The sequence below is a fragment of the Battus philenor genome, unplaced genomic scaffold (assembly GCF_028537555.1).
Source record: "Battus philenor isolate CCGP_79_NKW_IND1 unplaced genomic scaffold, ilBatPhil1.0.hap1 SCAF_25, whole genome shotgun sequence".
In the NCBI taxonomy this organism is placed as follows: domain Eukaryota; kingdom Metazoa; phylum Arthropoda; class Insecta; order Lepidoptera; family Papilionidae; genus Battus; species Battus philenor.
Window position 1 is genome coordinate 7386414 of NW_027181688.1, and position 121896 is coordinate 7508309.

A 121896-nucleotide genomic window follows, 5' to 3' on the forward strand; every position below is an offset into this window, starting at 1 on the left:
TACCGCTCAAGGTTGAAAAGGTTGTTATACATTAGTTGACAGCTAATGAGCTATGTATCCAGTATTAATAAACTTGTACACCAATAACCAATCAGCATGTATAATTTTGTAAGTTAGAATATTTAATAAAAAGTATATAATGAAAGTATATCAATAGTTCAATAAATACTTCAAGTTGTATCAGACGCAAAACTAATACAGCGACCGCCGGTACTTGATCCGTGAAGTTTATTGTAGGAAGTTGGCCAATAAGGCTTTGAGTTGAAATCTATTCGTAAATGTTAAGTCGATCCCTGATATTTCACTATGATATTACAAGGAGTTTCAAAGCGGTTGAAAGGTAGTTACTAAAGTTTGATTATTAAATGTTTCATTTTCAGAAGTACCAAGGCAGAGGGGTGAGTTATATTACATATTTTTTTAGAATGAATTTATGCCTTGATTTTGTAACCATGTTTAAAACGTCGTTTTACCTTATAGACGCCCACTGTCATGTATAGACCTCCCCTTTAGATACTTTTGAAGGGGTAGGCAGGTTGGCGATCGAAATGTGATATTATGGTACGCAGAGGATGCTATTTCTCATCTTCTACAAACATATTTGTGAGCAGCGGCAATGCCATATCATAAGTGCACAAAATGTGAATTATATAAGAACGTATTTCGGGAATCGAATCCGCGATATGCAATCGCAAGTCTCGGTTCACTACCACCGGGATACAACTATTCAAATATTTATAACACGCCAACCATTTTATAAGTTCTTTAAGATATATTTTAAAACTTCAGCTTCGTAATGGAATCATAGGTTACGAAAAAGTCATTGCGCATTTTCTATGCAAATTCCAAGTATATTTTTTCAAAGTGTATTTGCTTTTAGTTATAGTATATAGGAGCCATTTTTCGATGACATTTGCTCTTATAGGCAGTGGCGTAATGGCATAAGAATAAAAATTTTGAAAGTTCTGATAAAAAAAAACGCGGGTAGCAATTTTGACAGTCAAACCAATAATACATTTTTTTCATATTTAATTGCTATTTCATATGAATTAATGTTACTAAAATCAATTGAAAAAAAGTTTGTATGCTATAAATGTATATTATTATTTACTTTATTGCTATATACTCTGTGATGGTAGAATATTTTTTTATATACTCTATATTTCTTCAATATAAAAAAAATCCACACGATGCTGCCAGTCCTGTGTTTCTTCGCTTTACGATTACGGAAAAATTTAAATTTAAAATCCGAATTCTATCACCTATACGTTATATATAAAGTAATACATGTGACATATGCTAAATTTGTGCACACGTTCCACAACTTTAAAAATCATTTTAGATAAAAAAATCTCCAGAAAACCGTTCAAAGGAGTAATAAAATCTATATTACACAAGTATTTATTAAAGGAAGAGAAATGTTATTACAAAAAGAGTTAATATTTTCAAAGACCTTTCTGTTCCATGAACTTATATTAGATGAAGCTTAGGCCTTAGCCAAAAGCAAAAATTAATTAAATAAGTACAAAACATATAAAGATACAAAATGAAATTATAAAAATCAATTTTGTAACTATTTGTTCTATGATAACAAGAGTGCGTGTTTGTTGTTGTCTCGCACAACAAAACCGAACGATTCCAAGAATTTCATATGCCCAGAATCAAATTTTGTCGTTGCATATTTAAGTTTATGTAAGCAATGTCGAAATTAAAACTAAAAAAATTTTTTGGTATTCATAGTAAAACGAAAAATCAGTTTATACAAAGGGTATTTATTCTTATTGGTAAACAGCCTTTATTCAAAATTGTGTTAAAATAACAGTATAAAAAAAGATTGAGTGGATATACGAAAAGAGGGTTTCTCCGATGTAAATTTAAAAAATATCGAAGCTGAGTTATAATGCCCTTTGTAAAAGACATTAAATATTTATTCTCGAGTATACGGCTTAAATTTATATTCATGGTTGCTTTAAAAACTCTTTTGATATTTCGCACAAGGTACAGTATGGCAAGTCGAAAAAGGTTAAATTTTGCCTCTGGCCCTTTATAATTTCAACACGAAACCTTTGTTCACTTTAATATATCCATCAAAGTTTATGACCAAAACACATTATTTTTTACTTACGATCTAAAATCTATCAATAGATATATTACTTCTGCATGTTATTATATTTAAAAAAAATTATAAATATTGCAGAACTGTCTTTTTTTTTATTAAGTGAAGAAAAGCGACGAAAAACTACTAGCATCAAGGCTTATTTTGCCATATAATGCTACAGAACAAATAAGCGTTGATGCCTTAAGGTTTTAGAGTGAAAACCACGGACCCGCAAGAGGAAGAGGAGGTCCACCCACAAAGTGAACAGACGATATTATTAAGGTCGTCGAAGAAGGGTACGTGGCACTTCCAAAAGGTCTTATTTTAAGTCTATGGAAGGGGTCTATGTTGTGATGAAGAAAAAAGAGGGTTACAATTGTTTTAGATAGCAGAATAACGAGAAAACCATTTGAGTTTATATTAGTATTAGAATTGACATGTATATAAAAAAATATTTAAATAATTTAAATTTTAGTTCTATAGTTGGTAGTAAAAACGCGTGCAATAACAAAAAATAAATAAATGGAAGAGGAATGCCTCTGTTTGGAGTGGTACTAGGAGTCCAGAAGTACGTCACTAGTTAGATTATTTAAGAAGCAAGACTTAAGCTTAAGTTTTATGTTGTTTGTCATTTATTATTACAATTCGCTAGAATTGCCACGTTAAAATATATCTTTTAAAAACATAATTGGTTTTAACTACTCTATAAATATATTTATCCAGGGATCAGAGTACCTTGCGTTAAAGACAACGCTCTTAAAAACTTTACCCGGCCAATATTTACACACTTTACATGTGTACTCTTCTATCTGATGTGCCAAATCATGTGCCGGACGCTAAAAAAACAGATTATTAGAAATATTATAAGGTCAATGTCTTATAAAACGAGGGTCACTGGCATCTAGCATCATCAGTAATAAATACTTGTCTGGTCGATGTGCCAAATCATATGCCGTAGACGATAACAGAGCATTAAAATCATTGTAGATCAATGTTTTAGAACTATGGCACACTCGTGGCCCACTGGCATATAATAATAAATGTATTCCCATATAATGAATTTACGTGTAACTATAGTAAAAATATAATATAAGTAATTATATTCTTGAAAGTTATTCTCTTATTTTCTAGGTCCTGAAAGTAGCCTACGTAAGTTAATTAGAAATTACTTTATTATTCTATTATCCTCTTTCATAGTCCTTGAAAGCAATTTCTTTATTTTATTAATTTTGTAACTTAATTATTGAACTAATGATTAACCAATTAATTTTAACTCACTTTGAAGATCTTGCACTGATAGAACTGCCCCACACCACCGTTTTATGTTCTCTCTGCGCTGAATTCTCTCCAAAATTCAATAAATTTAAATTCTGTTGAAATATTTCGATGCGCGAAGTACCGAAAACGTTTGAAAGTAATAAAAACTATAATCGAGAAATCATAGGAATATCTAACAAAATTTAGAATTTGGATTGGAAAGTAAATTATTGCGCATAAATATTAAGAAAAATCCATTACCTAAGAATGTATTAAATAAGTGCGTATATCACTTAGAAGTAAAATCTTTAAAGGATTTGTGACTGTAATGTAAATTATAATAACAGTATAATAAATAGAATCGTAAAAAGGTAAATGTAGAAATAAGTTAATTTTAGTCAGTTCTCTTTTCAGCTGATAGGTGCTCCCTATAAGGCATAGGCCTCTCACAAAACTATGAGGAGATATACCATAATAGCCACGCTTAACAGGCGGGTTGGCAATCGCAGTGTAGTATTATGGTACGCAGAGAACGCCACCATCCATTCTCTGGAAACTTGTATATCAGATGTAACTATCCTATATATTTATTGCACAAAGTATGAATATAAACTTGTATCTCGGAAATCGAACTCGAAACCTATGAACGCAAGTCTTAGTCCTCTACCCCTGTGCTACCTTAATTTCAGTAGTGAACTTAATAACACTTTTGTTCTTATAAAAATTAGGTTAATAACACGATATGATTTGCAAGAAACAAGCAAAGGAAATAAAATTGTAATAAAAAACTTTTTTGATTAAAAATACAGATACAACAGGTACAAATATACCGCAAGGGGGCGCTAATAACCAGGGTTTACAAGCGCGAGAAAAAACATAACCTTTTTTTATGTATAAATATTATTGTGATCATATGACAAAAAATCACCTAAAATCGACGTCACTGTGATTATTGACTTTACACACCTTGTGCAACAATTGCAGTATCAGTAAATCCATTAGTATTTACTAATAATAATCAGGGTATAGCGCAGTGGTAGCCCAGCGGTAGAAGATTGAGACTAGCGATCGTAGGTCGCCAGTTCGATTCCTTGGCTACGATCTAATATAATTCATACTTTGTGCATAATTATAATGTATTGCCATTGCTCACAAACAGGTTACTATAATAGCACTCAGCGATCACCAACCGATTATGATGAATTATATCATACCAAGATATCTTTGTGGAAGGCTTATGCCTTGCAGTGCGCATCTGTCGGCTGATGGTGATTAATCTAATATATAAAAGTGCGCATCTGTCGGCTGATGGTGATTAATCTAATATATATATAGGTGTTCGAACTTGAACTCTTCCTAAACGGCTTGACCGACTTTTACCAAATTTTATATGCGTATTCAGTAGATCTGAGAATCGGCTACTATCTATTTTTCATACCCCTAAGTGACCACCCTTGTCCACCCCTAAATTATTTTTTTTATTTTTTAGACAATTTTTTTGGTTTTTATTTTATTATGATACAGCATACAAAAATACATACAACCTTAAATTTTCACCCCTCTACGATCAACCCTTTTTTTTTGTTAATTAAAAACCCTATTTTTTTTGCAAAACAACGTTTGCGGGAACAGCTAGTTTATTTATATATATATCCCCGAATGTCCTTTTATTCTTCCTTAAACATTTATTATTTTATCAAAATAAATTTAAAAACTCCAGAGTCCTTCTTTTAATAATATATGATTTCTATTTTATTTTCAGAGTCCACCAAAACATAGAAACGTAAGTTGTTAACAAAATAAACTATTTACTGTTTTAATAACAGATTAAAGGTATATAAACTTCAAATTGTATTTGAAAACATTCAGTTTGTTTATAAATGTATACATAAGAGAGATCTTATATATTATTTATTGGTTTACAGTCAAACGCTAAACTCTACGATCTTGGAGTAAGTATCAAAGTTTCTTCATACTTTGTAGAAGATTTCTAAGGGGGAAGAATACGATTACAATTGCGACATATACGTCAATAAATAGAGCAATCATTAATTGTTTGAGGCATGAATCTTGAAAATACTTATTTCTCATATGGCCTAATTTATGTCTCCATTTCCGTATTGGAAAAGCATGTATTTTTTTATTTACGTACCGGGAAACATAACTGACAATGCTGTGAATCAAAAAGTATTACATTAAAAACTGTGTTTTAAATACCTTATTTTATTGTTAAATACGGTTTATTTGAAACCAAATAAAAGTCTGAAAACTTTTGACCTAAAGACGCTAGACAAAAAATGCACGCGATTTTGTGTTTTATAATCCTTAATATTATTATAGTTACTTGATGTAAAAGACGTAATTGTTTCGTCATTATGTACTAAAGATTGACAATAATCTTATATTACTATATACCAATCAGACAACGACATGTATTATCATAATCTTCTTTGTTTAGTTGCCAACGCGACTAAGAAAAGTAACACGCAAAAATTCCCCAAAATAAATGTAAACAATACTAGCTAATACTTATTTATTATATTAATTTGCAACTAAAATGAATCAATAAATATTAGTTGGAAGTTATAATTTCTTTTTTATTCCATCAAAACTAACCATACACACAAACTAAACAGTAAAACTAAAGAGATTTTACCCATCATTATCATTTCAGTCAAAGGACTTCCACAGCTGGACATAGGCCTCCGGTATTTATTTTCAATATCATCAGTTAGTAGCGGCATTTTCTGGCATTTTCCGATTAGACGATCTTAACAGGACTGTCTGTACATCTTATGAGTCGACGAATACATTGTGCTTACTTGTCCGTTTTCTCTGCTCCAGAACCTAAAAACCGCATTGGCCATCTGTCCTGTCCACTGCTCGGCTACTTTAATTTTTCTTCGGATTTCTCCCATCCTGATTCGAGGAAGAATCAAATGGAAGAAATGGAATGATTTCTAACGAAGACATTTTTTATTTCAGAGCCTTCACTTTAAATATGTGAGTAAAATTGTGGATTAAACAATAGAAATCTATATATATATTTTAAATAACAATATAACATATCTATATGTATTGTAAAAATTATCTCGGACCGTTACGATAAAAACTAGACCAATATCTTCAATAACTGACAATTTTTCTATATTATACATGTGATACACTAATTCTTTTAAAAAACAGATGTATAATTCGACTTTAACAAAAATATTCCGTATTATAGATTAAAAAACGACTTAACTGTGTGAAACGGTTTTATTTTCTCTAATCTGTTCTTTTAATTTACGTGTAATTTATTAACCTCACAAAATATATGAACAATACTCCATCTTCAACCTTTTTGACATATATATACATTAAAAATTGTATGACATGTATGAATTTGTGATCATGAATTATGGACGTAGTAATGCTGACTTTGATTATATAAATACAAAATTTGATGCTCTTCAATGAGCAAATCGATTTGCTCACTTTCTGTAAATTTTATCGCTCTAATTCCAAATTTAGCGAATTCAAACATTTTTTATTTAACTTACGATAGATTACATATCTTTTTGATATCTAGTTGAGTCTGTTAAATGTTCAGATGATAAATGTCTCAGACCTGAGAAGAACAGGCATAGGTTTCCTCTGAAGATCGTCAAAACAATCAGCCCTGACTTCCCGCTATCTTATCTATGTGTTACCGGTCCACCGATTGCCGTGCTATATATACATACATATATATATTTATGTGTATATATATATATATATATATATATATATATATATATATACACTGGTAATAATACATAATTACCGGTATAACATATTTGCCGTAACTTGTATAATCCCGATGACGGAAGGGCTTAGTGCAATAATCTAATACATCACATGAATGAGCTAATGGAGTTTTGGCGGGAACGGAAAACAACATTACGTAGCTTATTTGAATCTATAGATAAATATTTATTATTATTTATAAGTAGATTAATTATTGTATTTGATTTAATTTTAACAAATTTTGATTTAAAATTATAATTTAGGTAAAAAAATTGTAAAAATAATAATATTTAAGACAAAAATAACCCCAAAATAATACTGAGTAACTCCAATAAAACTAATATAGTATAATAGTTTCTAATAATATAATATTATAAATATTTTTAATCTGTAAATTTTAGTACAAATTTTAGGTTATAAGAACATAAAATTTATTTCCAACGAAATTAAATAAATCTTCATAATACAAAAAGGTACTTTAAAACCTATTTATCTTTAAATTCATTGCTAAATTACAATAATAAATAATTCATCCGTTATCAGCATTTGCAAAAATCATATATAATCTGACAGTAAATCAATATACGTATTGCTATATTTTAATTAACTTATATCATAGTACTGTAATATATCATAATACATTTTTAATTCCACTAGGTTGCGCCACAAGAAAGGGTGGTAAGTTAAAATGTTACATCTATATAATATTATGTAATATCTTCATAGTAGACGTAAAGAAATACGAAAGAAGAAGAAGATGATGAACATTAATACACTAGACGCAATTAAAATATTACCGTAAATATTAATTCAAATTAAATTATGACAGCATAACTAAAGTGGAACAGACAGGAATTCACATGTATAAATGATGAAAGAGATGGGATGTGGCATTTTTTCCTAAATCTATTAGTCATAAATAATTACTTCATTTTATTTACATGTGTTTTGTTTTCTTGAATTATAAATATAATTATTACAATGTAGTATGTAACTTAGAGTTATTTCTATTATTATTGATCGAGAATGAAAAAAAAGAAATGGTAGTCGCGGAAAGTTATATTCAAAATTAAAATATTTGGAAGATAAATTACAGAATATATTTCAATTAAAACAATTCACAGATAACGAAGCATCGGCCAAATATATATTGATTATAGTGTGGGAGTAAGATAGTATGATATGCTTTCTTCCTCCCACAGAACGGTGAAACTGTTCATTGAAAAATACGTTTAGACTGTACAAATATTTGTAAACAATTCTGAGTACCCGTTACGGCCTAAATCTATACTTCTTTGTTTGTTTATAAAGTGTATTTATTTTAAAAATGTTTAGTTGCAAATGATTATATTTAATTCATTTTACATTTAAATTACGAACGTAACAGTATTTACAAAGGCGTAAACGCTTTGACGGGACTCATTAGATAGCAAAAAGTTTTAAATGCTCTTGCAACTTTTTTCAATCAACGTGTATAGAGTGATCACTCTGAAATATTTTACATTAATTTATTTTTTGAACAGTGGTAGCCCAGCAGTAGAGAACTCAGGCTTGCGATCGTAAGTCGCAGGTTCGATGCCCAGGATACAATCTTATACAATTCCTACTTTGTGCATTGATTATATAGGATTGCCACTGCTCACACAAGTTTCCAAAGAATAGGCAGCTATGTCCTCTGCGTACCATACTACCACACTGCGACCACAACCTGCCTGCCAAGCGTGGCGATCATGGTATATCTCCCAATAGATATCGATCTATGTCTATAAGCTGCCACGACGAACGACGTATTTATTTTCTATTGGAATGTGACAGGCCAATCACTTCTAACGCAAAATCAGAGACAGTATACCTTATTTATTATATTTGAAATTGTCAGTTTTTACAAAGGTGTGCTGGACATTAACTTATGTATTAATATTTCACTACTTTAAAGCTTTTATACCTATAAACAAATGGCCTGTATAAGAATGTTTTAATACTCTTCCTTAACACAATTTATAGATATTATTTACCAATTGACACAAAATAACATTATATCATTAACTATTACAGCAACATCTGTACCACGGTGGAGAAAATGTAGTTAGCAAGGTAATTGCTTGTTTTCTCATTTCTTGTTCTAGCGTTCAGGCGCCCTGAGAAGAATGTCTATGACCAATGTGTGTTAAAAGTGATCACTCTCCTCACGACTCATTAACAAGCTAACAGTCGCTCAACTAAGCATGGAAAAGGTCATACTCGGAATTAAAAAAGGCGATGACAAGATCCGTAGACAAACAAATGTAATCGACATAGACTAGCGATTGGAGAGTTGAAGTGGCAATGCGCAGACCACATAGCGCATAGAACAGATGGTCGCTTGGGACTTTAGGTTCTGGAGTGGATATCATGCACCAACAAGCAGAGCGTGGGACGTTTACCCTCAACGCTGGATAAAAGCCGCTTTTAACCGGTTTTTTTATATGAGTATCATTGCTGTCCAAATGGTATTTGCAAATTCCGTGTGTAAGAATTTCAAGGGATAATATTTGGAATCTGTAAAGAAGAGCCAGCGAAAAGATGATGATGATGATTACTACTAGAATAACCAATAAATTTAAGCCAATGAATTGAAACAAAAACTAAAAAATCAATATATTGAAACCCGCACAAATATCAAAGTTAACAATGTCCTTAATTTACTTTTTTATTTACCAATTATGGAAGAAAATTAATTTTAAAATTCGAATTCTGCTACCGGACACCGGTAATATTCCCTTTTTACTTTTTATAGATATTTAATAAGTATTATAGTGCTTGTGGTCATTTATGTCACTCTAGAAAAATGAAACACATCATTTCATATTGACCATTTTGATACTATATTTTTATTACGTTATTTAATATTTCAGATACCATTGATTTTTAGATAGGGTGTACTATATCGTACACATTCACTTGAAAGTTTTTACACCTATTAAAAATTACTCTGTTTACGCGCTACACTTCTCTCAATTATCCCGATTCGGTAATATTGCATGTGATATAGTTATAGTGTATAGTTGCTGTGTAAATCCAGACCGATTAAAAATTTCAATTATATATGGACGACGTAATTCGAATTAAATCTAAAAGAAATAAATATTTTTTAGATACCGCATCCATACCATCATTACGAAAAGGTAAATCAGTCATCTGTTATATCATTATCATCAATTTATTATTTCACCATAGATCAAATCGCTCTGGCTGTTTATACGAGTATGTTGATAAGGAAGATGCAGCACAGCTTAATCGGAACCGGAAACCGTCAACAACTTCATTCATGTTTTTTATTTTCATAAACATGTAATGTACATTGCATATAATTAAGGCTTGTAATATTTCTTTTGGTTCATATATACCGTGAAATTAAGTGAGTGAATTTGTAATAGTTTTGTAAGAGGCCTCATATAACCAAATATCCTTATTAAAAACAAACTCTTTAAGGGTACGATGACAACTTTCATAAAAAAACATAGGCTTCCTCCAAAGTCTTCTGACAACTTCAACTAGATCTTCATTCCGCCTTATGTATGGACGTCCTGCGCTACATTGGCAGTCAGTGGCCCATCTGTTCTGCGCGCTTCGAAGCCTGCATACTGCTATGTCGATTAATTTCATTATTCTCGACCTTCTCAACACTAAATCGACCTCGTCGAGATAATAACTTACGTAAATAAATATATTAGTAATAGTACATACAATACAGTTTTTATTAAATTATTATTTATAATTTAGTTCGACCATCACATCGTGAATCCCTATAAACCGGTAAGTACACTTAAAATCTATAATCATAACTAATTATTTTACTTCAGAATAGTTAATTTTGGTATAAAAACTAAAAATCAAATAATCCTTAACAACTTATCATTTTTAAAATTTTGTTTAAATGTCCTCCGTTTGTTGGGGTATCTTGTACTTCCCCTGGCTTACGTACACAGAGAACATTTTCACAAAATATATATTTTATTCATAATTTTATTTGCATTTTCATCCTTTTTTCTTCTCAATGTCATTCATTCATTCGTTCTACGTCGACTAGAGACTACGTCGTCTTGGTCTCTTACAATCGACTGGTGACAAAGAGTAGACGCCTTCGCATGGTTTTCAGGCGATATGCCCGAAAGTTCCTACGGAGGATCCATAGGCAGATATCAGAGTCTCTGTTTTCGTTTGTCCCTGAGGACCATACTCAAAGAACTGATACGTTGAGTATGATTTTGGGGTTATTTTATGGTTCTGTAGTACCTGTCGTAGTAGCTCCCACCACCACCACAAGTCAAATGAGCTTCCATGTCTCTGCACCGTATAAGACGCACCGTATGGAGAACACTAAGCTGTTGTAATAATTTAATTTAACTCAAATCAAAATATTATCAACCTTTTATTTTTATGAAGCTGTTTTTTGTAAAAAATATTGTTCTTTTATAATCTGTTACTAATAAGCTATTTTATTTTATTACATGATTTATTATTCTTAAAATTATGGTTTTGTTTTTCATTATTAGGATTATTCAAGCTACGCGTACTCAAGTAACTACGTAAGTAATCCTTTGTCGAGAAATTAGTTTTTTTTTTCATTATTATTTATGTCATGCTCATTTACTCACCTGCCATTGATCGGCAGATCCATTAGGACTGCACGTATATTATGTACAATTATGTAGTCTAAAATCAGTATGATTATTATCTATCTTAACTTAATTAGGTTATTAAACTATTATTTACTATTCTTTTTAGTTACATAAATAATAGTATTAAAGTTACGTACCTTACATTTTATTGTGTATGTGTGCCATCTATATTCCAGATTTAGATGGCGTTTGGCAAATTTGTGTTCCTTATTTGGCTGTTGCCAATTACAACTTATTACGTTTTATTAGCTTTCTTTGTCCATTTTCTTTTGTTTTTACACTCAATAAGTTATCAAATATTCAGAAATAGAAAAATCAAGCTTAATTCTTTTTAACTTCTTTCAAAATGAGATGAAAATAGCGAATTTATTTCTATATTAACATTAAAGACTTTTGGTAGGATTACAATCGATTCTATTGGCTCTATTAAGTCTTTATTCTAACAAAGACTAATTCACTTGTGTTATTTGAAATAGAGACGAAAAATGGACGCCTCAATTTCGTCAGAACTCCTACTAAAATCGGGTGGGACATTTATATCTATTGAAAAACAAAACATTGTACTAAACACTTTAAAATTTACAATCTTTAAAAAAGATCATCATGATCCTATTTCCAGCCTCGAGGCTCGAAAAATATTGATTAAAAAATGATACTGACAATTATTTTGATAGTTATAAATTAAAGGATTTCTTGTCATCGGGTTAAATGCCTTTAAAAGGTTTTTCTTTGAAATAATGTATTTAAATATTTATACTAATTACGCTTAAATTTCACGTTTTATACCTTTATTTTAATTTTTTTATACATTTACAGGCCCACGGATACTTGGTAAGAACATTAAAGCGTTTTAAAGTAATTTTCTAAAGAAAATTATGACGAAGCGGTAAAAAAAAATAATTTAAAAATTGTTACTACTAATATAAAAAAGACAACTTGTGGTTAAATTAACCGCTTTAAAACGAGACAATCACTAAAGTTTATTAAGATTCTTCTTTTCAATCGATGCACGCTCACTGCAAGGCATAGGTCTCCTGTACTCGGTTCACTTGGTGGAGGGATTTGCGGCCCCGACGACCATAGATACGAGCGATGTGCTCCGCCTACTGTCACTTCATACGAGCAATTCCTCGAGCTACATCGGTGATCTTGGTTCTTTATCGATTTTGAGTTAAGAATATTTTAATGAAATAATTGAGGTTATAATTTTCTTCTAATTGATTTTTTTTCCATTAGAGAGACAGACCCGATGACGACGACAACGATAACAGCTACAACAACAACAATGACAACTAGTAATCAACAATTTTTTAAGCAAGAAACTGGGCTCGCGGTTTTTACTAACAGATTTAAAATAAAAACTATTCTTGCAGTAATTAGAAGTTTTATTATTTCTAATGGCTGTAGATTCATTTATCTTTATTGAAAAACGGTGGTCTTATGTTTAAATTGATTCTTTTTACAAATAAAAATATAAGAAATTCATCTATTCTTTACTTTGACTTTAATGAAGAATTTAGACGGGAAACAATTTGTTTCATACTCGTCAGTTGGAATAATGAAACATTATGCAGAACTTATAGGTCGTACAATTGATTTACTACATTTTTACAAACCAATTATACATAGCATACAACAAAATCCATGGAAATCCTTTTGCGGATGAAAATTTGTGTTCTTTCTCTGAAGAGGCTTATCCACAAAATTATGAACTAGGTTAAAAAAAATATTACTATTGTAAGATAGGCGTAACTTCTCAGCATTCCATGGATTGTGCATAATGATGCGAGATACTCCTGAGCAGAGGTTACTACTCAACAGCATAATTAGTCAGTGCGAACAAAACTCCTGTAACTGTCATAGTTGAACCTACATATGTTTTCGCCCAAATTGTTATCCTACGATTCCTGACTGAGAATACACTTTAAAATGAAGGTATAATAATCGTCTTGACAGATGTCGGAACTTCAGTAATTCCTAAAGGTGAAACTGGACATGACTTTGACAAACATCACCCCAATTAGGCATTTATAAGCCAAAAGACTATTAGGTCGTTTCATGATATTATTCCGTCGGATATGTAGCTATGCAATTCTTTAAATATAAAAATTATGTAATAGCATTCCGACTAGAACAGCCATTCGGTGCACAACAGTGTTTCATTTTAGTTATGATTAGAGAATGTACTCTTTACTCCAAAATTCTTTATACCTAAAGATCCATCATATTCATAAAGTATTTTTAAAAATATGAATACGACAAAAATTTCTTTTCATTTTGTATGCTGCTCCTGATTCCTATTCTCAAAAACATTGAAACGTAGTACTAATAACCTAAAACCCCGACACATGTAAGGTTAACAAATAATACGACCTAGTCAACGAAATTACTGAATAAATTCATAATAAATTTGTATGGGGTGTTAAAAGGGTGAAAAATATAATAAGGAAACCTCTCTAAAACCTGCTTAAGGTTTTTTGGCCTTTTATAGCAAACTTTAGCTCATTTCTGAAATAGGCATCCAAAATCGCATTAGTAGAATCGATTCAAATATAGTTAGGTCGGGAGGAGTCTGATCGATGAAGGTATAACCCGGTCATCAGCACCGAGCATCGTCTCGGCTTCTCTCTACAGCTAGATGGTTCTGCTCGGTGAATTGATGGAACGGTGAGAAGTTACGTTTCATTTTATTATTTACTTTTATTTACTTCATCAAGTTACTTCAAAATGTAAACAGTAACTTGTAAAAGTTATAAAATAAAATAGCATACATATTATGTAATCATTTTAACTATGTATCATAATACTTTATTTAATAGACCATTTTACGAAACACAAAAAAATCTTTTAATCAGTTTTTACTTTGATTTTCTTTGATTTATACTAAATGTCGTAGTAGTTGATATGATTTATCAAGTAAATATATTTAAAATAATTAATTACATATACAGTAATACAAATTTTACTTAACACAATATTAAAAGTTATTTTTCAAATATAATTAGAATATAAAATTCATTTTAAAAAAAAATTTAGTATTTATACAATTGCAACACCGGCTGTAATCAAATTGACAAAGACATGTTGAGTCGTTTTCCTATGTGGATACGGAATTAAACTTAAATATTATCTAAAGTTCTAAATAAAAGTGTAAATAAAAATGTCTACATCGATAGACCAAAAAGCTTATTTGCAGAAATATCTTGGTGGACCATCTAAAGATAAAAAGAAGAAGAAGAAAAAGGTCGTCAAAGGACAAGGGTAAGTTTTGTCGTGTTAGATCCTGTAAACATTATAACACCAATTTACTTTCTATATAATAATAAAGTAAGTAAGAGCTTTTATTCAAAATTATTCCTGCAAATAAATTTTATTACATGGATACCTTATTAAAATATTGGTCATTTTTGTATGTATTTACATTTCACATTTGCAATTTCAACTCATTTTCTACAAACAGATCTATTACCAAAAATTGCTGATCTCTTTTTGAGATATAATAATTGTAAAAAGGCCCATACTTACATATAATAAGCTATATATAAATATAAGAAATCAGTTTTGAATCCCAAAAAAATAGAACCTCGCTTTTAATTAGTGCAAAAATTGGTTATCAATCCTCAACTCTAGTTCAATATTATGTTATCATTTATTTTATTTGTTACAAGTATGGTTACTCGGAGTTTTTATAACTTCACAATCATTAGTAACTTAATATGATCAAAGTAATCCCATAACATTCATTGAATCATAACAAAATTTCCTTACAGATTTAAGATAATTGATGATGACTTAGATTTCTCAAAGCTAAGATCATTAGAGGGTGATGAATTGGATATATTAGATGAGGGTGAGGATGCCCCACAGATAGCAGGCATCATAGATGAGAGACCAGAAGAGATCAAGAAGTTGGAACAGTTCAAAACTACCTCTAAATGGAGAGTTATTAACCAGGTGTGTATTTGGGATGAATAAATTCTTATTTCCTTTCTTTCATATTCTTATACCTGGTAATATTTTTACAATGTAAATATTTTTTTAACTAGTGTAATAATCATTACAGAGATCCCATAAACCAATGTTAACATGATTATTTGATGATAATTGTTTGGCAGGTAGCTAATCCCATAAAATTTATTTATAAAATCTTTCACATATTTTAAAATAAATATCATTAAAATATATAAATTAGTTATATACACATTCTGATGTTATTTATATTACTTTGAACACAAACCTCTTCTTTTTCCACTTTTATTGTAAATTGAGTTACCTTTAGGTATAGATACAAAAATTTACTATTTACACAAATTAAAAAAATCTATGTGCGACTATTACTTAATTTTGAATTGACATTTATTTTTGGGACAGCGTGTATAATTAAATTTTGAATATTTGCCTTATTATACTTAACATTTATAAAGATAAGTCAGACACACACAAACTACAATGGAAATAAATAGAAGGCAGCTTAGTAAGCAACCACCTGTGAAGAAATATGCAGCACTCACACAACTATAGTTAACTTGTATCGTGCATTATCTTCTATTGAATTCAAGTCTGTGTATTAAAGTTGTAGTGTATTAGTTTGAACTACATAACAAAAAAATTAACAAGTACTATTAAATCTAAGTTTAAACCGGCTGATTACTGTGGGAAGCGTTGGAGTAGGCATCCATCAGCTGCATTATGATGCTGCAAAAAGTGTATAAAAATAACTTTTCTTAGAAAAAATATAAGTTGCATTGTTTCTTTATACTTGTTATATAATATAATGATAACATCTCTTTATTTTCAGGATGATGGATTTAACAGCAAATTACAAATAGAAGAAATAAAAAAAGATGTCAAAGAACAGGAAAAAGAAAATGAATTGATTTTCGGTAAAATGTACAGCGATTCAGAAGATGAGAAAAAGGATTCTGATCAGTCACCACCAAAGAAGAATACTCAGGATCGATCTAGCAAAAACTCTAAAAGGCCTCAAAACAATAGTGACAGTGACTTCAGTCCCCCGCGGAAAAAAAATCATGAAACTTCACCAAAAATATCAAAAAGAAGTCAAGATAATGACTCTGATCTTTCACCTCCAAGAAAGGCAGAGAAACGAGATATCAAAGATAAACCAAGAAAACCAAGTCGCTGGGAACAACTGGATGAGAGTGAAAGCAAATTTAGAAGTAGATCAAATGGTTCTGAAGATTCATCACCAAGGCGAAAGAAACATAGATCAAATCAGTCTCCCAAAAGAAACAAGATGACCAAAAGATCAGACAGCTCTGATATGTCACCACCAAGAAAATCTCAAAAAATAGACAGAAATAAAAAAAATTCTCATGTATCTCCTTCACAAAGATCTAGAAGAGATTCACCTCTAGGAAAACGCAATAGGACGCCAGATTCTGATATATCACCACCTAGAAAAAGTAAAGATTCACAGAAGAGAAGTAAAAATGACAAAGATAAATATGCTAAAGACAGAAGATATGATTTGTCACCAGAATATTCACAGAAACATAAACACAGACATAAACAAACACACAAATCTCCTGATATAACCAATAATAGAAGACAAGATAGTGACTCAGACATATCTCCACCAAGAAAATCGCAATATAAAAGGGAAGAAAGGAAGAACTACAAAAGAAGTGACAGTCCACCTCCATCAAATAAGAAAATGGCAAAGACTTTGGAAGGAAAGATGGCAGGCTTGCAAGATGCGTATCAGCTACGACAGGAGAACGAGGCATTTAGGAGAAGAGAAGAAGAGGCATTTAGTAAAATGACAGATGATGTATCCGGTAGAAATGCTAAGGCTGTTTCTAGAAAAGGCAAGTATTTTTTATTCATATTCCTGATTATATGCAAACCTTCAGTCAAAGTTATAAAACTACATATAGCCTGGCATTTGATTTAGCACATCGAAAACACTAGTCTTATAATCACATTCTGTATTAAAAACTCTGCTGTATATAATATCTGTTGGTGTTTTTATACAGGCTGATTAGTTATAAAAGTTTTAAAGGGGTAAATGTGTAAACATGGTAAATTAATTTTTATTATTATATCATTATTGTATATCTATTTTCTCAAGATGCTCTATTTTTTATCTAGGTAAAAGGGAGACATCGGAGGAGAGGCAAAAGCAGAAGGAAAAAGCGGAAAGACAAAAGGAACTTGATGAAAAATATAAGAGATGGAACAAAGGGTATGTTATTGATTTGTCTTTAATTAATTATATTTAATTGTGATCATAATATATCTATAAGATTCCCGTTAAGTTATCTAAGGGTAAAGATATCTATGCTTAATTTTTAAAGAGCCAATTATAAATAAACATAAAAAAATAGACATATAAATTTAAAATTTGGGATGAATAGATATGTCGAAATTTTAAGTAATGTACCACTAATTTTATTTTTACCAATACTGGACAAAGAAAAATCTAATAACAAAATAATTATAAAAATTAATCCAACCATTCTTGAATTATATATGTTTAACATATACTCGTCAATGTTTAAAGAAATACTTAGATGTTTAATTTTTATTACTGGGGGTTAACCTCTACCTTCTCCATTAAAAGATTTTTGCTTCACATTGATTTTGTTAATCTTTTATATGTTGTTTTAAATTGAGTCTATATTTCCTTGAAAAACAAATAGTTGAAACTTATTATTTTTTATACGTACTAAAAACACATCTACTTGTAAAACGGTACATTTAATTTTTTTACAATCCAACATTGTCTAAACTTAATATGTAATAAATTCTAGAATTAAGCAAATAGAAGCACAAGAGGCGAAAATCCAAGAATACATGCATGAAGCATCAAAACCCCTTGCAAGACATAAAGACGATAGAGATTTAGAAGACAGATTAAAGCAAGTGGAGAGGGAAGGAGATCCAATGCTGCGATACATTAGAGAGAAGAAAGTGGAGAGAGGAGAAGTTGGACCAGGTATGGTGCCTAAGTGTTAATAAATATAGGAAAATTAGTGATGTACATAATAATAGCATTATTACCCTGGTGTACCTTTATATTGGCTTCATAAAATTAGTAAGTTTTTTGTAACTGTATATGGTATTACAATAAACTAATGTTTCGGAGTTATCATGTAATAAATAAAAAAGTTTATTTTTTTATATGACAATAAATAAAACAGAGACACCCATAGGGTGATATCGAATCAAAAATGAGGAGATGCGCAGAAGATCCAAAGTATCTGACGTAGCTCGAAGAATTGCTCATCTAAAGTGGCAGCATGACTCATGCAATCGATGCACGTTGGGGCCGAAAGATTCTCGAGTGGCGACCACTAGACGGTGAAGCGGCATGGGAAGGCTCCCCTCTAGGTGGACCAACGACATAGTTAAGGTCGGAAGAAGTCACTGGATGTGGGCACCGCAAGACAGGTCGTAGCGATCTTTGGGGGAAGCTTCTAGCGTCTACTATTGAAAATACTTGTAAAAATGGTCACAAAAAAGGCCTTCAAAGTAGGCTCTTTTCATTTCAGGTCGCGTTTGGAACCCTCATACCTTTAAATTGAAGAATGCCATTATATAGGAGTTCAATCTAATTCTAGTAATAAAGTTCAAATTGAACTCTTCTGACATTTCACGATGATCCTAAATTGAAAATAATATGTATAAATATAAATATTATAATACAGACTACATTGAATTAACTTCTGAGTAGTGTTTTATTAATGTCAAAATATAATTACATATTATAATGAAATTAAACATTTTTTTGCCTTTCCAGAAAAGCCTAAATACAAAGGCAACTTCCCTCCAAATCGTTTCAACATAAGACCTGGATATCGATGGGATGGGGTGGACCGTTCCAATGGGTATGAGAAAAAATATTTTGAACACCAAAGCAAGAGGAAAGCACAAGAAGAAGAAGCATATAAATGGAGCACAGAAGATTTGTAAATATGTTATTAAGAGCATAAAAATTAAATATTTGTATATTACAATTATGATAAATAATAGAATTTTGATCTTTTTTTTTGTTTTTTGTTTTATGTTTCTGCAGCTATTTTTATACTTTGCTATAATCGCCCGGCAAATTCAATATTGCACTCTATCAACTGCACTTGCAAGCAAGTGAAAGGGACAGTTGAGGCAGGTGTCAACTATTATAAATACCATTAAAGATTTGTTTAGAATTTTTGTATAGTCATCGTAGTATTGTTGAAATGTGTCTCAATTTTTGCTGCCATCTTTGTTCGAAAAACAAACTTCACTTTGAATTGAAATCAAAAACATGCCTAGTAAGGACACAATTGCACCAACCAAATTATAGATGAATGTAAAACACATCTTTACCATGTTAACACTAACAATTGTGGTATGCTCCGTATTTTCTTGTATCTATTTTGTCGAATACAGTACATTAATAACAATCTCTATCTAGTAAAATACAGATGTAAATAATAGTTTTTTTTTTCAATAGGTTGTGGTTTTTGCCATGTCAATACCCATTGTGACCATCATAAATATGAAGAAAACCAACAACAAACTATCGGATTTTTTACATGTTAATTATCATTATTTATCATCAGATTTAACATGTTTTAACTGATTTCTATTTACTCTACGATTAAGACATGGAGGTCGATGAATGAAAAATTAATGCCGCTTATGATTTCTTTTACTGAGGCTAAAAACATAGAAAGTAAAAATGAAACATAATGAGGAACGTTCGGATTTTAAAAAAAAATTGACACACACACAGTTTTAAAAGTGTAACATAATAAATGTCTACATTTGTTGACGCATACTGCAATCACTGACTGACTATATGACTGACGCTATTAAACCTCCATTAGGCATTATGTGATATTACGAACGCAAATGTTTTTACACAAAGGTTGTTTAATTTTAAAAGGGATGTATGATTTAAATTTAAATAATTTTAAGTAGGTTCTGAAAAAAATTGTAAAAATAAAAGGCTATCCAGTCTTTACAGCTCGAATCAAAATATACGCTTAGGTATGGGTAATATAAGGCCATTGTGAAGGCTTAATAGAATAAATAATGTTATATAGAGATGGTATATATTATGAAGAAATGAAGATTATATTTATATTTTTCATGGAAGTGCACAGCACTTGCACTTTTTACGATGACGAGCAATTCTTCGAGCAACTTTCGTGATTTTAGTCCTGCGTATCTCTTCATTTCTAATTGGATCTCGCAGCAAAACTCCAAGCATAATCTTCTCCATTGCCCTCTGGGTGACCTTGGGCATTGACTACGTTTCGGATTCGTACGTCATCACTGGCCATACGCATTGGATTTTATATACATACAAATGTTAGTTGATAATAACATTATTAATATGGGTGGTTATTAAAAAGACACTAAGTTTTCGATAATTTAGTTCATTATTAGTCAACCTCAAACCTTATCTGAATATCACCTTACAATGTTTTGGAAGAATACAGTCAGATATTAATTAACTAAATACTGTACTCGCCGGATTGAAAATATCTTAAGATGCATTACTTATCACATTTGTTAATGATAAACAGGTAAAAAGGCGTTTACACGAGTATTAAATAACAGTACATATTTAATTTGTGATAATTATACATTTACTGCAAACACAATCGAAACCTTATGATAAAAATAAAATACAACGAACAATTCAACCTAATTAAGCTTTAGTGCAACCGAAACCGCTGTACCTCGCCTTAGGTATGCGCATGGTGAAACGTAGGAGGGTGGAGGGTAAGAACGCTTCTTTCCGCCCATCGTGAATGCTCACGGAGGCGGCGCTCATGTGGTTTCCTCGAGCCTCTTCTCTTTTCTCTACTTAGGCATTGTACAGAGGTTTCGTTAAAACTATGATACTTAATTAATACGATAATAACAACACTAAGAAATGGATAATAACAACTAAATAAATACCGTTGACCGTAAAATGATAACAAAAACAGTTCCACTGTTAATGCAAATCATGAAAACTAATTATAAATCATTTAAAAAAATTTTGAGAACATATAAAAGTTACATTTCAAATCTTTAAAAAATAACTACGTGTAAATGCATCTTAATATTTTTATTATAATAATTTTCAACGCCCACTACAACCTGTAGATGAAAGAGCGCCTTATGTAATTCGTCTGGTGAATATAGCACGACACACTATAAAGTAGATACTTTTATCTCGTTTCATGCAATGAATACGCAAATTCGCATTTTAAAAAATTACTGCCTCGAAAAAGTGGAAATGCTTTTCGTAATTTTCTCAAAAGAAATAAAATCGAAATAAGCAGTTGAAAATAACTTAATAAGGCATAAAGAAGTTTGCAGAATTTAAAAGGAATAGGCTGCCCAATAAATTACGTCGAATTTCAGAAATTTTTATGAAAGCTTACATTAAACTTATATTTATCCTTATTCAATTTATTTTATTGAAAAGTAATAAATTTTCCATTTTTTATCTGTTATGGTTGACACTTTGCTAAATGATTCCAAGTCACCTCCATCATCAGAAAGGACAGTCTGCAATAGATGTTTGCGGTAAAGGTGATGAATTTTCAAACTTTATTCTCGTTCTATGTAACTCTTTTTTTCTGGACAATGCAATCAGTAATTAGACTTTGCAATGATTATATTAATGTTTTATGTAGCTCTCGATATCCAGAAATGCAGATTGCAGCCGACGTTGTAATTTAAAGACTCGTTCATTAGGATCATTAATAAGAAAATGATTTTATTTATTGCAAAGCTAAAGATCATCATCAAGATCAAGATTTTATCTAAGAGTTTCACGATTTTTGGAGACTATATATACGTGGGGTTACTAAACCTACATGAATATTTGTCCAAGAAGTTTTGAATAAAATACAAAACGCACAACATTACAGTACATCAAAACTTTACTTTGCGTAGTGGTTACGTTCGAAAAAAACACAAAGCAAAGTTAATTAAGACTTTCTATACCAAACCATGTAACTACCCAAGACAACGCAACCTCAAAAATCTAGCGACGCAAAGCGAGATATTATGTACACGCCTGAAATGACATTAAAAATATTAATGTCAATAACTTCTATTTAAACTCCTTATAATGTTAGATGCTTTAAAAATAGTCGAATGACAAACAAATCGTACGAACACTAAGCTATTTGCTCTTGTCACAGCATACGTCATCATTGTTATTTCAGTTACACGACTTCCAATACTGGATGTAGGCCTCCTCTAAAGATTTCAAAAGGACTGGTTGATGCCTACCATCCGGCATCTTTTGACGACCTTAAGGTGTCATATTATGTTAGGCAATACATAAATATATATCTTAACTTTTATTATCTTTAGGGAAAAACGTAAAATTTTTTGCATAACAAATTAACAGTATTTCGTTATAAATTCGAAAATAGTTTACTTCTATATACATACATGTTTTAAGATTGAAAATGAAATTTACTGACAGTTCACAACCTTATCCTAGTACAGCAAGAAAAAATGTAATATTTGACATATATAATAAAAAATGAAAAATAAATTAAGCATGTAAAAACTAAGGACCAAAATAATATACAAAAAATTACATTTAAATAATCAATAAAAAATAAAACCCACTTTGGTTACCATTTTATTCTCGGACTGCAAAATAATAAAAAATAAAGATATATATAAATATATAAAGTACATAAGGTTATAACTACATAAATATATATAAAAACAATAAACATATTCAGTTGGGTCTAACCAAAAATAAAAACAAAAAATTTAAATAAATCGTTTATTCTCTTACATTAAAAAACACAGATTAAATTAAAAATCGGTAAAAGGTTTGAAATGACAAGTGCAATTGATTTATGTAATGTATTAAATGTTCTTTAAAACTCATGGCCCTAATAGTTGTTTATCTTTGTCTATAGTTGACAAATTAAAAGCAAATAATAAATAGCTTCATGTTATTGTAGAATAAAAGACTAGGCAACACCACCGTTTATCATTCTCTCAGATTTTAACATTCTTTGATCACATTATATGAAAGACTTCAGGCTAAGACAGACAGATTTTTTGCTGACCTCATGCATGTTTGTTGTTTATTAAAATTGCAATTAGGCCTGAATTTTCTAATTGCTCTATTTTAAATATAACATTATACAATGTTTAATGAATAAAATAAACCTAAAGCCGTAAGAGTCACTTTCTAAACGGAGCTAGTGCATAAAACCACTAAAAAGTATAATAAACATTTCATCAACATTTAGATTCTCAGAGAAACGACTTACCATAATGGCTTTCATAATGATATCTTTTAGGAAGAGCCATCATCATGAATTTATCTAAAACATTTTTATTATTTTATTAAAAAATTAAAGTTGCAATAAATGTTATTAAAATTCCCAAAAATGGTGAAGCATCAATTTTTAAAATACATCCTTAAGATACAAAAATTTTATGCATAAAAGGTTAATAATAAAATGATATATATATATATATATATATATATATATATATATATATATATATATATATATATATCTGATATCTCGATGCATTTTCACCTGTTGTTAGAATTACTATAGAAAGCACTTTCGAAAGGCATTTTACAAATAGGTATATAACTGTACCAGCTTGTATAAAAAAGGCAAATGTCTATTGGATTATTTGTGTTCCACTCGTAACATGGTTTTGTTTAAAGCACTAGTTTAATATTTTTCATGTTATTACATACGCCATAGACAAAGACAAGTTTTAACCACGAGTTGTACAGAATTGTTATTAATAATTATATCAATATAAAAAACCCAAGATTTTTGCAAAAGATTTCACCTTTATATATATTTCTTTATGCCAATAATATATTGACAATCATGCAACCCTTTCCATCATAAAAATTGGTTCATTTAAACAATAGAAGTTATGTTTTTTGTGATGGGCATGCCATGAAACTTCCTCTATTCTATATGAAAGACCTTTAACGGCAACACTGATATGAAATTATTGCTTGGAAGCACACATTTGTAATGAGGATAACCTTATGTGAATATCTTGGGTTTTATATATGTCATATAATATATATATGCGGGTAATATATAACGTATGTGTGTCACATGGTGTGGACGTGTCAACGGCGCCCCCTGTAGCCGCCGCGGCCACGGCGGTCGTCATGTTCGTTCTGGTAGCGGCCCTGACCATATCCTTGATTTTGACCTTGGCCTTGATAACCTCCTTTGTATCCTGTAGAATTCAATACTTTTATAATGATGATCACTAACTTATTAAGCCTTTACATACAAGGGCTCCAGAAACATTAATAACTTGTCTTCAAACAGAAGGGTTCCGCTGACAGAGACAATGTAAATGCTGTTCAGTTTTTAACATAACAAGAACAAATCACAAAACCATGGAAACAAAATGAAGACTGCATAGTCTTTCTTTTACAAAGCTGATCTTGGTTAAGGCATTGCTCATTTTTGCTAACATATTTAACAATAAATAATAATAGAAATCTTACATTATTCCATATTTTAACATATAACAGACTTTTTTAATGAAAATTATTTGGAACAAAATTCATTACCACCATAACATAATACATATATTAACTTCTATATAAATATAAACTTTTCCTAAAATTGCTTCAATATGAATAGAAAAAAAAAATTAAGTGCAAAGCATTAATATAAACCTGATTAAGTGCAAAAAATTAATATAATAATGAAATATTGAAAGGACATATAACACTGTCAATATATACATACTTCATATTAATTGGAACCATAATTAAGATTCTCATCCATAATAATAAAATATCATGCTGAAATTTCAATGGACAGGCCATAGAGCACATGTTGTCAATGCAGCAGAGACAGACAACCTTATAGAGGAGACCTATGTCCAGGAATGAACAAATTACAACTGAAATAATGAGATTTTGAAGACTTAGATAATAAAAGCAACAATAGTATAGTTATTAATGACGTTAATGGGGTCATAGTTCAAGATTTGTTTATCCTCAAAAATCTTATCATTAATAAAGAAACTGAACACATCATCTTGCAAATGTCGTCTGAAGATGTTGAAGACCACTACCAACTAGTCTTTTTGGAAATCTATGGGAAAGGGATATGTTCAGCAGTGAACTTCCTACAACTAAAATAATGATGATGAAATCCTTGATTTTAGCAGACTGATATTATAAGGAATAGTAGCATAGTTATTAAGATGGTAACATCACAGCTCAAGTATTTTGTGTTGTCTTTGAAAAGAATGATTGATATTTGTTGTAAGAGGTGGACAGACATCATATGAAGATTAGAAGATGAATGCTTTCAACCATTCCTTTTAGAAATCTAGAGAGACCTTAACAAAAAGTTGACATCTTAAGGCTGCATTGATCATAATACAAAATTAACCACTTTACTTGTTCAGGAATTTCAACAAGTGTATGAATTCCGTTCATGTTAATGTTTAGAAATTTATACATATACATATATATATATATATATATATATCTCTTGATCAATAAAACATTATTGCATTAGATAAACATGCCCATGGTTTTACTTCCTAGCATGATACTATGCTAATAATCTCAAAAGTCGAGTCTATAAAGTTATGCCACGTCCTTTTTAATGGTACCAACATTCCAAACCTAGCACTAGTCTCTGTACAAATACACGTTCGAATTTAACATTATAACAATATTTTCACTTTCAATTCTCAGAAAAGTCAATTAAAAAGATTAAATATTTGTTTCATTGTCATATATGTTTATTCCAACTGCTTGTTAAAATGTAATTAATTTTCTTTAATACAATATTATACAAGTCTATACATACCAGGTGTGGTATATCCTTGGTTATAACTGCCAGCACTATCATAACCTTGGTTGTAACCTCCATAGCCTCCCTGGCTATTATAACCTCCCTGGTTATTGTAGCCGCCCTGGTTGTGATTGTAGCCAGAATTCTGGTTCTGGTTATAGCCTTGGGTTTGATAACCTTGGTTGTAACCTCCCGGTGGTACTTCATAGGTTTGATAATTACGCTGATTTTGGTTGAAGTTTTGATTGTTTTGTGATCTAAAAATGAACGTCAAATATTGAATACAAGAATGTCATGTTCGTGACATTCACGCGATTTTATATTGTAGTGCTACCGAAACTGCTGCACTGAACACTTCCTCTGTTCGTTCAGCCGTTAACGCCTCGGCTCCACATGACCATGGTTTTTTAAAGCGCGTAATTTTTACATAGTTGCACAAGTAAGGTACATATTGAATTATTAACAATATTTTTTTAATAATATTAGTTGCTGAATATTAATGTTTCATTTAAGAAGTGTATACCAGAGATGGCCAACCTTTGAAAGATTATTTATAGCTCGCGACAAATGTAAACGAATTCACTTTTTATTTTTTTTGTAATTGTATATTAAAATTTGAATCGTTTGTTCGACATTGAAATCGTTTCGACAATTTATTTATTTTTAATTTACTGTAATATCTGATTACAATAAATTATTTGCGGCTCATGAAAAACTTCAAATTTAGAAAATTGGCTCATATTATCAAGCCGCTTGGCCACCCCTGGTATATACTATTAAGTTGCAAAGTGTATACCACTTATACCACATGGAACTTTTCATAGGTTTATTTCGATTTAAGAATGTGATTTTAATATACCTATATGTATAATAAATCTGAAATGTTCACAAAATTTCTTTTACTGGTTTACTATTAGCTTCCGTGTTTTTGCATTAATGGTTTTAACTTGTTTTGGTTTTAGGCCTTTTTATAAATCTCTATTTTTTGAAAGAAAGTTTGGTCTCTGTAAAACATTTCCATCTCGCAAAAAGACTTCACAATATATGGTCGATATTGTTAGTCTTGTGGGGTTGTCACATGTTCATTGAACTTAGGACTCGAGCAAGCTACTTGAATAAGTACTAACAATTATAAATATTAAACAAATCAAAGTTAAATATAAAAAAAACAAGATTAACTACTTTGTGTGTTTGTTCGAGTGTTTGTGTTAAGATCATATTTCATATAAATCACCTATTGTGATCTTGGCCTTGGTTGTAGCCACCTTGCACCCGACCACCGCGGCCACCACGCCCTCCACCGCCACGTCCAGCACTACCGTCTCGACCGCCTCTCTGACCACCGCCTTGACCACCGCCTTGACCACCGCCATGGCCACCGCCATAGCTACCGCCTTGACCACCGCTATGTCCACCGCCACGACCACCACCCTGCAATACCAAATAAAACTTGTTTACACATAATGATAATATAAAAATAAAGAAATAAAGTGTTTTTTTTTTGGATGTTCATCCATTTGTTATTTTGTCCAAAGTACTTGTTAATAATTGTTGCTGGTCCAATATATGTGGAAAGAGATCACGGTCAAAATAAAATATAAAACAACAATCAGTCAAAATCTATAATCTAATATATCCTACTATACATAACAACTCGACTATAAGGGACTCCAACTCAAATGTAGATATTTGCACGGGTTCCAATCAAAAATGCCCAGAATAATCACAAGCATCCCTTGGTATATAACAAATAATCAGTTATGTCATTCATATGATAACATAACTTCGTATAACACTAGTGCAAGATGGAAAAAAGGCAATATGGATACTCTAAAAAACTAGTAGCCAACCTAATAAGTAACAACACATAAAATTTTATAGACCCCCAAACGAACTAGTAGCAAAACTCGGGCTGAAAAGGAGGTAATAGTATATTCTGAACCAGTACTTTTTAGGGTACTCGAAACAAGTGGCGTACATCACCGATACACATACCGCACAAGACCAATAGCCCTTCATGACGACAGAAGAAATTTTTGACCATTCATTCACTTTGCTAATTGTTCTAATAAAAGAGATAACAACATTCCAGGATGAAATGCATAATAAATAAATACAGAATGATATAAAATATAATTTATTGTAATTATATTAATTATAATAAATTATATTTTATTATTAATATAATACAAATTCAATACAATGAGATTCTTCTACAATGAAATATTTTTGGGTTAATATCATTATTTACAAACATTTAATTCATTGGTTCAAGCTCCTTATTTTTTTACACATGTAAACAAAGATTTTAATAATATACTTACCATTAACAATGCTTGTGAACATTTTTATATACTTTATACTGGATAATAACGTTTACATGTATGCGACTGGCATGGAACTAACCTTTGAAAGTTTATGATGCTAGATCATACTATAAGAATTTGTACAAACTTTAAAATAGCTTAAAAAAATATGGATCACCTTTTTTTTAAGAATGTTTTTACTATTAAGTGCATAATAATAATTAATTTAATTAATATTTTTCCTACATTAGTAGTAGGAAAAATATTAAGTTGAGTAATTTTTAATTATCCTTATATAATTTATTTACCTAATAATATAAATAGAAGATTTTTTCAAATGTTTGATAATCGTTGTTAATAGATATATTGTTAAAGACAACCAGCAATCCAAAGTCTTGACTAAATTTGTGATATACATTACCTGTGGGGCAGATCTCTGTTGCCAGGAAGGCATCTCCGGTGGAGGCGGTTGCTGTTCATTGGGACGTCCACCTCTATCTGGCACCTAAAATCAAAATAATAGTTGCATAGTATTATTTAATTGTAAAGGTTCACGAAAAACACTGGATGAAGGTCATTCAAACCAGTTTTTTTGGAAGACTGCAAAGGTGAATATATATATATAGCAGTGGATATATATATGGCTATAGTCTCCCACAAGTGCCCATCATAAGTATCTTTTTCTTCTTTCTGTGACACTACAACTCGTTATAAGTCTTGGCCTCCTATATAATCTTATTCCATCTTGCTCTATCTTTTACCATCTTTTCCCAAGAGTGTCTACAGATATTCATGATATCTTCCTTTTCCTGCGTCTTCCTTGGAGTTGTTTTTGTTATATGGTATTAACCTGATGGTCATTCTTTCGAAGTGACGTGGCCATCTGAGCCTTTGTGACTTGCACAACCTGATTATTGTTTCATTGTGAATCAAATCATTCAGCTCATATTTCATTGTTATGCAGTACATCCAGTTATTTTCGCATGCCTGCCCAAAAATAGTTTGTATTGCATTGTAAGTATCAATTGAGTCAAGTTTCTTAAATCTAAAGTTATACAAGATATAACTTTTTAAGAAAGAATATATATATATAAATCTTATTTTATTGTTTAACTAATCTAAGAATCGATTTGAGTACTCTGTGAGTCTGAGCTAGTAATCTGGTGAACAGGGACTTCCTCAGAACCTAACTCAGAACTGATGCTATATCCATCCGATGACCCTCACATTCTTAAGTTGGGTTTTTTGAAAGGGACATTGGATGTTTGGATGGATCGTTTGGATGGATGCAGACAACTTATTTCAATGTAAAGTCTAGGATAAAACTTCTTGCTTAGTTTGCACATTATTCTGTGATAAGCTGTCTGCTGTGAGTTTTGCAATTATTTTAATAACCATTAAGTGTAGTCACACTCTGTGTAACTTACTGGCCATTACAGCCACAATACATTTAAGCGCTTAATTATTCTTACACGATTGAATTAAAATTCGCATGCCATCAATGATATAGTCACTGCCGCTATGTTAGGGTTGAATTTGTAATGTTTATATATACACCATCATGGTCCAATCTTTTTTGAAGTGCTCACCTCTATCTGCTATATATATATATATATATATATATATATATACATATATATACATACATATACATATATATATACATGTACATATATATACATGTATCAAAATTACTCATACATGTCATTACTATTTGTACTCACCCTTCCAATAATAACTTTATTAACATCCGACTGTGTGTTCTTTCTAACATTTGCACTGGATGTTTTATCCACTTGTAATAAAGAAGTTCTCGCAGCTAGGAAGTCAGATAACTTAACATCTGGCTTAACCTTCATATGCTCCCGTTTTGGTCTGTATGTTGATTGGATTTGATCTTTCTTTGTTTTCAAACGGTCTGACCACTGAAATGGTTTTAAAATTCAACTGTTAGATAAATATCATACAATGAAAGTTAAAAAAGGGCTACATAATTTACTGTCTTATGTAAATGCAAATAAAACATAATTGTTAAAGGTTTTACCAAACTTTAAAAATGAATGTATTGCTCATTTGCTATCAACTAATGTAAAAATTAATGGTTACAGAAATATTGAATAATGATATGATAATATTGTAACAAAAATAATTTTCAAAATTTAGTTTGCCATGCAGAAGCTTAATACTTCTAAAAGATATTAGCTTATTGCATTTCGATAGTTTCAGAGTGACCGCTTTATACAGGGTGATAAAAAATAGGTGTAAAAGCTTTCAATCAATTTGCTGACAAATGAAAAATTCATTCACCCCTTTAAAGACCAATCATACTGACACTTATATACATGACTCTGATTTCTTAAAAAATGAACTTTGATAAATACATGTATATAAATGTATAAACAAGTTCACCACACTTATTAATGTCACTGATATGGCTTGAAGAATTGCTAATTTGAAGAGGCATGGCATATCAATCATGCAATCAATGACTGTTGAGTTTGGATAAATTCTCGAATGGCGACAAAGAGCCGGTAAACGCGGCGTGATAAGGCTCCCCACTAGGTGTATCGACGACATAGTCAAAGTTGCCGGAATTCATGGAATATGGGCAGTGCAAGACTAGTCATCGAGGCAATCATTTGAGGGAGATCCCTGCCTTTATCCACAACCATTTATCAGATGACATGGTGATGATGGTGACAGACTATATAACAATAATACATGCCTCAAAACTCTGTATAGTACACTCTAGCCGAGTTATTAGAGTCTCCCTTCTCAACCTGTATTCTTCAAACATTTCTGTAAAAGTATTTTCTAGTTGCTTCCACTCCTTCTCTGATAAAGATTTGTTGTATAATGGCTTTCCAATCAATTGTTCACCTGGAATATTATTTTTAATATTATATATATTTTTTAAATAATTCATTCACAATGACTTTAGTAAAATACTCTTAAACACTTGGAACACAAAGGCACAGGTACACACGAAGGCATTTTAATTTGTGTGTCACCATGGTTGAGATCAAAATCATTGTAGTACAAAGATCTGAAAAGTACTGTATCAGAAAGGCTTCCTTATCCACTAAGTCCTCATTTCCTTCAAGTTGTGCTGCTTATGCAATAGAATTTAGTCCAAAGACCTATTATATTTTATATTAACCAATAATAAAAATTTATGGGCTACACAATAAGTTTTACAAAGACAATGGAAATATTAGCAATTTTCTATAAGAATATTGAAAATCTGAATCATTTCTTTATTATTATATTACTTTGTCTTAGTTAAAATATGAATACAAAGCACCCTACTAAACTTCATACTGTCAAATAATGCATAATTTGGTTGCATAGAAGAATTAAATTATATTTTAGAATGGTTTTTTTTTATTATTTGATTTAATATCTTAATTATAAACAAGAATAACTTATAAAATTTTTGTTCATATTGCATATAATAAAAAACTTTATACATTAAATTTATATTTTTATATTTCTTTTACATAATGTACTGTCATAATGGAAATACAAAAAAGTAAGAATTCTCGAGCTTGGACTCTAGTATTTTAGAATAAACCTTTTTTTTTAAATGCACAGTAAATTACAAATCCAAAAATGTATAAACAAGTAATGAATAAATAATAATAAATTACTCCAACATTGATAATTAAATAAAACTTAAGGTAAAACTCACCTTCTTTCTGAATGGTGTCTTTTAACTTGGCTTCCAATTTAGTGAACAATATTTCAGGTGTGATATTGGGTGGAGGCTTGTTGAATTTTAATGCTATCAAAATGTCCTTCAGATCTTTGGCCGTGGGAGATTCTTGCTGAAAACATTAAGAAATGAAACTGTTTTAAACAATTATTCACCAAAATGAATCCTGAATTTTACATAAAATGAACAGGTTATCAAACAATAAACATGAGGACACATTGGGTGTAAAACAGAGAGCAGCCAAGATCTTTAAATTATGGTGGGGACCTTGAACTAACAAGTGTAGTATAGGACATGCACCCATAAGGTGAACAGAAAATCTTATTAAAGATTTGGAAGACGCAAAATAATTGAATGATTGAATTAAAAAGTGACCAAGAGGTTTTACTTTTGATTTATGCAATTCTTCTTTGGCAACATTTCCTGGCATCAATACATTTTTGTTCACCCGCATTTACCTGTACTTTAAAATAAAATAACATTGAAAACACTAGTATTTTACAAGGCATGTTATATATATACATACATTATATGTTGGTCATAAAGTTGTTCCATCTCTCATTAATTTTAGACTTTAAATGAGATATATGACATTATGTCTCATGGTAATGAGAAAAACTTAAATAAAATTTCATATCATACTTGGCACAAACCTTAAATTTGGTTACTAAAATTATCAGTCTAATAGAAAGTTGATAAATCTATAGTGTGTTTACCATAACAATTTCCATTCCGGAGCCTTGCTTCTCTTTTGGACAGTCTACACTGACCATCCTTGCAGCCATTAGCTCTGATATTAAATAATCTAAAAGGAGTAGTCTGTCGTCTTTGCTTTGGAGACGTGATGACATATGACCTGAAACATAAAAAAAAATTTCTTATTAATATTTTCACCTACTACATCCATATGGTGGTTCCTCCACCACATTATGAGTAAAAGGCAAATATATTTATATACCATTCCTCACTGTCAATAGAATCTGATACATTTCAATTTTCTAGTTACTAAACTAGCTGCTACTGTTAAGAGGCAGTGATGCCACAGTAGACATACCTAGATTGAATGTAAAGCAGTGAGACACAGTAAAAACAATTACTATAGTTCAAGCAAGGCTAGACTAGAGAATTTGTACTAGACTTCTTGTAAAAAGACTAACAATTAGATTAGTGCATACTTGATAGAGAAATATTGCAATGTCTTAATGAAACAATGAAAAAAAAGCTAGAACTTTAGTCTATTTGAAATATGTCAATAAATCATTTTTCTTGTATATATCACCTGTAACTAAACATCTGTATGGGCAGCCCAATTCTTTTAAAAACGAACTCAACTCCAGGAGAAAGGAGCTTGATTCATCAGGATCATTCATCATATTAATGGTTTCTTCCATTTTACACAATTTCTTGATTTCTTCAGCGAGAATGTGAACAAGTTTTGTGAACTCTAATGACTTTGGACCACCTTCCAATGCTTTGGCGAATGCCACTTCATCTGATAATGGGCCCTCATAACTGGAACAAATTAAGAAAAGTAATGGAAAGACAGAATTAAGTATTTGAGAGACTTTTTACACACATGCAAAATAATCAGCCAAGTTATTATGTAAAAAAATGAAATGAAAAATATATATTGACTGATTGTCCATGCCTAGGTCTTGAGTTAAAAGGGATCTTAAAAGCTTCCATGCACATTTAGTCTAAGGAGCTTCAAAGCATCAAGTGACCTATTCAACACAGTAAAAACTTTTAATGATTTATATAAAAGCCAAAGATAAGGCTGCTGAGTGTTCATGCTTAATTATATTAGAGGCTTAGCTGTACCACCAAGGGTTACTAACTACTGCATCAAGTTTTAGGTGAATTTAGCATGAACTGTTTTTGTTTTGTAGCAGAATTTCACTTTAATCAAAAACAATTGTTAATGACATAAAAAATACTTTATCCATGTATGTATGTGTATATGTACATAAACACATATTCACCACCAAACCTCGAACAACCAGCATAAAGTAAAAGTAAAATGAATTTTTATCTTGGTATAAAATAATTAATATTAAGTCCATATATGTAAGTGTTCTCTAATATTTCTTCTATTACATATAGTTTACTACAGATGTAACTGAATTCAACATAATTGTGAATAAATATGGAATTTATGTATCTAATAAACTGTTTAAAAACAATTTTTTTTATATTTGAAATTCATCAATATTCACCATATGCAAAATAAAGGCACTTGCCCTAAAATTCTTACAATATAATAGTATAATTAAATAATAAAAAAATATTATAATTTATAGATTTTCTCATGAGCCTGGATCCATAAAACATTACATATTCTACCAGATTGCCATCATGCTTTTGAATTGCTTAGCCAGTCCTATGGGGTTACTATGAATTGAAACATTATAGGACTTTCTGAATACATTTAGCATCATAATTTAAGGGTATAACATTGTTATCTAGACTGACAAATTTTATATACACAAATAAACAAAAAAATAATACAACATTGCACAATATAATTTTGATCACGAAATTATGCAAATTATAAATTTTGAAATCAATGGGAACATCGTAGTATACAAAATTGGGAATTTCTTGGTAACAGCTTTTAATTACTTTGCCACATAACCAATTTTCAACAAGTTTCCTGCAGTACGACGACCGATAATAAATATTTTAATAAGGTGAACTCATCAGTTTTAGACTGTACAATAATATATAGACACAAGAACATGCCCAAATTCTTATTTGGTCATAAATTTTGTTAATTTCACATTAAAAACAATCTTATAACCCTGAAAAAGTAATAGCAAATACTTACCCCAAATCGTTCAGTGAGTCTAATATATCATTCTCCATTTTAATATTTTATTTTGCGATTACGTAGGGCATACAAAATACAAAAGATTCTTATATAAATATAAAATTAGCACCGGCAGTACAAAAAGCCGAATTTCTAGAACAGATTTGAACGATCATAGACTAGAAACATATCTCTTGTAGACGAAGCATTTTGTCTATGCTCTCGAAAAAAAGCCGCAATTTCCATAAAATAAAATTGTTAAACATATTAAATTAGCAAAATGCTAACTAAAACTAAGTTGTGAATAAAAAAATAGAATCTTTTAAACTAACTTTAATAAAACTGCGAAGACATTTAAAATAGTAAACAATTGAAGACATAAGCAGGGTTCTATTGAGATGATTACCAGACCGTATTCTTTCACCAGACAGAGTTGATACTAGAAAATGTACAACTTTAAGCATTTGCATGTTTGCCCACAATGTCAGTTTAAAACGAAACCACAGTTTACAGGGTCCGGATACTTTTCATGTTTTGTTTGTTGATTGTTTTTGTTTAAACAACGTAATGGTTGTTTTTGACTGGTTTCTATTTAACTTGGGAATTTGTGTTTTTACCGTTGTCATGTAATTTTTAATTCAATTGGTCTGTACCTTGGTGTAATTCTTAGGCAACACTAAAAAACTAAATTTTAAAACCCCAGAGATTTTTTCATGATTATTTGAATTTTGTTCAAATCTTCACGCGAAGAACGTCCTCTTTCAGATCCTTTGAAAAAAAACACTTGTGACTGTATACAGCTCTAACAATAGTTTTATGAAGAGTGCTTTGAAAATATTAGTCTACCATTTCGTTTTGTGAAAAGGATTCTTACCTTAGAAAATATCAGAAACAGGCAATAATAATGAAAGTATACCATTGAAAACATTTATTAGACATTTGCACTTTTATATGTAATACGAAGCCGATAAATGGATGCATCGCAAAATCTATTAATATCTTTAAATAAAAATAAATTTAACAATTACTGAATCAATGTATCACGTCATGATTGTGATGTGATCGAAAGAGCATCATTACTGCAGGTTAACAATTTTATTTCCATTTTGATGGATTTTGATAAATCGAGTCGCCCAGTCGATCTTCAACGACTCCCGAAAACGTTGAACTAGTTAAGAGCAGTTGTCGCGTACTGTTGCTCTTAAATTTTTTATTATTTTATATTTTAGTAGTATATTTTAGTTATTTTAATTACACGAATTATTACGGTTACGGTTTTTTGGAACAGTGTCACCGAAATTAATTCCATATTTATTTTACAAAAAAGAGCTGTACGGTTTATTTAAAGTTTAAACGTTAGCGATGTTTATTAAGAAATTGGTTTTATAACACTTGCTTTTTAATATATATATATAATAATATAACATGTGTGCCATAATTTAAAATGTTATGTAAAAATTAAAACGAATATTTGATAAATAAAAGAAAACTCGTGACGCCTAAATTTCTTGTAAAAAAAAGTGAAATCCTTAATAAACCCGAGTTTAGTACGCATATATAATAGTTCCACAACATATCTTAATAGTTCCTTTTCTTAGTTATAAATCTAAAATTAAAAGTATATAATTAATAAGATTTATTATACACTTGAAAAGTTTTTAGTTGATCGAAATGGGTAGATCTTGGATTGTCGACTTATTTACATGATTGACATTATAACGCACACATGCAAAATTGTTAAATTTGATCTAAAAAGTTTTTTTGAGTTTCTGGCCACCTTTTCTCAGCAGATCAGTATTCCGAGCCGGTGATAGCTTTTTACTTATATGTACGCTTAAAAGACGATATGTATATTAAACAAGCATTTGATGTGAGGTTTAAAATGGCTGCAAAAAATTTCTTTACTAATATTATAATAACACTTTGGATTGAGTAATGAGATATAGCGATTGATTACATCATTTTTTTAACCCAAAAACGCCTTCTGCAAGGCATAAACCTTCCCTAAAGATGTCTGGGTGCATATACCATAATCGGCACGCATGGTAGGCTGGTTGGTTATTGCAGTGGACGCTGCAATCAAACCACCAGAAACTGGTTCATGAGTAGTGGCGATATTATATAACTAATGTACAAATTTCCAAATACATAATATTTTATCCCAGGAATCGAACCTGAGACCTATGATCGCTATTCTTAGTCCCTTACTGCTGTGCTACCACTGGTCAGTTTACTCATTGACTTCATTAAACTTTCTACCGCATCATTAAATCATAAGTTGTCCAGTTAACAACATCTTTTAGTTACATTATTGTTACTTTCTCTACGGAAAGTGAAACGTATACAGTATAAACTTAACGTGTGTTTTAACGCATATATGATTTTGTCTGTTGGCATGCAGTTGGGTATTACACAACTATATACATGATGATCATCTTATTACCTAGGTAGCTGTATTCATCTGGAAGCGGCCTGCCAGAGTAATAGCACTTTGAATAAATAGAAAAAAACTTCTTAGTGGTTCTTCTGTATATGTAGTGTATGTATAGTGTCCACCTGTATGCAGAGTAATTGATAAAATCTCTAAAGATTGTACGTGTGCTACGACCATTATCCTTAATAAGACCGTAATTTCATTTGGATATATATTACGAATATTGCTACATCAACTTGATCATCGTCATCATTTTAGACATAGGACTTCTATTACTAGACATAGGCCTCCTCTATACTTGCTGACACCGTGGAGAATGACCTCCCGTTACCTGGCTCCGTTGAGGCGATGGTATAGAACGAGCGGTCATGGGGCCCTGGTATAATCTTTTGCGAAAAAGTAATATTGCAGAAGGAGGCTGCAGAGAGAGAGAGAGAGAGAAAGAGAAAGAACATCTGAGCTCCCCATCCGCAGTCCAAGACCTGGACGTCGGAGGGAGTTTTACCGATCCTTTTTCTAATCCCCTTATCCATGGCCTTTGTGACGAATTGGCGGTGATCCGTCGCAAGTAAGGAGTTGAGGCACTATGTCACCGCCGTTGAAACTACGCTAGTATGCGAAGGCGATTCCGTAGTTTCAGCAAAAGGCGTTCATAAAGACCGTGGGGTTTTAGCTGGCGGGGCACCCCTTGCAGAATTTCCCCGAGTAAAACAGGCCTCATCTATACATTTCGAATAAGACCGGTAGCGAAACTGCCACCGCCAAAGGAATATCTTAACAATGTCGTCTGTCCACGTTGTAGATAGATGTCCTACGCTGAGCTTGCCGGTCCGTGGTGTCCACTCTAGAACCGTAAGGCTCCAAAAGCCATTCCTTTTGCGTGGAATATCCTGCCCACTGTTACTAAAACATGCCATTCCGGTGGACTGCTGGTGTGTAAATCCGAGAAAGTCATCTCTATAGCTTATTAAACGACTTAGAGCTTACCGATAAGTCATCACTGGTAACACGTATTGGTTTTATACCTTTCGTCTTAAGGCATTCAGGGATATTGGACTAAAACACTTAATAAATTACAGCAAGTTAGGTAATACAATTATATATATATATAAATATATTATATTTATTATATTCTTTGTGTTGTATACTTTAAATTATATTCTTAATTAATATTTTTTCTTTTCTGAGTAAGCACTGTTTCTTTATTATTTGACTCGGTAAAAACAGATTATATATGTGTGGCGATTAAATCGAGTAACAGTCTAACATCTTATTCTTATCTTAGTATATATATGAAAATAATTTGTTCTTTTAGTGATTGATAACATTGAGACAATTAAATTTCTGCACATACTATTGTTACGATATTTTATGCGTATTTTCATTACTGTAATTAATCATTAATTACCCATAGTATAATAAAAAAAATTAATGAAAGCTCTGAAATGTCAACATTAATTTTATTGTACAGATTAAAATCATCAACAATTTTAAATTGCGTAACGTATTTTGATCATAACAAACGTCGTAGTTTGAAAAGAGAATGTACGATTTTTAAAGTGATTTTTAGTTGCCTGTTTGGAATGTAAAATAATATATAATCATGTGTTTGCGTGATAAATGCGTATCATAATGCAGGTGTAAATGTGCGTTATCGTGACATGCAAACGATTTAATCAAATATGATAAAGTATTTTTCTTAAATAGATAATATTTTTTGTGATTAATTAACATCGCAAATTTCCTCCTTGAAATATATTTTTCTTCGCTTGGCGCCAAACGTCAACTTAAAATATTTGTTGTTTTTTTTTAAAGATGTTTAGTCTCTGCAAGGCATAGACCTCTGCTATATATCGCCACGATCACAGGTCTTACGCTGCCCGCATCCGCTTAATTATGTCGTCGGCCCACCTAGTGGGGTTATACCCACGCCGCGTCTACCGATTCGTGGTCACCACTTGAGAATCTTTCGGCACCAACAGCCGTCGGCTGCACGAATGATGTAGCCCGCTGCTGCTTTAGACGAGCAATTCTTCTAGTTACGTTCGTGGCTTCCATGCTTCTGCTTTTTATTTTTAGTTTATTAGCTCGCGGATTTTGGATCCGCGAGCCCTGAGTCCGATGAAGTTGTAAAAGACAAAACGGCTAACAGCACGCTTGATGCGCACGCATTCGAATATAGCCCATACTTCTGCATAAAAAAAAACTAAAAAGTACAATGTTTGCATTGCGCTAAAGTAGTATACGACTAACTTGGCTTTGCGATGGTCTTAAAAGAAAAAAATTATTATGTTATTGAATACAAAAAATATCACTTAAGAATCCGTTATTTTACTTTTTTCTTGATTTGTATTATTTTAGTGTTAGTTACAAAATTATATATGAGTTAAGAAAGAAGTAACATTCAAAAGCGAAAGTTTGTTTAGGAATGTCAATGATATCTATTTTGTGTAATATACTTAGTTGACTTTCAATTGAAATGTTTTTAAAAATAAAGTGAGTTTAAGTAAAAACTTTTAATATTGACGTTTCCAATCAGGTGCACATGTATTTGCTGCCCAAACACGTTCTCCACACACGCTCCGACTGCCTGTCCCACAATCGCAGTCTATTCACGACGTAAAGCAACCAATCCACTACGTAACGAACGAGCGCCACAGTTGACCGCGTTGGCTGACGCGGCGCACGTCTGTGCTTGTGCGCACTTTTTACTTTTAAAAAGTTAGCCGTCAAACTCTCAAACTCGTTTCATTTTCAATTATTATTATAATTTAATTTTAGGAATGTAACTGAATTATTATAATTAAATTCAATATTGTGCCATAATTGTAGTGATGTTATATTGTGCGGAGTAGATTTTTAAGAGAATAAAAAAAATGGGTGTTTTAACGAGGTTCATTTTTGTGGCCGTCTTGCTGCCTTGTGTTTTGGGCCAAGCGCAAACGGAGTGTTTTGGTGCTGGCAGCGTGGCCGGGGCGGCTATTGGTGCATTCATTGGAGCCCTATTATTGGTCGCAGCAGCTTATTATTTTAGGAAATTATATTGGAAATCACGCAAAGGTAAGCTATTATCTTATTATTTTTGACGGTTGCGGTTTTGCTTGGGACGCTTGCGGCGTCATCACGAGCGTAAGATCACTTATTGTTAAGTGCTGGATGTAATCTTGATGTTACCGTTACAGATAAGTGTTAAATAATTTAAATTTAAATTCTGACAAAGGTAGATAGATATTATTATTTTTTTAAATGTCTAATGCTATAGATTCTTACAAAATTGATACAAGCAGAAATTTGATCCTTTAATAAGTTTCGTTGATTTTATTTTCCGTGCAGTCGTTGGTTACGGAGCGACATTTTTAAAACTTTTGCGCGCCCTAACTTACGAATACGAACATCGGGACACGAGAACTGTTTTTGTTGACAACCTACTATTATGCATTTATTCAAAAATCTTTATAAATTTTCTCTGAATACTTAAGTAATAATTCCATAGATTATATTTTAAATATCTGATACGTGGATTAATCGCACAGAATCACTAATCAAAATTTATATATACTCGTACGTATACTGTCAAATACACAACTCACGTGTATTTTACTGGCTTATGTGCACATTTTGGCTTTTATTTAAAAAAAAAAGTTTTAACTTGGAGGACAGAGGGTTTGAAATTATTTTATCTGTCCACGATTATGCCATTGCGATTTGTACAGAGCATATATTTAGTTATTGTCATTTTGTGAAAAATTAATAAAAATTTAATGTCATTGATATAGTCAATTATTTTAAAAGTTACGTTCAGAGTTAATAAAAATAAATATTTTCGTGTTGTAAAGAATGGTGTAAATACTGGATGTATTTATGTGAGAAACACACGAAGGCTTACGCGATTATTAACAGTAGCGTCCCTATTAAGCCGCTTCATGTGTACTAACCCTAAAGCAATTCATCGTAAAGCGGTTTTAATCTACATATATATTTTCTGGTTATTACCGTATTATCGAATGTTTATTTTATTTGTAGTAAATAAAAAACGCGCATAATAGGGCATCTCTGGTGCATTAAGGTTATGAGTGAATACCATACAACGCACGTGGTGGACAAGACTTTAAGGATGTCGGAAGAAGCTGGATGTTGGCTACCAACCAGTTCAATTTGAAATCTATCGGAGAGGCCTATATTTAACAATGGACATTCTATAGCTAAAATGACGAAGAAAATGATTGTTATATTAAAAATTAAAGAAGACATATGTACCTTTTCATAATGGTGTTTAAAATGTTGTACCTAAAATAAATATTTATTTTCGATACAACGGAATACTTTCTTGTGTAGGCCGCTGGTTACCGACCAAATCGACAATCTATTGTGGAGGCCTATGTCCAGCTGTGTTCGTCTTACGGCTGTAATGATTATGTTAGCGATACACTTATAAAGAAAGAAGATTTGTTGGCTAAGTTCATATATTATAAAAGTACTAACAGTGGGAACTTTAACGACTTTGTATTGTGGTACAGTTTAAAGCATACTATAGCGTTGATTTTGAGAAACGGACCCAACAATAATGGCAGTTTACGAAATGTAGTAAGTAACATAGCGATGTATAGCGATGACATTATTTAAAACCAATCATTTTTATTATCATTTGTCATTCAATCATCAATCATGTCGTTTGACGCCTTTTTTTGGTACCGGGTGAAATCTTCAGGATGGACACAAGACACCTTGCCCTCTGTGGAAAAAAACCCCTCGGTAGTCGTCTTCGGTACTTTTAGAGGGGCTGCCAGATCTCCTACGGAACTCGAAACTGCACCTCAGTACTGTGCCAAGACATATCCCGGGAGTAAGCTATGCCTCCGCCGGTATCTTGGTTGTTCGGCAGCAACACGAGACAACTTCGCGTTGCTGCCCTTCCCGAGTTCGCATTAAGTGGAAAATGAAGGCTCCAACTCTCAACGCCCGCGAATCAAATGTCTTTTTAGTCGCCTCTTACGACACGTAGGGAATACCTTAGCCCTTTGCTAGTGAACCCGGGCTAAAAGCTAGAGTATTGTTATATTGTTTCTGAAGATGTTAATGCTGTTAGACCTAAGGTTTTTACAGCTTCATCGGTACTGAGTTCACGGAGCGGAATGGTCCGTGAAGTAGATAAAGAAAGCTTGAGCTGACGAGGTGTCCGGTATGGCGGTTTGGTCGCGACCGCCTACGAGCAGGGTCGACCATCTCCCGATAGATGATGGATCCCTACTTCGAGGCATAGGTCTACCCTAAAGATCACTATGATGACAGGTCTTACGCTGCCCGTATCCAAGAGATTTATTATGTTTTAGTTCCACCTAGTGAATGGTATGCCGACGACGCTTGTACTGACTTGTGGTCAAATCATGTTATTAAAACTCCAAGCCGAATATTATTATAGTGTGAAGAAACAATGTCTAATGCAAATTATTGCTAGCGTTTCAAGTCGAAGGTTTGGGTTCCAATACCCAATCCAATTGCGTAAGTCGATTTACCCGGCTTCGGATAATGGATTACTAATGTCGCTGTATCGATTATCGAGTTCAAATTTATTAAGGCGGCAATGTAAACTTGTTTTTGTATTCAGGTTAACTGAACTTTCATCATCATGACAGCAGATAGGTGACCACTGCATTGTATAGGCCTCCCCTAAAAATAGCCACTATGTCCGATCTTACACTGCCTGCATTTAGCGACTTTCTGCGACCTTGGCTATGTGGTATGTCCACCTAGTGGGGGCATATTCAAGGCGCGTCTACCGTCCCATGGTCGCCACTCGAGCGATGTGCTCTAAACACACGACAGCTAAAACACAGCAAAAAACGCAGCAGATAATCCCGATCCAAAAAAAATGATATTTGTATTTCAAACGTAAGAAACAAAATTGTAATTATAACAAATATTTTTTAATTCATCTATCAGCTTTTTATAATCAATCGTCGATAAATAGTTTAGATATTTATTTATCAAGCTCTTTTTTATTTCATCAAGGAAAAAAATAGAACATATTGATTATAAATAAGTATCTTGTAAATAAATAATTACTAAATAGAAAAAATCTTCAACAAAAAAACTTTTTTTTCTTAACGTAAATGGAATCTTAGCGTAAAAATAATAACACGCGCTGTGTTGTGATGTCACTGAAAATTGCAATTTGCCCTGTATTTCTATAACTGATTTATTTTTGCAAATAACATTAGAATTTTATATTAGCGATCGATAATAAATAAAATTAAAAAAAAAGAAATAGTGTTTTTTTAATATGTCGAGAAAAGGTGTGCGACCGTACTTTACGCCGTTTTATTCTCCCCGTGTTTATGTACGTGGTCGACTGTTGTCTCGGAGTCTTGACGCATACGCTTCATTCACATACGCTACTTCTCAACTTTCAGTAACTTTCCACTGTAATGCGATCACGTTGGATGAGGTGTCGTAAACATTTTTTATATACGAAATAACTTGGACACATTAACGAGTAAAAACTACTTAGTGTAATTACGGTTAAGGAATGGTTGTTATAACGACGATGATTTTAAATTCGGGGTAGACAGTGATGGTGCTTCTGTTAGCCTTTTGAAAGTCGTTCGGATTGTTTAAAACCATCACAGACTTTACCTGCAAATTAAACGTAAGTATATATGTATATATACATAAAGTTAGTAAACAAAACCAAACATTTTAGTCAGTGCCTGTAACGACGCAATAATCTAAAACGGTGGTATAGCCTTTATGCGCTATTATTATTTTTAATATTAATAGTCGTTATGGATTGTTCGTCTGTACGAGTTTCGACTTAGGAGGGAATGCGAAACGTCACAACTACGTTTATAAACTTGAGACTTATACGTGTTACGTCTCATTAGGAATAATTTCACTTGTTACGTCCGGAACGCACAAATGTTGTTCAACTTATTCGTTATAAAAAATAGTCATTGTTGTCACTCAGTTTCACCACGACTAATTAATTCATAGTAAATTACAAAGCTGTGTTCACATTCACCAGTTGAAGGCCTTCAGAAAGTATGGATTTAAACTTAAGGCCGTCGGAAGACGCTGGATGTAGACTGCCCGTAACCTACCAATTTTTAAATCTATTAGAAGGGCTTATATAAAACAACACACGCTAGACGGCTGATGATGAATAGCTAACGGTCTCTTCAAGGTTCTGGTACAAGCATCCTAGAATTCACTTATAATTAAAATAAGTAATAAATATACATATTAGGTAATATTGTTTATGTTATTATCACATATTTATAAAATATATGTTAATAGACAATATTATTGCTGCTGGAAGATGGTATCGATTTCAAGATTGTTATTGAAATTTCTAAGGTAACCGGTCTTATCATAAAGTCTTTCAAGTTCTCGCAATATCGGTGCTCCATATGATTTTGTATTTCAAATACCTGGATAACATTTTTTTCAAATGTGCTGGATTTATTTTAAAATAAAAATATCCATTATTGCACCCTAACCGAAATATTTAAAAATAAAAACATATATTTAAAACTGTCGAGTACTGTTCTGTTTTTGTACCATTTCCAGCCGTTCCTCACCTGTTTAGCGAAATTAAAGTGCACCTCTTTGACTCTCCTTGTTGGTGGAATTTCGTAAAATAGGTTCTTAGCTGACCCCTATTCGGCGACTGCACAGAATCTTTAGATGAAGTTGCCCGGCATTTTCTTTTAAACCTCAAGATATTTATCGGTTTGTAGCGCTTGGGCAGCGACTTCAAATACATAATATAAAACACTATAAAATTTGGTAATAGTTATAAATTTATTTGTTTTATATATGTATTTTAACTATTTTTACTGTTTCCCGTAAGAAAAATTATATACAATAAAAGGCTGTCGCGTGACTCGCAGCTCGGAGAAGAAAGATCTGTATCAAATAGCGGCATTCCCTCTGACAACTGTCTTCGCTCAGTAACGGCGAAAAAAATACATTGTAAGCAAAATACCTTAGCAATACAAATTAGAATTATTAGTAAAAATATCTCTATTCGCCGAAAGAAATATTCCTATCTTAATCCTTATGGTTCCATATATATCATCATTAATACATAGGTAGAATTGTAAATATTTATTAATAAAGATAATAATAAGTTATTAGTAGGTTGAAAACGGTATGTTTTCTGCTCAGTTTAAACGATGTAAGAGGCTAAATAAAATATGTATTCACTAATAGACAGCAATGTTTACACGTTTGTTAGTTTGTTTACCACATACTTCACAGCCATTGCCACAGATTGTAAACTAAACATAACTTTCGCGAGTTTCTCTCGACGACTGTAAGTGCCTATTTGTATTTTCCAACGTCAGAAAAATAATGTTTAAATTATATCTTACATTCACTTTTTGGTAGATATTTGAAAAAATTGCAGTATTTATATGTAATCTAAATATCCTTCAGTTCGAACATATATTCTCTAACACTAAGTAATATACAGCTAATAAGCAGAATTATTTAAATAAAACTAAACAAAACAAGGACGGATAGTAAACAATAATTATTTTAAAATGTAGTTATCCGAATTTTAAAATCGCTTTTCGTATTATATTATCATGACAATATTATTTATTTTTTGAAACCATTGATATTTTTATGTAAGGTGTACAATATACTAATTGACAGATAGCAAATGGTGTATAAATTCAATTCTTTAAAGTTTTTACACCTAATATAGATGACTATTATATAGCTGATTAGCAAAAGTCGTTAAATAACACTAATATACGCTATTTTCTCATTTTATCCAGATTTTACGATTGTTAATTTTGTCAATAAACGAAGTAGTTAGTTCTTAAAGCTATTTTTTGTTTAACGCGAGATAACTGTTATCCGTTAATTCTCACCGTAGGTATATAACGTGCCTTTAACTGTATTAACTTAGATAAGATAAGCCAACCTCGAATGTACGCTCGGAGCGAGAGAAAATTCACAAGAATTTTAATTGCTTCTAAGTAGCAATATTTTAGACATACTATATTTCAACAGGTGGATATTGTGTAATTAAAAATTAAACATGCCATTACGTTTGTGTTTTATATGGTCGGTGATTGGATCTGTAATGGTAGGTAATAATAAATTGACTCAATAATAACCATTAGTCATCATTAATGCATAAGGGTCAAGAATTTTTTAATAGATTATAAATGAACTGAATAATTAGTTTTTTATACCCATATACGATGTACCGTCTGGTATCCGAATTGAAGATTATCACGTAGATATCGGCTTATTAATAATTCGTATAAGTTTTGTAACAGTTTTTAGAGCTATTCGATCACAAAGCGTTGAAAATATGGCACAACATTTTGATCATAGAAAGGTAGATGACCACGAGGCTGCAGGTACATACCTTGGTTTGATTAGCTCCGAATCACACTCGATGCCACAGCAGCTAAAGCAATACACACCGCCGATGACCGGCACAGGTGGCGAGCGACTTGTCCAAAACAGGTCGCGAATCTCAGAAGAGATACGAACCAAGGAGGAGCTGAATTAGTTTTCTCAAGATAATTTATTTAATCCTTAATAAATTGTACTGATGTTGTAATTCACTGTTGGCATTTGAATGGAAAATAATCTAAGATTTAAATCTTTATGAAATACTCGTATAAGTTAAAGAATTTACGTGATAATAATATATCCTATTTTATTATAATTATTAATTTGTTTTTTGTTTTTTTTTTTTGATGTGGGTGGCCAGGGACATTGCTGGATAGCACAAACTGTTATCGAAATATATTTAATTGCAGAACTAGTTACAGTACCTAGCTCAAATGTTATATCTAATGTTTAATAGTACATTACTCATATTATTATTAACTTCGGATAACTATGGCGATTACATGTGTTTGTTACGATAGGTATATTAAGAAAGGCCTAATTTGATAAAAATTCGAATAAAATTGGGCTCACTAATGGCATTCTTCTATTTATAATATGTGACCACTAGAGCTGCATAAAGTTGGTCAGTTTTTTGGATTTCGACCTATTTAATGCAATTCAAAATATCTTTATTAAACGCGTTTACATCGATTTTAACACTAGAAGTACTAACCTACCTCCGGCTCGAAACGCTGATATGTTGAGAAGAGCCGGCCAGAAACTCAATGGTTGCTCTTTTACCAAACCAAGTTCCACAGACTTCAATCAACTAAAAAGGTTTTAATGATATAATAAGATTTATTTAATAAGGTAATTTTAATTATAAATAAAACTAAGTAATGGAAGGTCTAAGATATCTTGTGGAACTTTATAATATAAACCTTCACTCAGACCCTTGAAGGATTTGTTCACTTTTTGAAGACACAATTTATGCATTATGACTTTATTTTCTTTTCTTGTATTTATCATGTGTCTGACACTATTTTTCATATAATATTTTCTATTATAGTGCATAAATAATATGTTATTAACATGTATTGCGATCACTCTTATAAATATAGTACGGCAGATAGAGCTATTGATTCTCAAGTTTTGTTATCACTTCAAAACCTTTACATTGTGATAGGATTTATTTTCTACTTTAAAATTTCACTAAAATCGGGGGCCGTCGACCTTTTAGAGCGCTTTAATCGGACGCTCTTTGAATTTGACTGCTCTTCGTTTGTTAAAATTTTACCACGTTCATAATATATTATTTGAATACCGGTTTTATATAACACCATTTTGAATATTTTATTGATCCACTAGGAGAATAAGGTCCAGAAATAAATGTCTTGATGTTAATTTATTAGTTTTTAAATTTGGAATAAAGGTTTAGATTATAATAGTTTTTAGTTGATTTTAAAGTCCGACCAGAGTTTTTTGAAGATAATGCCTTTCTCTCGTGTAATGTATCGAAGAATTGCTCGTCTGAAGTGTCGCCCACTACGGGCAAGGGAACATTGCTCGTGCAACCGATGACCATTGTGTCTGAGAGGTTCTTAAGTTGCGACCACGAGCAGGTAGACATGGCGTGGATATGCTAGGTAGATAGACGACATAGGGTCACGGAAGTCAGTGGATGCCAGTAGCGCAAGACCGGTCATCATGGTGGTCTTCGGAGGAGGCCTATGCTTTGCAGTGGGCGTCTATCGGCTGAAAATAATAAGTAGAAGAATGTCTTTCTCCACGTAATCAAAATTCAACTTATATTAAAGTATAAGATTTAGATTAATCACTCTTACAACAAAAAAAAAACTTAGAATGTATGTATACAACAATAATGTTAAATTTAATAATACTAATGGTTTCAAAATAAAAATTAAATTACGGAATATGTAATAAAAAACATATTTTTACATCACTAAAAACGAGTCAAAAATTTAGTTGTCAATGTTATGTTAACGCAATGCTCAAAATAACAATTTAGAGTAATTCTTGTAATTGAACAAGAAATATCCGAATTAAGGCTGTCTTATATATGGTTAGACATATGTGCAATGTATGTTATCGCTGTATTGCTTGCATAACAAAGTAAAATTATTTCTTTGGTAAAACATATTGTATTTCTCAATTGTTGATTTTATGCTCTACTTTAAGGCTGCGTAATGTATTCGATTTGTTCTACTAATTGGCGGTATCATTTTAATATGACCACCGGGACCTTACGGTTCTGGAGTCGAGACCACGCACTGGCAAGCTCAGCGTAGAACCTCCACCCACAAGGTTGTTGGAAGATGCTGCATGCGGCTTGCATGACATAGAAAATGTCCAGTAGGGGACGTCATACGGCTGACAGTTTCTTGTATTTTCCTCCTCTGAGAAAAATGGAAAAGTAGTAGTTAGAAAAGATATATGAGATTGATGCTAAAAGCTAAAAGCTAATAGAATAAAAAGGACAAAACATGCTAAGAATCATTAGAACGCCTATTTTCGACCTTATCATGGCGTTGCAGATAATTCAATTCGTATTTTTTTAATTCCAGTAGATGTTTGACTACAGACATCTTTACGTTGTCGTTTAACTTGTACGTTAGTTTCGAGTAAGTTTTAAAATCAGATTTCACAGTTCATAAAGCGAACTCCTATAAGAGCGTTGCACTAAACGCCGTGTACACTACAGTTTTGCAACGTAATTCCAATAATTATGTAATACGAGTCGCGAAGGTGAAGTAATCGCGATAGCTGTGAGAAAATATAAGCCGGCCGACAGCGTTACGACTTATATTTGCTTATTACAAGTTTTTATTTGGGGCTTATTGTAAGTAGGCCTATATACCTTTTTGGCTTTTATAGTTTCGTTCAACTAAGCTTTCACAGATCGATAACTTTAGAATGTTTTTTTATCTGGATTTAGATTCGTAGCTTTCACATGATAACATTCCATATCACTGGCCACTACAGCCACTAGCGAATTTGAATTTAAATTCGAACGCTGAATTCGAATCTTTTAATAGTCTCTGTAAATATGTGAGTACACCACCTCAATCATTCTTGGCTCTCGATTTCCTCGTCATGGAAAAAGGAGCAAATACACCCTCGAGTTCGCGTAGACACTGCTAGCTTATAGGCTTTAATAGACTCCGCGGCCTTAAGGAGCTGTTGAATCAAAACTCAAAAGAAAATCTAAAATGTTGTTTTAGCAAGATATCATATTTAGAAACTGCGTGTTGCATTATTGTGTGCGGTTCGGCTTACCATGAAGTGAATGACCTCCTCTGTTCATGATTATAAAAATCTAGACGGCATTAGAACCAGACGCTAGAGAGTCGTGCAATAACTAACTCTCTCTATCTATGGCTAGAGAAAAAAGTTTATATCAGTCCTTGAATTACCTTATTTATCTGTCATAAATTGATGCGGTTTGTTTATTGGCATTAACGACTTCTGGTCAGTTCAGTCTAGATTATTTTGTAACTGATGCTCGCAGCTTCCTTAAGGTTCTGGAATGAACACCATGGACCGGTAAGCGCAGCGTAGGACTTCCAACTACAAGTACGGGTTACCTTGTTAAAGTAATCGGAAGACACTGGATGCTGGTCGCTCTTAACCTTAAAATATCTATAGGCGGGGCCTATGGCCAACAAGGGAAATTGTTCGGCTAAAATATTGACTATAAAGATGTGCCAAACACAGAGTGCCACTATTGTGGCACTAATCGGTGTAACATAACTCCTGAAGATGCCCCGTGGAGGGGTGGAACACGTGTTGAGTGATTTAACTGTGGTAGTTGTGTAATTCGTATAAAGATGTGCTCGAGAAATCCCTTGTGAACCTCGACTTGGGCAATTGCATCGATTAGGTTACAAAGACTGCTGTTTGTGGTGTGGCTGGGCGTACAGTCCCACAAGAGAGTATTTTCGCTTGAGATGTTATTCGAAACGCGTTTCATACTTCTATTCAAGAGTGCCAGAGAAGAGTTAAATTACGAAAAACGGTTGCTATTATCAGATATGAACGAAATTCTAAAACAAATCGATTCAACTAAGGTATAAAGCTACTGAAAAGGCTGTACCACGCCTAAGATATAGCCGCTCCGATACGTCAGACCGCCGTCTCGTTCGTTAGCTTCCACCTCAATGTAAGATCCTAAGACGCGGTACAGCGGTTTCGGTTGTACATAAAAAAATTTTGGACCTTAACTGATGAAAAGGAAACATTTCAAAACAAGACCATAGCGAAAGAGTCACAATGCCCTATTCATCAAAATAACGTTTTTTTTACCATAATATGATAAATCAAACACGACACGTGTCCTAAAGTGCGGTATATCGGTAACGGTAACACAATATTAAAGAAAAATACAGGTGTATTATTTGTGTGATAGCAATCAAATCTTATTGATATTAGCCAAAAGGCTTGATACCTCATTCGCCGGTTAATTCGTAATTAAAAAAACGAGTATTCGATAACGTCACGTAGCGTGCGACAACAATGGCCAATCAAAATTAGTTTCTATTGCGTGGACATAAAAGCGACGGGGGGTCCCCGCTGCGGATCGCCGGTTCAACCGTGATAATGAATTCTATTGCAAGCTAATTAAAATCGCTCGTGCTTGTTTAATATCAATAAGAACCGGCAGAGCAGTGACCAGTAGTCTACCTACGGTGACTCGAGTCGAATCCCCAACATGACACGCTCTGTCCATATTGTGACGGACTGGACATGGGCCTTCTCTCACAGACTTCCAAAGAACCCCTAGGAAGTGCCCGGCGACAATAGTTAAGTTTCGTTCAAAAATTAATTACTAATAAAATGTTTGCCAGTGTAAATTATAAAATTAAAAATTTTATGCATAGTTTCTTTAACTTTTTTACAGCGGCGTTGTGTTCAGTCGTGCAGAAGAGTTCCTTATAGTTAGGAAAAATTTTATAGATTACCGTAAATAACTACAATAAGGCAGTAGTTAAACACAGTGATTGTCAAACTTAGTTATTTATAAAACTTGGTACGTAGGTTTACAGAGTATTGTCGTAAACAGAATAAATATGATAGGTACGGTATACAAAGTTTATGAAGGAATCAACTATAATAAGATTTCGTCTTCAGGCTTTTGTTATAGAATTCCAATAGCGGCCTGCATCTAATGTATTCCAACTTACGAGGTCGTCAGTTTGTTCCTCAATTTAGAAACGTAAAAGAAATATGGTTAAATATTGTAAATTTTAGGAAAAACCTAAATACATTGTAATATGTTTGACTGAAAAATGCTGTAATATTTAGTTTTTATTGGCACGGATTTAAAGAATACTTTTGCAGTTTTGAATTACCCCTTTTCTTCCTTGCGTCATCTGCCTAATGGTGGAGGTCGTGATTTAAATCATACAGTTGTCTTGTGTTTTAACATCCACCAGTTCCGATTCTTCGTGACGTGTAAATGAAACATGTTGCGTGTGGTACGGTTTAATCCGATTAACGCATAGGATGACGCCCTCTTGATCTCTTACCTTTAACTTTAAATTCACTTTAAAGACTTCCAAAAAGCTACCAAAAAATTTAAATATGTATAAATTAATAAGGTGATTAAAGCAAACGACTAAAACCTGTATTGATAATGATTAACAGCCTTATTGTAAAATCTAAATTCGTATGCACACAAATTTTAAAATAAATATTTTAAAATCACTGCAAATATTCGCAAAAAAATTAAACTTGTTTTTATTTCTTTAGTAATCTACACTAAGAACAACCTCACATAATTAATCTCAAGGCTCGCAACAGATAATCAAACAAATTATTCATAGCAGTGATTTAAAATGTAAAAGGTTGAACATCGCTGTAAAGAAGTTGTCGTGTGTGCACTTAAACAGGCAAAGCGTTTTCACACGGAAACTGGTGTCGTAATTGTTTAATTGTGGCCGATCGTTCGTGCGAATTTGCTCGTCGCTTGATTAATTTTGTTGATTGATGTTAGAAAAGACTAAAACGGAATACAATGTTGAACTAAGCGCAATTTGTGAATGGAGAAAGCAGAAACAAACTTACGTATACTAGCACACGTATTAACAGGTATTAACATCTCTTTTGTTTCGCTAATTATATTTTATTAGTTAACCTCCAATGTGGATAGATGATTTTGTTAAAATCGTCGGAAAACATTATATGCAGCTCCGCCATAGGATATTACTGTAGAACATGGACTTCCCCATAGATTTTCAACAGGATCTATTAGCAGCGGCCTGTTCCCAGTTCCCGAAGGTCTTAATACTGTATTAAACAATAAAACAAAATGGAACTGCGTTGACATTACGATTTAAGAAAAAAAGTCACAGAGTTTGTGATTGTATTAGAATACAGATTACAGTGTACTTTTATAACAATTATCTAAATAAATTGGTAACAGCTGCATAATAGCCATTAACACCTAGTATAGAATAATTTTTGTGAAAAGGATCTTCTAAACACGATATGGCGACGAATGGTGATAGGTGTTCTCCTGATAATCCTATAATAGTGAGTCGGGTTTGGACTATCTCGAGCATTTTTGATTCGAAATTCTATACATCTATTAAGTGACAGTCAGGTTCTCTCCCCTGCGCCTACGAGTAACCACCTATGGAATTCAAGAACCCAGAGGTACACCCCAAAACGACTGGATACGGTAATTCATCGCCTCGTGCCAACAAAATATTTTATCATCACAATAAATTGTCTTATTTTAACAAATTATCACAGTGCTAAAATAGTTTATAATAATGTTTTGGACGGAGAAGAGCACAAATCCGGATTTTAAATAAACGTGTTATATGTTTAAGTAGAAAGATCACTTCTCGGAACGCGACGATTAAAACACGGAGTTTATCCGCGGAATCTCGTCAAAATGTCCGCACGTCGGTAGGCTAGCTCGATTTCATCTAAAACGGAGAGAAACTCGGACCGCTTTGGTAGTTAGATAACTTTTCAAAGAACTTATTTACATTTTACGTAAATAGATAAAGAGCTCTACATTTTTTTAAACTTTTAATTAGCGAAGTTTAATCCATTCACATCCGAATCCACTGTGAATATTTTAAACATTTTTATAATAAACTAAAAATATGTAATCTTTCTATGTAACGATTATGTTTATTTTTTTACCTAATAAATTATTTGATTTAAAACTGAACTATTTTAATCATTTAGTGAAATGCAGTTGTCAACTGTCATGGCCGCCATTTATACACGACAGATATTTGTTCGATAGACATGGAGAGTGTATACTGTTTTTTTTTTTTCTAAAACAAATATCTGTTATTTAACTAAATAGTGAAATTCATAAGGTTTAATATTGATAATAATATTTAATAATCATCAATATGTTTTCGCTAAAAAAGCACTTCGAATTGATCTTTTTTAAACTTGATGTGTTTGTCGGTCATATGTCTTTCGTAGAAATATCCGTCAGAATAACTTTAAGTAATCAACATTTACGAGCACCTGTTAAATAATGATTACATACACAAATGTCGTAATTTACGCTCCAAATAAACTAAAATGGCTTTTCGATATGTTGTAAAAAGCCGATTACCGTATAAGGCGTCCGTTCCTATTCTACTCGAGGATCCGGTCGGCTTTACAGTTACCGCGTCTTCGTTCGCTTCACTGTCACTAATAACATTTTGTCATGTTAACGTTGAGAGTTAAAAAATACGAAATAATTTAATTTAATATTCTTTACTGTACATCGTAACAAAAAATACATACATTTAAATATAGTTAGTTAAAAAAGTACAATGAACTCTTAAAGTGGATCACAACGATCTTTTGGGGCTGGCCTATGCTTTGTTGTGGGCATCTGTCCGCTGACATGAAAGATGAACTGATAAAAGGAAATAAAAGAAAGTCAAGTAGCTGATAGTCTACGTGTACATACAAACATATAATTACTGATATGTAAGCATTTATTCGAATAAGTACTGATAGGCTAGTAGTAGAGGACTGAGACTCGATCGTAGGTCGAGTCAAATCATACTTTTTGCATTAATTATGTAGGATTATCACTGCTCGTAATTTTACAGAGGATGGGCAGCAGAGTCTTCTGCGTACCATAGTTCCACACTGCGGTCGCTTGCTATGCCTTACAGTGGGCTTCTATGGGCTGAAACCACGATGCTTTATATTAATAATAAATATATTAAGATACGTAATTATTGTTGTTTACAAAACTTCAATACTCGTATTTGTCTGTGAGAGAAAAAAGATCGAAAATATTATATGAAGAAATAATAGACATAATTAAACATTTTCAAATAATGTCTTATTATAAACGCGGAATAGGTCAAGTTAAGTTGTAAATAAGTTTTTTTAACACTTCACAACGTAAGTAATGTAATTTTAAAGCGTATAGATAATATAAAAAATGGTATTGTTTAGAATTGCTAATGTTACATCTATTGATCTAATTATCAAAAAGGTACTCACTTTTGTCTTCCTTATTTTTTTAAAATGTAAATAAATATAGTATCACGCAGGCGACAATAATTACGCTGTTTAGCTTAAAACGATATATCCTAACGGTAAACAAAAACCCATATTAAGCCAGAATTTATCTCTAAAAAGTTAACAGGATTATGACAGTGTACGTATATAAAATAATGTTCTACAACAAATCTCAGATTTGAATTTTCTTAGTTTTAAATCTAAATTAAAAAGAATAATAAATAAATCTTATTATAGTATTCCAGAGTTTTAAGTTGATCTAATATAGTACGGAACGTGGTTTTTTGACTCATTTACAAAGTTACTATTATCATGTACACATAAAAAATTATTAAACTTACTTTAAAAAGAGCAACTGTCGAGTTTCTGGCCGGCTTTTCTCAGTAGATCAGCATTCAGTATCCGTATTAGCTTACTACTTATAATGTTAAATTAATAGACGATTCAAAAGAGCGTGTAAATGCCTTTTACGTTCGTGGTGTGTTTTATTTACACATAAAATAAAATCGTTGTGAAAATAATTAAATAACTAATTCCTTTAACATTTTTTAATGTTTTTTTCTTGTGTTATTTTCCGCTTAGTATATGATAGAATTCATTTCTGCCAACCATGTAATATAAAAAAATCATGACTATACTTTTTGCACGTATTGATTAAATAATATAAGTCATGTTTAATTCAAGAGCGTTTTAAAATGATCATACAATCGGTATATTAAACCAGTGATGCTATTCGCATACTTGCATATATCGTTGCGTTGTAAAAAATCGATTACACTAGCAAAGCGAGTACAGTAAAAAATGTCATTATCGCATGGTGTTATCATGTCTTTGTTTTATTTCGATCTCAACTAAAAACGTGTTTATGTATGTTGAAGATTGATGTAATGTTGTGACGCGTAGTTTAGTAAAACCTGTTACAATTACGTCTGAATGGTGATTTCCTTACATTGAAATTACTTCTTATAACAACAACCATTGTTGATGCAGTGCTACCTATTTTGATTTTAAATTTAAATTGATCTACCTATCCTATTTATTCAGGCAAGAACATAATTAATATACATTCACTAATAATTCTAATGATTATAAATGAAACTTAGAAAGTTCAACATCGTGAAAGAGGTCAATAGTCGAATGGCTGGGTATTGTTGGGGGAACTACGAAACATATTCTCGTCCGTGTGTTACCATTACGGGCTTAGTGAAAATTTGTTTTTTTTACAATCTTCCTCTGAAACAAGTGAACAAATAGATGTGATTAAAAATTATTTTAATAAAGGCAATAACGGAACTTTAAATGTTGTGTGTAGAAAGACAAGACGCCCTTAGGAAGTTACTGCAAATTTAAAATTAAGTTATTAAAATTTGCAATAGAATCTTTCGATAACCGATCTAATTCGAGACGGGGCTGGATTTTTATTAATTTTAATTTTATTTTAATTTAATTAATTTTATTAAACAGAAGCGTTGCCGGAATTTCTTCCGCCACTCCTCTTCCTAGCGCTAACATTTTCCACAGTGATAGTAGTGTTATTAGCAAGGTAATAGCAACCAATCAAACCGCGGTTCGGCCCTTTCAGGCGTCCTTAGGTAAAATAGTAGTATGAGCCTTAAAAACGATTTAAGGCTAGGTGGCTTCAACGCTTTCTCGTCTCAAACCTTAAACCCACGTAATCTGCGAATGCTATTTGGACAGTGAGTGTCCGTTCCAAAAAAAAAACGTGGAATAGGTCCTTCGATCTCGTATTAAAATATTCGACCACCATTGATTCTTTTGTCAATATTTTGTTAAAAAAGAGAAAGTTTTGTTTTACTATACCGTTACTTCCTTCCGTCCTTCCCGTTACATCGCATAACTAAAAGTAACTTACATTACGAAAAACAATTGAAAACAGGTACTTTTTGTTATTTCTTTTATTACTTTGTGCCTTATTACAGTATCTGTGGATTAAAAAAGGAAGCGCAGGTAAAAGTCGCTTAATTTAAGCTGTTTATTTAGTACTTATGCTCAAAGGCCCGTCAGGAATCTCGGCTCAGGTCATTACGGATTTATTTTACTGGATTGAGACGCCGACGAGCTTTATTTTATCAGTTTACCATTTAAGGTCGTGACGGCAGCGTCTATGCTGTTTTTTCTTTGGCTCCCGCCTCACCGCACTTTCTTAAGGCGTGGTACATCGGTTTCGGTAGCACTACTGTCTTCACGTCGGCTAAATATATTGCAGGAAGAGGGGATACTAACTATCACCGAATATAAATGAATTTCAATGGTAGTATACTAAAGAGACGAAAGCAATGTTTCCATCTTCCGCCATATAAAATGTCGTATTTATTAGAATTACTACCCAAACAAAAAAAATGAAATCCAGAACCCAGTTTTATTTTTGACGAAAATAATTATTATTTACTATCGTTTGAACGCTTGGCTAGTTTCAGTATTTTTTAGATTAAAAAATAGATGACGTAACAACATTAACAATTTACATTTTCTCACGTTGTATAAAATAGTCGTGTTTAAATTTCTGCTTTACATAATTCTCACACATCCACCAAACGGCGCGGTAATTTTTCCTACTAAGATGCTCGATTTAATTTTCGATTCTCATGTTATTACTTCACTATTTCTAATGACTTTTTTTGTTTAAAATATAATACTACCCATAAAAACATGAGTGGTAGTTATTTCGAACATTGCGTTAACATTTTATAATTCTCTGTTCGAGAGTCGTCGAACACGGGTAGCTTGGACTAATCTATGAAGTGTCTGGTTCATCTTGGACTATAACTAAATACGCATTCCAATCCAAGTTTGCCAGAGAGAGTCTCCTCATGATAGGTTGCAATATTTGAATCAAGATTCTTTGTTGTGACTGTACCATATTAATTTATTTAAGAACTTACATTAAATCTATATCATGACCTTAACACTAATTTAATTTTATCTTCTTTTAATCAAGACATCGTTTACAACAGTATTATTGTTGACATATATCATTTATTCTAGATATGTTATCTGTGATATATAATATATGTATCTATACATATTAAATGATGTAATAACAAAAATGTATTTAATTATCGTTGATAATATATATGAAAGCTATGCGCCTTTTAACTGTTCAGTAGTATTTGATAGGTAGAGGTTCAACAAGTTATAGAAAAAACCAGAAACGAAATTACGTATTTATAGAAAGTATCCAAAAGAAATTATTGTTCCATCAATGTTTAATTTGCAAAAGAAACCCCTTTTCATTGCAGTTAAAGCTGCTTAAATGATTCTAGAAACTTTGTTTCCAGAAAACAGATGCTTTGTATTAAAGTACGAACAATATAACGGATATTGTAATAATCTTCACTTAAAAATTGCAAAGTACGTAAAATAACCGCGAAGCTGGCGTTCCATTATTAAATTCAAAGAACGAATAAATTCACACAATAACTACAAAGACTTTGACCCTGTTCGAAATTCCAAAACGTCAAAAGAGTTGGCCCGTATAAAAACAAAAGGCACAGCTAATTGTTTTGGGTTTGGTTACGGAGAGAAGGACGAGTAAAAAATCCTTGGCATTTGAAGGGCGCTGACGTCATCGGCATGAGTATTCGTGCTGTAATACGGTGTGAGAGAATTGGTCTGTTTAACATAGTTTATAAATATGTATACATTTTAAACCTAACTATACATATTTCGCTTTTTTGAAAAGGACAGTAAATGGCTTGAAAAATTCTTTAAGAAAATTAAAGATGTTTTTACACACAGCTACATTTTTAAAACGTGTAAAAAAATTTTTTTGTGGTATAATAAAATCATTATCTAATACACTATCGGTTCCATACATATACAAAATTATTGATTAGGTGCAAAAGCTGTAAAAAGTTGTATATGTAGCTAATATGTCAGCAAAAACCTTTAAAGTTTTTACATCTATTTCCTATCGCACTGTACAAAGTCACCCCTCTGAAATATGTCACATTAATTTATTTTTTCTCTTACACTACAGGCCAATTACTCTTGCGAGATAAAGATAGATAATAATCAATATTTAATTTTGATATGTAGCAATTCGAATTTTGTCCAAATTTGCAGCAACTGAACTGTACATTCACACTTATTAAGCATTTATTCCTATAACCAATTACCAATTACGATATAAATAAAAATGTATTGCTAACCGCAGAAAAAAAGGAAATAAAATTTTGTTAAAAAATTATTGTAAATAATGTCTCTGCTTATACATGAAACACGAGAGCTCCTCCCGTGCTTCCCTGCTAAGAATGGGTACCAAAAAAAAAAAAATATTTTTTTGATATTTTCTGTAAGCATTTTTCAAAATCTATCCTCGATGGTTCAAAAATAATTGGAAAACACACGAAAATAATTCAAAATTTTAAAACATTTGTTTTGGACCGGACTCTCTCTCTGCTGTCCAAACGGAATGGGCTGGAAGAGCCTCGTCTCGGGCCGGAGTGATTTGATTTTTGATTGATGCTAATCAAGGGCTTCCACGAGGGGATCTCCGCTTGGGCTCTTACTTGTCGATAATACCCACTTAGCCTTCCGACACAGGGACGCTAAGAGGTCATATTTTATTCATCATTTTCTTAATACACTTCGTGGTATTAATTTGTGGTTTTACGACTTGAACATGTTTCAATAATAAAATACAGTTCTATAAGTACGTCTTCTTGTAGGGCAGACGCATCTTTAGCATTATCATAATTTCTGCTGTAACGTCCACAGCTGTAAATAAGCCTCTCTTAAAATTTTCCGATGGGACAAGTAAGAAGCTGTTAGCGTTCAATGTCTTTTGACGGCCTTAAGCAGGTTCACTTTGTGGGTGGACGCCCTAAGCAGCGCTTACTCCGTGGTCTCCACCTTCGCTTATTATCACTAACCAGTACATATTCTGGTTTTATCTGTCCAGCTAATAGTCTAGAACTAATATAATACTATTAATATTCACGTTTCAATAATTTAAAATAGGAAGTGATAGTTACACACTCTTGAGTGCTGTGTAATTTTGAATACTTGAATTATTTCATAGCCGTTTACGTAAACCGACTGTCGTTGATTATGTAACAGACGGAGAAAGTTAAAATGGAACTTTATGAATCGGAAAGAATGTTGTCAAGATAACACTATTATGTAATTAAAACAAAATACTTCAAAAACTAATGATAGCAGCTAATGTCTATCTACAGAGGAAATGTGGTTTTTGAAGTGTAACCATTATCGTACTAACGACACTTTATAAACAAGTGCCGATAGCATTAATTTGCTTTCAAATTATTCTATAAATGAGTATTGTATAGAAGCTACACTAGCATTATTCGATCATATTTAAAATTAAAGAATACGTTGTTAGACTCATTCAAATAGTTGTTCATATTATCAAAACACTATGTTTATTTTATATAAACGTTGTCCGTCATGATGACTGGTTCAAAATTAATACTATTTTTAAAATAAATACATGAATTGGAGATTATAGTGTAGTATCAATAGTGTCCATGTATACGAAGAAAGGCAAGTTTAGTTTAGGACGTCCACCAGCAAGGACAGGTCTTGTTAACTACTTCAGTACGGTGCTTGTTGGCCATAAAACCATACACATAGCCGAGCGCCGACTTTAGTCATCAACTAAGATTTTTTTAAGAAATCTTAACCTATCCCTGCAATTACAGTTTATTATAATAACATTAAGTGAATGTAATGTATATCTGTATCAGTTCGTAATATAAAACCTCTTCACGAGAGTATTAAAGAGCAAGAAGGGCTCAATCAGGTAAGAGCCGGTTGTGCACAATCACCTGTGGCCGTCGACTATAGTCGACGCTCATACTGAAGTGAAGGACGTTGGAAGATGTTAGCAAGGCAACTTCCATCCGATTATATAGGAAATCTATGGAAGAGGCCTATGTCCATAACGCACAGAAGGTGCTTTGAATTATTTTGATTGTTAAAAAAAGTTTGCCCATAGCAGCGAAGATAGAAATAACATAGAAGATAGAGTTTTTAAAATAAGAGATGGCGTCAGCTATTAGAAAACTACCTGGAGGTCGCCAACCATCGATCATTCCAGATGGAAGCGTTGTTGAAGTATCTTCCGACAATTTTTCTCTAAGTGCTGATGTGTTACAAAATTATGTTAATTTTAGCAACTGACCGAGTTGAGGTTCGACCCTTGAGTCGGAATGCTAAACATCCCAAGCCGAGTTCTCCTCAGGGGGCCATGGAGCCCGTCACTACACGAAGCGTCTGCGTAATCGATCTAATAGCTCGGCGGCCTCACAATCCAGTTATATTATAGTACTTCTCGATCCGAGCCGACTCCTCAGGATTCCCTAGCGCTTTGCTACCTTAAAAGAGGCTATAGGTTAAGTACTCTGTCTTCTCGAACCCATGGAATCCGCAAATGCCTTTTGGGCAGTTAAGAAAAAAAATGGGCACCTAAGAGTAGTGTAATTGTCGATCCTCAAACCTTATAGCACTTAATATTTGTAGTTTAAATATTTAGAATAAAAATGAGTAGCTAACACAATTTATTGACACCTGTAACTTGTCGAGTTTATTTAGCATCACAAAACGTGTGTTATCGTCCATTGTAAACATGGGACGGCTCCGTTCCAAGGTCGCGCCGTCTCAATAATTACTGTAAATGTGCGCTCAACGTTGGTTATTATTCATTGGCTTTTGATTATTCCGCGCACCTGCTTTGGCCTCTCTTTAAGATGTTTGTGCGCATACAATACGATTCTATTATTAAAATAGTTTAATACAAGAGGTGACTTTTAAAGTGTGTTAAAAGCATCATGTATACGATTTCAGAGATATTTTAAACACATCAATACTTAAAGTTTAAGAAAGACGTACGCTTTATATTTTTATCAGTAAAATTATATGTAAAAGGCAACAATAGAATTTTAAATAAATAAAAATCACGTCATCGTTTATCTACTTGATAATATAAATATAGATGTTCTTTATGTTAAGAATCGTTAAAATTACGTGCTAAAGTGAGGCCGGTTTGTGGTCACCACTCCGAAACCTGAAGGCCCCAGCGGACACCTGTTCTATGCGTTGTGTTCTGTTCTCTGCTACTTCAATTTCTTATTTCGAATTAAAAAAGTAATCGACTTTCGTTCGTCTTTTTTTATTCGTTCGTTTTTCAAATTTTGGACTACTAAATGTAAAAAAAAATTGGTTTCTGTACCTTAAGTCTTAATTCTCTAATTTCAAATTATTTGAGCAATTTGAAAATATAACAACTAAATAACAAAGTTACTACCATTGAGCATAGATTATAAAATAAACATTACTTGTATAATTATTGGAAAGCATTGTCTTTATACGGTTTTTCTAGTAAGCGTTTGTTCTTCTCCATTCGATTGTCACGTCGCCATGAGAATCGTGACATTACGAATGTGTCTGCCGCTTATCGCTTCAGCAAAAAACGGCATTGTCACAGAATGTGAATGCATTTAAAAGTTTCTATCATTGTCTATAGTTGGTGTTGTTTCTATTAGTGTTGTTAGTCTAGAGGCTCTGACAGCTTCGTCGAAATTTAAATTGCGGAACCGGGGTTCGACGGTTACACTACTTAAAGAAATTACATAGATGCATTGATCATACTAAACACAAGCGTCGCTGGAGTTTCTTCCACCACTTCTTCTTCCCGATCAGTAGCAGTCTTATTAGCTAGGCTAGGGGGTGCTTTTACGTCGGAATGCTAAACGGGTTTTATAGACGAATGACAGTTCAAGCCAAGATCTCGTCGTGAGAGTTCTAATCACTCCAAGGAAACGTCATGAGAGCTTGGCGGTCACCCAAACCGGCGTAATAGTAATATGTAGCGGCCTGGCTCAATTTGCTACCATTAAAGAGGTTTTAAGCTAAGCCTTCTCTATGCCCTGCCTTGTCGAACCCGCAGAATGTGCTAAAGCAACTTGGGAAGCGGTGAGAGACCAGCGTCCGCAGTCCTCAGGCGCAAAAATGCTTGTAATAAGGGTGATTCTAGATCTTGGTGCAGTTCTCTTGTGGTGCAGTGTGATGTGATGTAGCTGGAATAGCTTAGTAGATAATAGTCTTTGCGTGCAAGTATCATGAGTGTCATATATATATATATATATATATATATATATATATGTATGTATGTTTTAATTTTTTTTAAAAGTAATAAAACATAAAATAATAAAGTCAAAGAATGAAGCAACTATTAACATAAAGAGCGATAGAACGCGTCTAAACCGTACAATCGAGAGATGAATGTAAATCCTTGGGACGTATCAATAAGCAAAGAGATAAATTATATATTTTCGAACATTAATTCTGTGTTAACGCAATTACCAAAGTACCAAGCATTTATAGACGCTAAAATGTACTAAAAATACACACAGATGCAAATTGATCGTGGGCTTGTACAATATCAAAACATCTTTGCGAAATGCAATTATCATGTACGTGTAAATCATTAGACAGAATTGCAGAAGTTTCTAGATACACTCCAATATTGATGCAGTTAGAATTTTTTTTATTATTCCAACTTATTTAAAAAATGATATATCTTTTAATCCATCCAAAGGTTGTCTGTAGGAGGTAAAGGTTGTCTGTACGTTGTAGGAAACCGTGAAAGTCGTTAGAACTTATAATCTTACTTCTATATTGATATTCGGAATGTTCAATATAATGTTTACATTGTCATCGCAGATTTACAATAGTGTGCAAATATAAAAGATGATTAGTTATAGAAGTATAGCTTTAAATGGGGTGATTGTATAGCTCATGTACCGTATATATACGATACACCCTGTCTAAAAATTTATAATCAGAAATAATAAATACCTTTATGATAAATAGCATGAAAAATATTGTTTAAAAGTATGTTTACTACGTATTAAAATGAATTAGGGAATAAATAAGCATCGGAATATCCGATAGTTGGTCATTACAAAAAACAGTAATAATAATATTGATATTGTTAGGACGTTGGTAAACTTTTTTTAAAAATAAAAATCATGGCTAAAAGCTCATCTCACACACGCGCGCGAGGTTGTCGCGGATCGCGCAGGTGGGAGCGGCTCGCCTCGCTGGGCGGCATTCCTCGCCTGACCCACATAGCTCGCTATAGTCCGCCCGGCTCGTATAGGACTCTTTTTTTTTTAATTAATGTAAACAAACACTGGCTGGCATTCAAGGCATTCTACCTGCCGTTAATGCAAGCGATATTTATCTTTATCGTATTCAACAATTGTACGCATTTCCTTAAATATAAAAATTACATTTTTATAGTACTTAAACTGGTTTGAATTTTTTTTAATACTTTAAGAAAAACATTTAAAATGATACTTTTAAAGATATAATTAATTCTGGACATATCTTAGATTAACCCTTTCCACTCCAATATCGAGTGTCACTCGACACTGATTTTGTTCCACAAGCTCCACTGTCGAGTGATACTCGACATGGTGTAATACTTCTTTTAGCGGAAAATTTTAAAACAGGAAAGTTTTTTGTTACTAAAATGTTTGAATTACCTATGAATGAAACATATTCTAGAATCGCAAGATACTGTAATTCAATTAAATTTTATCGATGCTACATAACAGCCTTGGAGTGGAAAGGCTTAAGCAATTATTTAACAAAACAAAATAATTAATTTTCCAAGAAAAGGCGAATTTTTCTAATAAACCTCCATTCCAATTGCAACAAAATAAACTAAATCTTTAATATCTCTAAAAACAATTATTTTTGTGTACCATACATCAATTGACAGCAAGTGAGCCATACATTCATCCCATTAAAGCCTTCACACCTATAATCCATCACGCATTATAATCATTGAAGCCGCCTCTATAATTTCAAAGCAAACTAAGTTTATAACCGAATTTTCATGACAATAGATTGCTATATGAGTTCTGAATGGTTATATATGAGATCTAAAAATATTTTACGCACATATCTTTACAAGAATACAACTATTGTTTAATATACAAAGTTATACCTTTTGATTATAGATTATGGAACCTAAGCCATGATAGCTCAAGGACTAAAACTTCCGATCGTAGGTGGTCGCGGGTTCGATTCCCGGGATACAGCCTTATATAATTCACACTTTGTGCATTAATTATACAGAATTGCAACTGCCCACAAACAAGTTTATGGAGGATGTGCAGCAGCGACTATAATGCCATAGTACGATCACATAACCGCCTGTTAACTTGTTTATTATGGTATGTCCCGCTATAAATATTTTTGAGGAAGGCCTATACCTTGCAATGCTAAAAAAAACACAAACAAGTAAACATTTAAGTGCCATCAAATAACAATAAGCGTTTTATTCAATTGTTTACATGATTGTAGAAAAGGTTTTTAAAAAGTGATCAAAACATTTGAGGAAACCGTGTGAATGAAATACGAATAAATCTTACATTCATCTATACATTCAGCACATTAAAGCTTTTAACCAATCACCTGTATAGTATATGGAACCTGTGTAGGGAGCATGCGCTGAGACGCATCCAGCTTTTATGAAAATAAACAGTCTAACGCTCACGGGCTCTTGGACTATAATAATGGAATTTACACTACAAGTCATTAGTAACACGTTTCCGATATTACTCACCTGTTTTACAACCAACGACAGGTGTATGATACGGTGCGATCTTATATTTAATTACTATTATTCACTGTTATTAAATACTCTGTCTTAAGATAAAAGTCGCTGATACTGCTCACGAATAAGTTTAAAGGGATTGCAATCTTCTGCGTACCATAATACCACATTACGATCGCCAACCATATATGGTAACCATCTATGGTATAACCATAGATATCTTTTTTTTTTTCGTTTATGGACTGGAATGACGTCGTCATCGTCGTTTACATTGAGCTCCCAATATTAGTACAGTATAAACATAGTTACAAAGGAGATTGTTATTTAATTAAAAGCGTATTATTTATGATCCATCTGAAATGACCAGTTTTTTTGAAAGGAGGTATTTTTCAAATAATGGGAACACTTCGACTCTAGTAAAAGTTATTGAAGATATTGTCTCTTATTACATAATTCGTAATTTTTTAATAGCGGGTAATCGTATATAGATACGTTTTAATGCAGGAATATTCACAAATGTGTTTCTATGGGGCAACGATGTAGATATTAATAATATATTTGTAATTTATAAAAGAGCAGTGCGAGTTATTTACTGTTTGGCAGCTTGGGATTCTTTGCGAGAAGATTTTAATAAAGCGACTAATTCCCACAGTTACGTCACAATATAAATAAATATATATATATATAATATTTTTTTTGTCTGCATTTATAAAAAAATATCTTTAAAAATCAGTGATAAATACGGTATCAATATAAGAAAGTAAAATTAACTGATTACTCCTAGTTGTAATAAATAATTTATCGCACTAGGTATACGTATGTGCAATTGATTTCCACGAATAATTTTAGATCAGTCACTGGAGAAATTTAATATCAATATTATAAATTTATTATTAAAACAAGTATATTATTCTATCCAAGAATACTATACTGATGTTAGTACTGTGGAATCAAATGTTGTTGATGCTCAGTCAGGAAGCTTATCATTGTCATGTTGTTTCTCGCCGATTCTTCTCAGCAGAACTGCCTTCCGAGCTGGTGGTAGCTTCCTCTAGAATTGACAGTACTGACATTTTATGTTGATTAATGATTTGAAAAGGCCTGTAACAGCCTATATGAATTAAGAATGATAATGATTTTGTTTAAACCGTAAATGCTATAGACAGATCAAGATCCCGTCCGTGTTACAAAGTTACGTACAATGCTTATTTATGTTTTAATTTGTCGTAATACATTTGCAGTGTTATTGGTGACTCGTAAGACACAAGTGACCTCGCGTGCTGAGAAGTCGTGAGAGTAGATACGTCCGATTAGCCGCGCGCTATCGACCATAGGCTTTCCAATCATTCTAGATCATTCGGTCAGTGGGCGCAGTTAGCGGCCGATACGCCCATTGAAATAGTCACGGGATGAGAAAGAGGTTTTATATGTTTACTTTTTTTACTAACGGGTTTTTATGCGGATTTATTGTTTGAGTTTTCTGAGTCTTACGTATAAGCCTAGGGTACGTTTGAACAAGCGAAATTAGGGCTAGGCCTCTTCGAAATCCGGTATAAATTCTATGTCACGGCTTAAGCCAAGGCTCTCGAAGGAAATTTCAAGCATAGTTACTAAACACGATATTTGAGTATCCACAGCGCCTAGTGGCGTCTAATTTGCGTAATCTTTGAGTACCAATTCAAGTATAACTTTCTTTTGCGATGTCGATAAATAAATCACAATGGCAGTTGATAAGCGTTTGTGGAATCAATATTAAAAATACTTTTTGAGTTATTTTATGATTATTATATTATGGGTATATAGAAGTAGTAAAGGGTGTCTGTTGGTAGATTTATGTATTTAAGTAATATTTCAAAAAGTTGTGAACGGTGCGAGGGGTGGTGGACAATGGTCGAGTGAGCATCACGCATTCGCTATGTAGACATTTATAAAAGTTAATGATTCTTACTTTATGTTTACACTTCGATATTCGATGGTTAAGTGAGAATAAATATAATACGTTCCTGGACAAAGATTCCGCGCAATTGCTTGGGCTAATACCGCATGGCCAGAGACAAGTCGATCTTCTAGAATTCTCGGAAACATTGAACTGGTTTATTTGAAACACGACTTTAAACTCGGAAAAGAGCAGCCTCACTGGTACTTCCAAGAGCAATAATTTTTGAAATTTTAATAAACAGTCTGAGGTTCTATCTCCTTAAAATTTAAATTATTCAAGAACAAAAAGAAAGCGATTAAATTTCAAGCAAAATTTTTTGGTAAACGATGTTGGATCATTTTAAAGACTCTTCACTTCAACAGCCACATTAACAAACAAAACTGAAATAACTAGTTTCCAAGAATTCGCAACTCTCGACTGAAACATCTAAAACCATTGTATTATTCTAGAATAACTGTTTAGTCCGAATAGGATAATTTTTTTGAAAATGCTCGTGGTGAGACGAAGAATGTCAATAGTGAGAATTATCAGCAAGTGACTACGGATTTAGTTTTGCCGAACTTGCTTAACGGAAGTCATTTAGATAATACACTCTTTAATATAAAATATGCGTTTTTCCTTTTATTAACATTCTGTCTTACATATTATATTTTTTTTTTATATTTAAGTTTGAAAAGACAAATCGGCCATCGGACACCCTTTTCAGAAAACAGTTTATTTTTAAAATAACTCTTTATAATCATCATTATATCTTTTTATAACTAAGACAGAACATCTATCCTGTTAGTTAATGAATAATGAATATATTATGATATTTTAAAAATAATTCTTAATCAATAAACCTTGTGTTTATTTAAATTGGTAACCATTATTAGTGCTTATAACGTCTTATCTTTAGAATACATGTAACACTATCACAATTTAAGTGTTTTAAGTGGAGTCTACAGTTCGTGTTTCGTCTTTTAAAACTCGGACAGTTCAAAAACTAATTTGTCCGTCAAACGTAACATCTTTCAAGCAACAATCCGCTTGGATACGAAAAACGTGATAACACTATAGGATCTTACGTAAGACAAATTATCCTAACAAAACAATTTCGGGACATATTTTTAGTAATAATTATGGCAGTAGCCATAATCACATCATTACGCTTAATTTGTTTGCACCTCTTACACTAGTTGCGGAAATAAATTGCTTCATTTACAAAAAAAAGTACATCATAAGTTTATCAAAGCCAAATGCCAAATGAATAGTACACAGGTGTTCCGATATGAATTGTTGTCGCCGCCGCCGTCGTCCTCGCTGTCGCGTTGCCGTCGTCGTCGTCGCTGTCACCTTCCGCGTCCCAATCGTCGTCGCCGCCGTCTCCGTCACAGTCGTCATCGTCATCGTCATCTCTCCGTCGCCGTCGTCGTCGTCGTCGTTTTAGCCCATAGACGCAAGCTGCAAAAAAACAACACCTGCAGGGACACCAAACAACTGCTTTGCATAGCCTTCCCCCAAAGATGTCTATGGGAGGTTATACCATAATCGATAGGCGGGTTGGCGATCCCAGCGTGGCCATTATGCCACTTCTGCCCATTCTCTGGGAACTTCTTTGAGAAGCAATCTTATACAATAAATCCCAGTCTTCTACAACTATTTATATTTCAAACTATGGAGCTAAAAACTGGAAAACAAATCATTAAAAATAAAACTAGATCTCTCTGGCTACCTTTGTAGCATTACATTGCTAATATACAGACCGATTGGGTATAGGTGAAAAAATTTTAAAGTAAGCAAAAAGTTAGGTAGCTTTTACACCCATTTCAAATCAACCTATATATAGTGAAACAGTTACATTAATTGGTAATTTTATTTCAATTGGAATTAGACAGGCCAAGAACTTCTGGCAGTAGAAAATGTGTAGGTATAGCGAGCAGTAATTTGTTTTCGATGTGTAGTAATCCGAATTTTGAAAATTTCTCTTTCTAACTTACGTTTTATTATATCGGAAACAAACAATTTTTGTATAGGGTGATCGGACAATTAATCCTTTAAAGCTTTCACGCCTATAACCAATCAGCATGTATTACTCGGGGCATTTTACTTTTTAAAAGGTTTTTAGTATATATTTTTTAATATGAATATAGCATAATCACTGTGTAAGTTAAATATTATATACTTTAAGCCAAAATGTTAGATTATGTCTACATTGTAATAATAATTTTTTTTATAATGCAATTGATGACAACCTTACTCGATCTTTATTATATTGAAGCTATGTTTTATTATATTTGGTATACACTGCTAATGCAACGTGGTGATTAAATATAATAATGTTATCTAAACCTTTTACATTTTACTCTCTTACTAAGTAATTATAAATCTTAACGGAATGGCACTTAGGTTTAAATTTAAATGTACTGAATTCAGTTATTTACGTCTTGTACATTAGGTGGTTAAACAACCGCTTTCCAAGTTTAGTCGTTTTCCTTGTAAGGTAGCACTCGATGTCAGTTGACCCGGTGTTAGCCTGTGGAAATTGTTGACCCGTGTGTAGGAAGATCTAAACATACGTGTTCATTTATACTTCAACTTTCACGCCCTGTGCTCAGTGTATCGTCTACCTAAATACGAATTTATACATATATATCATCGATTCAGCCATAGAAAGTCCATTGCTGACATTTTTAATCTCAAGAGAGTCGTAATGGCGGGCGACATTATGGGTTTCGACGTGCCACGGATAAACTAAAGGTTAAACACTTCCCACTTCATAATGCCGTAAAAGAAATGGACTTTCTTTTATTATATGATAATTTATAATATGAAAAAATGAGGAGATATAATTCAAAGAATTGAATCGTTAAACGTATTTAAATTTAAAGTTATGGTAATTTATAGCAATAAAGAATTTTAAGCAAGACTGAGACTTGCGATCTTAGGTCGCGGGTTCGATTAAGATCGCCTAAAGACGCTGGCTTAGCAACCAATAACTAAAGAATTATCTTTGGCTATTACGTAATTACTTGCAGTGTATTATATTTAATACTTATTGTTATATCTAATCTTTGTTTACGAAGAAATTAAATCAGTCAATAATGCTGTCATTCTAAAATACTTCATTTTTCTTTAATTTTTTTGTAAAGATTACAAGTACAATAGGTTATTAACTTTTGATACTACAAAGCCTGTTAGGGCAGCTATAGTAAATATTTTAATAGTTTAATGAAGTAAATGTAATATGTAAGTCATAGAGTCGGTATGAGATTTAAGATAATTGTAAACAATTACCAAGAGAAACAAACGCCATATGATTTGAAGTGACTACGATTAAGTTCGCAGATAATATTAAAGAAAAACTATTTATTTAATTTATAACTTAAGTCTGTAACAGCTTAGTACAATTATAATGCTGGACATATGTCTTCCCTTAAACCAACCTTATTAAAAACTCAAGTTTTCCGTTCACCTTAACGACTACATTTGACTGTTTTGTGGGTAGATATCCAACGTTGCCCTTGCCGACCCCTGGCTTCCATTTCACAATCTTAAGCGTAAGATGCACATAAAATATCAATGGTTCCGGTAAAAAAGAAAGGAAAATCTAATTTTATATCCTAATCTAAACCGCATAATAAAATAGCGAGATGACTGGCCTCTGCGCCAATAGCCGTCACTCGAGATGTTGTTTTGATATGAAAATCAGTTTGATAAGATTGTACCGCGGCATTCCAAAGTCGTAAACAATTTTTAGTATTACCTCACATTATGTACAAGACGGACAATCACAGGCGTAAGTCTTGTTAATTATTTATTTATTTAAGTTTTATTTAAAAATATCATATATACAATGTAAATTAAACAATAATATTATGTATCGGTACGACGTCTTAAGGTGTGTTCAACAAACAAATCTATCTTACATGGGTAAGATTTGTTTTTACTATAAGATTTAACTCTTAATTAAATATAGATATTTATAAGCTCCATTAATTTAAGAAAAAGTAAATGATTATTTATAAAAACGTCAAAATGTCAATTCGATTTTATCAGTAATGCGATATAATATTGGAATACCTTTTATTATAATAGATATGTACTATGGAAAAACACATCTGTAACATGGATTTAGCTGTTCGCAAGACAGCAAGTGAATAATAATTTCGTTTATCAGTGATATTTAGACGCTATTGTTCAGTTATGCATTCTATGCTCACAATGTACAATTTGCAACGCCGTGATAAGGTTGCGGACAGTTCGGTCGACGCCGTATGCAAACAAGCGGTGTTTGCTCATGGCGTTGTTTGAGCTTGCCTTTATGTATATTGTATGTTATCAGATAACACGTAGATTGCTGTGCGGTTGTTTGAAAAGATTTTTGTACGCTTACTCCTTAGCCTTGATCGCAATTTGTGTTTACATCGCTAGGGTTGTCATCGCAAAAAGTTATTTTAGAAATAAAAAAATCATTATCATCTACTGTTAGATATAGGCCTCTCGTATATATTTACAGCAGAACTCTCGCCTATTTACACGCGATCGTACTACTCTAAGCTTAGATGTCAATATTCTATTTTATTTTTAGTTGTTATTTAAAGTCTGTGGTAGATTTCAAGGCCTGTTTAAATCAAAAATCGGTACAAAAGGTCTTTTAAAGGTTGCATATCAACTCGGCGTGGATTGAATTGAAATGATGTATACAAAAAAACTGATGACATTGTTAAGGTCATCGGTCTAAGTCTAGACTTAGAGAAGCTCAGCTTGAATCTATTTTCTTTTAAATTATGCTTTCCTGGTATTCTTATGACGTACATAATTGATCATTATAAATGATGATTTATTATAACTGGAATAAATGAGTATAATTAGAGAAGGCTTAGTTGATCTCTGTTGGAAGAAGTGTAAACTAAGAGTAAATCAGTAGTTAAAATAAATAATGTGGCCTAGACAGTGAAAAACTCTAAAAGAATCTCAAAAACAATGATTTATTAAACGTAAACATTTATTACTATAATAAGATTTCTAATTGTTTTCAATGACAATAGTGTAGATCAAAAAGAACGGTAGTATGAAAACATAAACATCCGACGCGCGAGAAACACGATTCGAATCCAAGACAGAGAGCTGTTTATAAAACAGTTAGAAGATAAACAGATAACATCACACGAAACCCGCTGGACAATTATACCAGATATTATCTTCACGTAAACCTCATACATACGACTGTATACCTTTGTTCGCCTCGCACCTAAGCGGATGTTCGTACAGATTAAAAAACTGATTTAAATACAATATTCAATTTATAATACATACACATACAATAGTTGGTAATAACATTCATATATTAAAAGAATATCTAAACTCTTAATAGATATTACTATCAAGTGTTTGAAGTAACATCTTATAGTTGTGTATTAAACTATTTATATATGAATAGGAATAATCCGATGGATAAAGTGTTGCAAACCAAAATTGCGTGCATTTATAGCCGTCAGATAGTCAAAGTTAAAAGCGGCTGCTTTATTTTGCATATTACCTTCTTGTTTCCATAGTGATAGTCGAATGGTTTAATGGTGAACATTTATGACAGTCATAACGGGGCTAAAAATATGATAAAACCCTAAATTAAAAATAAACACACATTGAAAAGAATTTGAACGTACGTGACGCAGCGTAGGGAACCCCTCCCACTAGGTTAACCGACAAAATAATAAAGGTCGCAGAAAGTCCCTGGATGCTGAAGAATGGTTATCAACACGATCTTTGGGGAGGCCTATGCCTTGCGGCAAGTCGGCTAGAAATGATTACATTCTCATATTTTGTGAACACTTGATTGTTAAAAATAATTATTGAGGGTGGACGAATCAAAGTAGTTTGTGTTGGTGGTTGTTACTAACGACACATCGACGGCTCAAAAAAAAAAGAGTTGTCGCTTGAATCATTGAAATTTTTTGTCGGTAGGGAGATATTTAATAAATACGTTATCGCAAGTGAGACGGATAGATACATGTGGTTGTGCGAATGTGATGCCAAAATACACTTTTTTTTTGTTAATTTATTTTTAGTTGCTCATTGCTACCTTCTTCCTTAAAATACTTTACATATGAAAACATTTTTTTTGACTTGACACTACCGTCCAAGTGACATTTGCATATTCCGCGGATGCGAGATGTAATGTCATTGGGGTCGCTTAGCGCAAAACCTCTTCCTGTAGCAAAGTTTGAAAGTTCTCTTGGGAGCCTAGGCTCTGGTCGCTATACCACAATTACACTAGATTGGATATGCAGGCTGCTTTTAACAGGTCCTTTTAAATATATATGGGAAGGTCTATATTCACCACTGGTGATGGTCTTTAAAGAGAAATGTATAAGATTATCCAAAATCTGATGGTACATTAACAATATTCACAATACTACAAATAATTACACATCGATATACAAAGTGTCTTTGGAGAAGTAATTTAGGAACAAAATAATAATATAAAAGTCGATGGTATTCTCCACACGAGTCTCCTTTTCAAATTCGCCTTTTATATACATTTTAATTGATTTAATTCTATATTTTCGATATAATTTAATCACCGGTTTTACCCGCGTAGACATGCATGTATTGATAACCAATTTTGTAAACATGTTATAAACTTTATCTAAATCATAACGACATTTTCATTGATTTAAAGCGAGGTATGTTATACGATGTTTCTAAAACCTGTTTTACCGAGTATATTTTTCTCACAATGTTAAGGACAATTAATACAATAAAACAGTTTTTTTTCTGAGTATTATTAAATTATACAAAGACAACCATGTTTTATATAAATAAATCAGTTACCACTTTATCCTTTTAAATTTCAATTTATTAATTTTTGATTAGCGACATTATAAATTTGTGTAAATGAAAATGTTTAATTGTTAATGACAAATAATGGTGAATATTTAATATTTTTTCAGTTGAATTCAAAAATTATATTGAATTAACGATGTTAGATGTATTTAAAATATGATCTATATAACATGGGCAGGTCACCCTCGTCTAGGTGTCGAAAACAGTTCGCGAGGAGTTGTTGAATGTGGGCAGTGTAAAACAGATAATCGTGGCGGTTTATGGGGGGAGGCCTTGCAGGTTGATATAATGATGATTACTAATGTATGTATAAGAATATGATATAAAAAGAGATTTAGATTTAATTTAGAAATAGCTCGGAATTTTGACGAGGTGCGGCCATCTTAGACACTTTTTATTCGTAATACTAAATGCGTAGTAACAGACCCAAAATTCACGTTTAGGAACTTGAATTCAGTCATTTCTTAGAGCTACCTAAGCTATCCAAGAATTTGGTGGTCTCTCAATCCAGTGAAACTATTTATGTTGACCCGAGTCATGGCTTCTGAGGGAACTGTTGAACGCCAACGGTTTACCACAAATAGTATAGTTAGAATGTAAATTCTAATATGGCAAACAGCGTCTATTCGTCATTGAAAATTGTGGTTTTGGAAGAGACGTAAAGGTGAGATTTTGAAGTGTTTTTTTTATTTATTTTGATTCGCAATACTAATGTCCAATAAAATTATTACTTAGCTGACTTATAAATCACAATGAGCTTCTATAAAGCTGTACAAGGATTACTTTTTTGTGATTTTTATACGCTGGTCTGGGTGTATATCAACTGCATAAGCGATTAACAGTAAATAAGAGGATTTTGCGCAATTGCTGGCTGTTGTTACACCGTGCCATCGTGTTACTGGAAATCAGGTTTTTGCCACGCGACGCGCATGTTCGATTGGTCACGCCGTGCCTGGTGTACCGCAAGGTCGTACACTTGTACCTATACTTTATAGTTTTTTTTTTTTTTTGCTGAAATGATTCTTAAAGGCAAAAGTTATTTATTAAGTTTTTTGTGATCTATGAGTCAAAGTATTGATAAATGTATATACTTATAATAAAAAACTTAAGCTTTATTAAAATAACAATTCGATTTATACTTTGGACACGTCTTAAGAATACATTGAGATTATTTATAATGTTTTGTTTTGAGTAAATGAAAAAAGAAAACAACATGTCACATAAGCTAGCAACGGACACACGACGTTTTTGCTTTTTTAGACATGTCTATTTGCTTTAACCCCAAAACAGTAGAAGGCTGTGGAACTTAGGGACTCCGAGAAACTTAGAGATTCATAAAAAGGGAAAAATGCAAATGTGACTTGCAATGGATTTTCCTGTATATACCTATTCACATTGTGTATTATTTTCATAAAACGATAGAAACCTACTTTAAAATACGTATGGAAATACGTGTTAGAAATTTAAAAAAAAAACAGATGTTCATCGATAGAAGTCAGTTAAGGAAATTATGTTAGGAAGGCCAATAACCCCGTACTGCAACACGTATTAAGGGATTATTGCCTTGTTGTTCATTAGCTTACAAAAATATTGTTAAATCTTAATTGTTTTTTTCCTGATAAATAAACATTTAAATAACGAATTTTTCGCCAAAAAATCCGTTGAAATACTACACTTTATACACTACTTCTTTATAACATTATCGTCATTTCACCCGTAAGCTGTTCGATGTTAGCCATAAGCTTCTAGCGTCCATTCATTGTCTTCCGACAACCTTAATTCAGGATAATCTATTTTTTCCCTTAAATGATATAAAAGAACATTACATACAAAATTAATAGTTTGCAGTTACTTTGAATGTTCATTTAAAGAAGAAATATTAAAAGGGTATAAACAATATTATTTATACATTTATTTACATAAATAAACAAGTTTGAATAATGAGCAGCGGTAACCATAGAGTATGGAAACTTGCAATGGTCGCTGGTTCGATTCCCGAGATACAATTTTTTATAATTAACACTTTGTGAATTAATTATATAGGAGCGCCTCTGCTAACAAAGAAGTTTCCAGAGGCGAGGCGATTATAGTATATCCCCCTGTAGATAACTTTTGGGGAAGCCTTCGCTTTGCAGTGAGCGTTTACATCCTGAGAGTTTAACTAAAATTTGTAACGTTAGAGAGAATCCTTATAAATCGATAGAAGGAAATTATTGAAACATATGAAAAGGACGATAGATATTTTAAATATAAATATTATGATATCGAAAGTAAAGAAGTGTGTGGATCTTGATAAACAAAGGGCTGCCTAAGGTTCATAACATCAGGACGTCTTTAGAATTGCAATGACATCACCGACTTCGACCACACAATGGCCGTGCGAACGTGACCGAACGTCGCCCGCTTGGCTGCGAGCTCGCTAAGAATTTGTTATACCTAGAGATATTTTTAACTTTTATGTCGTGTACTGTTAGGAAGATTGTCGAAGAGTCCTCGTATAAACATATTATATGTAGCCAAAAGGAAATATTTTAACTCCAGTAACTTATATATTAAAGGTTCAATAGGTTGAATGTATAGCACACTTGTCAGCAAAAGCTTTTACACCTATTTGTGTATAAAGTTGTAAAGTGATCACTCTGAAATATGTCACATTGATTTATTACTTTTCTACTGAAATGCGACAAGCCTATAAATTTTGGCAGTATAAAGCCTGCAGAGAAAGATAAAAACAATAAGTACTTTCAATATATAGTAATTAAAATTTTAAAACAATTTTTCTTACTATATTATCATTACTTTATTTATTATTTCTGACACCATTGAAATTTGGATAGGGTATACCATACATTATTTAACAGAAAAAAAGCTACATTCAACTATTACACTATATAGCTTTTACCCTTACAATGAATCATCCCGTAAATTTTAAGATCTTGAATTCAAATTCATTAGTTGAAATACTTGATTCTATACTTTTGTACTTCAAAACTGAGGCAACAAACATCTATCAGTTCTGAATGTAATATCGTCTCCTAAGAAAAAAAGATTGTTCGTATTTGTAGCAAAAGATAAATGTTACTATTAAAGTGTGATAGCTAAGTATCCATATGCCTCAAGTCTTTGCTCTCCTCGTAGAAGAAGGAAGCCACACGTAGATCATATTTGTCGCTCCATTACAATACCACGCATGTGCAAACCTGTATATTACTTTCGTTGAAATGTTATAAATTGTCAACCTGATTGAATTCCGTATTCCATAGTATCATACTGAAATAAATAACTATGATAATAACCTTCCACGCATCTTACGGTGTAAAAAAGTGAGGTATCGCATTTCTAAAAGCATATGTATTATAGATGAAAAAGTTGATATAATTATACACGGGTTTTATTTTCCTTATAGAACTTAAAAGCGGGAATCCCCTGTCCAAAAACCTCTCTCTTTTTTATAACTATTATTATCTACATAAAGGTCCGAATGAATATTATGATAGATGTGATTAAAGAAACATACGTATTTCTGGTTTATTAGCATTCAATACTTAAACATATAGATTGATTTTGTTGGTTTTTTTCCATATTTTAAACAATAAAACTTCTTCAAATTCACTTCAGCTAAAATAATTGCCATAAAAGAAGAGCAATAGCTTAATATTTTTTGTATGTTAACTAATCATCATCACTACTTGACGTCCATAGGTGGACATATACCTTCCACACTGATTGCCAATAGGATCAGTTAGAAGCGGAACCATACGAATCTACTTTCGAGCTATTCTTAGTGCTGTATTAAATAAAAATTATTTCGTGTCTATAGTTTTGTAACTCTATGGCATTACAAGAACTATTTGTCAGTGCCTCTACCGATTTAAACAATTGACTTGTATCCCACAAGCGTTTGATTAATTCACTGTTTAATTGCTTCGGGGAATGTTACTTTGCAATTTGTTATTTCTTTGTTTGAGGAACTCCGTTGCTGTACTAATGGTACAGTGTATTTTTTAACATTTCGTTTCGCGTCGCTGAATCTAGTTCGTAAGCAGGTTATAAATTTGATATTGACATAGTATATAATTACATCGATGAATATTAATACTTTGCCTTGTAAGGGAAAACATAGTTACGAAAAATACGAACTTCTTGATAAAAAAAGAAAATACAGGAATCAGTGTACAATAAGTTCGACGGGCTATTAGTCAAACTAATATTAAAATTAAACTAATTGTTTTTAAATATCAAACCTAATCATTAATTAGGCCGAGTTCAATCGATCATAATGATACTTGTACTTTATAGGTGATTTTCAATACCGTTTGCGTTTACGAGTTTTACAGTTTGGACGAAAACAGGATGAAATTAAATATGCGTTTTGAACAGAGACCTACTGTATAAATTTCCTAGAACTAGGTGGAGAGGTAGAAAGACTACCTTAACAGAGTCGTCTTTCCACCTTTTATAGTCACGACTCCACACCAGAACCTCAAGGCTCCAGCGGTCACTCATTTTTCTTCGGGTTCAGCTTGCCCACTCTTACTTCATCTTGCCAATCTGTTGCACTGTATCGTTTACTTTCGTTCGTCTACGAATGTCTTCATACCTGATCTCGATGAGAAATCCAGAGCTTAAATTTTTTTTTTACTCTTTGAAGCTCGAAATGCCGGAGAAAATAAGTAATCATTTATAATAATAACTAAGCAAATAGTGAAGGTCTGTGTTCTGAGATAACGGTAGACAAATACAGCATTCATACTACTATCTAAATTCCTTTCCTAAAGCAAAGAAATTTGTAATCCCACAGCGCCTGTGATAGCATCGCATGACAATTAATCGGGGAAAAGTTAATTACGATAAAATAAAGAGGAATTTTCATTGTGCGAGAAAATTCCTCGAACAATCCGTCTTTCTCGTGCATTTCTTACTCAATTTCTTCGCTAATTGCTAAAAGATTTTCATTTATATAGACACGCCACAAATATAATGTACATAATTGAAAAATAAAATATTTATTCATGGAATAAAATTTAACTTACGTTCCTGTTATATTACGTGGGCTATTACATTAGGTAAGCCTGTGTAGTAAAGGCCAAAATCTTACCATAGTTACCTGATGCACAATTTTATCATCATAATTTACCATTCGTAAGAAGAGTGGACGTCTCCTAAAGATATGTGTCTCCCAGAGATTTCTACGCTTGCTTGTCCGTGGTCTCCAATCCAGAATTTTACGACTCCAGCGGCACACTGGTCTATGCACTATGTGCCATGCAAGCTTCGCTTATGAAAATGTTAGTTTTGTACTTAAATGTAAGAAAGCTGTCGCCGAGAAATGTGGGATGCAGGCTGATTATAACTGATCCTAATAAACATCTATGTAGAAGGCCTATGTGGGGGGACTTTGATGATGACTTATCTAAAAAAACCTCCCGTAAAATCAACAAGCGTTCCACAAGCTACAGTTCCATAAATTCTTCTCGGTTTATGTCTTTTTACTTCTAAAGCACGTAATTAAAGTTTTCTATATAATAGAATCTTTTTGGAGTGTAATATTTACTTACTGTATTCGATTTTTTAAAATAACCTTGTCCCTAAATTTTTATAGCGAAGATTTCAATCTTGCTGTTGCGTCATACACGTGTTTTTGATATAATAAAAATTCTTTTTGTATGTCTATATGAAAGCATCGATTCCAACAAGTAAGCAATATTTTTAATGTTGCTTACTTGTTGAAATTTATATCTTCACCGGGTTTAAAGTGTCGAGCTCTAGGGAAAATAGGCTTGAGTGGTAAATAAGTCTCTGTGATACAGTGCCGGCGAGTTCCTCCTCTCAAGCTAATTGAACGGACGGATAACATAAATAAACATAAGTAACTTTTAATGAAAATGGAATTGTAGTTCAGGAACAGTCTTATAATTCTGCCTAAAGCCATCCTGGCTTAGCTGTAGCGGCTTAGATACGTTAGTTAGAATTCCATAAGAAAGCTTGATTTTAATTAATTTATTTTAACCTTCTTATAATGTAAAGATAACGGTGAACTTAATGCCGAAAGGATTTTCTACCAGTTTACCATTTAAGTGTAAAAAAGTAATGAAAATAGGTAAAATAAGTAAATGTCTTAAATATCACAAACTTTAAATATACTAGAACCTACTATTAAGTTCATTAGTATATATACATTATATATTATACGAGCAGTGGACCGTTGGCCTGATATTTAGGGGGTTCAATTAAAATGTGTGTATGCAGTGGCAATCCTTCATAATTTATTTACACTTTGTGTATTAATTGTATTCGATTGCCGCTGCTCATAAACAAGTTTGCAGAGCATTGGCAACAGCTTCCTCTGCATCCCATAATACCTCACTGCGATCGCCAACTCGCCTGCCAAGCGTAGCGATTAAGATAGATCCCCACAAAGATGTGTTTGTGTGAGGTGTAAGCCTTGCAGTAATAATATAATACTTATATTTAAAATATTCACATTCGTTGTGTGTTTGTATAAATAAGCTTGTCAAGCAATAGGAATCGAACCTTGGCATTCCGGATAGAAAAAAAAATATATAGCTTAAAGTAATATAAAGAATTTTATTTATAATAGTTACAAAAACAAAAGTGAACGTCTTAGTCGGTAATCAATTACCAGTAATAATTAAACAACCGGCCCCGACGACCTCCGTGTGATGCGTGACGCGAGTGCCAAGGCGAACGGCGGTAGCTGTTGTCTTGTGTAGAGAATTTGTTCTAATTGCTATGTTAGACAAATGATTGATAAATATTTACAATGTTTAATTTTTCCTATTTGTAACATTAACGGATCCTTGTCACTTTTTGTATTACATATGTATGTTAAGGGTGACCAAGCTTCACAGTTCAAGTTATTTTTACGTGAATTAGAAATTTTCGCGCATTGCATTTAAATACTTGAAGGTACGGGAATAAGTAATATTTTTGAATCGAAATTATAAATGGAAAACATATAAAAGGTGTATATTAGATCTAAATATTAAAAACTGAACACATTTATTTTACTTCTGATAAATTTTTTAAACTGTTTGAATAATTGGCGACAGCGCTACTGTTTATTTCAGATGCTGGATAATTCATACTGATCGGTATTTAATGTAATATATTACGTATATTTAGTATGGATTGTAGGGTAGACCAAAATTATTCACATAAGTAATTCAGTGTTTCATAATATAGAAATAATACGACACATAATCGAAGTCAGTAATTATCATGCAGAGTCACATATGGCTTGTGAGCTACAGGTCGAAAACATTTATTTGTACCGAATAAATATTTCTATAGTACTTTTAAAGGTGGCTTAGCTTGTCCAACCATTTTTCGCTGGTTGTATCTTAATCGCCGAAGAACGTGGTTTCTTCTGCCTCGGTCATTCAGATTTCTTGATGTGTTGCAAATCTTATTAGCTACTGTAGATCTTGGATTGTCTGGTCCAACCTTCGTTCAGGACATCACTTTAGACTTTCCAAGTTAATTTGATATCAATGAGCAAAATATTGCAATATATACAAGAAATGTAGACAGACGCTGTGGGCTCTCTATTTTCAGTTCCATCAGTATTAAAACGTTCTTACTATGAGCAGCAAATCATATTTTCAATATATAGTATGTTACTACATACTAATACCAGCGCTACATTTAACCGACCTCGGCTTTTTGCCTGAGGCCTTTTGGCCTTGACAGTCCACGTCTCCTCAACATAAGGCATAAAAGACAAATGTACGAAAAAAGAAAATTTTTAAATGATTTTTTGACGTTCTTGCCTTTATATATTTTACCATTCCCATTGCACGTTCAAATTGTACCTCTACTTTAGATTCGAAGTAATTGAGTGGTACGAAATAAAAGTCTTTATGAATTACCAGTCTTGTGTCTTTGACTTTCAAACATAAGTTCATTGTTATCCATAAAAACCGGTCAAAACTAGTCAAATAATTAACTAGGCGTTTTTTTATCTTATATCAATTATCATTAACATACTAAGTATTTTTAACCTCATCAATTTTGAATCCGCAAAACTTTATAGCTTTTATAACTACATCTGCTATAAAAGTTATAAATGTTATTAGCACCGAACATAACCCAATAAATAATAAATATATGTATAGTTACTTTTTACGTTGCATGTGTATTTTTCCTTAAAAGGGCCAATATAAGCGTCCTTTGTGCCAGAAGGCGTTATATGGTCTTAGTAGCCCAAGGACGCGGAGCATTTAGGCTTGTTACAAACAAACGTTGTACTGCTTACAAATCTTTTATCTTGCGTATTTGTATGCGACGTGTGGTTCATTGTTAAAGGAAATTCGGTCAAATGACATCAACATTGTTTACGTAATTCTAAGTTGAGAAATACACTTTTACTTGATACCTATTTTTATAACAAGCTGAGCAGAGTGTAGAAGACTCAAATTAAAAGTGATCATCGTATCATTCTTGAGTTTTTTTTTTTTTATTATTATGCATATTATAACGGGTATCTGGTGACAGCCCTGATCACTCCATGGAGTGGCTCCATCTAATACAAAAGTCAGCCATCAAGTTTCATTATATTTAAAAGAGCTGCCCACTCAAACCTGCAGAAGCTGCAAATTGAATTTGGCCAGCAGTGTAGTCGAAATAAAATAAAAAAAAACGTTATGTTACCTTGATGGTGAATGGTACTAAATGCGATATAACGAAAAATCACATTTAAATACACACATCGAAGAAGACAGTGATGCATAAAGTTCAGTTTTCTGCGCCTGCCACCAGTTTTAGGGGAAACCCCTGCAACATATGCGAAGAGTAGGCGTTACTTGTGGTCTTTACCTACTCTTTCTTACACTCAGCCACGTTTTGATTTGTTTCTATGAGTCAATTAAGACGAAAATTATAATTCATCGTTTCAGCACATGGCGCCGAGTGCTTGGTCTCATCCTATGATATCTATGGGGGGATTACACCATAATCACGGTGCTTGGCATGTTTCGCAGAGAACGCTGTTGCTTTTCCTCTGGAAACTTGTTTCTGAGCAGTGGCAATCCTATATAATTGATGCACCATGTGTGAATTTTATAAGATTGTATCTCGGGAAACGAACCCGCGACTCTGTCCTCTACCGCTGTGCTATCACTGCTTCGACTGCTCAAATTGTAATTATAGGTAATCAATTCTAACATTAATCATATAAATATTAATAGTTATGTAAGAAAAATGTTTAAATTTCAAGGTTAAAATATTTACAAGTTGCTTATTTAATTTCATTACGCCTCGTGTGGAAAGGCCTCACGTCAATTTATTCAATTAATTAACGAAATGAATTGCATACAATAGGTACTTGTTTCGCTTATAAGGATTGTAAGTCGTGGTCTGAAAATTAAGAAGATTGAGCTCGATTATTATTTTGCGTATGACGTATATATCTTTAAATGTGAAACTTTCGATAGCTTTGTTTTGCAAAAATAAATTTTAATTAGACGTAAGACCTAATGTAAATAGACGAGTTTAGTTAGTAAAATAACTAGGAATAACGAAAATTATTTGTCGTACGACATTGCAATCGTAAGGTATATATATATATATATATATATATATATATATATATATATATATAGTATGTAAAAATTAAAAACGTATGTAATTTTTTTTTGTGAAAATTAAGAAATGAGGGAAAAAGATGAGGCGATGAACGAATGGCAATCAGAATGGAAGAGAAAGACCGATCGAATTGCGGTATCAAAGAATATAATGATAGACTATATGAAAGAAGAAAGCTGAGAATGAAAATAAAAGAGACTACGAAAAATTAGTAAAGATAAAACAGCACTTTTCCAAATCAGGTAGGGGTAGAAGCAGAGGTCCCCAATAACGGAGGCCAATAAAAAAAGATAAGGTAATTTCTGTCATTAAAAGATACAGTACCTGGCGATAAATATTGCACATCGACCTTTGGAAAGAGACAACTGGCTAATTTCGGTTTCGTAGACTACTAGACACTGCAAAAGATTATATAAAAATATTTAGAAACACAAAAGTATTTGAAAAAAAGTAAAACTTTATCACAACATTTCAATAATTCATGCGTGTACTACGTACGGCTAGTAAAATTTAAATCCAATATAATAATATTAATAAATATAATAACCATTTCTCTTTAATTAAAAACAATATGCACTTTTCTTTAATTAAAAACTTATGCGATTACTCAACCCGTCCGCCATTTTGGGACAACTGTCAATGTCAAAATGGCGACGTGAACAAGCGGTAAGACCGGTCACAATACGATTGATCGAATAGGCGAGATAGTTGTTACTTAACTATCCAGGATTAGATATTTATTATGACATACTTGACAGCATTCCATTCAAATTGTTTAAAATATGATGTCTTTTGTACTTATATATAATAATAGTTTAAATATTTTAAAACGTATTTGATTTTTTTATCGAATATAGTTTATTCCTATATAACTGTGATCATATCAAATTTAAATAATAAGATAATAGAGTAGTTTCGGAAAATTTAAATTAAATATTGTAAATGATGTGCAAAATACAAAAAGGAATATGAATATAAATTAATTACATAAATGAACGGGTTTATAACTGCAAGTTAACCTACATTGATTCTTGTTTTTTTACGTATGTTTATGCTAACCTGCCATAATTATTTCAATAATTAATTCCATATCAATGTGTTTATCAAAAATATTTCCGATCTTAAATAATTTAAAATCTAAGGTTCACGAAAAGGTTACAACATTAATATTTATTAATTTGATATCCGCATATTTGTAACGGAGCGGTATAGTGGAATACTAAACAAGTTTTTGAAAGTCAGTCGGCGACGAAGTTTGTGACTTATTTTACTTATAAATTTTACCTGAATAACGAAAGCTAGTTTTTTTTGATTTATCAATGAATATTAATTCGTAAGATAATAAATTAAAGGTTTTTACGTTGGCGTAACGGTTAAGAAGTCGCCATACCGTTGCTAATAATATTAGCGAAGGAGGTTCAGATATACCTATGTTTTTTAACTATGATCGAATATCACAGATGTTGGATGCAGAACACTGGAAGCGTCCCGTCCTTGGAACTCTATGACGGCAGTAGATGTATTTACAGCTAGAAAATGGTAATTTAAATAACAATCATTTTAAATATTTTTATAACAAATTTCATCGTATAGTAAACGTAGTACGACTAAATAGCGTAGATTCTGCGTGTAAGGACTGTACAGAAAACCTTCAAAACATTAAACAGACGACATAGTGGCAGTTAATAACCATAGCACAAGATAGGAACGTTGCAAAAAGAGGTTTTTTACTGAAATAAGTTTTTCGTAAACGTAACGGACATATGAATTGTGGAAGTGAAAGAATTATTTTTTTAAACAAAACTGTCCTTATTCTATTTTTCAATAGGCAAGGCATTTGACCTCTGTTTCACCTGATGTTAAGTGATGATGAGGTCTACGATGCTACATGCTTGCCTAGATTAAACCCATCCACCCTTGACTTGAAGACTCCTAAATTATAGTTAGCCGGAAATAACACCGCCGGTAGGTTTTTCCATATCTTGGCTGTTCGCAATATGAAAGTAGTATCAAAACGCTTAGTACGGGTTAAACGGATTTCGACAGTATATCGATGTCGTGAATCCGTGTGTCTTGTTGTCCGATGGAAGAAAGGAGATGGGGGAATTAATTGATGTTGCTCCGAAGCAGACTCTCGAAAATGCACTGTATAGCCCGCGTTCAAGCAAGGGCGGTCTGAAGAAACCCGTGTCACTCCCAACCGCCGAGCAGTCCTCGCTTCGCACAACACACACTACACTACATTCACAACACAATACACCCATATGTGTATAATCCATCTTCGTGCGAAAGTCTTCGATGTTAATGGGATATTATCATCCAGAGTAATTTTTTTAGCTTGTTGACCTCCTCCTGTTTCTAAAGCCAAAAGGCTAGTAGCAAAAACTTTAACAGAAATAACAGTAGTTTATAGAACACCGTTAAAGTGGCAACATTTCGCCGAAGCTCCAAATCGTTTTCAAATCATTTAATACGTGAAATTGTTTTAGTATGAATTTATTCATATATGTCTATAACATAATCTAATCATTATGATCGTAAATTGTATTATGCCAAATACATTTTCTTTTGTATGAAAGACACAGCCTTTTTTTAGTTCTAAATCCCAAATTTTCATTATTTGAACAAATATAAGGCTTCAGAAATAAAAAAAAAACTACTTTCTTTTTAATGAATTTTGGAAATAGAGACATGTAGATCAAAAAAACATTCCTAAAATGACAAAGAAAAATTGGCTGAATAACATATTTGTTGATTCTTTGCTGGTGCCTGACTATCGGAAAAACCGGAGGATATTGGATATGGTTTAAAAACAGGAAATGCTAATAGCGAAGTCAGAAGGATACGCATGAACATGCTATAGGAAATATGCTATTTGTTGGATATAACTAATTACAATATTTTGTAATAAACTGTTTAATTGTCCTTATCTGTAGCCCCTTCACTTTCAATTAAATCAGGTTTTATATTTCGTAAAGCCTCATGGTACATTTTAGTGTTGAAGAAAGTTGAAGCGACATTATAATGTTTGACTTAAAAAAGAAAAACAACTAAGCTATTTATTTAAATCATTAACTGTTATTTTGCGAAGGAAAAATTATGCAGCTATTTCAAATATTCTACGTATTTGCGACGTACTATAGTCTGTATAAATTTCAGATTTATGTGATTGAAGAATTCCCGTTTTGTGTGTAATAAAATAAAACTCGATGAATTTAATTCATACATTAGTCAAATTCAATCGCGATAAAAAAGAAATAAGAAACTACTTTACAAGGATTAAATATTTTTTATTAACTGTCGTTTGAATAATGGGAAGACATCATGTATGCAAAGTTTAGCGCGATATAGAGGCTTGCGCATTCGGGTCAATGACCGCCGACGCCAACTTGCGTAACCATATGTGGTTTAAGGGTGATTTTATTTAATTATTAACCTGCTAATATTGATTACTTAAAAGGAAATTTTTAAATACTGGATTTAAAATAAGACTTTAGTCAAGTTTGAATTATAAAATTGTTTACATAGTTAATATAAAATTTATTAACAGTTGAATTTTTTTTCTTGATGTAGATTTATGGGACAAGCTGTATAAACAGACAGCTTGTCGTTTTTCCGAGCTTTGAGCACATGGTTCGACAAAACTTCTATTTTCTTTTAAGGAGTGATAGAGGACTGAGATTTACGATTGGCGGGTTTGATTCCTAGGATACAATCTTATTTATAATTTACACTTTGAGCATTGATAAAATAGGATTGCCAGAGGAACCTGATTTATCAAGATTCCAAAGGATAGACAGCAGCGTCTTCTACGTACTATTGTACCACACTGCGACCGCCTGTCTAGAGTGGCGATGTTATATCTCTCTTTCTATGGGCTGAAATGACGATAACGACTATTTTCTTTTAAAATCAGGTCATTGCATGAACATTAATGTGAAAGTGAAAATAAAAGAAAATTGAAGATCATAGATATCATAGGATGCATGTTTTGCCTTTTTTAATCAAGCAGCATCTTTACATGCAATCGCATATTAGTTGATTTTTTTATTATTGGTTAGAGTGGTAATTTAAAACGCTATGTTTATAAACAAAATAGTTCTTAAATCATAAATTATAGAATATGTACCTATGAATTATGTTTATTTGTGACAAAATAAAATTAATGTCTCTAAATTAGCTAACAAAAAGCAAATCTTTGGTCAAAATCCCATTATTTATTGAATCCGCTTCATCCGTTAGTTAATAATCATTAAATATTGTAAAAGGCGATTTTCGAAATCCCACATCACATTAACTACTAATGATTTCTGAAAATACGATTTCTCAATATTGTTAATGCAAATTGTTATATAATTAAAATATAATGCATTATATATTTATTAGTTAATCTATTATGATGAGCAATTCTATTCAATTCAATTTTATAGCATCTTGTATTTTTTTACCGAAATTTCTCTGCTACCCAAACGGTATTTGCAGGTTTCGCGGATTTGTGGTGGCTGGGCGTAGAGTGACCTTAGTATAAGACCTCTTTTAAAGTAGCGAAGTTTGAGCGCTCCCTGGGAAGCCTTAACTCTGGCTGCTACGTATTATTTAACCGAATTGGGAGGCCGCCGAGCTGTTAGATTACGTATTTCCATGTATTGACTAATGTCAAGGGCCCGCACGAGGGGACCTTAATTTCGCTTGCCTGAGAGAGTCTAACCTCGGCTTGGATTCTGTCTTACGATATATAATTATGAGGAAGTGCCGTCGAAATTAATTCTGTGTTTATTTTACAGAAAAGAGATGTACGAGTTTATTTATGACTGCATTTGTAAAGAAATCATTACACTACTAGCTACTTTTCAATACTTATTTTAATAACATTTGTACTGTAATTTAAAATCTTTTACGAAAAATATTGACAGACCCATTGTGAATACAAGAAATAAAAATAAAGCCTCTTTTAGATTTAAACTTTAAAGTTAAAAGTATGTTATTAATCTGATTCTACTTTTAATCATATTAGTAACATCTTAAAAGCCGTAGAATGTCCAATGCTGGATAGATTTTTAAGTAATACAATTCAGAAGAAAAATCACTGGCAACTGAGTGAATCAGAGCTAATTGGCATGGATTTGACTCCTCCTTACGTATTGTATCACTAAAATAATAAATAAAATTGAATCAAATTAGTAGTTGTTTTACAATGTGATGAATTTTGACTTTACAAATGGATGTTCAATACAAAAACATTAAATATAAAACTTTTCGCTTTTTCTCAATGTCCTCTCTAGTTAAAAATAGAATTGAGTAAAGTGGGCATTTATGCTCAAATTTCGCGACATATATTTGGTTGACAATAAAAACAAACAAATTATCTAACAGTTTAAAACGTTTTAATGTCCCACTAGTCCATCTGAAACCTCATTAACCGTGTCGAATGAACCGCCGTGGATATTTCACGCTCGTTTCAATTAGTCCGGCTCTTGTAAACAGATACATAAAAACACAACGGCTTGTAGAGCAGAAAACTTTACAGTTAGAGTGGTGTGCGGACAGATAAAGATCGAGAATTCCGCGGTTGAGTCCGGTGACGTGTTGAAATGTGAGGCGTGGGTTGACAAACACACTTTATTTAGGCTACATCAATAACTTAACAACTGTTGGACATTGGTCTTCACTTTAGATTTCTAAAAATACCATTTGAAAGCAGCCTGCGTCTTTTGTGGACGTTAATAAGGTCTCTTGTCCCTTTCTCTGATCATCGTCAACCTTAGACAGCTTTAAGACACCCACTACTGGATATACCAAACTTTGTAGAGGACTCTAAGATTGCCATGATGACTGGTCTTACTTTACCCGTAAACTGCGACTTCTCATGACCTTATGGCGTCGGTCCACCGGCAGGGGAATCTACTCACGCCGTAGACGACGACCCAAATGGCCGTCCGTTGTAGTAGCGACGTGCCCCGACTACTGCCACTGCCACTTCAGACAAGCAGTCTTTCAAAGCAATGTCGGTGGTCTTGGTTCTTCTGCGTATATTTTTTCTCCAGTACAAAACATGTTTTTTTTTAAAATTCATTTATGGTATCCAATCATACAAAATGAAGTAAAGATGACTTGATTTAATAAACTTATGAAATATGTTCATCGTTTTAACAATAAATATTTAAAGTATTTCTGATCGTTGGCAACCCTGTGAGTCGAGTTAATTCACAAGTTGACTTTTGCTTTCGATAGAGATAGTACTGGTGACAACTGGGTCGGGGCTTTCACGGCGTCGGTTTTTTCTTTTTTTACACTTAGTTCGAAAGCTTAATGATGCGTGTTGTACATAACTCATAATTAATGTAGATGTTTTAATTACATCTGTTATGCTTGTTTATTGAGGAGAATTTTATTTATTACAGACGCTACGAGCATATTATTTTTATTTTCGGCAATTCGTTTGGTCTAACCAGTTACAGTTTTTTATTACTAGAATCAATAGTACTCGTAGTCCAATTAACATTCTAATCTAGTAGCGACCCAAGCCCTGGCTCCGCAATATTCTAACATCGCTACTATACGAACGAACTATATACTATACTATACGTAAACTAACAGAAGAAACTAACAGATAATTTAAAATTATTTACAGTTTAGTTATTAAGTATTTATTTAGTTATTTAATATTTTTTAAATTTGAAATTGTAAAATATAATTAGTAATTTACGCCATTAGTAAATATGAGCTGTTTATTTTTAAAATGGCATAAATTATTTTTTCAAAAAGAAATCAAGTTAATGGCAACACTAAGTACAATTAAACGGTGTCTTTGTATGTTTAAAAAATATCTCGACTAAAAACGAAAATTACATATACTATGTCTACTATGGGAGGTCTATCTAGGTTTACCTGTAGACGTTCTTTAACTGAAATAATGATGAATTATAACATGATTTACATCACCATGCCATGTTTTCTTTTTAAGAACAATAAGAAGTTTACTATTATCGCTCGAAAATCGACAAGAAGCGGTAACGCGCCCGCAAAACGGATCGCGTGCGCGCACTCAAGGCGGAAACCAAGGTCGTCGGGCCTCGTCGGACACCGCAATTACAACAGTTTTGCATATTATGAATCGATTAATCAAATCCATTGACAGTAGACAACCGTGAATACACCAATTTAACGGACCGAAACTACGTTTTGACACGTTACGTTACGTCTTCCGTAAGACCTGTCAGTCAATTCATTTATAACGTCCCTCGTGCCGATATACAATAGCGATGTGTTTGATTCATATCTCACGATTTACCTACTTGTTATTTATTTGAACACTCTTTTTACACGTTGTGTTATGGCGGACTTAATGCTTTATAGGCATTCTCCACTAATCAACCTAGTGGGGGGGTTCTCTGAGTACCTTCACAGGTTCAAGCTCAAGGAGGACCCCTCGTGCTTCTGTGAACCGGGCGTGGGCCAGACCGTGGTCCACCTCGTGGCCCACTGTCCGGCGCTCGGAAGACTGCGCGCAGATTCCGAATGCCGGATGGGCAAAAAGATAGAGGAAAGGAATGTCTCGACCATCATGCAAGACGAAGGAGAGAGAGAATGCTTCCTCAGCTACTGCAGGAAGGTGGTAATAAATGCAATAAGTAAAAATAAAACGAACACTTTAAACAATAAATAATGTTGCAAAATAAAATAAATTACTAGAATTAAAAAGTCCCTGTCCCACACGAGATAGGGGAACGAGAGGTCCCCAACAGCGGGGACCATTTAATAAAAATAAAAAAAATCAACCTAGTGGTAGTGATTGTCGAAGACTTGCAGATATAACAAGAAGTTAGGTGTGTACATGTTACGGAAAAAGTATTTAATTACATAATACTATATGTTATGTTAGCCTAACGGAAGCAGTTATAAAACGGTGGCAGTCGTAAATCTGAAATATTGATCAACATTTTATTAATGCCATAATAAGGAGTGGTGGTAGTCCAGCGGTAGAGAATTGAGACTAGCGATCACAAGTTGCTTGATTCTTGGCATACAATCTTTTATAATTCACAAAGTGCTTAAGTTATATAGGATCGCCACTGCTCACAAACAAGTTTTCAAGGAATGGTCAGTAGTGTCTTCTGCTTGCAATAACACCACACTGCGTTCGCCTAACCGCCTTCAAGTATGGTATTATGGTATATCCCCCATAGATATCTTTCGGCTGGTATGTCGATATGATCTTTACATGGTAAACACTGTATGTATTATAATTACAGTTTGCTCCAATCTCCCTTAAATGATCTTGACGACGTATTCGGATTCCTCCACTGCACGTATGTCATAACCCAGCGGTGGCCCGCGAGCTAATTCTACAAGATAACCGATGTGCAACTGTTTTTTTTTTAGCCGGACCGGCTGAAATCCAACGGTCTTCTTGAACGCCTTTTGTTAAAACTACGGAAACGCTTTCGCGTACTACCGCAGTTTCAACAGCGGTGGCCCAGTGCCTCAACTCCTTACTTATGGATCACTCCGAATCCATCGCCAAGGCCATGCTAAGGGAGTTAGAGAAAGGCGCGTTATAATCCCCTCCGACGCCCCGGTCTCCGACAGAGGAGGATGGCGAGCTTAGATTTTCTTTCTGTCTCTCGCAGTCTCCTTCTGCAACATATTTTTTTCGCAAAAAGTTTTACCAGCGCTCTATGACTGCTCGTTCTGTACCATCCTAACAAAGCCTGGTAATGAGAGATCATTCCCTATGGTGTCGGTGAATTCTTGGCGCAGTTCTTCCCAAGCTGTACACTCCTCAAGCTTGTGCTGAGCTGTATCCTCTTCGTTAAATCGGTGTGCAACTCAATCCTAAGACTGCGGCGCTAGGAGAACTAGTTTTAACAAAAGGCTTTTAAAAAGACCGTTTTAGCCAGTACGAGTCTAGCATAAAACTCTTTCGTTGACCTCAGTAGAGTATTCCATATATAATTTTACCACGTAAAAAAAAATATGAATTCAAAGTTCTTTTTTGCTGTGTCACCGTTTACAATCTAGTTATATAAATATCGTTTATTACTTAAAGTTAATCCGACCGTGTGTTTACTATTCAATCGCTCTTTCGCACACTTTAATAACCAGCTTTCTTTAATGGCGGCCCGCTGCGTAGGGTGTGGTTCAAGTTAATGCATCTAAATTGATTGCTTCCTTTCCCATAAATATTGTGTATCTTATCCGTGATATTCTACCGATAATCTTGTGTTGCGGTCACGCGATTTATTTTTTCTATATAGATCAAAGGTATTTATTTTACATCTTATAAACTTAAAATTATATATTTTTATTTATTTATCATGAACAACTTACCGCTAGTACATATTTGTTTGTACATATTTAACTAATGTGTAGTTATAGTGGAGGAAGGCCAATTAGAAATTTTCACTTAAAGAAAGCGTATACTCAAGACCAGGGGTGCTCGAGCATCTAGTTAGTGCGAGCCATTATTCGAAATTTAAAATTATTCACGCGCCGCTATTAAATACATTTAAACTTTAATTAAATTAAAAGTACATGATCGCTTAGGTCCTTAAATATTAATATTTGTCAGTAAATTAAAAACATTACGAAATATACACGGAATTATATTATATTTTTGAAAGATAACCCAAAATGAAAAAAAAAAACAATACGGATACGGATAAATGTTATCGCAAGCGCGAAATGATCATTCAAAAAGCCGCATGTGGCTCGCGAGCCGTAGGTTAGCTACTTCTGCTCTTGATTCTAGCTTAGAGTTAAGATTACAATTTATTACAATATTACAGGTGAGATTTACAACAACTTGATGACTATTGTTATACAGTCATCATCATTACCGTTATTTCAGCCATTGAACTTCCACTGCTGAACGCCCTATGGTTCAGCCTTTCTCCGTAGTTCCAAGTAGGACCGATTGGTTTACCTTCGTCGAGCGTCCTGCCACCAGTGGAAGTCTTATGGCTGAAATAATAATAAATCAAATTTACAGTAATTAAATACGAATACACGTATTGCAACAGCTTTTTACGACTTAAATATTTAAAAAATTATACAGGAAGTATAACTTATAACTAGGTAGTTGAGACAAACAACTTTTCATCACTTGTATGAAAATTAAACAAAAATGTAAACAAAGCAAAACCAGCGTAGTTATAAATATCTGACGATCTGATAATTTTAATGCTCGCTTGCTGTGAAGTTAAATTATTTTTGAATTGAATTACAGGAAGTTAAATCCTATAGGACTGTACTGTGTTTGCGACATTGTTCTTTTGCGTATCATGAAGTTCGTTAATTTAAAACCTCAATAGTAAACATTGTTATGAGGTGAAAAAATTGTTAAACGAATATTTTTCTTTTGCCAAATCATAGTGTAAATTAAAACACCTTTTGAGTTTTTTTTTTTTGGGTTTCGTTCTCTGTGTACCATAATGTTACACTGCGATCGCCAACCCCCCTGCCAAGGGCGGCGATTATGGTATATCCCCCATATATTTTTGGGCAGACCTACGACTTGCTATGAGAATTTATGGACAGCAACGACGATTAACGACGGAGCTATGTATTTACCCTTTTGAAGCCTTTTTTAAAACTACAATTATCATCTTCTCGTGTACATGAGGTTAATTTGTTTGTCTTTGTCAACAGGAAAGCATCTGGTATTGTCGACGGACCCGGAGTCCGTAAAAGACGAGTTCGCGTTCGACAATCCAGGCTTCAGGCAGGATGAGAGACAGGCGTGGCGGCACGAAGCACCGACCCTGCCGCTAGGCGGGAAGACCAGCGCGCTCCAGGCGGAGTTCACCAAGCCCGAGCATAGCAAAGACGATTCGCATTTACAGGTACAGAAACAACTTCTTATTGTGTTTACTTAATATATTCATCAAGCCTTAAAGTACATGCTAGTGAAATAAAAAAGATTTACCTCCAATACTATTTAAATTACTGAGGAAATAGTACAAAATAAATGCTTAACATTTTTTTTTGCGTTATAACTGTTGAAGAAAAATAGGAATCCACGCTTTATTTTTATTTTAAATTTCAAAGTCTAAGTCAAAATTATTGTATTATATGTATATACGAGCATCACAATCATCTATAATCGTCAGCTTTACGTCAACTTTACGTTAGTTCGTAACACGCCATCTATTGATAAGAACTAACAAGAAACTCAGTGGGCTTTGTATTTTTCTCTTTTGATGGTTATATTAACATTTTTTTTTAATTAGTATATTTTTTTCCAAACATCTTTATCGTGAATTTTATTTACATTACTCTTGAACAAAATAACATGCCTTTTGACAGTCTTTGCTTAATTAATTTCTTGAATTTACTAGGAGGATATATTTAACGCGTCGCTAGGTAGTTTGTTTTATAATAATATCAACAAATAAGTGAGAGACTTTATGAAGTCTAATAGCAATTTTAAACACTTTCTAACCAAAACATGAAAGTTATGATAATGTGTTGGAATAAATAATAATACAAAACTATTTATTTTTTAATTCAAGCATATACTTAATGTAAAATATAAAGATGGACACAAATCCTAACATTATAAAAGTGTAATGGATGTTAGGCTTGACCATAGAAAATACTAACTACATCTTCCAACTAACCAGAGCAATATTATACTTATGTATCATACTTTAACGGCAATAATAGACGTAGAAGCGACATAGATGGTATCTTAAAAACAAGCCGCTAAAATTCTTCATTAAGGTCTAACAAAAACCGGTATAGAACCATTAACCATCTGGGATCAATCATAGATATCACTTGTGACAATAATGTGGGATTCTAATTACTAAATGTATCAAGTTGTAGTTTTATAAGTTAAAAAACGAGACAATCCTAGGTCAAGAGCAATATAGAAGACTACACCATTATATTAACTTCAGTATGTCTAAAAAAATTCTACAAGAGACCAATTTGATATTAACTTGTGAATGTATTAGCAAAAATGTTACGTGAGACCAATTTGGTAGAAACTAGATCAAATTAAATAACAGTTCTCCCATCTACTCAGTACAAAAAGCTTTAATTTATGAAAATTACTTACACCCACTACAATCTACACTTACATGTGTTTAGTCTGCTATTTTTATGCGTGGTATCGGACCTGTATATTTCGTTCAGTTCCGCGAACTCAATTCCAATGAAGCTACAAAAGCCCCTCGGGCTAGTAGTAACGCTATCACTCGAAACAATGCATTGTACCAGTGCTCCGCAACCTTTTCTCATCTATGGCACACTAAAATCGTTCTTAGAATTTCGCGGCACACAGAAAGCTAAATTCGAGAACATGCCACTGTGTCACAAATGCAAAATATGTACAGTAAAACATAATAAAGTTTCAATTTATTAATCTTTACCGCGGTACACTTGTATCTAAACTACAGCACACCGGTTGCGAAGCACTACATTATACGAAAATTGCAAGATTACAATACCTATCGTTGAATCTCACGGTTAAAGATGCCCATGAAAACGTACTATATTCATCAGAAGATTATTAATTCTTTACTTACTTCGATATATTTCTTTGCTGCAGTATCAATAATTGTTTATTCTCTTAATCATTCAATAAACATATGCATTAGGATTTGTAATTGTTTATAATCTGTTACTGTAATTATTTTAAAGGATTGCGTTTTGTAAATAAATAAATCGGAATGTTCCTTGAATATTAAAAAGTAACGTCTTATCTCATCTGGAAATTTGCACGGAAATTTTGATTTCATAACGACTACACTACACTTTTTTTGTAATATGAGTTCGTTGAACTCGACATTTGTCTATCAAGTTTCCTAAATCAAAAATGTGTTGTGATGGTAATCAGTTTCATGAGTTTCGGAGGGCGTGTCTACGTGGGTTGATAAATGTTGATGACATCATAATATAAAGCCACAATGACAGTATAGTTGGCTGCTAGGGCATTTCTTCAGTAGAGTGGTAGCTTAGCGGTAGGGGACTAAGACAAGCGATCGTAGTTTGCGGGTTCGATTCCAGTACAGGGTTTCAGTCTTATGTATAATTCGCAATTTGTGTATTAATTATATAAGATTACCACTGCACAAAAACATGTTTCCAGACGACGGGCAACAGTGTCCTCTGCATACCATAATACCGCACTGCAATCGCCAACCCGCCTGCCAAATGCGGCATTTATCTGTGTCTTCCCCATAGATATCTTTGGGGGGACCTTTTATGTCTTGCTGTGCGTGTCTTTAGGCTGAAATGACAACGATGAAGCGCAGTATAAGGACGTGCACTCGCAAAGTGGACAGACTACGTTGTATGCTTTGTCGGAAGATGCTGCATGCAGGCACCTTCCAAGAGATCCCAGTGAAAATCCATCAAGGAGATAGAAAGCCGCTGAAGCTTTAATGATCTGAAATAGATAGCACAGACTGTCAAACGCACCGAAGGTTGGCCACATGGTAGACAGTCGACTTTGCTAAGGTAGTTGACCCGTGTTGTTAGAAATTTATAAGAGAGACTCATGTCTAGCAGTGTTCGTCCTGTGTCTATAATGATGATAATGACAGTACAGTAGCTGTCTATAGACAAGTAAGAAAATTGCGGAACATTACGGCAGAGAAATTGAAAATAATATTGAATTCTTCAATGTTCGTTTTAAATCGAATGTTAGGTAACGGTAAATTGAGAGATGGTGCGTTGCACAACCACCACGTAACGAGAGATGTGTTTCCTTATTGATTATTGCCGAATGGACTATAAAACCGTTTCTCATTGATTTTAATGAAACGTTAACATTAATGAAAACTTTTTTGTGAATTTGTTCTTATATTACTATACTATGTTTCTTATTTTATTTACTAGAAAGCTTTTTTATTTTACATTTTGAATTATTCATATTCATCAATTATTGGTACATTACAATATTTGGTATGTACTTCTCGTAGATTTCGGTTTTGGATATTCATTCATAAAAATGCTTTCATGGAGGCCTATAGATCAGAGGAAGTCCTATGGCTACTATGATGACGATGAAAGATATATGAGGGCTCAAAGTGATAAAAACTTGTATCAAATTGTTCACCCCTTTTAATAACATGCCTCTACTTACAATAAAGCTATGAGTGTTCCAAACGCGCCCGATTTGAAAAGAACCCACAACAAACTCAGATGGTTGTTTCTCAAAGGGAGTTCCTCGTGCATCTATAACCCAACGGTGGACCAGACAGTGGTGCACATAATTAAGAGCTTTCCGTATATGGAGTGCTTAGACTTTCTTGCGTGGTGGAAATGGGTAGGAGTATTGCTTGCGGCAACATCGCTTCCCTTTTGCAGCAGGAGGAGAGCCACACCTACTCTCCTCCGGTTTTGTTGCAGGGTGGTGGGCGACGTAAACAGGCGTAACAAAACCGTGTAGTAGGAAGTGTTGCGAGGGATGGAAGGCGAAAATATAAAGGATAAAAGAGGGAACTAAGAGAGAATTTGTGAATGATGAGAGAGGAAAGGTGGAAGTAGGAGGGTGTATATCCCTGGCCCGAAAACAAGATGGGGAAAGAGTACTTTTAAAACAAAAAAAAATTTAGATGTTTTTTTTGTAGTCACTTCTACAACAATTATAAGACGTAGATAAATCATTTCTACGCTTTATTATCACTTAAAAATTCTTCAACGTAAAGGATTATTTTACAAGTATTTTGAACTACTTTTTAAATGAAACATCAAAGTTTATAGTAAAACTGTACACCGTTGTCTAAAAAAGTCCTAAATTTCAATAATCTAAAGAAAAGTATAACAAGGTTTAAGAGAGACAGAAAGGATTAGTAACTTGAAGTATCTGTGGGCAGGTCAAATATTGAGCAGAAAAGGGAGCCGCTGGAGCCTTAATTCTTGCGTGGAGTTCATAAACTAGCTAGTGCAGAGAAGGACGTTCGAAAAAAAGGTGGTCAAACGATCTTACTAAGATTTTCGTAAAATAATGGATGCAAGCCTATTCCAAGGCGGAGGCCAATGTCCAGCTATGAAAGTCCCTACGGCTAAAATATGATAAAATGAAAGTATATTGTAGTAACGTACACAGTTGGCTTTTCTCTAAATAGTTACTAATTTTATGAAGTCTAGAGAAAGGAATACAAACTTTAGGACGGATGGATCAATTTAAAACCCGGAGAAAATTACAAAAAAATATCTATCAGTGTGACGTTTCACATTCAGTGCAGAAGAATAGAAACGGGGAAACCATAATTGCTTTACTAACACATTATTAAGAACAAGAAGAATTTCACCTAAGTAACACAAAGCTTCTCTTGTCAACGTTTGGTATAAAAATAGTCAGTTACCTCAGGAGTCTCTCCTACGAATACATTTACACAGTATAAAAACTTTTTTTACGTTTGTTTTTTTATTTTAACAGTAGATATATCTCGGCTTGCAACTTTCTAAATGCTATAATCAATTGAGCGTAATTAAATTAAGCTAGTGCGTCGCAAATATTCAAGGAGGTCTCATTCAAAAGACTTTCTAATACGACGTCTATTTCCCACCCAGCAATTTGAAAACATGTTCCAGATTGACAAACTCAGTAGTTTATTAAATCAGTTTATTAAACAGGATGTAATATTGCGAAATATGTCTCAATGTACGCATACATAACGGGGTTCCACAAGAAAATTTGGACCTTATTTTTCTTAGTTTTAAATCTAAAATGGAAAGTATGTTATTAAATAAATGTTATTATAGAATTAAACAGTTTTTAGTGGATTTAAATATATGAATTTTAGTTTATTGACTTGATTATATGGTTAATATTATGGTGTACAGTTCGAAAATTGTTAAATTGAATAAAAAAAAGCAAATGTTGAGTTTATAGCCCGATCTTTTTAGCAGATCAGCATTCGGACGGTAGCTTATTTATAAAGTTAAAATAATCAATGAATTAAAACTGCTTGTAAATGCCTACATAAATAACGATACCATCAGGCCCTTGTTCGACTTTCTCGGACATTTTTGGAGTTGTAAACACGTATCGAGTAACAGCGGAAATGAAGGTACCGTCTCGAGTACTTGCGCGCAGTCACTCTATGTAGCGGCCACCCAAACAGATTAAATAGCTAAATTAATAGCCCAGACGTCCCGAGGAACCCGTAAGGAGTTTAAACTAAAACCCTTTCAGGCCTCTGCGATGGCAAACCCTGTAATTTCAAACAACATTTATTGAACAATATTTATTAATAGCAAACAAATGGACGGATCGTGTTTTTAACCTCAAAATCCTAAATTTTGGAATATCGAAGACCTCGGATGTTTGCGATTTTGTATATTAAAAACTTGAAAAGCATAATTTCAGCCGCAAAGCGTCCACTGCTTGAAATACCCTAAACTACCATTGGCTCTAACGATCCTGAGCTGCACGATGGATCGACGTAGTTTCGAACCATCGTGAGAGTAAAACGAGAGTTTCCAAAATAGCACAGCGCAAGGAACTATGGGTGGTTCTTAACCCTTAGTAGCCTGATTTACGAAAGTGATTTTTTTTAAATATTACTGCGTTTGCTCGAGGGTCTAGATCAGTGATTCCCAAAGTGGTCTATATCGACCACTAGGGGTCTATGACAACCTACAAGGGGTCAGCGAAAAAAAATTTAGGGGTCCATGAAATGAAAATGGGGGTCCACGATAGTGGATCTCAACACATACACTGATAGTACCTATTTACTTACATCATACTATCTTATAATATCAAAACATATACATTATTTATAAAAGTACCTATTAAGAAAAAAAATTGTTTATTTAATGTTACGTATATTTTACATAACAGATACAAAATTTTATTTTGAGTAGTTTTAATTTAAATTCAATTAACAAATGTATAAATTAACATGTGTGTGCTTACAAATCGCAAAGGGAGACCACCGAATGAATTTTAGTGGGTAAAAATCCCACATAACCCCTACCTTTAAAAAGGCGAACCCCATAGGTTTACAATAAGACCAAGTAGAAGCATCCTGTATACAGCGTATTCTGACAACTTCAAGGTCGACTGTCCGCAATGTCCATTTTTATGTTAGGATGTATATATTTAACAACACTCGTAGTCGCTTGTAAACAATTTTTTTATTGCGCAGATGAAATGAAATTGCGTTCCTTTAAATGACTTTGCGGATCAATTGCGCAACGAGAGGCATGCAAGATGCTTCTCTGCATTCTCTCTAGATTGCGTGTGTTCGCATGACGTATTGTGTAAGCGGAAGAGAACGAGATTAAATTGTTTCTTTTTTTTAATAGTTTTTGTTGGAAAAACATGCAATTGCAAATGGAGAAATTTTTCTACGATGCGTTGATTACTAAACATTCTAATTTGTGAAAATTTTGTTATATATGTAAGTTTTATTTCTATGGTTTTATGATAGGTATAAACTTGCCTTCGTCATACATAAAATTAAAAACAGATAAATGATCACTGTCTTCAGTTGTATACGATATGTTGGCATTATATGTTGTGTATACTTTATACTACGTATAACTGTAATTATTATTCAAACACACTCCATATATATACTTCACGCTCACTGTCACTATAGCTCTCCTCTCTAGTCTTTCTCCTTTTGTCTTCTCTAGAAATTTGAAAGTGATTGTTTTAATTTGAAGTGATAATGATGTGTACTACTTATTATTGGCGATTGGCGTTGTTTACCTATTAACGTTTTGTTATTTATGAACGTCAGATGTGAAGGACTATGGAGTGAATAAATAAAATTAAAACAATAAATAATATATAAACAAGTTAGGTATTAACTTGGTGGTTAATGACAATAAATATATTGTGACGCATATTTTGAAATACAAAATCACTGTAATTAATGTTGGAAATCTATTGGAGAGGCTGTAGAAGTAGCAGCAAATAATGACGATGAATTGATATTTGACGATAAAGTTTAAAAAATTAGTTCATAATCATCTAGCGGCGTAGATAGGTTCATTAGGTGGCAAACAAGGTAGGCCTATGTCTTGCAATGGGCGACTATCGACAGACAAGAAGAATCAAGCCGTTTCCTCCTGAATCTATGGGAAATCTATGGGGGTGGTCTATGTCCAGCAGGATAGGGCTAAAATGATGATGACGACTTGGATAACTTTAACAGCCGGGGCGTTTTAATATTGGTTTTCGCTATTGAAGTACTATCTTTTAATATATACTAGTTTTTTTTTTTTTAAAAAATCAGTGAATGATTTGTAATGACATAAGTTTTAAAAGGGAAAGCTTTCGTAAGTCAATGCAAGTAAAGCTTTATAAACTAGCATACCAGACCCGAGCCTCGAATCCCGGCACTAGGCCGTCATTATTGCATACCTTCACATCTCCCTCCCCGCTGCACGGTGCAGTAATGACGCAATCCTGCTCCGATCTGCATTCCACCGCCGAAGCGCAACAAATTAGGTACATTCATGCACAATATAACTTATACACTTCTATATACTTTATCACTTTAATTATAAAATACACAAGTTTTGTTATAAATGCTTGATTGTACCTAGAGTACGTTGAGAACAAGGATCACGTTAATAATAAAATTTTAATTGATTTATAAAGGCAATTATATTCATATCAGATTTCAAAGTGTACTTCAAAATAAGGTTTCGATAAAAAAGGTGATATAAATTTCATCATCGTCATGTTAACTGAAAGACGCCCACTTCAAGGAATAGGCTTCACCCAAAGGAAGCCACAATAACAGGTTCACTCTAATCTCATCCAGCGAATTCCCGTGACCCTGAGTTATTGCGTCGGATGAAACTTTGCCTAAAATTATTTAAAATAGTTATTTATAATTTATATAATACGACGGAGGATACTATGGAGATGAATTCAACTGCTTACTAGTAGATAAATTAACAAAAGGATTTTTTATAGGCAAACAACAAGCAGGTGTAGTTTGATGTCTTACTCGCATAAGCAGGTATATTTTTCGACCTCGCTCGCTCATCTGCAAATTGATTGTTAACCTATGCAAAAGTCCTTTACATAATAAGTTAGCGGCAGGTAAATATGCATTCGATTATCTTATCTCTATTGACAAAACGAGATAAGGTAGACCGCTTCGAACCAGTCTTATTTGAAATCTATGGACAAGATTGTAAATTCGGTAATTGAATTAAATGCAATATTAATGACAATTATTTCCAACAATTATATTTTCTCCAAAAAGTAGTACCAAAAATTGTCCCGACATAGAACTATCGCATTTGCACCGACTTTCCACATTAGTGCGTGGAATATAGTAATGCGGTTAAATTTTTATTGTTTATTTTAGGTTTCTGCCTTGAATTTTATAAAAAGCAGATCCGTTTACAAACAGTTTAAGAAACGTTGCTCTATGATATTTGTTAAAAATATTCTTTGTTGTTGAATATGTTCAACGAAATGCATCTATAAAAATAATATTTAGTTTGTTAGTTAATTATGATAGTTATAGGATCATCTTATCTCCTAAATCTTGACAGAGCAGATATCGGTGTGATAACATACTTAGCTCTGAAAATTTGACATCTGGTTAGCTTAGAACTATGACAAAAGGAAGTATATATACCTCTTAACAACATTAACAAATGGCCGTTGGTTTACATGTCTTCTGTAACCTAGCACGGAAGACAAGGTAACATTTTCACAAACATATTTTGTGTAAAAAGAATTAATTAAACATTACGTAAATTACTAAAAATCAAATAGGAGAGCGAAAATAACATCGTTCTGCAGACTAGCAAGTTGAAGTGGAAGTTAACAGGCTATGTAGCGCGCAGAACAGGTGGCCGCCGACAACCTATTGCCAGGCAATATATAAATTAAAAAAGAACCGTTGCTATTAAAATTATATACATATTGAGCACATCTCGATTATAATGATATTAAATTTAAATGTAAATTTATTATAGACATTTCTTTTATATCGAAAAAATCTTAGAATTAGTATATTAAGATTTCTAATAGTAACTCATTGAAACCGTTTACGTGACTTACTTACGAAAAACTTCGTAAATATCTAGACAAATTAAAGCAACCCATATATCCCAGCGAATTGGAAAATTGAAATAGCAGTAGACTCAGTTCGTGCAGAACAGATGGCTCTGTGGTTGTAAGGTTCCGAAGTAGTGACCACCGCCCACAAAATGGATGGAGACTTTGTTAAAGTCGTCAGAAGATGCTGAAAGATGCTACCTATCGGTCCAGCATATGACGTCATGTGGTAGGAATGATGATGATAAATATGTACAATAGAAGGTAAACCTTGTGTTTTATCAAAGTGTGAACGCAATATTTTACGAGACTAACTTTCTAACTTGTGTAGAAGTGTTTAGCAAAACTTACGAAAAAATTAAAAAATACCAAAAATTTTTTACCTAATTTAATTTCAAAATTTAGTGATGCCACCGCTTTATATGTTTACACTAGATTGAAATTTATCGTATATTAGAGATGACGACACTCCTCGTCATTGTAGACGAAGCAAACAAGATAAAGTCACGTGGAACATTCTCGAAGGTACGCGGGTTTTCCGTTAACCATATTAAATCTAATTGACGTATCAATTTAGAACAAATTGTTTTTGGGTTAATTAGAAAAAAAACACCTTATTGCATCAAAGATATCGTAATAAGTAAGTATGTAGATCTCTTATATATTACTTACAATGCAAAATCCAGCTACTTGTTTAGTATGCGATGGAGATTAATCGACTGTCTAAGCATGCTAATGCATGCATACTTGCACACAGAGGCAATGGCATCCGAACGCTTACTGCCATAAATTATTTTCATAACTAAGAATATCTATCTTTGTTTTATCTGTATTTATTAAATACAGACCGCGTAAATTTTCCTCGTTGTTATTAACGTTGTTAAAAAAAATATTGCCTTGGCCTTGCTATGAATAATACAAACCTGAAAAATTTAAGTAAAGTGTATGAGTACTTATTCAAGGACTTGTTTATGAATTATCATTATGTCAGCCGATAGATGCCGATAAGGCATAAACCTCCTCCGAAGATCGCCACGAAGACAGATCTTATACTGTTCGCATCCAGAGATTGCCTGCGATCTTAACTATGTCGTCAATCCTAGTGAGGGCCAAGCTCTGTCTTTAACTAGGACTTTTCTCCTCCAACAGCTCAATCACTGCCACTTCAGATGAACAATTCTTTGACCTGCTTCAGTGATCCTGTTTATTAATAACTTGTCCTTATTAGGTATATCAATATTGGCGTTATCTATTTTTCACCGACATTTCTTAGATAATTCTTAAGTTGAACTTGCTTCCCGACAAATGTTGATACCGGATTCATACGGCACAGTTTTATTTTAGTCGAAGCGCTCGTAGAGTGCGTCACTTATTTGTCACGTCCTTTTTAAAATAACGCGCAATAACCGTTAAACTTTTGTTGTTATCTACATATACATGATGATTTGTTAAAGGTTTAAAAAGTTTTGAAGAAGTAACTGTTAACCTCCTTTGCTGTCATTTAGTATATGGTACCTGTTGAAAAATCAATGGCTTCAGAAATATAAAAATAACTTGATAGCATAGTAAGGAAAAGCGTTTTTAAAATTTGAATTTTTATTAATAGTATTGCTAGAAGTTACTGGCCTGTCCATTTCCAATAGAAAACATCAAAAACTAACATTTTTCAGAGTGATCACTTAATAGAAGGTGAAAAAGGTGTGAATTTTTTTTAAACTTATTGTTTATATACATTTGTTTAAAACTTTTACACGTATAAAGATCCTTCAAATACCTGAATATCATGTGTTTCATTTATTTATCAAAATGCCAAAGTACTATGTAAAAAACATGTACTGCAGGTTATAATATTAAACGAAGAACAAAACACAATAATTACGTATTAGACTTACATATCTCTCATGCGCTAATGTAAAAAAGAAATGTATTTTTAATGCGTGTTGATTGTTATTCAAACTATATTGTTAGTTTTTATTTAACAATAAATCATTCCTTTCTTTCTCGTGCCATGTGCTAAAGTTCAGAGGTCATTGTGTTTGAACGTTTACCTTATTCCGAGTGTAATCTGTCACTTAGAAATGGCGCGAAAATTTTACCGCTATATGATTAGTAGTTTTTAAATTATTTAATAAGAAATTCCAAAATGTCGTAATAGTTATCATATTTATTTATTTGATAATATATATGTGTGTATATATAACGTCTGTTTGTTTGTATAAATGATAAAACATTGAACAAAATTTTATTAGTATCACGATTTTTCTCAATAAGCCTTTTTATATTTTTTTACGTAAATATATATTTCATTATTTGCATTATTATATGCATTATAAAATCTACATATTTAAAGTAATATAATCAGAACGTAGTATTTGAAATTATTAATGTTATCTGTATTACGGTAATAATATAATGTATAATGGTATCATTAATTAAATTCTAGTGATTAAAAAGTGATTGTCAAGTTCACATAAATGTTTTTTTTTTTCATTAACTAAATACTCTAAATATTTTCCGGGTTGCGTGCCTAATTATAAGAAGAAAATTATGTAGTTTCTTCAAACACTACGGACATTAAGTGTGGCAAAAAAATCAATATTGTCAGAATAATACGGTCGTTTAAATATTCAACAAGTTATACTCCAAGAGAAACAGCATAATTTCCGCTCAGTCTTTTAATCGCAGTTATTTCTTCAACCTTACCTCATGCACGACCTTCGTTAATATGATGTCATAATTTAAACTTATTTTTAAATAGCTATGTTGTGACGTCATTAATTGATACGAAGATAGGAAACCTGTATCCTCAAACGCTTAAGTGTTTTTATGATTACATACATTCTATCCGTTATCGAATGCAATTGTAAGATGTAATTTGGTCAATAAACACAAAAAAGGGCACGAGGCGCTTGATATACTTATATAGCAAGGGTGACCAAGCCTTTTGATAGTGCGAGCCATTTTTTGAAATTTAAATTTTTTTGCGAGCCGCATTTGAATATGCAAAGGATTGTTTTTTTTTTTACAAAAGTCATATTTATTGAAATTATTTAAACAAAAGTACAATATATGTGTATTGAAGTTAGATACTATTACACACGTCTATGACAGCACTCCTAATAATACTTAATATGCCGTTTAATTAATTATGTTCGGTATTTAGATTTCGTTAATTTTATGGTGGAATAATAATAATTATTACTCACACCAGTAATTTGTTTCGATTTACCAGGAGCAGATATAGGTTATATATATTTAAATATTGAAATAATTCAAAAATCTATCGGAGCCAAAATTTATCGTTCAAAGAGCCGCATGTGACTCGCGAGCCGCAGATTGGCCACCCCTGACATATGGGTATAACGTTATTTATTATTTGGTCGTGACGTTTTCATTCTCTATTTCTCATTTTGATCTATCATATAGTACACTCAAACAATTTTAATCACTACTTAGTAATTATAAAACATATTAAAATCTTTAATTATTCAGTGTATCCCTTTTTGGTTATTAAAGCAAAAGAGAAGTAGAGCGATAGCTTTATTTGAGATTAATATCAACTAGGCTTCGGCCGTAGAATTCTGTCGATAGAGGGCACCGGTTAAGTTCGCAGCGAATTCATTTATGGCTATGCTATCTATTTATATAAATATTAATACCGATTTCCCTTGGTACCGTAATAAACGACTTTTTTAAATTCATTTATCTTTTTTTTTAACTTTTCTCATACTTTGTAGAAACTTGCTCTGGTAAATCACTATTGCTAGTGTGGCTTTTATTTATGATGTCGGTAAATAATCGTTCAGTGTTTGTAGCTTTAATTTTAATCTGTTTTACATGGCTAATGCCATTAGTTTTTTTTAGCCACTTGAAATCCTCTGCTGCTCCATGATGAAGAACTTTTAATAAGGGTTATTGTATTTTATAACTTATATCGTTATTTAGTACTTTTTATTTATGTTTATCTGTGCGACCAATGGGAGCTTGTACATTCCTTTATATTTTTTTCTAGACGCATACTGCATTGTATGCGTTAAAAAAACGTGTACGCATGCAATTGATATATCGCCTGTTCCGCGTTGGAATAATTTTAATTATTATTTATTTACGCGCCATAAAATATATTTTCTCTTTTTTTCTCTCTAAAGTTACTTTTTTACAATTTATTAAGATTCGAATTGATACTTTATAGCTAAGACAGGACAATGCCAGTGGGGCCAGTAATTTACGATTCGCTAGAACAATCGACATCATGATACATCGACCACGTCGCCTAATAAGAATTTAGGACCCCTACCATTACCGACCTCAGCACCAAAGCCTATCCTGAAGCCTAAAAGTAGTCTTCTTCTAAAAATAATTATGCTCGTATCCATGCGAAATTACGTAAAATCGTAGGCAAAAAATCTTAGTTTAACAATCGCATTGCCAAATCGATTCAGTTGCTGCAAGGTAAGATTTTTTCACATCACGCGACGTCATTGAGCTTATTTCTATTGCAATTGTTCAATAAATATTTAGCGCAAGAACAAGGAAATAAGGAAGTTAAACAGCTTCCGATATTCGTTTAAATGGGTGCTAATAAAATTAATGTCATTTCTTTAATACTGTTTCCCTGACTCTTCCTCATAGTTTTCTGTAGGCTTCAAAAATTAATCATCCGTGTACGGTATTACAATACTATACTGTCGCTTTAGCACACGACGCCCACTGCAGGGCATAAACCACTCCCAGAAGATATCTACGGAGGGTAATACCATAATCGCCACGCTTGGGAGGCGAGTTGGCGATCGCGGTCACGCATAATAATTTAACGATAGACTAGATATAACGGTTATAAAAGCTTTTATGTTCCTTAGAATAAATATAAAAGAATCAAAGAGAACATTGAGATAATATATCGTCGTTTCAACCTATAGACTCTCAGGATATACCATAATCGCCACGATTGGCATGGACGCTGCTGCCTATCTCGAAAGTTCTTGGTGAGCAGTGGCACTCCTATATAATTTATGCACAAAGTTTATATTATTTATAAGACTATCCCGAGAATCGTACCCACGACCTATGGTCGCAAATCTATATAGTGTCTCTGAATTATATTGAAATAAATTTAATAAATTAATTAAACCGAGGCTTGTAAACATATCTTATACAGTACGAGTAGTACTATATTAAGGATGTTATAAAAGTGAGAGAAAAAAAAAACTCACCGCAGTTTGTTACCGGCGAATTTAAAGAAAGAGAATGAAGGTTTTAAAGGTTATAAGGTTCTTTAATTTTAATTCGCACGAATCTGTCATAAAATTATTATACATAAGCTAAGAAAATTTGTCACTTAATTTTTAGACAACACGATATATTCGTACATCGCAGCATTGACTACAATGTAAAGTTATTAATCCACTATACTATTAATCCAATATATAAACTGTCTTTCTCTCTCGTTTAACACTAGAAACTGAATAGACATAAATAGCAGTATAATCCGTTTCATAACAATAGTTAATTTGTCACCTTCCGAATAGATTACCATCGCATGTCCTGTTTTTTAAGTTTATATTTTGATTCGCAGCGCGCACGTATCCGTCGCGTCAAGCTATGGGCGCGGGACTTCACGGGGCTGGGACTGCGGTGCGGGGGCGGCGCGAGGGATGGAGTGCACGTGCACTCAGTGCTCAGAAGTGGACCTGCTGCTGCGGCCAACTTACAGCCAGGTAAGCTAAAGTAAACTATAAAGATATTTTAAAAGAGGGAAATTTAAAACAACGAACGAACGAACGAACTACAATAAATAAAATCATCAAGAAACTCGATGGACATGATGATACAACGGCTTCCCGCGACCTTGAATATATCGTCGGATTACCCACGCCACGCCTAGCTGCGCGTGGTCGAGATCCTTGAACAATATGATAGATGAAAGTCCAATTAAAGCATCCCATGAAGCCAAAGTCTCCAATACCCTCGAGTTGGAAAACTAAATATATATTTAGTGACAGCTCAAACCAAGCGTTTCCTCAGGGGGCTCGCTCCATGGAGCGTCTGACTAATAAACCAGATCTCGAAAACCACGCTAAACGAATTCTAGGACTTATTTACTCAAGTGGGTCAAGATTAAGCGACGATTTTAACATGGTCGTCTGTCCACCATGTGGGTAGACGTCTTACGCTGCGCTTATCGGTCCCTGGTCAATAAGCCCCCAGCGTCCACGTATTCTGCGATCCATAAGGCCTGCCCTCTGTCAGTTCAACGTAACGATCCATGCCGAAGACATATCGATTGTTTTCGTTCATCTACAGATCAACTGAATCATGATTCGATCTCGTAGAGAAATCCAGGGCATAGTATTGTCTATGGCTTATTGAACGACTGTGATATTGCCTATTTATTTGTTATTTATAATCAATATAAAAAAAAAAGAAAATTAGAAACAATGTTCTCAAAATTATTTATTTTCTCAGGCAGCTGTTTGTAAAGATCTGACTTAATCAGAGGACGTATATTTTTTCTTTTTCGAATAGGCAAAGTATATTCTTAAAGTTTGTTCGTCGATAGTTTAAAGAATGGAAACATGTACTAAATATATATTTGATTCTTTCATTGTCTGTTAAAGACACGTGGGCACCTAACATTTATATACATAATTATACTCATGAGTTAGGAATGAAATGGATTCGGCAGACAAACCGGCAAACCATTCATCTTCAAACATTCATTACTTCATCTTTTCTTTAAAAGATGGACATTTCTAATACGTATTTAAAATATGTATTACGAAATTCCAGGCGACAAGATCAAGAGCATAAAAATCGAGCTCACCGGAACTCCGTTGGAAGATGCTGTTGCAATCCTATCTTTAGCGTCCCCATACCCAGTAGAGCTGGAGATAGTAGAAGGAGGAAGGGCTAGCGGTGGTGGCTGGGCTGTGAAGCATCCCCTTTTGAAACGAGCTGGCTCTACAGGAGATGTTTGTACGGTACGTAAATTATTATAACCTATTTTTACTTGGCAGTTCTTTTTCCTTTTTTATTAAAGAAAATAGCGAGAATGACAAGATGTGTAACATATTAAAGTTTACGTAATTGAGTGGTCCTATAGAGCTTTAGAAATTTATCACCTTGCGACACATAAGTAGATTTATACTCTACGAAGGTGATGATCCTATTGCTACACAGCCTGCTTTCAAGGATCATGCGGGCTCAATGCAATGGTGGGATTGACAGTATACCGATCGACATATGGAAGATAGAAGTTGATCGACAGACAACTGACATAACTGATTTCGTGTTTCTTATGCAACAATTTCATCATTATTCTTTAAGCCGCAGGATGTCCACTAGTAGACTTAAGCCTTTCCATTTAGATATGCAATAAGTTTGGTGACTTTAATAACATTTAATTTCTTTTTATGTGAATGCAACTTTTAAAGTATAAATATTTGATTTAATGTGTGTTTATTTACTTATGTATTTAGTAATTTGAACCATCAATAGGGAGTACAACATAATACATATCAGGTTCAGGTATAAGTTCTGTCGTTACATTACATCGAGTACTTCGAACATCTTTGAATTTGAGTCCTAAAATATACCGATGTGTTCACGTTGTTATCCTAACCATTTGTGAATTTAATCTGTATTAAATAATTCTTATCTATTAAATCTTTGTTTATGAATGATATAAACTGTGATATTCTGAGTTTTACTATGGCTACAAACCTTTTTCTTTTATCACTTCCTGCCGCAAATAAAATTTCTCTAACAAAATAAAATTTCATACTGATTTTATTTTAATAGAAAATGGCTATTTTATAAATACGTGATAGATTGGTTAATGCCTTATCATTCTATTTCAACTCGACGTTGTTTTATGGTACAGCCCAGTATAATAAAAATTTAAAACCGCTAAAATTATTTTTTCCTTTTTAATTACATGAGAATATTGTGTTACACGAGTAATAATAGCAGAGTTAAATTGTTTTAACATAAAATAGCATAATAACTGTTATTACAACCGTTACAAAAAGTCAGCTATAACCTTTTCGCTATGACTCGTAAAACTTCAATCACATGTCGAAAGTGAAAGTCGCTCCAACGATTAAACACATGGAAGTAAATGCGCTCCAAGTCCGTATCGTAAAAATTTTGGTAGGTAAACATGTGTGTATTAAGTTTCTTTAATTAAATTAATGTTTTACACATACGAGTACGTTCCACAGTTTTTTATTTTTCTATAAAGAACAATAACTCAGTCGAATAATGAATATATGAGATTTTATCCTTACCCTTATTTTTCTAACTTATAAAGTTATTTAATATTATATACAGGTAGTTATTTCGACAGGTGGTTAACACTTATAAGCTTATCGCAGACAAATAAAAAGAACAATAATCGTTTTCCAAAGATCATATTGTTTATTTATTTGTATTTAGAACACTACAAGCCTTTAGTAACAGTGTGATAAAATTGATTTTAACTAGATTCGGAAATAGGATAAAAATAAAGTAGTATAAAGAGATGGTTGAATCTTCCAGAAAATAGTAAGATAAGAAGCCTCTAGAGGCAAAATAAATTGTTGGCAAAAGAAAATAGATAAGGTGCGTCTATAAAAAATAAAAAGGTGAAAATGTGAATGTAAATATTCATAAGATTTTTATAAAAAGTTATAAAAATGTAAATAGTTAAAAAAAGGAAATTTTAGTTAGATTTAATAACTAACACGCCTTTTTTTATTTTAATCCACATGAAATATCAGCAGGGGAGGATATCATTTTGTGTTTATATATGATAAAAATAGTGTTTGTTTTACAATTTTACATAAGAATCTTCCTAGCGCTTAAATAATTTAATTTATGTTTAGATTTAATATTATTTATTATAACTGCAACATTATAAAGAAATCAAGCCGTGTTTGATTTTTAATAAATGTATTATAGATAAGATGTATTTCAAAAATCTGACGTGTATACAAAGATATTTGAAAACGTGAGTTTTGAAATTTTAAAACAATGTTTTATATTTGATCCTCAATCTTGACGTGAACTAAATCCATCAGCAATAATGACGCGGAACCTTCACTCACGTTTACTATGATTGCAGTCTAGCAACACCTACACGGCGGACGTGATCTATCAAAAGGGGAAATCCCTTAGACTGCTGGCACCTATAATTTTACCGTTTGAAACTTAAAGAATGTATCCTCACATACGTCTGTGTAATAGTGAATTATATAGGATAAAAATAAGATTATTTGAAGATGGATTTATGCAAATAACTAAATCTTGTATTAATTAAGAACACTTTTACAAATAAATTTCTAAGATATGGAAAAAATCGTAAATAAAAAAGGGCTTTCTACAAATAAAGAAAATGAAGTTTTCAATTTTAATGGCCGTTGATCAGGTGCAAAGAAAAGGCCAGAAACCCAAAAGTTGTTATTTTTTTAAAAAAAAAAACTTTACAGTGTTTGTTGTATACATTATTATATCAACCATGTAAATAAGTAAACAAACCATAATGATGTTCTTCATAAAGCAAGCTCTTACCATACGAGCTGATAGATGTACTCAACATGGCATATGGCTCCTATAAACATCGCCACGACGACGAGTCTTATGTTGCGCGCATCCAGCGAATTTAACTATGACTCAACATAATTATAATTAGAAAACACTTCATGGAGTAAATGTCTTGTGAAGTAACAATACGTTTTTATATTAATAAATAACCACGCTAAAAAATATTATCTGACAATCGCACAATTTATTCATGAATATTAAGCAACTTCCAAACCAAAGAGCATTTATAACGCAACAGCGTACCAAAAGTATTGTTTCATACAAACCGCACGCCAATTACTCATTCACTAACTGAACGTCAAATTTATATTGAACCCTCCATTCTCGCATGCAATTTAAAAAACCGATAGACAGTAATGTTCAATTGAAATTGGTTATAATAGGAAGTACATTCGAAACATCTCAATCGTCAGAACAATAGTACGCCATAATAAGTGTTACCGCTTTCATAATAAGGAAGTTTATCGATCAACATTATTGTCTAACAGATATGTTGACACGTGTTTATGGATACAATGTCGCTTATGGAATGGAATGCGAGTCGATTATGATTCTATTGTTTTATTCTACTAGTTCTATATAGATGTAAGTGACATAGATGCATGTATCTATTTATTACGTCCGGTAGAGGGAGACCTTTCTTCGAGATATGGATAATTATTTTTATTTAATTTATTCAGAACACTGGTTACTTGCCTCAAAGCTGACGTTATGAATTATTTTTACAATTATTACTAGATGTGAATACAGCTTGCTTATGTTTTTATTTATTTCATTTTTTCTTTAACAATACGTCACAGAGTTCTTAACTTCAAATTATTTAAGTAAATCGTAATTGTCAAACAATATATGTGCTTCATGTTGTGAATATTTTGAGACTGCCTTTAAAAACTAGTTTGCAAACATAATTTTCATATAGACACTATTAAAAAGAAATAATACTTCAAAGTGAGTTTTTATATATTATTTTTTAAACAAAGCGGGCATTAGTTTGTTAACGACGATATGTCTACCTTTTTGAAATGATGTACGTATAATCTCACCTAACTATCCTAGATAGGATGCTATGGCTCTTCCGCCAATGTGCAAACTCTTTCTAAAGTTAAAAATGTTTGCCAGGCAACAGCAACCACACTCTCGAGAGTCCTTGAGTTCTGTCATAAAATGATCAAATGAATAGGCTATAAAAAAGAATTCAATATATGTATCAGAAGTTAAAATTTTAAAATTTTTCAAAATCCTGGAAAAATAAGCGAAATTTAAAGATTATTATTTTATTACAAATATATGATATTAGCTTAAATTAAAATTAGACCTTGTTGTGTTCATTTGGAATTAGAGATGCAATTAAAATATAATGATTATAATAATTTATCCTTATATTTGTATTTCATTGTTCTCTTTGTACCCAAATAAATAATAAAAACAAGATTTGAAGATTTAATACGTTTTGTTTCTTTTACAGCTTGAAAAAGAAGGGAGGCTTCTACATCCACCAAGATCACCAAACACGTCCCATTCCAATAATTCAACTCTGGAAACAAAACAAGGTAAAGGCGGAATAAAAAAGATACTAACCGAAAAAATCATTACCACAACTACTCTCGAAAGAAACAAGAAAGACAAGAAAGATGGTCCAACTTCAACTCTTGAAAGGGAAAACGAAAAAAATTTAAAGATGGGGAATAAAACGAGATATTCTGACGTACCAATTGGTCTGAGTAAGCCCGAGAGAAGCAAAAACCGACATTCTACAGGAAGCGACATCCAAATCATTCAACCGGAGAACGGGATTACACCTATAGAGCAAGCTGAAGTACAAAAGCGGGATTACGATCCAAAAAGAGGAATGAAATTTGGTATACGAGTCCTTCCACCTAACGTACCAGATGACGGAGTTTTAAAACAAAAGACTCCAGAAAATGGAAATGTTGTACTTGAAAAGAAAGCAATCGATGAACCAGATAAACCGGAAAAACCAGAACCCCAACGTTCAATCCCAACCACACAAATAAAACACGAAACTGAGACAGAAACCAAAAAACCCGTCGTTGCCAAACGGCGAGAAAAGATGGCTCCGCCAATACCAAATGCACGAGTAAAGACAAATGAAGCGGAAACTTCCATTAACACAAGCACTGAATCAAAAGCTTCTGACACTTCTTTTTCTAGGAGCGAACTAAATTCTAGCGGAATTAAAAGAGATGAAAATGGAATTCCGCAAGAACTACCAGCACATATGTTTGAAGCTGCTAAGGCCGCTAGAAGTAACAGAAGGAGTTCAGCAGAATTAGTGCAGGAGAAAGAAAAAGTGGAAGTAAAGAAGGAAGAGGTGCCAAAACCAACGAAAAAATCAAAAGGGAAAGCGCCATCACCGCCAGATACTGAGAAGAATAAAACAGATGATAGTATTTTAGAACAGTTAAAGAATGTTAAAGACTTTCTAAAAAACGAGAAACAACATTCTAGCGTTTTACAGGATACATCAGTATCCAACATATCTACTTCATCTATGACGATTTCCTATAATACATCTACGCCTAAAATCAATAAAACTAAGACATCGCGTATCGATGATTCCATCAATTTCAGCCAGGACGACATTGACGACATCGTTTCAAAGCCTTTTAAAAGAGAAAGCGACTCTTTAAATAATTTCTTCGAGGATTCTAAATCTAACTTGTCCTCAAATCAAGATGTTAATTCAGTCGTCTCGTTTAATAATAGCGATAAAAGTGAGAAGGGTTCGACTACTATCGAACTAAATAACAGTGATATCACAATACATAGTTCACCTTTAAATGATACAGTTAATTCCACGTCTGACGATACATCGTTGTTGGATGAACATGAACGGAAAGCAGCTTCTTTAGGAGATTTATCTAGATTTGAATTAAGAGCAAAAGTGAATAAACCGTCTACTGGAACTTTAGAACGGGCGCAAAGCTTAGATATATCTGCGGACGATGCCGAAATCCAAGAAACAACTTTGTCACCTAAGAAACGCAAAGCAATGTCAGTTGTGGAAACAACATTTTTTGATTCGGGAACTGAAGACCCATCGAGCGATATGATCGATCTAGAAAAAGGAGTTGTTTTAAAACAAAAGGAGCCGAGATTAAGTTTGAATATAGCAAAAACTTCTGCCATTGAGGGTCTTAATACATTTCAGAGGAATCGATTAAAGAAAGCTTCAGAGTTTGGCAATTTGGAAGATGCGATAGTCAAAGGATCAAGCAGTTCTATTGATTCCGACAAACAAGAGAAAGAAACTGTCTCTAAAATAACACAATCTAAAGAATTAAATGTATTACATGAAGGTGAAAATCATGAAACATCAGATCATTTAGCAAGGAGGATAATGGATGAAAACATGAAAGTTCATTTTAAATTGGTTTCCGAATTCGCAAAATCGACTTCAGACGGCAGCAACATGAGTTCTTTAGAAAGTCAAGATGTAATCGCAAGTAATGAAAACAAAATATCGCCTTTAAAATACGAAGAAAAGATTAGTATGAATTTAGATACTAATATTCCAGATGACTTAAAAATGTCCCGCAATACGTATGTTAACAGCTTAGAAAGACCAAAATCTGATATGATGAAGAAACTTTTAGCGAAAAATCCCATCTTTAACGTTCATATTGAACAACCACAAAAATACGAAGCTAGCACAAGTAAAGACTTACCTCCGATGACGGATTCATTTAAATCTGCTATGCACCAGCCCGATATCGTTAATTTCGATTTAAAAACATCAGAGCCTAAAGGCAGAGACTATGATGAATTCGTTAGCAATATTAGAGTTGGTTCCAATAACAACAGCTTAAAAGTGACTAAGAAACCTCAGGATACATTTTCTACAGAATGGTCTGAAACCAAAGATGCACATACTAGCAATGTAGTTACAATATCAACCAGTGACAAAAATATGTCTGCAGGTGAAAACAGAAAAACCTATACCAAGTCTATTGAAATAGGTGAGCCAATAATGAGAATAATTCCAGATGTAATAGAGGGTACTAAAAATAGGAATGACCAAAGAGAAAATAGAACTTTGTATATGGAACCGGGAAATGTTTCTCTAACTATGACACAAGACCCCGTACAGAAAACGGTTACAGTGAACGTAACTGAGGACGAATTCGGAAATCAAGTGATAACACAGAATGTCGAAAAGTTTTCAACTCAGTACTTAACCACAAGGACAGAAGCGCCATTACAGGTCGAACAAATCACTTTCGGCATAATGAAAAATCCAGGTGATTTAAATGAATTAAACTTAGAAGAAGGCGAAGTGAAAGATTTTGATAAGAAAGTTTTGGATGAAATAAAACGACAAAATCCAAACATGCGATTCACATCTGATGAACCATCGTATACAAAAACAGAGACGATCATATTAAATACCACGGAATTAGATGAAGAACAAGCAAAAGCGTTGATGGAAAAACTACAAAATGACCCCAGTTTCATGTCACAAAAGACACCCGAAGAATTGTCACGAATGGGGATAAGAATAATCCAGGACTTGGAAGATGAACAAACAGTAAATCGAGACGCAGTTGAAATATCAAAAACCAGATACTCCATTAATCCTACGATAATGCCGATAGCACAGAAACATACCAAATCAGATTCCGTTGAAAAGAATCATATTACAGAAATCCAGGTGGTTACGCCAAAAACAGAAAAAGCTAATCTAAAGAAGGAAGAGATTGTAAAAGACAAAATAGTGAGTAGACAAAGTGCGCCAGTTTACCAGGAACCTTTATTGTCCTATGAGCTCGATATAGAATTGTTAAACGATTTCATTCTAAACGAAAGGCACCACACTTCGAAACAAATGAACGATATGAAAAAACGAACGAAAACTGAACCAAAGAAACGGCATGCTGATTTCGACCTTCCCAGAAATAGTCACATTAAATTCCGCACTGCAACGTACGAATCTCCAAAAGGCACAATCGTAACTAGCACCGATTTAGAAAACCGTAGACTTTCGCAGCTTGACCAGATGACACTAAGGTCGACTAGTGACCAGCCAGTAGTCAGTCAAAAACCTGTGATATCAGCTAAACCGAGTAATATTCCGGTGAAATTGGGGGAAAAACCGAAAACAGCACAAGGCGTATCGTCCAAAATACCCATATTTGCGACCGTTAAATCACTGAGTCAAGAAAATCTTTCGGAAAGAAACTTCTCATTGCCTCGTTCTCCGCCCCCCGGCCTTAGTGGTAGTACAGGAAACATTTCTGTAACTTCCATAATCAAGTCTAGTTCTAAGAGCCCCAGTGGTGGTATGCTCTGAAGATCATTTAATTTTTTAATAAAGAAAAGCTTCACATATGGAGAATTTATTTAAAGTAGAAAGCGAAAATTTTACTTTTTACTTGTTAATCGTATATTTCTTTTGTCTCATTCTATTTGAATTATAAAACAATCTCAAAACTTCACTTTTAAATTATATGAAAAGATAATGAATCTATGGATATTCCATTTTCTAAGATTTTACTCCAGTAAAATTTTTGCTTTATTTAATAGAATTTGTAAAAGTGTACTTATTGGTCATATTTAAAAGCGTTTCTAGATGTTTTAGAATTCGCAGTTTTTTTATTAAAAATGTAAATCGTTTGTAGTGCCAGAATCGTAATTTAAAAAAAAAAAAACTTAAATTGTAATGAAAAAAATGTGCCTTATATTTAAATTCCCTTTGACATTCCATCGGGTCTATATATAAAAAAACAACATTTTGTTTTTTGGTTGTGAAAGCAGGAGAGTATTTATATAATTACTTAATTTAAGTAAAATGTCACAATTATATTACGTTTTAAGGGATAACAAATATATTATAAGTTGATAATAACAAGAAATATTATTACCAATGTATATTTTCTTTAAATATTCCGTCCCAAGAGTATTACAGTTTAAGATTAAATTAAGATAATAAAATAATTAACACAAAACATTGTTAAACATTTCATTAACGGTTATTCCGAAGGCATTTAAAATATATTTGTAGTCTTCCAAATCCAATGCAATTATGGCAACACTGGTGCAATAACTGCAATTACAGATAATCAATAAAATCGTCTAACTCCCGCCCTTTTTGGGTCGTTAAATTAGTGCTGTAAGTAGAATAACGGAGTTATTTGTTGACAATGATTTTTTTGTATTAATAAAGTTACAATAATGTTCAATCATTTGTGAAATATTAACAAGTTATTATCACCGTTATACAAATTGTATTTTATTGATGTATTATAAATAAAGACGGATTATTATGTTGTATTTTGTTTTATTACTTTCATCTATTCCAAAAATTAAAAAAACAACATTAAGCATTACAAGCTTATACAGCTTGTAATGCTTGCAACTGGAGACTTGCAAGTTCAATTCGCGGGATACAATCTCAGATAATTCTCACTTTGTGCATTAATTTTGTAGAATCACCAGTGCTTACAAACAAGTTTCCAGATAATGGGAAGTAGCGCCATCTGCGTGCCACAATACCAAACAGAGAAAGCCAACCCGCCTTAGTGTGGCGATTACGGTATATCCCCTATAGATATCTTCGGGGCAGGCCTGTACCTTGCAGTGGGTATCTCGAAAAAATAAATAGGCATACAATTTTATAGATTTACTGAACATATCTTGATGTGTGTGTGCTTCATCATTATAATTTCAGCCATAGGTCGTCCATTACTAGACATAGACTTCTAATCGGTGCCATTGAAAGCGACTTGCGTCCAGCGTCTTACAACATTTACTGGTGGACATAGGCTTTCCCTTAATAGTAGCACAGAATAAACACGCATTCAATTAATCCAACCATATTATTACAGATTTAATTTATTCATTTTACAGTGTTATCCACACACACACACACATTATGTATAATTTACAGTGACCTCTTATGCCGTATCGAAAATAATGCCAGGAGAGCAATTTGATATAAACTGGTAGAGTTTTTCTATAATGACATCGTTCTACTTAATGTGACGAATTTTTTCGTGTTTACTTTTACAATATCCTTCACATAGTAGTATAGCAATATATTACCAAATTTTATAATCTCTTAAAGACTCCTCCACACTATAATTTTTTAACGTAAAACTTTTTATTGAATATCCTTCTTAAACTAATTATATAATAATTCAGAGATATTATACTAGACTTGAACTAATGGCCTCACTTTCTGTCACACACAAACAGCCATCGTATAACAAGCTTAGCCCACAAATAACGGGTGCCAACATAAATACATAAAAAGGACTATGTACCATTTCAACCATAATTCTTCCACGTCGGGACATACATCCTCTTAAATTTTAAATAGGACCCGATAGAAGCAGCCTGTATCCTGTGTCATATGAAGACCTTAGTAATGTCATCTGTCCACCTGATGGGTGAACAATTGCTGGTGGTCTACTGTCTTGAACAGTTTAAGGCCCAGAAAGTTATGTAAGAGTGTAGAATCATAAGTATAATGTCCCAATAAAAACTGAGATAATAGGATAATGAAATGAGAGATAATTGTCCTGTATCGTATTTAATAAAAATATTTCATGAAATCCCGGCCAATTATCACATTACTTAGAATATAAATT

The 121896-nt window shown here is 32.8% G+C and overlaps 4 protein-coding genes across 5 annotated transcripts in view; 3 read left to right on the forward strand and 1 right to left on the reverse strand.

Moving 5' to 3' along the window:
• The window catches only part of LOC137924907 (uncharacterized), a 15934-nt gene extending 10758 nt beyond the window's left edge, over positions 1-5176 (forward strand). For both annotated transcript variants that reach the window (XM_068768300.1, XM_068768301.1), the window contains 3 exons: positions 381-398; positions 3230-3247; positions 5118-5176. In XM_068768300.1, the coding sequence (XP_068624401.1) occupies positions 381-398; positions 3230-3247; positions 5118-5150 (69 nt within the window). In that variant the 3' untranslated portion in view covers positions 5151-5176. The remainder of the gene's footprint in view (positions 1-380; positions 399-3229; positions 3248-5117) is intronic.
• Positions 5177-14858: 9682 nt separating this feature from the next.
• On the forward strand, positions 14859-19760 carry LOC137924925 (BUD13 homolog). Its single transcript, XM_068768337.1, has 6 exons — positions 14859-15045; positions 15555-15738; positions 16583-17615; positions 17899-17992; positions 18561-18745; positions 19550-19760. Exons 1-6 carry the CDS (start codon positions 14945-14947, stop codon positions 19720-19722), a joined length of 1770 nt encoding a protein of 589 aa, XP_068624438.1. The 5' UTR covers positions 14859-14944; the 3' UTR covers positions 19723-19760.
• A 5031-nt stretch (positions 19761-24791) lies between these two features.
• On the reverse strand, positions 24792-35578 carry LOC137924940 (protein FAM98A). Its single transcript, XM_068768357.1, has 10 exons — positions 35434-35578; positions 33886-34118; positions 33323-33462; positions 32583-32718; positions 31617-31771; positions 30616-30816; positions 29313-29396; positions 27820-28016; positions 26601-26842; positions 24792-24996 (listed from the first exon to the last, which is right to left on the reverse strand). Exons 1-10 carry the CDS (start codon positions 35469-35471, stop codon positions 24884-24886), a joined length of 1539 nt encoding a protein of 512 aa, XP_068624458.1. The 5' UTR covers positions 35472-35578; the 3' UTR covers positions 24792-24883.
• Positions 35579-40509: 4931 nt separating this feature from the next.
• LOC137924919 (serine-rich adhesin for platelets-like) lies at positions 40510-119747 on the forward strand. The gene is made up of 5 exons (XM_068768328.1): positions 40510-40909; positions 95359-95552; positions 110280-110421; positions 111494-111684; positions 115752-119747. The coding sequence occupies exons 1-5, from the start codon at positions 40726-40728 to the stop codon at positions 119595-119597; spliced, it is 4557 nt and encodes a 1518-aa protein (XP_068624429.1). The 5' UTR covers positions 40510-40725; the 3' UTR covers positions 119598-119747.
• The last annotated feature ends 2149 nt before the right edge of the window (positions 119748-121896 follow it).

What these genes read in the sequence shown, in the direction of transcription:
- LOC137924925 (XM_068768337.1), top strand. Translation starts at nt 14,945, where the DNA reads ATGTCTACATCGATAGACCAAAAAGCTTATTTGCAGAAATATCTTGGT. An exon ending in AAGGTCGTCAAAGGACAAGG is followed by an intron (nt 15,046 to 15,554) that starts GTAAGTTTTGTC and finishes ATTTCCTTACAG; the next exon opens with ATTTAAGATAATTGATGATG. An exon ending in TATAAGAGATGGAACAAAGG is followed by an intron (nt 17,993 to 18,560) that starts GTATGTTATTGA and finishes AATAAATTCTAG; the next exon opens with AATTAAGCAAATAGAAGCAC.
- LOC137924940 (XM_068768357.1), bottom strand. Translation starts at nt 35,471, where the DNA reads ATGGAGAATGATATATTAGACTCACTGAACGATTTGGG. An exon ending in GTACTATACAGAGTTTTGAG is followed by an intron (nt 30,817 to 31,616) that starts GCATGTATTATT and finishes AAACCATTTCAG; the next exon opens with TGGTCAGACCGTTTGAAAAC. An exon ending in ATAAAGTTATTATTGGAAGG is followed by an intron (nt 29,397 to 30,615) that starts GTGAGTACAAAT and finishes TTTTGATTTTAG; the next exon opens with GTGCCAGATAGAGGTGGACG.
- LOC137924919 (XM_068768328.1), top strand. Translation starts at nt 40,726, where the DNA reads ATGGGTGTTTTAACGAGGTTCATTTTTGTGGCCGTCTTGCTGCCTTGT. An exon ending in ATATTGGAAATCACGCAAAG is followed by an intron (nt 40,910 to 95,358) that starts GTAAGCTATTAT and finishes CTTTGTCAACAG; the next exon opens with GAAAGCATCTGGTATTGTCG. An exon ending in TGCGGCCAACTTACAGCCAG is followed by an intron (nt 110,422 to 111,493) that starts GTAAGCTAAAGT and finishes ACGAAATTCCAG; the next exon opens with GCGACAAGATCAAGAGCATA.